Here is a 142,527-nt window from a genome sequence, read left to right as displayed (position 1 = left end):
CTACATGCAACCTTCCGTAATCGGTCCCCATCGTGTTCGTGAAAGAACAAATGTTGATCTCCATTGGAAGGGAAGACTAATAGGATTCAAGAAAGTAAGAGACAAGGGTACGGTGGCAATCGTTCAACATGTCTTCATGTTTGGACACATGCGTCTACGAGGGATCACCAACCCAAGGGATTTTCCTTGTAATTGTATGTCCCTTGCACTTCAATGGTTTTGGTGGTAAAAAATTTTGGACTTTTTACATCTCACGGACTGTTTTGTTTCTATGTAGATGTTTTTCCTTCTAGCCTTGTGGAGGACCAACCGCTCTCATGCCTTTCAGGCACATTTACGGCCATGCATGCAATTCTTGGGGATATGCTCTTCCCCAACACAACTTCATCAAACCTTGCACGGCAAAGGGTGTTCTTCTACACCCACAAGTACATTGTACCTACATATGAGCAAGGCTACGGAGAGCTACAACCTTTGGAGGCTACAACCTTGCGTAGCATGGAGTGGCCAAAGCCAGATGCATTCACTTTAATGTCTTTGAAAGCCAAGATTGTAGCTGATGTGAGAGCATCATTAAAATTTGGAAAAGTCTCGCGTTCCGTTGGGCTTGGATGGTGTTGTCCTGCTCATGTCTTCACTAGCATATTCGGATCTTTGCCTTTCCATCATACAAACACTATGTATGTTTGCAAAGATATACATTACGATACATTGGAAGCCATCCTTGGCGAGAAGTGGAGGTATCTTGAAGGACTTCACAACGGAGATCACTTTCGGTGTCAGGTTGGAAGTTTCGGCATTGCTATCCATTTCATTAAGATACGCTCCACCCTTTACGTGCGGTACTTCTATGAAAGATGGATATGCAAGCTTGGTGAATGGATTCCATTGCAATCCACCGATGCTACAGTTGAGATATTTGAAATTGCAATCAAATTGTCGAGTGGTGTTGTTGAGACCGTCCAAGTGAACAAGCATTGGACATTGGCCAATGTGCGGGAGCACTTAGTGATAATGGGTTTAGAGAATGGAGAAGCTACAAAGTTTTGCATTGGACGACGTAAGGTGAATGATCTTTCTCTCTTAATTATGTTATCTTTATGTTCTTTGGATTATTCCTTACTCTAAGGTGGGTATGCTATTTCTTATTTTTTTGCTAGATTAGTAGCCTCATGGAGAGCATGACTCAAATTGAAAAGGAGTGGATGACGGAAGAGAATCTGATTTTATCATTAGAGTAGTTATGTTTTGTACTTAAATTTCCTATAATATCACAATTGTAAGTTCAAACAGATGGTTGTATCAAATTTTGGCAATGCACATTATTTTAAAGTCGTAGTGATGTGTTTTTAGAGTTAAATGATTGTAATTTAATTTGAAAGTTTTTTATAACTTTTTGTTATTTGTGTTACTATATGAAAATTGTTTAATATTTTCATTATTGTTATTAATTTTGGAGGGGGGGGGGGAGGGGGGGCGCTATATAAAGCCTCCTAAACCCTACCATTTTCACAATTCACCTACATAGCCTGTTCACACTCTCATTTGAGCCTTAGCACTCTTTGCATTCCTACCTTAGCAGATAGCATCATGGCATCCTCCTCCACCCCTCCCGAAGCCACGGCGTCACAACGCTTCCAAGCGTTTTTACAAACAATCGAGTGGCAAAATCATGACGATCTTCACAATTTCTTCACCCAATTCCCTGATGTGAACGCAACTATTCACCTAAACATCCAATCTTTTCAGCCTATCTTGAAATTTTTTGAAATCTACATCGACAAGTATGCTATACCAATTGTCGGACAAGAGGAATTGTGGATTCCATGTGATTTGCTTCGCTACATACACAAAGGCGATCGGCCTTTCACCCAGCGGCTTCAGCGATTTTGTGTAATTGCGGGTGAGGTAGGTCAGTACATTGAAGATTCACGTTTGATAAAGAAGAAGGTCGGCACCCACTTTCTAAGTCGCTTGGCGACTTTTGTGTTTCTTCTTGCGGAGGAGCCTGAAAGATCTGGGGTGAGTTTGCCTCATTTGCGCCTTGGGGGTGTCGTCAAGGACACAAAGGAGCCCATTACAGCGCCGTAGGATGCAAGCAAAGAGGCCAATATTCTTGCCCTAACCTACCCAAGAGGTGTCATGGATGCTGCAAAATCCATGGGTGATGAGGGTGCAGAAGCATCCTTTAAGCCCGCTGCAGATGCGCCAGAGGAGACATTAACTCCGAAGGTTTTTTTTTAACACCTCTCCCCAATTGTCATAAATGGGGAGGAATATTTGTTTTTACATGATCTTGAAAAAACTTTTGACATCCGCATGGATGAGTGCCTGTCCATCCTTTGTGCCACTGTAGAGTCCTCTGCCATTGACCCCTCCTCCGATCCACTGGATCGAAGCCTCCTACCCCTTGGAGAGAGTGTGGTAGATACAGTGGAGTTGGCAATGGTGGCGGTGACAGATGCACCGCACTCATCTGTGTCGGAGGATGAGTTTGTAGCTACACGCTCATTGCTTGAATCCCAACGCACTCCTATGCCTGTTCATATGGATGAACTTGAGAGTGTCGCTATGGCTCCCAATTCATCTATTTCTCTTGACAGCAAAGGCATAAACGATGAGGACGACGAAAAACAAGAGGTGTCAATCAATTTTTGTTTTGTGATTGCGTTAATTTTCATTGTTGTATTCTGAAATCTTATTTACCTATTGATTTCTTTGTAGAATGTTGTGGAGCTAGATGAGCATGCAGGTCGAGGAGGAGATGGTAGGCGCCAAGCTTTTGGATGGTAGTCATCCCTTGCGCATTACCTTGGCAAGCTCCCCCAGGACGGCTTTGCGATAATCCACAAGGAGTACACTCCTGGTGGTCATTCTTGGGTGTCAATGATGAAAGCAATGAGCCACATCCTATGCCTGTCAACCATATCTCAAGCCTCCCAAGTCATTTATCTTGTAAATAAATCTCTGGCCAGTGTTGCATTTGCGACACACATTTGTGGTCATGTACTTTGTAACGTGACCTTAAGCCAAGCTGTAGGTCTAAGCAACGTGGAACAAATTGCTTGGGATGTGCTGCACAAACAGCTTCCCTGCGCCCAAGAGCGACGAGAAAACATTGCTCGCCATATCTTAGATGGCTCAAGCACTCAATAGCTACATATATCTTGTAATTAAATCTTTCAAATTTGTAATGGGATATATCACATCTTTGTACTTTGCTATTTCAAATTTCGAATTGGACTTGGTTTTAACTGTGAAATTCTGTATTGAGTTTATGGTACGATAGACAGTAGGTGATTGGCTCTATATTGTGGTATGATTGTGCAATTCTCTGAACCAAAATCAAGAGTTTTTTTTTCATATGAATAACACCAAAAAGGCATAATATCAATGCATTGTTATAAACCTAGCCTAGAGAAGGTAAAAAAAAGCTGTCTGGGGGCCTGCCGGAGAGGCGCACGAGAAGGCAAAAGTAATAGTTACTTTTGCCTTCTCGTGCGCCTCTGCAGCAGGCCCCCATACAACTTTTTTTTACCTTCTCTAGGCTAGGTTTATAACAATGCATTGATATTATGCCTTTTTGGTTTTTCAATTAACCACAATCGGTTGACAGCTCTTGTAATCAACTTCTATCGACACATCTCTCTCTCTCTCTCTCTCTCTCTCTCTCTCTCTCTCTCTCTCTCTCTCTCTCTCTCTACTTAGTTCTACTGATATCACTTATAAACACAAATGTTCAGTACGATGGAAAAGAAATCACTAAAGCCACGACTCGTTATATTTGAAAAAGATATCTTTACATTGCCAAAATTGCTTAGTTCTATCGACACATCTCTCTCTCTCTCTCTCTCTCTCTCTCTCTCTCTCTCTCTCTCTCTCTCTCTCTCTCTCTCTCTACTTAGTTCTACTGATATCACTTATAAACACAAATGTTCAGTACGATGGAAAAGAAATCACTAAAGCCACGACTCGTTATATTTGAAAAAGATATCTTTACATTGCATAAAAGTCAAATTCAGTCTCTCTCTCCTCTGATTCGACGCGCAAGAGCTATATCCTTGGGCATTATTGTCACCCGTTTTGCATGAATAGCACACAAGTTGTTGTCTTCAAAAAGAGAAATTAGTTGATATTCTTCCGCTTCCTACAGAGCTTCTACGGCGATACCTTGAACTCGAAACGCCATTCGATAACTTTGCATGATCTCTTTCACCAAACGTGTGAATGGTGCCTTGCGGATGAGAAGGTCTGAAGTCTTTTGATAGTGACGAATCTCTTGCAAGGCCTTTGGAATGTGTCGCTTCACAGCAGGAGCCCGTTGTTGAGGGATGGTAGGATTTGAGACATGGGCCTTGCGAGGGCGAACCTTGAAAAACTTTTTCTTTCTACGAGAGGGCTTGCGAGGAGGACCTTGCGCATCTTCAAGGCCACCATGTGCTCCAACTGGCTCTTCAACTCCACCCTGCGCTCCAACTAGCTCGTCTTCTACATCCTCAAAATCCTCTTCATTTAGTAACCCATGATCACATCTAGGCTGATCTGACGGCAGAGCTCCGAAGCCACGTGGCAATGTCTTCCCAGCTGGGACTCGATGATTGCTTGGGATCTCCTGTCCGCTCCATGGTGGGCTTTGTGCTTCGTTGTCCGTCTCGGTTTCAGTGTCTGAAGTCACTACCCGTTTCTTCTTGCGTGAAGGTTGTCCATCTTGTTGCTCTTCACCTCACCATTCCCTCTCCATCTCTTCTAGGAGCTCTTGTTCGTGTATCCAAGGTGGTTTTTGAATACCTTGGACGGATGAGTGAGGGTGAGCAAAAAAAGGTTGATCTTTTCTTGCTGTTTGCTTTGTGCATGCCATTGTGTAAGAAGGGGCAATATTGAAAATGAGACTCCCTCTTCTCTAAAAACCCCCTATTTAAAAAAAAATAGGTCTCTTCACACTTGACCAGGCCACTTAAAAAAACTCTTAATATCATCAAAATATAAAAAACAAAAAATGGATAAATGGAGAAGTATTATATGCAACTCAATAAAGACATCTACAAACATAAACATTACATTGCATATCATCATTTGTTTTACATGTTGGGTAACCAACGTTTGCCCACTCTATGGCGATTTTCACGCCACCTAGCATGATTAAGGGGTCCTGTGGAGTTTCTCCATTTCTCTTTAGCATTAAGTCAAGATTGTCTCCTAACCTCCTTGGCAAGACTTGACTTTCGCGCTCGCTCTATGGCATGACATCTCCCCAAAGAACAACGAAAGAATCAATCAAACATCTCCTTCATGTAGTTGGATCTCGTAGTTCCACCACCGTGACGTGTATTTTTAAAGTAAACACCTTTGGCTCGATAATGTGATTTCTCCATTCGTTGAGTGCTCCGCATGTCTAATGAACCATATTTTGACATAAAGAATGCTCCATGCGCATACAAAATATGCTGCATCAAGAAAAAATGATTAGATCAAATGAATGTTTATGTATAGCATCAAAATTTGAACTGAACAAAGTAACTTACCATGTAGTGTGTGATATTTCTCTCTCCCCACATTTGCACAAATGCTTTAGTGAAATTACAAATGTGATTTTTGAACAAATTTTGTTGCTCGCTCGTGGTTTGGGGTTTCCACATGATTTGAAGCACTAACTCGAAGTGGTGCCACACTTGCCTACACAGATTTACAAGCACGGGATTTGAATCTTGATCAGTCGTACACTTGCAAATCGCTTTCCATAGCTCCCATGGAGCATCCTCCTCAGCCCTCTCCTTTCGCATCTCTGGTTTCTTGAAAAACCTACGTGCTTTCACACCATTCATAGATACATTTTGTGGCACTTCATGCATATTTTCCACCTCACCGATGATAGAAACATTGCCACCATGACATCCAATCGAATTTAGAATTGCTTCAACTATTCCAATGGCTTTCACGGATCTGGAAAGTGGTTTCATTGTGAAAGCGTACTCTATGTGAAGCTTTAACAAGCGATCAAATATACGCATGAAGGCATGCAAAGTGCAAAAGTGTACATTTGTAAGTGGAAAATTGATAATGGGATGCCATGTTCTATCTTTTGTCGACCGATTGGGGACCTCCATGATAGGACACTTCAACACCGAGCACACCCAATCCCTTGCATCATCATCCATTGACCCTGTTGCCTGACTTCCCTTGACACTTTTCTTTGAAGACTTGGAGCCACGAGTACTCTCCTTGTATCCTCGTACACAATATGGACAAGGAAGAAGTGATGAAGCACCTTCTTTACACCCAAGTATACATTTGTTTGTTTTTAGATCACCTCCTAAGTGCCACTCAACATCAAATGTACCTACTCCATCTACTTCTAGCTTTTCTCCCTCTAGTTGTGCCTTAAAAACCTCTGTGATCCACGGGATCATAGAGAAGACCCATGGCAACACCTCTTGAGTCTCTTTCGGAACTTCAAAATCTCTTAACCACCATATTTTCTTTTCCGATTGTACACTAAATGATGGTTTCTGAGAATGATCACTGATAGCATCGACTTTTGCAAAAAACATTGCCTCATTCATGAGTGTCACACTCATACGTTCCAATCTCCGTCCTTTGACAATTTGACATTCATCTAGCTTAAGAATAAATATGAGCTTCTCTCCAAGTACTGAAACAACACAGGAATTGAATTGTTATACTAAATGATATTCAATACAAATAAAAAATGACATTACAATTTGTATTACCTTGTGGAGACAAAGCATAAACTTTAACCATAGCTCGTTGTAGTCGTTTCAAGTCAACAAAAATATTGTTGAATTGATGATAACCAAAAGACTTTGCCCCATTAGGAATAGTATTTCTCCCCTTTATATTACTACGTGACTTGGCACTTGTGGAAGAGTACATCATGGATCCTTCAATGTGTTTGTATTCACCAAGGGATTCCCGAACAAGATCATTGTTTGATTTTTTTGCAAGTCGGACCCTATGTGGAATAGGAAACAAATTCTCGGTGATGCCTTGCTCTCGTAATGCATCTTTCATCAATCCATGAAGTGCATGGTATGCATTTGTGCTGATCCCAACCTCATCACAAGCTCTCTAGACATCATCCTCAGACACAAGGTTAGAGATCTTTTTTAGGATCTCCTTTGTGATGGCATCTTTCATGTGTTTGGCCTTTTCACAACCTATTCCTTTGAGATGCATCCTAGGAGAAGATTGCAACGGTCCTCTTGTCTAAAACTTCTACACGCATCTTGTATATATGTCCTATTTCAAAAGGTGAACTGAGTTACAAATTGATGGAAATTATTTGAGAGTTATGAACACTATGAATTAAAAAAAATACCTGGTTGCCGTGATCCGCTTCTTACGTGCCCCTCCATTAGAGGCTAAGTTTTCAATGGAAGAGAACTCCCTCTTACGCTCACGCATGCCAAATGGAGTGGCTTTTAGGTACATCATTGCAATCTGTAGCTTAGTTACCTCTGTTTCTGTAGCTTTCATCTCCTCTTTAAGATCTTTGAGTTGTTTCTCTGTGGAATGTAGTTGTTGTTGGAGATTTGTGGAATGAATGTGTAACACTTGACATTATTGTCGGAAACATGCCAACGCACCTGCGTGATTGGAGTCCAATCTCTTACAATACCCAAGAAGACCACATTCTCCTTCTCCCACATATTTGATTAAGCTTGGGAGTGTACGGAATGTCGGATGACAGCCCACGAGCGGATCTTTTGGATACAACCCTCCATCAAGCCACAAGTCAACATTAGTTTCTCCTCGAAATCGTCGTACGGATGCCGGTTGAGATGCTTTCTCATCATTTTTTTTTGTGGGAGCAAATTCGATCGGTAGACGCAAACTGACATTAGTTGACCTAGTAGATGACGGTGCAGGTGATTCATTGGTTATGTCACGAAGAGACATGGTGGAAAGTTATGATGGAAAAAAAATAGATAAGATATACTTTTTGGGATAAACAGACAATTTTTGGAATAAAAAGACTTAAAAATATATTTTTTCATGTGTAGACATATATAGTTTCAATTTTTGAGCTCAAAGAAGGGAAATTTTTAAATTTTAATTTTTAAGCTTTATTAGATGGACGTTTTGATGATGTGGCATTATCTATTTATTCTTGGAATTAATGTAGAGAGAGACCCAAGGAATTTTAGATTTGGAACTTATAAAAGTTAGATTCCTCTAAAAAAATATTGTTATATATATATATAAATAGGGACCTTTTTAAAGCTTAAAAGATCCATTTTGAAGATTTTATTAAAAAATCATTTTTTGGGGTGAATTGATGCACGAGCTGAAAAGTGGATTTTGTCATAACTACTTACTCTCTTTGTGGAATTAATGTAGAGAAGACTTAAGGAATTTTATATTGGAGCTTATAAAATCTAGATTCTTCTAAAAAAATACTGTTATATATATATATATATATATATATATATATATATATATATATATATATATATATATATATATATTTAATGTTTATATTTATATTTATATTTAGGGACCTTTTTAAAGCTTAAAAGATCCATTTTGAATATTTTATTAAAAAAATCATTTTTTGGGTTGAATTGATGCACGAACTGAAAAGTGGATTTTGTCATAACTACTTACTCTCTTTGTTTGGTGATAGGTAGAGAGAGAATGGTTCTTCTCTCTACTTTTACTCCTCTCTCTCTTTTTACCCCCCTCTCTCCCTTACTTTACCCCCCCCCTCTTCCTCCTACTTTACCACCCTCATTCCCTACTTTCCCCCCCTCTCCTATCTAGAGAGAAGTTAGAGAGAGAGCTACAAAAGTAGCCCTATTTATTGTCTTTGTTCCCTCCATCCCCTACAAAATTATCTTTAATCCCTTATAATTAGGAATCCTTACATGGCCCCAAGGGGGTCCAATTTTTTCCTAATGACAATGCATCAAACTTGATATCTTGTGGGATTCCTTGGGTCATAAGTCTCCAAGTACTAGCAAAAGTCTGTTAAGAGTCCGGCAATGCATCCAGAACAGATTGTCCAAGTGAACTATCAAAAATAATTTCACCTACAAAAATGATTTGTTCATTGATATCCTTGTTACTAGAAAGAAAAGTGTTCATGTCATCTTTCTCTTGCATAATCTTCAACTCCAAGTCTTTAAGCAGTAGCAATGCAGTTTTTGCCTCATTGTGACTAACATAAAGACCATCTAGAGTATCCCAAGCTTGTTTTGTTGATTTTGTTGAGCAAATGTGAATAGTAATAGTGGGCTTCATAAATAATGCAATCAATGCATGAGCCTGTGTGTTTCTTGCATCCCAACGAGACTACTCATCAGCCCATAGTCAAAACAACTCTAACAACAACAGATCTGCTAGAACCTACAAAATACTCAACAGAAATTGTATTCATAGAAGGCGGACCTTGCACAACATTCCAGCTTCCCTTTCACACAAGAACATGAGCCATCATGCCCACATTGGGTAGTTATCCCATCCAAATTTTCCTAAGTAGCAACATCTGTGTTGTTATCAGGCATGGCAAGTGACTGCGCCTGCTGTGAAAACTTATCTGAAAGAGGAAAAATGAAGTAGGCAAAATATGTGTTATATAGAACAATGCAAAGAGGATTGAAGGGACCTGTTCTGCAGAAAACTGCATTGACAATGCACAAAAGGATGAAATAGCATGTGTAATATTTCCTCTAGTGAAGATAGAGGCCAAAACGAGCCCAAATGAGAAATATGAGCTCACCGAAGCTTGCAAAAATATGCAAACTTGAGCGAAGTGGTGTTGGCAATAGTACAAGGAGGATGTGCTTTGCTCTAATACAAATTGTTTGAATTAGGTTTCATGGCGGCACACATAGCTTGGAGAAGTTGAGAAGCTCAAGGCACACAACAAAAAATGTATTGTTTAGTGCACAAAGAGAAAGATAAGTTAGCCCTAGAGTGATGGGCGTATATACAATGCACGAGGGAAAAAACTCCTAGTGAGGGAAAAAGTGGCCCGGTTGTCCTAAGTATGTTCACACACATCACTACCACATATGTGATAACATGAACTATGTGTTTGAAAAGCACACATCCCTTGAGCTTTGACTTTCTGCTCACCGCTACATCTTCATCATGAGAGAGTGCACCTTGACCCACATTGGAAAAGCCGGTATCCAAGTTTGCAATGCCTTCGAACATGATCTCTACCCTAATGGTTATGCCAAGTGATAAGACTCAAAGAGGTGGAGATGATGCTTTCAACTTTTCTTCCCAAGCTGGGAATCACATACCAAGTGTCATATGTGCGGAGAATTAAAAATGATTGATAAGCTTTAAGCATGCACCCACAAGATAGCTTCTCTATTGTGAGTAGCTGAATAAGTGAGTGACAAGGAAAATGCGGCCAATTTTTGTCCAAAAGTTATGAAAAGAAACCTCGTCAAGAAGTGAGAAGAGTTATTCTTTAATGAATGGAAAGACCATCTTGTTGCAAAGCACTTCTTATTTGATGGGACATTGGAGTTCAAGGCATTGATTATGGAAATTGTGAAGAAATAAGAGGGTTGGGAAGAAATTGTGCATCTGTGTTTAGATCTCACCCACAAATTGGTAGACAATTGAATGACCAATTGGGAAGAAATTGTGGACGTCCATGGCCACTTCACATGCTCCCACAAGGCATGGATATTTTGCCTTACCCTTTTTTTTTTCATTTTCGAAGCATCTGACAAAATGGGAAATCACAAGTCCTACAAACCCTTCATAGATCTAACATTTCTGCATAGACTTGGACATTCCAAGTATGCTTAATTTAAAAAATTTGGCACTATCAACGTTCGATTGAGGCCACTTTCTTGTGCATTTAGTAAATTTCTTTGTAAAGATTCGTAGCCCCTGGGGATTTAGCTATTTCTTTGTAAAGATTCGTAGCCAAGCACCCCCACAGTTATGTGATGATGTTGAAAATCTTGATTCTTGACTTTGGATAGCAGGCGTCCATGCTAGTAGGACAAACATGATGGAAAGGAAACATCCACATCCTCTCTTTCCAGTTGCTTAATTCTTAGTAAAGTGTTAAATATACAAGAGGGGGGAACAATATCTTAGCATGGAATTTTAAAATAAGAGAGACTCTATTTTAATATACAGCAAAAGCAACATGAGGTATGTGTAAAATTGAGGAAATGAGGTAACATAAGGGTTTTAAAAAATTTCTTTGAAATCACGTTCTATGGGTGACTTTTTAAAGCCCCCTTGCGCCCGCCCGCCCCCCCCCCTCCCTTTTCCCCAACTAAACCACGAGACACAATTAGAATTGCATAACAAATTGTATGGTTCAAACACACAAAAAATTGGCTAATGCCCAACTACACATATTAAAGGTTACAACGGTGACTCTGTAACAAATACAATTTACAATAGTAACTCTATATCAATAACAATTTTGTGACATGAAGGGAAGCATTGGAGCAAGGATGCAAAAATGGCTAGAAGACTAGAGTAATTGAAGCTATCAGCCATAACAACCCTTCTCCATGAACTTGCAGGCTACGCGTATCGGCCAGCATGACGCATCAGAAGTGAGGGGAACATATGATAGTGGTAGTCCCCCAAACTTTTTAAGCTTTGCCTACATCCCCCATCCCCACCCGTGGGCGAGCCCCATCCAAAGCTCTTGTGCTCCCGCTCCCCCCAAACGGATGAGGAGAAATTGTTCCTTGCGCAAGGCAAGAGGGCCCCATGGCACATTGTGAGCAAAAATATAGTGCCCTAGTATGCGATGTAGATGCTAAGAAGTTGCCTAGCCACGGCTCCCCCTCCCAAGAGCACTCCCACAACAGTAATGTAGCAAGTTTGATTGCATCACTTGGTGATATAGTTTGAATCACAAAGGGTCCATTGTCTTGCACCAACTAAAAACTCTTTGATTTTGACATATTGATCACTAGCTCGCGCGCCCCACCTACCGGCGGGGCCTCGCTCGCTCTTACCACCTCACTCTGTATGTGTTTGTGTGTGTGTGTGTGTGTGCATCTTTATACATTTCTCCATGACACACACACGATTTCTGTCTTTGGCCCCTTCAAACTACTCCTGGTAAATTTAACCCCTTTTGCAGAGAGAGAGAGAGAGAGAGAGAGAGTACATAAAAGCACATGACTAAAGAGACATATTTAAAATTTAAAAAACAGTGTACATTATTGCCAAAAAGGCTTAGGAATATATATGCATAGCACTCTAAGTCGTGCTATTTCAACAGGATCAAGATATTGCGCTGGAGCTCTACAAACTTCTCTTAAATCTATTTTTTGAACCCAGCTCAAATAAATCTTGTAATGGTGCATCAACCCAAGCTCTTGCTTTAAGAGCATGAGCCTAATGTTGGGAAAGAAATAGGGATCAAGCAACTTGATGTAAATCGTGTCCAACTCTTCATCTACATATGACCCCCAAACAGTGTAGTTTTTCTCAATCACTTTCCATGCCCATTGCCATCCCGTTCAGCAAGTAACAAATTTTCTTCAAAGGCATCAACAATAAAAAATTTTACACTTGGAAAAATATTCACAATTTCGTGGGCCATTTAATTGGCTGCAAGAAAAGAAGACAACATTAGTACTCAAAGCTTAAAATGAGAGAGAGAGAGAGAGAGAGAGAGAGAGAGAGAGAGAGAGATGATCAACATGGCCACTTAAACACTTTAAAAAAGTATAAGCGCAATATGAACACTTCAATTACTAATTGTCATGCCAAAAAGTGTCAAGAGGTTCATTAGGTCAAAGTCTTTACAACAACCTCAAATTTTTTGTTTACGACGACTCATATTCTACTCTATAATTGGACGGATGAGGATCACTCCAATATACCGCATTGATAAACTTCACAATTAGTTTCAAAATTTTAAACTCTTCATCCGAAATGTAAGATTTGTGATTGTGATATATCTTCGCAACTGAATATCACAACCACAAACATTGACATAATAAATATCAACCATATGTAGTTCTTGTAGGACTCTCATCAATTTTATTTCGCTCAATATTTGTGACACTTTGCATAGTGTAATGCTTAACCGTCCACAATTTCCATACCACCCATCAGCATATGAATACACCCAATGATGCCACCAAGACCATGTACCATATCCTTGACAAATGTACTCTTGCTTAACTTTCAAATATATAATCATCCTTATATGTATTGGGAGAATAGCCAATACATCATGACCCATGTTAACCTACATTAGCAATTCGCAACTCTCTCTCTCTCTCTCTCTCTCTCTCTCTCTCTCTCTCTCTCACACACACACACACACACACACACACACACACACACACACACACAATCACACACACACACACACACATTAACCTATGTAGTAGATAAAAATCCACTTAATTAAGCCAACAATAACTAAAAAAATATGGTACTTAGAATGCATAAACAATGGATCAAAGTGTTCGATCATCTAGAGAAGTTGAACCTACGACACACTCTACTTGGAACTCTCAAGATCCAAGGTCCGACACATCGAACACTACGACCGAGGCGTCGAGGTGATTCACCCAAAGAATAGATTCTAAACATCCATTCATTCACTCCATAGGGACCGTATGAAAAGTTGCAATTGAGAGGGCGTTGCATACCTAACTCTTGTACAGTGATTTGCATATCATCTATATCAAACTCTATGTGATAATAACCTACAATACTTCTAAAATATCGTGCTTCATATAATGCCAAGACAGAATGTCTGCAATAATATTGAAGCCTCAACGAAAATAACAACCAACCATTCAGACATAAAAAGTAACAACACATTTAACGTCATATGGATTCAAGTTCAAGCTATACACACCGAAGGATCTCAAAATCCTCGACAATACGAACAATATCCTTAGCATGTGCAAGACCCCTCCACAATGGAGGATCTAAAAAAAAAATGTTACACGTGTAAACATACCAAATAAAGGCCAAAAAGTTCTCATTCATGGTAAAAGTAAGTAACAAAGATAAGATTTTACATTTACATACCTCTAATATAAGTAGGTACATCATTGAGGGTATACGAAACCATGATGTGTCGTGCCATTCTTTATCTGCTCTAACAGCACAGATTTGGAAGTTTAAGAGAAACAAATATGAAATAGAATAAAGAAGACTTTGACGATCATGCCGTAGAGAATCATGTCCTTCTTTCTTTTGTTTTAGTGAAGGATTTGAGAGAGAGAGAGAGAGAGAGAGAGAGAGAGAGAGAGAGAGGAATGAAAGCAATTCAAAAGACTTTGAAATTTCACAACTTCACAAAGACACAATACAAAATAGTTATTCAAAGTGTAGCCTTCGAGAGACCACATTAGGGAATCTATAAGTCCAAGGACCTATGTTGTATACATTTTGCAAGATACGGGGTGGTGTTTCAACTTGAGTAAATATCCTCAATCGATATGGTGTAGTGCAGTCTCTAGCAACCCCCACCTGTTGTGCATTGACTGGCCTTTCGTCACTCACAAACCAAATATTAACTTGAATTTGACGATGCTCGTGGTTCGAAGAAAAAGCAACATGGTAATATCCAAGAACTTCCATGGACATATCTCTACCTAAGTATAGCATTTCATAAACACCTACGATGATAAAACCTCAATGGAAGTGATCTCTGCAAAGGCATCCATGAATTATGTAGAGCAATAAAAGCTTAAAACTACAAATATACCCCATATAAAAACTCTTACAATATAATATGAGTTTGATCAAATAAGATCACCAAAAACATAGCAGGAACTCTTCCCCTCCATTGCGGTGGATCTTCAACAGATTAAGTCAATGTATAAGCCAATCTTCTCAAGAAAATAATATGTCAAGTTAATAAACTAATTTAAAAAAGAAGATAAATACCTCGAATGAATTCAGTGATGTGACCCACTACATAGGAAGCACTGCGTCGAGGGTCCATCTGTGGGAAATACTTTGATCTAAGAGATATGAATAAAATTTAACATCAAGTGTGTCTGACTTTAAGTGAGAGCCACAATGTCAATTTGAACTTATTGTTATGACCTCTCTAGTTGTAATACTTCCTTGAATACAATGTTTGGAGTGTAGTAACACTCCGCTTGAGTGTTTTCAGTATTGACAACAATCCTTATAGAAGCTGCACTTCGTACACGTGACATTGCAACATACAACTGTCCATGAGAGAAGATCGATGACTCAAGATATAGACCAAGAATTCCAAGTGTTTGCCCTTGTGCTTTGTTGATAGTCATCCCAAAAGCAAGCCTGATTGGAAATTGACGACGCTTCATTTGAAATGGAAGCCCCTGATGGCTTCCAATAATAAAGTCAATCCTTGGAAGAAAAAATCTCTCTCCAATATTTGATCCTGTAACTATCTCTGCCTCAATTACCTTATGATGAAATTGCTTGCATATCAATCTAGTTCCGTTGCATAATCCACGTCTTGGATCCAAATTGCGCAGCAACACGATAGGAGCATTCTCTTTCAAGACTAAAGCATGCGGTGGAAAACCACCACCAAGAGTAAGGCTATTCAGATATTCAATTGTGTACAAATGTGTGTTTTTCTCTGACATACAAATTGAATCTGCACTCAGATACTCTTTGGAATCTCCATGCATTCTTTGCAATGCATAGTCATTAATTAAATCCACCTCTTTATTCCGCGGAGCAAGTATTGCTCGATCTCTGAAAAAAGTTGCATGATCTTGCAAATGACACAAATATCCATATATAAAGCTTAGAAGATCTGCCAAACTATTTCCTGGAAGCATCATGTGAGAAGGTATTTTGACTGTGTCTAAGTCTCCTCCATCATCCATAACCCCATTGCCAATATCAAGCACCCAACGGGAAAAACTTTGTTGAAGTGAATTTGAACCGCAATCGGCTATACGCATATTTTTGGTAAGCCTCAGTATCTTCGTGTATTTCCATATGTGAGAATGACACAACGAAACATTTACAATGTCTGTACGACTACCTTTTGGTACAACAGGTAGTATTTGTCGAAAGTCACCTCCAAGAAAAATGACTTTTCCACCAAACAAAGTATCTCGCTGCATAATATCTCTTAAAGTTATGTCCACTGCTTCAAACGCATAGCGATGTGTCATGGGAGCTTCATCCCATATAAGTAAAACTGCATTCCTTAGAAGTTCTGCAAGTTGACTATTTACCTTTATATTGCAAGTTGATTCAGAGTGAAGCTCCAAAGGTATCTTAAACCTAGAATGAGCAGTTCTTCCATTACTCAAAAGCAAAGCTGCAATACCCAAGGATGCACATGCAAGAGCAACTCTACAACTTCCTCGCACTCGTGAAAGAAGTGCATTATATAAGTAAGTTTTTCCTGAGCCACCAGGACCATCTAGGAAAAATACCTTCCCTGAATGTGTGTCAACAACTTGTAGCACTTGGTGATACGCATCTCGCTGATCCTCATTTAAGGAAGTTTCCATACAATCTGCTATACTACATTGTTCATCAACATTGAACATTGTTTCTTCAGCCATAGCACCATTTTCACTTAAGGATACCAATGTTGAGTCTATTGCAGGCAACATATAATCGCAAAGCCTCTTGCCATGTTGTTGCAAAAAGCATTCTATATGAAGCAAAGCTTGATTTTTTGCCACATCAAAACGCACACTTGCATCTGAAATACGCATCCTTAGGGCATAAACATAGTCCTCACAAAATTCAGTACAAAACTTGTCCCAAAGAGCAGCCAGATGAAGTGGCTCACAAAAGACTAATATGACTGCAAACAGTTGTCTCAACTGCATTCCATTTTGAAAAAAAGATGCCTCTTGGAGGCAAATTGACCATTCTTCATCATCTTGCAATAATCCTCTAGCTATACATGCCTCCTTGTATGTATCATAGATGTGACCATCATATATACACAAGTCTTCAAAACACTTACATCCCTTGCAAATATTGAGAAGCATTCGTAGGTAATAAACCTCACCAGCAGTAGGGACAATATTATACATTCTTCCAATAGAAACACCCTGTTGTCGTAGAGACCATGCCTTTCGACTTTTATTCCATACCCAACCATTTGGAAAGTCAGTATATGTGAATCTATTTGCTTCAGGATAATTTTGATTTGCAATAAACCATTCTGTCAAGGTAGTTTTCCTATTTTTCTCATTATCTAGCAAATGTGATACATCATCACCATCTTGAAATGTAACCATATTCTGCAATGGAAGGTGTACTTGCAATCGTTGAATAGCTGGCCTTTCACTATGCATGTCGAATCCAAATATTCTCCACATAGCCTCAGATGCAGAAACATAACGTGCATTGAGATAACTCTTGATCTCATCAGTAGTTCCTTCACCATCTTGAAGGACAACAGTGGCTCGATCATGTCCCTTGTAGACATACTTATAAAAATATTTCACGGCAGTGATAGTAGAGCATATCTCCACATTAATATGGGCTTGGTATCTTAGTGATAAGAGAGGGTTGTAAGGAACAACCCAACGATTATCTAAATTGTAATTTTTAGACGTAACAAACCTTCCATCATCTCTTCTCATATACACAGGATATCCACTTTCGTTTACATTTATAGACGTAGAAAATGTTCGTGGAAACTTGAATCTACACTTACCATCAACCATACATGGAGAACGTGGGTTCAAAGGACCACGTGGCCCATGAACATTACAACGACTCACTACGTCAAATAATTCTGGAAACACATTCTTGTCAGGGAGCTCTGCACAAACCAACTTGTCATAGTGTAATGTATCTGTGGGTTTATATTCGGATGCAAGTATCAACAATATATGTGCATGAGGAAGACCTCTTTTCTGAAACTCAATCACTGAAACATGTCCAATCACCTCCCCAAATACGGCTTGCTTGATAATTAAATGCATCATATCTTGGAACTTTTGATAAAACACTCGTACAGTCAGATCAGCACGATCAACGGCACTTTGTCCAGATATTCCTTCCATCGTGGATTACACGTGAATGTGATGAAGAGATCCGGTTTTCCCCTACTACGAACAATTGCCATTGCATCTTGAAATAGTTGACACATATATCTTGGACCTCCAACAAAAGATGAAGGCAAAACAATTCTACGGCCAAGATTTTGACCTTCAGCCCTCTCTAAGCCATCTCTAGCCTCAACCATGTCAACCAATCCTTGGTACACTTCACCACGAAGTGTTTTTTGGTTATTTCGCATCCACAAAATCCGTGACTCCTCTAGAGTACTATAAGCATCCACGACATACTGTTGTAATAGCCTACCTCCTCGCAGAAGACACTCCACAGTATCATCTCTTACTTGTAAGCGAAAGACATAATATTGCTTTTGACTCAATTTTTTTCCATCGGTAGTCTGTAAATAAAGATGCCACCCATCCTCTCCACTTGGAAATAATAAAACATACAATAAGGACATGTAAGCTCGATGCATGCTAGAGATTCTTTTCAAACCCCCGTGTCGAAAATTTAGTACAATGTTGCAATAGCCAATATTTCTATCATCCCCTTGTCCTGGCATAATTGCAGCAACTTCAGAACCCCTTGGAGCAAGATATTGCCAACCATCACAACGATGCTCCGCAATAACCATCCTCATATTGGGTACCATAGAATCTCCAAACAAAGAAGCAGCAAATCGTAGAGCATTTGCATAAGGATTTACTCTATGCATCATCACTTGTAAACACTCTAGAATACTATGATCTAAATTTGAAACATGATGTAATCTGTTGCTCAACTCATGTTCGGTATCAAAAAAATATAATTGTGCAAAGCATGGGACTTCATTTTGTCCTTCGGCTAGTGCTAAAGAACCAATGCTATGATAGACAGAGCCGTGAACCTTAAAAGTGTATACACCTCTCCCACCATAATTAATAGTCTCATCGATATGGGCACCAAGAGACACAAATGCCAATGCATTATTATATCCTCGAATGTTTTGTAAGAACTGTCTACTTCTTGTTGTGGTTGAGCTCATCAAATCTTTCAATTCATTTGGTGGCTCATTCAAAGGAAGTAATTGGACTTTTCCATCACAGGAGCAATATTTACCCACAAATGTTTGGATAGTGTTTCCTTCGTCCTTCCAGACCTTTGCTCCACATTTGGAGCAAACATAATCTAAGCTTCCTAAATTGTGCAACACACACTTTTTGGATAGAACTGGTGCCATAGACTTGTGATGTAAAAGGAGAGACGTTGGATATTCAAAGCGGATGGACAAACATTGCTTTTCTACTTTAGAATAGTTTCCCTCTACTAAGTTCATTGTTGCCCTAACATTCATGGCTTCAGAGTTTCCTTCATGTACATCATGCATGCTTTGCCTTTCATTGCACTCCAATAAAGTTCCAATGGTACTTTGTAGTAAATGCCTTGTTTTCTCTCGCGCTATTTGGCGCCTCGCCTTTCGCGAATCATCACACAGTCGACTACATCGTGCATGACCAGGTGATAATATACGTGGTCCAGATACCATCTATGAAATCAGGTGCAAATAGATCTCATATAAATACAATATACCTGATATAATTTGGATCTATCACTAAAAGAACATTCTTATGCATAATTAAAATCAATATAAACTGGTACATCTAACTATATCCTCTAACCTAAATACATTTGACACATTGATAGTGACTCAATTAAAAAGTACAGTTTGATGAAGATACAGCATAGCATTACATATTTCTACCATAAGTAGGACTAAATACATTTGACACAACGGCTTGACTCAATTAAAAAGAACAGTTTGATGAAGATACAGCAAAAACGTTACATATTTCTACCATTAGTACGATTAGTAGGAATAGCTCGTTGAGAAACTTGACGTTGCTTTGGTCGAACTAATCTAGCCAAAGCACTTAATTCATTTGAGGTAGCTCGGATATCTGAAATTCTTGAACCTTGAACCTTTGTCAAAGCACCGAGCTTGTTGACGATACTTCTCAATCCTGGCACGATTTGTCGTAGATTATTGTCTTGCATTCGTCCTTTTGAGTCACGTTGACTCCGCGAAGCCTCTCTTCGAAGATTCTCAATAGATGCCAATATCATCTTTTGAGAATCCTCAACTTTGGAAAGTTTCTCTCTCATGTATGCCTCACTCTCTAATCTCTGTAATTTTTATGCTTTTTTCTCTTCTCGCAATTTCCATAGTATCCCACTTTCAATCTCCAATGTAGAGCTTAAAGTTTCAACCACATCAGAGACATTGGTCTGCATTGTCTCCATCCTATTGCAGGAGGCTTTGATCTCTAGCAAGGTTTCAATAATTTGCTTCTTTGAATTCCACTCGACATTTTGAGCTGCTCTCTTTGCCGCACGCACATTTCGAATACAAAGAGATGAAAGTATCTCCCATTCATTAGCAGGTGCACTATTTCTCTCAACATTTCGAGATGCTCTCTTTGCTGCACGCACATTGCGAATAGTAGGAAGAGATGACAGTATCTCCTCTTCACCGGCTGATGCACTTACAGCTATCCCAAACGATATCAAGCTGTTGGTTGCAATAGCCAATGGAATGGCACAACTAATCTCCATTTTACTGTACACAAAAAACTACAGTGGTTGCAAAGAGAAATGTGACGACCGAAGAGAAGGTTTGAATGCTTGTAAATTAAAAAGTAACCCTCGTAGAATATTCATGTTTTAAGTGCTTGCTATTTTAGAATTAAAAAATACATCATCTTTATCTAGATGTGAAAAACAACAAAGGATTGCATGAGAAGTGGAAAACAAACCAAAATGCTCATGAATCACTTTTGTTCAGTAGATAAAAGTTTTGTTCAATACATGCTCAACCCCATCTACATTTGAAAATGGGAAAAGAGCGTTTAGCACTGGGACGCTTGAAAATAGGCTCCTTATGATTCTCTATCTTATCAGGTCCTACAATGCTCTTTAGCGCATTAATTTTGCTATAAACTTCAGATATAGAACAACAACCTAACTTAGAATCAAGGTAGAGGGCATCTAAATATCCCATCTTTACTCGAATCTGCAAAAGGCGTAGGTTGAGAAACCATTGACTGGGATCATTCTGGATTCTGACGAACACCTGGTGAAAGGGTGCCCCATCTCGAGTCCTGGAAGTGCGGTCGTAGGTTCTCCAAGCTTCTTCTATAGTAACACCCGGAAAGAAACCTCGAACAATGCTTTGAAAGAAGTCAGCTTTGTTTTCCGGAGAGTAGAGAATCATTATGTGATCCATTACTATCTCCATCGTATCCAATCCATGACCAAAACATTCAGCAGATACCCTAGGTGCCATAAAGTTCCTAAGAAAAAAAAAAAGAGACATTGTAAGTGTAGTTGCTCTAGGACTTCATCCACAAAACTCGACTTTACAATATGTCTCTTTAAATAAGTCTGTTTCTAGGTTTGTTTCCCATCCCTCTCTCTCCCTCTCCATCTCCCTCTCTCTCTCTCTATCTCTCACTTTCACTCTATATCTATAATTTTTAGGGTTTGGAAGCAATACTAGATCTTTCAATCATACGTGTTTTTCTCTCTATCCAACCCTTTTTGAAATCTATAATGGTTTCATGTGATCTTCTATCCATGTAGTCACCTTTTGGTGATCAAACTATGGATTATTTTGAACAGTAATGCATATGTAAATGCATTAGGAGAGAAGCCCTCAGTTCGCATCATATGGAAAATAGATCAGTCCTTGCCTCTTTGGGACATCATCTCCTCCCACAATTATCAAACTCAGCATGATGTATAGAACAATCAGGTGTTTTGTCTTATTGTTAAGAAGAAGATGTTGATTGTCCAAATTCCCTCTTGAATTTCTTACAACAGGGCACTTATAACCTTGGGATCTTTTGAAACTATTCGTATGAGAGTGACAAACTGGTTATGTTAATTGGAATAGCATAGGTAGATTTGGAGACAAAGATACCATCTTGGTTCAGTATGAAGGCTCTCTTGGGATTGCCTTTTGAGTAGCATGCATGCGTGTATGTGTGTAAGTATCCTTCAAACTCAGTTCATTTTCAACTCTTTGTCTCTCTAAGTGTGTTTGTGTGCGTTTCCCCCCCCCTCTCTCTCTCTCTCTCTCTCTCTCTCTCTCTCTCTCTCTCTCTCTCTCTCTCTCTCTCTCTCTCTCTCGGCTTTTTAGCTCACGCCTACCAGTTTAGGATCTCATAGTACTTTTATCTTATCATTTTATCATTTGGTAATTTCATTTTGTTACTCTGACTTTGTATCAGATTCAACACATTGTAACCCTCTAGTCCCATAGGTCATTTTGGCCTTTTTGAAGACATTAATATAACATTTCCTTTCATTTTATTTCTCTCTCGATCAAGCATAGGAGCTATGGAGATCCAGACGGCTATGTAGCTATGGGGCTACATAGCAGAGAGTGCAACAGAGGATTTGAGCCATACTCTCTCGATATCTAGAGTGCAAATGAGGATGGATTCTAGTAGTAGTAGTACTAATGTTCTAGTCTTTTAGCACCCACACATGGTATCAAATTCACAGTTTTGTAACAGTTTGGACTCATAGTTGATTTTGGCCTTTTGAAGACGTTAATATAACCTAATTTACCTAGACTTAGGTCAAAACTCTTACAATTTTGTAACAAATTGGTCTCATAGATCATTTTGGCCTTTTGGAAACATTAGTAGAACATTTCATGCCATACTCTCTCGATCTCGATATCTAGAGTGCAAATGAGGATGGATTCTAGTAGTAGAAGTATTTTCTAGTCTTTTAGCACCCCGACATGGTATCAGATTCATAGTTTTGCAATAGGTTGGACTCATAGTTGATTTTAGCCTTTTGAAGACGTCAATATAACATCTCATTTCATTCAAATTCGTTCTCTCTCTCTCTCTCTCTCTCTCTCTCTCTCTATCTTCACATTTTTTGTAACAGTTTGGTCTCATAGGTTATTTTGGCCTTTTGACCTAATTGTAAAGATTAGTAGAACATTTCATTTCTCTCTCTCTCTCTCTCTCTCTCTCTCTCTCTCTCTCTCTCTCTTTGTTCGTGTGTGTGTGTAGTATGCGTGCGTGTATGTGTGTAAGTACCCTCCAATTGAGTTCATTTTTATCTCTCTGTCTCTCTATGTGTCTATGTGTGTGTGTGTTTTATTTCTATGTGTCTGAAGCCTTATGGACAATTTAGTCTCCTACAACATTAAAACTCTCTCCTTATGAAGTGTGTGTGTGTGTGTGTGCGCGCTAATGAAAAGAGAAAGATTGTACAACCTTTATGGGTTTTTTTTCATAGTGGCCATACATGGTTATAACCTTTGTGGACTCCCAAGTGTCGTAGATTGATAATGCCATTTCCCATTAGAATAACATGTCTTGGGCTCAACTCCTCGTGTGCTAGATCTGTAGGGTCTCTTGGGATAGTTTCCTACATCGTAAAAACTCCCTTCTTCTCGGGTGTGTGTGTGTGGGTGAGTGTGGGTGAGTGTGTGTGCCCTAATAAAAAGAGAAAAATGGTATAACCTTTCTCTCTCCCAAGTGTGGTAGTTTGGTTATGCCATTCCCCTCTTGAATAATAGGTCTTTTGTTTAACTCCTTGTCGGCTAAATCTTTAAGTTTCCTATGACATTAAAACTCTCTTCTTCTCGGGTGTGTGTGCGCGTGAATGAAAATAGTAAAATGTATAACCCTCTTGAGTTCAACCCCTTGTCATATCTCTCTCTCTCTCTCTCTCTCTCTCTCTCTCTCTCTTTGTTTTTGTGTGTGTATTATGTTTGCGTGTATGTGTGTATATACCCTACAATTGAGCTTGTTTTCATCTCTCTGTCTGTCCATGTGTCTTTGTGGGTGTGTGCATGTTCTGTTTTCATGTGTGTGATGTGTGTGAAGCCCTATGGACAATTGTGTGTCCTACGACGTTAAAACTCTCTGCTGCTAGATCTTTAAGATCTCTTCGGATAGTTTCCTATATCGTTAAAACTCTCTTCTCGGGTGTGTGCGTGTGTGGGTGACTGTGTGTGTCCTCTCGAGTTCAACTCCTTGTGTGTATAATTTCCTACGACGTTTTCATCTCTCTGTTTGTCCATGTGTCTTTCTGGGTGTGTGCATGTTCTGTTTCTATGTTGTGAAGCCCTATGGACAATTGTGTGTCCTACGACGTTAAAACTCTCTGCTGCTAGATCTTTAAGATCTCTTCGGATAGTTTCCTATATAGTTAAAACTCTCTTCTCGGGTGTGTGTGTGTGGGGGTGATTGTGTGTGCCCTCTCGAGTTCAACTCTTCGTGTGTATAATTTCCTACGACATTAAAACTCTCTCTCTTTGTGTGAATAAACAAATCATAACATTAATCTAATAACATTAAATTACCATTGATTTATAAATGAATCAGGTCATTGTAAATTCTCTCTCTCTCTCTCTCTCTCTCTCTCTCTCTCTCTCTCTCTCTCTCTCTCTCTCTCTCTCTCTCTCTCTCTCTCTCTCTCTCTCTCTCTCTCTCTCTCGGGTCTCATAGGTCACTTTGTCCTTTTGAAGACGTTAATATAACATTTCATTTCTCTCTCTTCTCTCTCTCTCTCTCTCTCTCTCTCTCTCTCTCTCAATTGAAAGGGTACCTGGTTAGGCTAATTGTTGAGCTGCGGTACACACACCTTCCCTCCACCCGCCTAGACTTGCACTCTTGCTGCCTGCAAACCGAAGTTGAATACGTTAATATAGCATTTCATTTGCAGTTCATATTTGAAGCTCTACATGCTTTGGGTTGGGGGGGGGGGGGGGGGGGGGGGGGGGGGGGGGGGAGAGAGAGGGCTCGCAACACTGTTTTGCAGAGGCAATGAAGCTCTGCATACGGCAGGCATTTGCAGCTCTGCCGACGCAACAACCAGAAGCAGGCAGGTTACCCTTTGCTTGCCCTCATAGAACCCCTACCTTGCGCCACCTATCGAAAGCAATCTCACCTCCAAAGCTATGAACTCAGGTTGGCCTTTGCATGTGCTCTAGCGTTGCACCCTTCAGCTTTGCAAGACTGCCATGCTGTGCCCTCTCAACTCTCCTTCTGCTCCTCCTTCTCACTTGCTTGCACTACCACACCCCCACCACTACCTGCTCCTACGGGGGGGGGGGGGGGAGAGAGAGGAGGAGAGAGAGAGAGAGAGAGAGAGAGAGAGAGAGAGAGAGAGAGAGAGAGAGAGAGAGAGAGAGAGAGAGAGAGAGAGAGAGAGAGACAGCTCGCGGCTACATTCTGCAAGCGGTCTGCACAGAGAGAGAGAGAGAGAGAGAGAGAGTCGCTCCCCTGCTGAGCCGTTTAACCATAGCTACTGCATGGCAACATGGCAATACGTAGCCATGCCTTGCACTCACCTCGAGGAGCCTCGGTGGCATAGAAGCAAAACGCTCAGCATCGGTCAAACCCCTCACAAGTTCAGCATGAGTCTACTGCAACCCTGCGCTCATTTGCATGATCATGGCACAACGGTAATGCAGCCTCACGCTCTCCTCTATGTCTCACAACATGCACCGGGGGGGGGGGAGAGAGAGAGAGAGAGAGAGAGAGAGAGAGAGAGAGAGAGAGTCCCCTCAAGACAGAGAGAGCAACTGTCGGGGACACACACGTACACCCAATACCAACCTGCTGCTTCTTCTTCTCCTTCTCCTCTCTCTCTCTCTCTCTCTCTCTCTCTCTCTCTCTCTCTCTCTCTCTCTCTCTCTCTCTCTCTCTCTCTCTCTCTCTCTCTCTCTCTCTCGCGTGGTTGCGCGTATGGCTCTATGAGCTCGTGTGCTTCTACTAACATTCTATGGCGGGGCACTATGAGCTTGCAACTTGCAAGATGGCTTGAAAGCCAGGCAGATCCACCACCTCTAGGCTTGAAAGCATCGCAGAGCCGCCTGACGCAGAGCCGCCATTCGAATTCGAAATAAGGCGCTGAAAAGCAATTTGTCTGTAGCCTTCACTTCGCAGAAACAGACACGTGGCAAGTGAAGTGCCCCGCCATAGAATGTTAGTAGATGAAATTATTTCATGTGTTGTTTTTGTGCATAGATGCCTACAACTACTCTTAGTTTTGTTTCATCAAGCATTTCAAGCTGATTTATCTTATCCGACAACTCATATCCTATCCAGTAACGGTTCATTTGCTAAAAATCCCAGGACAGTATGGCATTGAGTCCAAATACATGTTGAATGGTGTTGTACCTATGGATTTTGTGACTGATACTCTATAAACCCATAAAGTTAAATGTAGCTTATGATCTCAATTTGTTTACTATTTTTGTGAGCAATATACACAAAATTTTGTTTGTGCTTTTTGCTTAGCCATTGGATTGAGGATCGTAGGGTACTGATTTTTTATGAATTATCAAGAATTTAACAAAGATATGTTCAATTACTTCATTTAGAAAGTGTGTTCTTTGATCAATCACTATCTCGATTGGTAAGCTCCGGGGGGTGGGGGGGGGGGGGTTTCAATACATCAAAAAAATGCATATCACGTGGGTTTGATCAATAGTAGGTATTATTTTATTCTATATTTTTCATATTTTTACATACAGAAGGGTGTTGAAAAATGATCTTGAAAAAGAATTTACATATTGAACAGCTAAGGTGTTTTATAAATAGTCTTTAAACGCACGCAATATATAAGTTTTATATAACGTCAGTTTGGAATTACAGCTATTGACACGAGTCGGTATTGGTCCTTAGTCAATTCCTCACTTGGAAAAAACTCATCTTTTTTAATAGGTACCTTGGTACGTTTGCATTTACCACATTGTTTATGTAGGGGCTTCAACATCCATAAGCAATGTGGGCCACCAAATTCCAGAAACCAATACTGGTTTCGCCATTTTGTCACCAGCAGAAAAATGACCTCCTGCTTGACCTATGTGTGCTTGCTTGAGAATCGTTTAATACTCACTCTCTGTTTCACATATTCTTAATTGCTGATTGGAAATCAACTCACATTTAGAAGCTTTGATTTCAATGGATTTTATCCATGTATTGCTCATTACTTTTGGAAAACTTTTAGTTTTGAAGTATTAAACAATGTAACCGCTCCACTTGGAGCCATTGTAACTTGAGACATGGTTACAAAAGCTTGTGTTGGTTTCACATCACATGATTCACATTGCTAATGTATTCATGAACCATTTGTCACAAATGAGACCAATATACATCGAGTCTCATTAGGTGTTGATATGTTTGTACTTTTTCATTGTGGACCAATATTCTGAATCTACGCGCGAGTTAAGTAGATTGATAATTTTTCAAGCTCAATGCATAACCTCAATATCTGGTCTACTCCTTGCTTATAGAGACATCTAGTCAAAGATTTGGATTGCTCAATTACCTATGGTTTTCGTTCTACCTTAAGACTCCCTAAGGTGAGAAAAGGAATCATCCTTCCACTCAATCTAGGCACCATTTCTATGTTAAAAGGATATGAATCAAGCATGTCATCGTCCACTCCATCATGTGCTTCATCATGCATTATTCATGATAGATGGACACTTCTTTGGTGTGTTGTGCTTTTTTTGACTACCATAGTGAAGTAGAACTCTAATTATATTATAAAACATTTGACAATACATATTGTATTGTAAGGTTTTTTCACCAAATACAACAATGCTCTCTCTCTCTCTCTCTCTCTCTCTCTCCCCCTCCTTCCTTTGTACCAAGAACAACCATGTGTTGTCTCCCACTTGGAGCATATTCTCAGGTGTACCCAAAATGAGTCATGTATATTAAAGATGTGCTTAGAGTCAAAAGTGACACTAAGGTTTCACTCTCCATGAATACTACATTACGTTATCCACCCTAAATCCGAACAATTTTCTAAGAACTTCAAGACAATAAAACGATCAATTGTTTTTCTCTTTGAATCACACTATCTTTTGTCTGTTGTATTTTTATGATGTTATATAAGCTTTACAAGCTCTTTTTGGACTACATAACGAATCCTTAGTAAAGCGTTGAATTTTTGGTGCAATTGTGGACCATTGGATTAAAGCTTGTGGATTAGTGCCACATGGTTCTTTTTTAATATTTCTTCTAGATCTTTATAAGAGGTATTGACATTTATGTATGTCTCTTAAAAAAGTCTCATTGAATATGGGTTTAATTATTTTTTATGCTTTTGAATATATCGTAATCTAAATAAGTCATTGTTACACTTGTTTCAAAAAGTGTAATACTCTATTGTGACAAAAAAATAACAAAATGCTAAGATCACTTCGTCAGTTTTCCCTTTCCCTCAGTGGGCCATAGTGAACCTTCACCTTCTTTCATTTACAAACTTATGTTGCAAAGGACGACCTTTTTGATATTTGTTTAGCTATCTAGGATCTACCATCCAAAAAACTCACATGATGCATACTTTCACATGTATGATGCATAGTAAAACCATGTATCTTGTACATAAATTTTTTGGCCAAAAAGGCCATAGGGGAGTGGTAGAAAAAACATGCAATTCCTCTTTGGACCTCTCACCATCCGATGGTCACCATCACTTAACTTTGATTGTTGACATTTCAATTAATTTAAAAAAAATATAACACTATATAATTTTAAAAATTGATTGATTGTTATTTCAAATCATTTTTTAAAAAGTTCACTGAAGAAACAATATCTGACAATTTGCATGCATATTAGTAATATCTGGAAGGCCAAGAATTGCCGTGTCTTTGATATTGTTCTCTCTGTGGCTAGCTTCTGAGAGATAGTGCAAGAAAGCAAGGAGTTCATATATGTGTTAGGAAAAGGCAAAGCTCGAATGACTGGCTTAGGAAAACCCTCTCCATCCGGTCAAACCTTGCAATGTGAAGGATTGGGCTTTTGGTAATAGTACGTTACTAGATACTCTCGAATATAACCATTTGGCCCTCAAGGCTCGGCATGAGCTGGAGGGTGATTTGTAATTTTTTGGTGGCATTCTAATATAACCACTCACAATTGTGAGTTTTGAAAAAAAAAAAGATTGTTGACATCAAGGCTTGCTAGTGTTCTAAAAAAATATTTTTTTCAAACGTATAAAATTCCTTTTCTCGAATTTGGCAAGAGACAATTTTATAAAATTAGATTTATTTTTCAGGTTTTTATACTATTTTTCTCTATTTTGAGAAAAAAAATCTCCTTTTCCCTTTCTCTCAATTGGTATTTTTTAAAACGGCCCGATATTAAGCTGAGACACATTTTTCTCGAGCATTGTGGTTTGCTTAATAAACTATGAAGAATATTTATTTGGATTTTTAGTATGCAAAAATGCTATTTCACACACAGACATAGATATATATATATATATATATATATATATATATATATATATATATATATATATATATATATATATGTGCTATTTTAAAAGGGGGAGAACCCTCCCTAACATGTTTCGCAACTTCCTTCAACTGGCCAGTGCCTTGCTCCAGCGTTAAAGAGGACAGCGTGCACAACTACAGGGAGAGAAAGGTGCCAGGGGAGGGGGGGGGGGGGAGAGAGAGAGAGAGAGAGAGAGAGAGAGAGAGAGAGAGAGAGAGAGCAGAAGGCCGCCGGCCATACTAGTATATATGAGAAAGAACCTTACAAATGTGATGGCAATCATGTGCATCCCTCTCTCTCTCTCCCCCTACCCCACGCGCTGCCCCCCCCCCCCCCCCCCCCCCCCCCCCCTGCTGCTGCCTCCCGCGCTCTTGCTTGCTCTCGCCCCCCCCTCTTACTGCCCCTGCGCTCCCACTTCCGCTCACCCCGCACCCGCAGGGAAATCTCTCCCCTGTACTACGGGCCATTAACCGAGCAGAGCTAGCGGCCCCCCCACTAGTGGTGGAGGCGCTCACCAGATCAGTCTCCTTCATAAACTGCACATGGGAACTTCCTAGAGACAAATATGCTCGCATAGCACTTGAGTCCTCTCGAGAGTTAGCCATACACAGCTTACGGAAGAGGTTTTGTGACGAGACCCAGATACATGGACACCCAATTCTCTCATGGGATACAATGTGCTATTGGCCAGTTACGCACATCTTCTCACCAGTTGCGGATTGAGACTGGGAGATACAGCGGAGTACCAGCAGAGGACAGGACATGCCTAGTTCACATCAACCAATCTAGGATCCCATAGTATATATCTTTGTTTTGTACTGTTGTTAGTTTGTTACTCTGACTTTGTATCAAATCCACCACCTTGTAACTTTCTGGTCTCATAGGTCACTATGGCCTTTTGAAGACATTAATATAACATTTCATTTCTCTCTCTCTCTCTCTCTCTCTCTCTCTCTCTCTCTCTCTCTCTCTCTATATATATATATATATATATATATATATATATATATATATATATATATATATATATATATATTAACATGTCAAATGTGTTCTAATAATCGCTCAATTTCTTACAACGAAAATTGTTACCTTCTTGTGGCCACCGTGATGTCTTCACCTTGTTACTAAAACCGAGGGGGGGGGGGGGGGGAGAGCATACTTGAAAATACCCAATGTTTAGGTTAAAACTTGAAGCATTTGCTCATATGTAAACTAGAACTTATGAAATTTTACTAGTTTTCTTCACGGCAAGCTTCAACTCTAGCCGAGATTTTGCAATTGTAGTAAGTTAAAAAATAATAATAAACCTTGGCATTTTGCGAACATTGGTTTTGAGATGTGACAACTATAGCCTAGGTTTCCTCCCTATGCTATTGTTGTCACATCTAGGGTTGATATTTGACGGGTACCCTTGCCCTTCACATTTGATGATTTTTCCATTCATAAAAAACGAGTAAATTTCCCGAAAACATGTAAACTGTCCATCCAAAGTAACTAGGGTCACACTATCAATAGAAGGTTTCCATGGATGCCATTTGGTACACTCTTTTTTGGAAATATTCATGGTCTACAAGTGTTGGCTCAAGTTGTTGCTATAACAAGGATCCTTGTGGAAAACAAGGACAAGCACTTGAGCTCTACTGATATAAAGGAAGGCTTGTAGTATGCACATGCACAGGATCGCCTTTAATTAAGTTGCATTGCAACTGTTGTGAGAAGGGTTGATTGTAGTGCTTGCTTTGTCAAGTTAGAAAGCATCGGTTAAAACAATTGTTGGCTAGAGGAAAGGACTCTAATTTTGAATGAGGTAGAGAGGACTCAAAAGAGCCTTGGGTGTGCAGAGCTAATGGATGATGATCATTGATTAGACACCATTCAAAATGCCATCACACATAGGCAAATATGAATCAAGATGGATTGAACATAGCGTTGCACCATAATCACACATGTACATAATTAGTAACAAATCTATTAGCAAACACCTATGGCATTATCACCATCCAAATATGGCCACCAGCTTCACTTTCTCCACTCCTAGATTGATGTATACATTAGTCCCTCATTCAACTTTATTCTCACGCTAGCATGGGGTCCACGTAGGATCACTCCATGCCCCTGCAAGAAAATATTTGATGTAGTCAGCATCTCTGTTATGTCGATTGCATCAGAAGAGTTGCTCGCTTCTTTTTATTTGACTACAAGAAAGTACAACCGGTTTCACAATCCATGCTACTTAGAAGTTCACGTGCTCATATGAGCAAGCACATGAGGTGTGCACACACTCATAGATTGCATAACACACAAAAGAGTGTATCATAAAGTTATGTCTGTGTGTGTGTGTGTGTGTGTGTGTGTCTCTCTCTCTCTCTCTCTCTCTCTCTCTCTCTCTCTCTCAATATATACTACAGGCCTTGTGTTCAAGACCAGTCAGATGAATCAATTTCGTCTCCTGGGATTATTCCAACTTCATGTGTAGACTGTTAGTTGTACAACAAAATTATATTGTATGACCATTACAATACACTTCTCATATAATAAGAAATAAAAGGAAGGACCCTACAGTACTAGAGCTCGAGGTGAGCTGATGGGACATTGGATGAAGTGGAGAGAGGAGGCCGCCCAAGTTCAAATTTCTTGACGGCTTTCCTCCATGCCATGGAGAGGGAGGCACGCAGTCCATCCTGAGGATCCAAATCCTCAAAAATACTTCCCTTGTGCTCCTCATTATCTTCCTCATAAGGCACGCTTCCACCAGCTCTTCCCGCCGGAGCAGGTGCACCCATCTCCTCAAAACGGCCGCTGCCACCACTTCCTGCCAATGCAGGTGTTCTCATGTCACTACTTTCGCCCCTACCTCCCCTCGTGGTCGCACTCCTTTTAAGCATGTTGGCCTTTCGAGTGGCTCCAGCATTTGCACCAACACCTGCCATTCCACACTTCGCCCTTTCGTCATCCCCACCACTGTCATCTTTGCGATGTAGAACTTGCATTGAGACTGCGCGAGTTTTGCTCAGCAAAATATCATGACTGTGAGGTATTGGAGATAAAGCCATACGACTGTTACATTGGCCTTTTGCAGGAGGGGTAGAAGTGCTTCGCTCCCGCACACCCTGTGGAACTCCCGTGCATGATTTCAGTTTTGCAGATGCCGATCTCTCTCTTGCCTTCAGTGAAATATCGAACACTCCACTCCTTGATTGTACATTTGACACAATCGCTTCCGCCCCTTGTTGCTTTTCACCTCCTACTCTCAGTTTGCTGAAATCCTCCATCATCTTACGCTCCTCCACTTTATCCTCCTTAGAGCTTCGTCGCCATGGGCTAAGACGTCGTGCCCGAGTTTCACTCCCTGTGCTTGTGGATCGCTTAGACACAGGACTCACCCATCGCCAAGGGCTAGTACGCCGCTCCAATGGCTTCCTGTCCTCCTTTGAAACACCAGTCTTCTCTACACTTACGACCAGTTTGGTATCCTCTATTTCAGATGAGTGAGGAGCATCACCAATTTTTAAGCTCAACTTTTTCAATATCCCACCGATCATGCTCTCTGTTGTGCCGTCAACAAGCTGTTGATTCAAGTTGCAAACAGATTTATGGCCCCCAATCTCCTTCTCATTATCAAGATTGCCACACTTATCCTTCATTGTCAAGCCCTTGTGTTCTTCGCTAGCCACTCTCATCACCTGCTTTTGGCAACCCAAGCTGCTGTGTACATCAACGGGGAGGCTGATTAGAGGTGTGTGTTCTTGACCGTGCCCATATCCTGAGTCAAGCAAAAGTTTTTGCAGCCATTTGTCTAAATTAAGCTTTCCAACCCTCTTCACCCTCTCCTCATCTTGCTCCTCCTGAATTGCATCCACCATAGCCTCATTCACTCGATCCTGCATGGCAAGAACCTCCTGCAGCAGCTCATCTAGTTGCTCAGCATCTTTTGTTTTTGCAATTCTAAATGGCTCCACCCTTTCATCTGACTCTCTGCTCCTATACGCCTGCAAGGCCATATGTTCAGTCACACATTCGGTTTCACCCATTTCAACTGGGGCAGGCTGGATACCGCTCTCCATGCTATCATCAGAATTTCTATGCTGATCATACCCATCCTTGGTATCATGATCTGCGTCAAAGTCACGGTCTCCATTATTGGATTCCTCATATGCATCTTGGTTTTTGTGGGTGTTCACGTTGGAACCATCATCTTCATCATTGTCGCTGTAGTTCCTCAAGATGCTGTTATGCGTTGTACCATTATCCCCAATCGACTCTTCCCTGTTTGCATCATCCTCATTTTCCTGATATTCATATCCAAGTAAGACTACCTCCAACTCATCACTTTCCTCCAAAGTTCTCCTCTTCGCTCCAGGGTTGCCTTGGGCTAAGACAATTTGTAAGCTGTCATCAATATCCTCTGCCTGTCGCCCAATACACTTCTGCACATTGGCATCCGTGGCATGGTATGCTTTCTTTTGACTTACACAACCTCCTGTGGCATACTTGTTTCTGACAAGCAGCTTTGGGCACGTCATCCCCAGCTCCTGCTGGTCAAGTCCAATGTCAAAAGGTACTGATTCCTTCATTTCTACCTTGTCGAGTTGTTGACTCCCTGTGCGGGGCTGTAAGCAAATTTTTGACTCCTTGCATCTTGCATTATCATGGTCGTCACTACCCTTTTGAGAAGGAGGAGTCACTTCTTGAGGGTCACAACTTGCATTTGTGTTCACAAGACATTCCACATTCAGAACAGCACCAGGCTTCAAGCAACTTCCAACATCAGTGTGCCCTTGATGCCGCACACGCTTTGTTATCTGAGGCCTTGCAGATGCTTGAAGATCTTCCCTCTGTCTTACTTTTCTCACCAGCTCCTCCTCAGCTGCATCACATGCCGATTTTTGTGACTCCAACCTTGCTAGCAATGCATTGCAAGCAGCCTGGTTAAGTCTGGCTTGCTCTTTGTACACAACACATCTGAAAAACATTAAAAAAAATTTGGCCAGCTGTGAGCTCTCTGAAACAATTCTAATCAAAGTGCATGAGCTGCATAAACCATCATCTACCACGATGTAGCTCATTTACACACAAATATATTATTTTCGTTGTATTTATTTCACTCCTACTCTGGTCAATTTCCCACTGGCACTCAACTTGTTTCCATACTTTCAGTACCATGATGAGTATATAGCTACCTCACTTTAAGTATCCTAGCTATTATGTATACTCACTGATGAAGGGTATCTCGGATCATTTTCTCAAGACAGAGACGGTACTGGGACTGTGTTTCCGACCATCGTCTCTGCTTCTCAACACGCTTCTTTTGCTTAGCGAGATTATGTTCAAGCTGATCAAGTACTGCCTTTTCTTTGACATTTTGGGCCTTCATTATTTGTAATTCCTCTTCCAGGTGAACCGACTCTTTCAGTTTATGCTTCTTGTCTTCTTCAATCTGCTGCTTCCAGTATTGTTCCCTTTGCAGCGGTGCGAAGCATTTATCTGTAACCAACCCTTCATTCTCCTTATCCAGAACAAATTCTCCCTTTCTTGAATGCTGATTACAAGGAACTTGTAAGAGAGGAGTAATAGCATATGTGGGTATGTTCATGGGACACATGCACGGAAGGATGGAGACCATAGTGAGGGTCGCAAATGCACACGATTGTGAACAACAAAACACAGTTGTTTTCCTACCCAAACAGAATACGCACTCAAGAACATCTATACAGACATGTCAAACCTTTATTTTGCTGTCTTTGTAGTAATCAAGACCCACAATCTGCAAGTCTCTTTTCACAGCTTCGTTGCAATTACCTACAGAGTAAGCACTTGTGAAATGGAAACCAGAAACTCACAGGGTAGAGTAGAATACATGTATCCCTCAGTACCAGGATAAAAACAGCATTCAGAACAGGTACCTGTAAAACCAGCAACTGGATACTCTTGCTTTGCAACTCTGTAGTTGGAGTTGATGGATTGCAAGCCTCCTGCTACTGCATTTTGTACTTGAACTAAGGCCGCAGCTGCAAGTCCCACCTGATTTTTTTGGTCTTTGAAATGACGCGGCCAAGAATGGCCTTGGACAACTTTGCAATTGTTGAGCTGTTCATTCTCCCCAAAAGGAAAAAAGAATGAAAACGCCCTATGTCTGCAATGGTGAACAGAGAAACTGAGTATGAAGAAAGTCATCTGTTTGAGGTACATATTCCTGTACGTGCATAGAACACAAATGTGCACTCATACAGGTGTGCACAGACGCAGGCACGTGTGCACATACACACCACATGCAACTCCTGTTGGACATCCTATTTATATGCAAGGTTTAGTGCATGTCAATTAGTTGGACAGTGGAAACATGTGTGCGTGGGATTTCTTATTACCTGAAGCTCGCATTCTTGGAAGCAAACACTGAGAGAAACTGATTGACAGAAATTCCAAGTTGCAGATCCCACCAAGGAACAAGAAATTCCATCTTTTTGCCTTTCCTGTGGGAGGCTTGCCATTGCACTAACCTGAGGTTTCCTGGGACTGCTTTACCTCCTCCTAGAACACAAGTAATCGACGTCAGGTTCCCGCTACTGAGGTAGAAAATATATACCTCCTGCAGGCTCTACAAACAGTGCTATGACAACATGCAATGTAATCTTACTTGCTTGTGGAAACCAGTGATCAACCTCCCATGCAAGTGGAGAACCCGGGTCTGCATCCCAATACAGGACATTTCCATAGATATCGACGCGAAAAATGGCTGGGTCAAACCCCGCATTCCTGCAAAGAAGCAGGAGCTCATGGCGTAAGTTTGTCTCAAAACAGCAATGAGATGCATGCATGGAAAAAGGGCAAAAATCTCACCCCAGATGGTCTAATTGCTGCCAGAGAGAATCTATGTGCTTCTTCGGGTTAGTTGCATCTCTATGCCCTTCTTCCAAAATGGGGAAAAGATTATCATACTCTTTGAGCTTTGCAATCTGTCAGAAAGAAATTCTCATCAGTAGAGTAGACCACATTTTGGCACCCCGAGGTCTCATAGAAAATAAGGCAATTACCTGTTCATCTTCAACTGCATAGGGATGAAAGCGCTGGGGGGGTCCCTCAGTGAAAGGAGAGATGAGACCCTGTGCCTGGATGTAGGCATGTCTGCAGAGCTTGGCATAGCCTCTGGGGAAACCCAGCTGAGGATCAACAGCCCGCTCTTCATCATTCAGGACGGCCCTTGCAAACATGGGCATGGGATCACGACTAACTCGTTTGTCCTCTCAAAATCTGCAGCTGAATTCTATAAACAGCAGAGAAAGCTATGTGTTCTATGAATTCCGCTGGGTCACACAAGAATGAAGAGGGCATGACCCACTTGTATTATCAAGGACCAGCTATCTCCAGTTCTCGTTCTGCTGATTTCTTGGCTCTTCTTCTGGGAACACGAGGCAAGACTGATGAGGATTGAGCTCAACTTCCAGGATGCTGGAGCGTGTGGTGCGTTGATTTGGGGTGTTTGGAAATTGCAACCGAAGGTCTGAAACCTCCACACGCTAAGATCAGCCCAAACGGCTACATCTCATCTTTTGGGTTTGAATCTCTAGACAATGAGCTTTTGTTTTGTCTTGTTGGGACCCTACCGTAAAGGTCCAAAATTTAAGGAGCCGGTTTAGACATTGCGAAATTGGGCGCAGAATTCCCAAGCCTGTACTTCATCGTTTTGAAGTTGGAAGGGCGTGCAACACCTGCAACAAAAATCGCCATCGCAAATTGCGTAGAAATGACTGAGTGCGATGGCATTTTTGACCTGCAGAAGGCCATAGGGCTTGGTAGAGAAATAGTGCATGTTATGAGCCGTTGATTTTCGAGGGCTAGATGGTTGCCACGTGCTTGTCCGCTTGCTGGCGATGCTCTGTGCGCATTGAATGCCTCATGGGAGAGTCTTTTTCAACGTGCAGATTTTTGCGCCTGCTCTGTTGCTGATGACCTGCTGATTGGTGTTGCGAGCAGCAGTCTGTGCTTGTATAAGAGGAGGCGGTTGCCCCTTTCTCTCCATCTAAGCCTGCCTCTTTGTCTCTATTTGAATGCGTGAGAGCATCTTGAGTGTCACTATTAATGGCTTGCAAATCTAATAGACGCATTGACATCACTGCTCAAAAACCACATCGAGGAAATTCCAATAATTATCTTGGGTGACTTCAACATCGACATTAAAGTTCCTAACACTTCATACAATCGCCTTTCCTCTTTCCTAAATAAATTTAGCATCAGACAATTAATAAGAGACATTACAACTATCCATGGATCTTCTTTAGACCACATTTGGGCTAGCTCAACAATATCCAACTATGAATCAGGGACCAACTTCATGTATTGGTCTGATCACTCCGCAACATACATTATGCTCCCTTACAAAACTTTGACATTGCCAATCCCCATCCTTCTCTCCTCCTGCAGGCCATCGTAAATCTTCACCTTGTTTGCATTTTTGTGTAATAAAAACGGGGACCACATGTGGAATGGGCTGTGGGGTATTTAGAGAAAAGGAAACCAGCTAGGTCTGAACCTGTCACATCGGACGAAGTGGATCTCATCTTTCTTCTTGTAAGCCATGCCACCAACGCGCGCTGCGCTAGTGTGCCAAATCTTGATCACTATAATATATAAGTTTTGGGGTAGGACGGCTCCTGAAGAGGGGCCCGTCTTTTTATTGATACTCTTACCCTAGGCCTTTAGGGTTGCAAGGATGATGGATCTTGGAAGTTGGAAACTTGGAAGGCGACAAAGTGCTACACGAGAGAGAGAGAGAGAGAGAGAGAGAGAGAGAGAGAGAGAGAGAGAGAGAGAGAGAGAGAGAGAGAGATGTAAAGCGTACATGAGGCCGTTCGTTCGGGCCATTCGTTCTAAAAAATGTGCAACAAACGGATGTGAATTTTTCTCCATTTTGCGCACATGCATCCGTTTGGTAAAGAAAACAACCTATTTCGTCCGGCCACATCTTGTGCGCATATGTGGTCGTCCGATCACGTCCGTTCGGTGCTGATGATTTCGTGTGAACCATCAAACCACATATTACAAACATCACAAAGATAGCCATTTCCAACAAAAAACGTCTAATAACATTGTACCAAATGTGTGAAAAAACTCATGATAATAAAAGAGGTCAATGTCCAACAACCACATAAACCAAAGATTGACAGCCATAACATAAGTAGTTCTAAGTGCACCAAAATGGATCATTGACTACGATATTGAAGCGCACGGCATTGCTGCTCATTGGCAGCCATAAATGCAAATGCCTGAGAACCATAATGAAAACGTGTAGCAATACACAAATAGAGGTTCTTCTCATTGGCAACCATAAAGGCAAATGCTAGAGAACAATAATGAAAATCCTGTAACAATACACAAATAGAGGTGCTACTCAATTGCAGCCATAAAGCAAGCTACATGAAAAAAACTGCAACCCTGTAGGACATGACTCAATCCTTAGACTTCAAATCGTCATCAAGCCCTGCAAAACATATCTTCATGAAATTAGAGATAAGCTTTATGGATACATATTTAAATCCTTAGTTGAAACAAAAGATAGGAACACTTTGAAAAATAAGAATAATTACTAAATCAACAACCTGCTATACCTGGACCTGCTGCGTTTTGAACCCTCAAGCTGCTATGGTGAAATAAGGTTGTAGTGGCTAAAGGTGGAGAAGACATACTGCAAAAGACACTGTTTGATTACAACAAATCAATATTTTAATAAACACAGAATGAAATTTTAGACTATCGATGTCGATCCCATCTGTATACGCACATGAGGGCATAACCCAATGTTAGCAGGTCGTCGTGACGGACGTCTACAGCATAGCTTTTTGGTATTAACATAATGTCGATATGCAAGGAAGCAACTCGGGATGGACACAGGGACTTAATGAGAGTGTCAATCTCACCAAAGTGAACTCAGAGTGTAATGGAAATGGCCTATGAATTTTGAGAGTAGCGGAATTAGGAAATTGGATGAAGCACTTTTGTGAGATTACTTTGTGAGCATAGTGGGTGAACTTAATTGATGGTAGCAACATAAACATGGTACTTTTAACTTGGCATGAACAATACTTTGTATTATAGTTTCTCCCATCAAGAGAGACTTGGTACAATACAATCTTTGTGTTCCTTGTGACCTAGGTGATGCAATGAAGATGGAAAACTTCATGCATCACAAGCATAACATAAACTTTGTAGAAAGCATTAACTATCCCAAGTCTCAGTCCCAAGGCCTCAAACACCTTCGAAGGTGGAGAGAGCTCGCAGGGAATGAGGAAAGGGAAGAGGAAGAAGAAATGTTCCATAGGAGAAAGAAATAATTTCTCACTTATCATCACTCTTCTTGGTAGCATACATAATAGCATAGTAATGAAGATGGAGAAGATGGCAAGCTTAAGCATAGCATGGCTCTTGGTTGGATTTCAATTCCATAGCCAAGAGTGTTGGTGTAGGCTCTCACTTCTCACAAGCTTGGAGAAGGAGGTGAAGTTCCTCAACTTTCACCAAGTGAGAATGATCCACAAAATGAGTGTGTGTGTGTGTGGTGTATATCCCCCTAGCACCCCCCTTGCTTGCTTGGGGCGAGTTGTGACTTTTCCACATGCTTCAAGCTCATTGGACCCCTCTCCCCCTAAGCTAATCACATACAGCATGCAGTCAAGTACATGGGTAGTCTTTTGACAAGTGTCCTCCTTACCCCTTAGAGAGAGAGAGAGCTTGAAAATATCTAGATATTGTTGGATGGAAGTAGAAGCTCATTGGACCCCTCTTTAGCCCAACCAATAGCATTCAAGCACACCATGTGGTTAAGCTTAGGGAGAGTTGGACATGTGTCCCATGTGCCCTTTGGGTGAGTGGAAGGTTAGGTCAAAGATTCCCCTAACTTTGGGACTTTCATGCATAGGAAGCTTCTCAAGCACGTTCCTCTTTAAGTTTGTAGGGTCTCTTTTTGACCCAAGCACCTTACCCCCCATGCATGGGAAGCTTCTCAAGAACCTTCCTCATTAAGTATGACAAGTACCTCAAGTACCTTAGTCATCAAGCATGACAAACACCTTAGGTGGAGTTCCCACCTCAAGCTCGGCCCTAGCTTGCCTAAGGTCAAAGGCAAGTTTAGGTCGGGGGTTCCCACCTCAAGCTCAGCCCTAGCTTGCATAAGGACAAAGGCAAGTTTAGGTCGGGTTCCCACCTCAAGCTCAGCCCTAGTTTGCCTAAGGTCAAAGGACTTTTAACACTAACCATTGGAGGTCTTTAATGAAGCTAACCCAAAGGTCTTTTAAGCTCCAATAGTTAACCTTGCTCTTTGACAGACCATCTCTCATTTGGGCCCCTTTACCATTGGCCCCATGTTGAGATAGATCCGTAAAGACATGTTCATATTCTAACCCTTGTTCTCGTTTATTATCCCACATTAAATGATCATTTTAATATGAGAAAATCATTTGGGTTGGTTAAATATTAGATTTAATGACATTACCTCTCTCTTGAAATCATAGTCATCCTCAACGATGAGGTAAAAGAGATAAAGCCATAGTCATTAGTCAATTTTTCTTAGCGGGTAGAGGATCCCTTTTTACCCTACGACATCATTCCAAGATGGATGACTAATCCATTTGGTGCTTGGGAGACATAGTTGCCACAAGCATGTCTGCTCTTTAGTCCATTTCATCCTCCCATGTAGAGTGACAAATTCTACATAGTGTTTGAGAGACGTCGTCGTCCCAAACATGATTCTTAGTATGCATACTACTTAAATTTGTGCACAATAAAGAGAAAATTAGTCTTGTAAGACAAAAACATTGATCATTTAAAAGAAACATGTACATTTGCTTACTTTAGTGTAGCATTGTAAGTGTTGACAAGGTTCATACTATCCTTAAGTTGGATTCCTTGCATCCATCTAGCATCTTCAAAAGGATAATCTTTTAACTTAATAAGATACCGTCGGATAATATTACCATGTCGTAGTACCTTGTCTTCATGCCGAAGGATAGCTTCGAGTTGTAGCACCTCTTCTTGGTCTTCGATTTCGGGAGGGTCTTCATTAATTGGTTCATTTGGAGGCTCTCCTTTGTAGGGCTTAAGTAGGCTCACATGAAAAGCATTGTGTATGAGCCAATGGTTAGGCAACTTGAGTTGATAAGCCACCTCATTGATTGGCTTTAAATTTTGAAAAGGACCATAGTATCTTTTTGCTAGTTTAGCATAATCTTTTCATGGCCTGTAGGACTTTTGCCCGTCATTTGCCTCAATCGAGCCTTAGGAAACTTAAGTAAGACCCAATCATTTTCTTTGAACGTTAAGGCCCTTCTGTGCTAGTCAATAACAACTTTTTGCCTTAGTTGGGAGATGGATGTAGCCTCCTTAATCTTTTGAAAAGATTCTTGCAGGTCACGGCTATACTCATCGGTAGCGAAGATCTTCCCATGTACTTTAAGTAACAAGGGACTTTTAGGTCTTCCCTCTATGATTTCAAAAGGTGCTTTTCTCGTAGAAGTATGGATAGTATTATTATACGCATACTCTACAAGAGGTAAGTACTTTTCCCATTGTGAGCGTTGATCTACTTCTATAACATAGGTCTTTAGTAGATCAAGAATCGTAAGATTGGCTATCTCACTTTTGCCATCCGTTTGTGGGTGATAGGCCGAAGAGAAATTCAATCTTGTACCTAGATTTTTGAAGAACCTTTACTGGTCATTCTAGGATCTCTATCTGACACGATGGATGTTGGCAATCCATGGAAACCTATCGACTATTGTCCATATTCTTGTATTCCCATGGATAGACTTGGGTAATGTGAAGATAAAATCCATGGATATACTCTCCCATGTGATGGTGAATTAGGAATTGGCAATGGCTGGAGTAATCTAGTTTGCTTCCCTCTATCATACTTGGTCTTTTGGCATACGATACATTTTGAAACATACTCTTGTATGTCCACTTTTATGGTAGGCCAATAAAAGTAAGTCTCTACTCCTCGAAGAGTAGGTTGAATGCCTCTATGCCCCGCATAGGGAGGAGCATGGGATTCATACATGACTTTCTCACGAAGGGAGTGGGTAACACATAGCCTATTTCCATGGAGAATATAACCATCCTGCAAGGTGAATGGTTCCCTCTTTCTTACCCAAAGCAAGGGCTGACATTATGTCTTTAAAGTCATGGTCAGTAGCATACTCATCTATCATAGAAGATAGATCATTGTGAGTTGCTATTGACACAGCATTAACTTTTGGTCGTCATGAAAGTGCATCAGCCACTTGATTGCGCTTACCAGCAATGTGAGCAATGTGGAAATTAAATTGCGAAAGAAAATTTTCCCACCTCATTTGTTTGTTGAAAAGCTTTGTTTGCGTCATGAAGTACTTGAGACTTTGATGGTTTGTTTGTAAAATGAATGGAGTCCCCAATAGATAGTGCTTCCATGTGTCTAGGGCATGTACAACATCTAACAGCTCTTTCTCATACATGCCTAAGACCCGTTCATCCGTGTTGAGCCTTCTGCTCTCATATGCTATGGCATGCCCTTCTTGAAGCAAGATTGCTCCAAGGCAATCACCACAAGCATCACATTGGACCTCAAATGGCTTTGAGAGGTCCGGAAGCATAAGGACTGGTTGGAGGTAAGCTTATCTTTGAGCTTGTCAAAAGCACTTTGCTCCTTAGCAGTCCATGAATACTTAACGTTTTTCTTTGTTAAGTCATGTAATGGTCGTGCTATTTGAGAGAATCTTGCTATGAAGCGTCTATAGTATGCACACATACCAATAAAGCTCATGTAGATTTCTTGGATTAGGTCATGATTTTACTACCTCCAACTTTGATGGATCCATACGAATACCATCTCGAGAGATAATATGTCCTAAGTATTGAATCTCTTGAAGGAAAAATTCACTTTTCTTTCGATGATAAAAAGCGTATTCTCCCTTAATGCTTGAAAAATCACTTGAAGATGTTGCTTGTGTTCCTCCAAGGAATTGGAGTAGATGATCATATCATCAAAGAACACTCCAGTGAATTTGCGATAGGGTCTAAAAATTTTCTCCATCATCGATTGAATGTAGCTGGTGCATTATTAGTCAAGCCAAAAGGCATGACTAGATATTCATAAAGGCCAAACGTTGTACGAAACGCGGTCTTTAGGATGTCTTCATTCACTATCCTTATTTGATGGTAGCCACTTTTAAGGTCAATCCTACTGAAGTAGGTAGATCCTTGTAGCTTATCAAACAGATCTTCTACCCAAGGTATGAGAAATTTGTTTTTGATAGTGGTATGGTTTAGTGCGTGATAGTCCACACACATGCGGTATGTACCATCTTTCTTTTGCACTAAAAGGACTAGAGAACAAAAGGGAGAGGAGCTAGGCCTCACCATCCCTTTGTCTACCAATTCTTGTACTTGCCTCATGATCTCCTCTTGTTGAGCTTGTGAAACTCGATAAGGAGGTTTGTTAGGTGGTGGGCTTCCTCATAGGAGCTCAATTCGATGCTCATCATCCCCTCGTTTTGGAGGTAAGTCCATGGAGATATCACCGATGAACACATCTTGGAATCCTTTTAGAAAGTTAGACAAGTCTAACTCTTCTTGATTCCTACCATTCACTTTTGATGAAACATTAGGGCCTTTTAGGGACTCTTTGACAAAAATCATGTACGCAGAACCTGAGCTCTTCATTGATTTATCAAGAGCAAGAGGATTTACAAGTGGTATAGTACGACCAGCCTCATTAGCATCTATATACATATTCTTTCCCCTGTAGGTGAAGTAGATTCTCCTTTCAGGGAACTACATGTTGGCAGCCATGCGGTTGAACCATGGTACCCCTAGGATAGCATCCTCATGTTGAAGAGGAGAGATAAAGAAGTCTTCTTTGTCGACATAGCTTTGGACATGAAGCCTCAACTTCCCAATCAAGGGAGTAACGGAGGCTTACTGTCCCTTGAAAGCGGCATCAGTAGTTACAGCATCTCCCATCTCAAAAGCTTGAATGCCCAACTTGGTGGCCAACTCCAATGATATGAAGTTGTGAGTAGAACCAGGGTCAAACAAGATGAAGGCATCATGATCCCTTACCTTTCCCCAAGCATAGGAGAGAGGTGATCCTTTGCAATGAGCATCCTCTTTTGGAGCTTCGATAGTGGAAGCTCTAGGAGTCTCATTGTGAGCATTTCTTTTGGGGCAAGAACGATAACCATGTCCTTGCTGGCCACACTTAAAACATTTGTGATCCTTGCGAAAAGTTTCAAGCTCTTTAGGAGAGAGTTTATTTTTACCTTTGTAAACTCCTTTCTCCTTGGACCGATTGTTATTGTTGTTGGAATGGCCTTTGGAAGAATTTTGGGCATTAGTTTTTTCCTTTGCATCACTTTTGTCTTTATTTTCCATGGGCTTGACATTTTGTCTAACCCCTTGTTGGAAATTGATGCCTGAAGCAACCATGGTATGGTGGATTACTTTGCTGATAGAACCAGGCTGTTGAGAGTTGACATACTCAGCCATCTCTTCAGGTAATCCCACACAGAATTGTTGCTTTTGCTCAGCAAAGTCTATCTTTTGAAAGATAGTAGCCTTGAGATGTAAATCCCAAACTTGTCCACATATTTGTGGATAGACTCATGAGAGAGAAGCCTCAAACTCCGCCATTCGGTGAGCACTTTGTCCTTTGCATCGCTTGCAAGGAATTGCTTCATGATGGAAACTCGTAGAGTTTTCCATGTCTTTGGGGCTTCACCGTTGCCACAAAGGCTAGCCCACCATTAACGAGCCGATTTTTGGAAGTGCATAGCTACATGGAGTAGCTTGGAGGACTCCGTGAAGTCCTTGTCTCCAAAGGACACATCAAATTGTTGGATGAAGGCCAATACTTTGTCGGTAGCACCAAAGGTGCCATCATAAGTGAGAAAAGAGATACTCTTTCCTCGAGCTCTTTGAACTTCTTTAGCTTTTGTGACCTTCACCATGCAGGGTAAGATTCGCAATGTCCTCCCCTCTTATATTCTCTAGGAGAATAGCCATAGCTTTCATCGGTAGAGGAGGAAGGTGAAGAAGAAGGAGAAGAGGGTGACCTCTTTCTTGCCCTTTTCTTCCTTGGTTTCCTCTCTTCCCTTTTGGAGTGATGAGGAGAAGGACTGTCGGTTAACCGTTTCCTCTTGGGAGGAGTTGGCGATCGTTTAGTCCGCCTTCTTCGTGGAGCCACATCTTTGGAGTAATTTAGGGATTCATTGCTTTCTTGACCTTTGGATTCCTCCTCTAGTATGGGAGAGAGTCTTTTTTTTGTCCCTCCTCTACTATAGCTTGCAAACAAGGCGATCGTGGTTTTTGCTAGCTTCTTTGGCCCTGTTCCGATCTTCCAGCCTCTTTTGTCGTTCTTTCCTTTTGTTTTTAGTACTTCAGTAGCAGCTGGAAGTGTAGTAGTTTTTGGCAGTGATGTCTCTTTTTCTTGATCCGCTTTCTCTTGTGACAACACCTTATCTGCCCCTTGTTCTGGAAGGTCTATAGATGCATCTCTTATTTCTATTCCAACCTCTGAAGGTACCTCTTTGTCTTTTGGAGATTCAAAATCATAACCTTGCTGGTCTATTGGGTCCCGATCTCCCTTCTCTTCTTGGTTATCATCTTCTTCCTTGGCCTTTGTAGACTTGTTGGATGATTTGAGATCATCGATGCGTGACCGCTTTGCCTCTTCTCTTTCTCTTTGCTCCACCTTTCATTTGAGCTCATTCTGAATCCGTTGCCACATGTCACTGGCAATATTTAGATTCTCCTCCGCTTCCTGTCTTTTATGTTGTTTGATCCGTTCAAGAGTTGTTGTCTGCCTGCGTAGTAAAGGGACGTCTTCTTCTTCCTCTTCCTCTTTTTCATCGTCTGCTTTTGTTCTTTTATTTCTTTTCTCTTTGTGCTTTTGTTGTTGGATTCTTTCTCTTTGCACCTGCACTTCTTCCATTGTTCTTCTAGCGTGGTTAAGTGGGATGGCCTCTGCCGCCCGGGCTGTTCTCTTTTTCAATCTTGTATATCTCATGGAAAACTCACTCCCATGCTCCTCATCTGAAGACTGGTATTTTGAAGGGGTATCTCTTTCCTTAGAACCTGCTTCCTTGCTATTCGGTGCATCTGACTTTGTCTTCTCACGGTCAGTGTTCGTTCTTGATGCACTCTTCCTTGTTTGTTTAACCTATGGTTTTGACCTTGCGGATGGTCCGGCTATCGGTTTTATTGCTCTTCTGGATTTGTGGATCATATCTATTTGTGCTTCTGTAGGTGGTAGATTAGTAATCATTCCCAATGCTTGGTAGGCGATTCAAGTCAACACTGGTCCAGCGTTCATGTAGGTATTGCTATTTTGGCTCTCCTTAACATTTGCTTCTACTATGTTGTCGAGGAGGTAGTTGCCAAAGTCGCAGATGTCCACTCTTCTTTCTGCTAAGCCCATTACCATTAATACTGCCATGTGCAACAGCGGTTTAGTGTATCTTGGTGGCTTCTGTACTTTAAAATGTTGCGATATGAGGCGCAACGACAATTCTGTTTCTGAGTAGATCAGATCTTGATATGTTAGTTTGTGTCCTCTTTGCTTCAGGAAAGCTTTGTCGTTATCTATTGCTTTTGTCTTTTGTAATAGATTGTGTGTCCCTTGCTGCAGATAGAGAGCTTCATTGATTATTTTTGCGATGATTTGAACTTTGACTGTCACTCCATCTTTGTCCGTCAGGGGCTTCCCCATTGTATTGAATAGAGCTTATGAGTTCATGAGCCCTTCTGAAATATGTTCCCCATGGCGATAGTCATAGAAAGCTGTTCAATTGAAGGCATATCGCCCCTGCTTGCACTTCGGACTTTTGGTGTAGTGTCCATAATTCCCTTGGAAAGATGGTAATCTTTACTATCTCTCCGTCCGCTCCTTGAAATCTTCCGATGAATATATTGGCCGGTATTGCTTTGAGCGCCTGTTCTGTGATATGGGACTTCTCATTCGAGGATATATCAGTGATCTCATATGGTGCTGCTTCCCACTCCCTTTGTGCTTTCCTTCGAGGCATCCTGAGGTCAGTTTCAGATTGGTAACAAGATTTAGCTATTGATAAAAAAACTGTCAAAAAGTTGAAGAAAACGCAAACTTTGGCCATAAAATGAAAAATGAGCATAACTTGAGCCCAGGCGGTGTCCTTAGAAAGCTTAGTCGTGGTCGTCATCACATCAACCCAGGCAGGCAAAGATTCAAGGCGGTGTTGGGGCTAGCCTCTCAAAACACAGGTGAAGGAGGTGGAGAAGAAGTCGACAGTTGCAGCAAGCTCCAGGCGCTCTTAGGTGGTGTTGCATGTCGGTGTCTAAAACATTCGTAATTGTCGGCATCTCAAGACGCCTACCTGTTTTGATGGTGCTAGAAGTTGGCATCTGAATATGTTGTCTCTCAAGTGGTTCCTAGGCAGTGCAACTTGGCCAAGGTGATGCAGAAAAGCACATCAAAACGTTGCAGTTCTTTGTGTTGGCCTAGTCGATGGAAGGTGAAGGAAAGGTGAATAGGTGGTTCTATACTACGTTCTAAAATGCTGCCTTAGCTAGTTGGTGGAGCAGTTGGCACTGCAAGGCACAATATCTCAAAATGTCCTCTTGGAGGTGTAGCAAAGTAAGTATTTTCAAAGCATCTTAAAAGGCAAGCAATAGAGGACCATTTCATTGGCAGTTTTCATAGCATCTCAAGATGCTTATGTTTACCACCTCACAAATGCTGCCAATTACCTACGACATCTCAAAATTTTGCTTTGGCATGGATGCAAAGGAGGATTTGGGGATTTCAAATATCCGCCAAGACTTCAAAGATTGGCAAAAACAACATGCCTTGTATGTGCTAAGGTTGTTCCGAATATTTCTCGGTTTACATATGAGTTGTGTCTGAGGCATTTGAAGGACAAGAGATTTTGGAGCCATGTTCAGTGTCATGGACTTATGGTTTTATGGTCAACACTATCGTTTATGTTTTGTCAAAGCCTTGTTTTAGTTTATAAATTGTCAGTAATTGTCATGTCAAAATTTTATGGGTTATAGACATTGCCACATGCAAAGTGGTAAGACCTCCCAAAATCTATTTGGTTCAAGTCCTTGTTGTGAACAACTTCTCATGAGGTTATTGGGTAAACCTAAACCCAAGGTTTGGAAGTAAACCAAATACTCCATATGATGGTAGCACCAGGTTATGGGTATACCAAAACCCTTGGTTGTGAGCACACCTAAAACTCATGATTAATAAGTATACCAAAAACTCATGGTTAAGAGTAAACCTAAATCTCTATGTCATGAGAGTGGTGAGTCTAGTTTGGCTTGAGGGGGGGATTGTTAAGTTTTCAAGCCTTGGTCCTGATAACCCATGGGGACATACCCCTATGGCATGCAGATACACTGAATGTGAACGACTCTTTTAGCTTTTCATGGCTGGTTCTTCTTTATATATATGTAAGGCTTTGAATAAAAATAGAACAAGCGTTACTTTTCTGTTTTGTGTGTCAAGTTTTCTCTCTCTCCTCATCTTGTTGTTTATCTTTGCTTTGCACACTCAAGCTACCATGGTGAAACTTTGATGTCATCCTCTCTAGCCTTCTCCCCTTCAAACAGTTGCAACACAATAGGGCATGCATCGCAAGGAGATTTTCTTTTGTGTGTTTGCTCTGAGACAATCCCATGGTCAATGAGGTGCACAATGGCATTGTGGGCCTTTTTGTGAGCTGCCTCATATAGTGTGGGTTGCATGTCGGTGCTCCCTTCCTAGGGATGCTATGTGCAAGTGAAGGCACACAGAGAAAGACAAGGTGATGTTTGACGAGAGAGAGAGAGAGAGAGAGAGAGAGAGAGAGAGAGAGAGAGAGAGAGAGAGAGAGAGAGAGAGAGAGAGAGAGAGAGAGAGAGAGAGATTCTATGCAAGAGAGGCAAATGCGGTGTGTGAGTTGTTGTTCCCTTCCCAAGGATCCCATGTCCAACCGAAGGTGCAACAACATAAAGATAGAGATAGAGATGACAGGCTCTGTATACAAGTGATTTGGGGGGCGAGGGGGGGGGGGGGGGGGGGGGGGGGGGGGCTGCACATGTTGAATGATATCAATAGGTTGCTCTCTTTTGCCTTTGCAGAGATTCCCATAGAATCTCAAAGGAAAATTAATTGCCTTTTTGAAATGTCGATCGATCGAGGAAGAAGTTTTATGTTGGTTACAGTCAATTTCTTTTGCAAGAACTCAGATATGAGATCATAGAATGCATATGATACATTGCCTTTGTTTAATGGTTGTACAAATATAAGTCCAAAGGTTGTAGGTTGTATCATCCACAAAAAAATAAATTGATTAGTCAAAATGTTTTTTTTGTGGAAGATGCACTTTAGTCCTTATGTGTACCAAGAACTCAAATATGAGATCATAGAATGCATATGATACATTGCCTTTGTTTAATGGTTGTACAAATTTAAGTCCTAATGAGGCACATGTGCAACCTATACAAGTCTCCATATATTGATGTTACAGATCATCCATTTTCTAATGCAGATTTGTAAGATGTAATTGACGAGGATAGGGATAAAATTGAGCACACTAGAGTTACGCCAAGATGGTTGGTGCAAACCTTGCGTGATAGTAAAGTGGGTACAAATTTGTCTAGTACTACTCATTCAAGTTCTCAACATGCCTCTTATGCATAAGACTCTTATGTTTTAGTTGTGTCTAGTATTTATGATGAGGAAGAACCTTTGTCATTTGATGAAGGAGAAAATTCAAAAAAATTGGTGGTTGCAATGCAATCCTAGTATGATGCTATTGTGAAGAGTGGCACGTGGTCTTTGTGTGCCTTGCCTCCTGACACAAAAGCCATTGTTATAGGGTGTGTTTTCAAGTTAAAATGTAAGCCTGATGGTGGGGGTGAGCACTATAAGGTAGACATATGGCAAAAGGGTATGCTCAAGAGAAGGGTATTGATTTGACGGGATTTTTCTCCCACTTGTTGTATGATTACAATTTGCAGCATTTGCACATTGGCACTTTATAATAGCTTGAATGTACAACATATCGACACAAAGAATTCATTTTTGAATGGTGAATTCCTTGAGGAAGTTTATGTAGCACAACCTCATGGTTTTGTTCAAAGAGGGCACCAAAACAAGGTGTGTACGTTTTGTATGGTTCAAGGCAAGCTCCATGGGCTTGATATACAAAGAATCATCCTTACTTGGTTGCATGGTCCTCAAAATTGTCCAACACTTAGCATGTGAGTGATGAATTTTTGATCATTGTGGTCTATGCTGACAACTTGTTGCGCACTCGACCAAATGAGGAACATATTGATGATTTTAAGGCTAATTTGAATGCCTCTTTTGAGATGTCAAATTTGGGGACTGCTTTGATGTCACTCTCTAGTAGTAGGCTATTGGCTACATGAATCATTTATGCATTACGAAGCCAGATATTCGGTGTATAGTCTCGCACATTGGCAGGTTTACGCATAGCCCACAGTACATATTGGAAGGCAGTTAAGTAAATCTTTGGCTACTTGAGTGGAACTATCCATTGTGGGTTGTTTGATCCCAAAGGGGATCATTGCCACCATATTTTATCTTTGTCTAATTGAGTGGAACTATACATCGTGGGTTGTTTTATCCCAAGGGGGATCATTGATGCCATATTTACATGCTTTTTTAGACTCAAATTGGCCTGGTTGCTATGGCACATGAATGTCCACTAGGACAGCTCATGCATATCTTGGTTGAGCAAGAGGAAGCCTATAGTGACTATTTCTAGTTGTAAGATTGAGTAGAGGGTAGGTTTTATACATATTGTTGAATGCGTTTTTCTCAGATGCATCCTGACTGACTTCGGTGTTGGTGGACAATAGTGTTACCACCACTATCTTCATTGATAGGCATAGTACTTTCACAATTGATGGAACCTAGTGTTCAATGCTTTCACAAATCATGTCAAGGTGCATTATCATTATGTTAGGGAGAGACCCTTTGTAGGAAAGGTTAGGTTGGCTTATGTACCTATGGAGCACTGTGCATATCTTTTCATGAAGGCTCTGCCTTGCTAAAAGTTTGAAGCTTTTTGCAAAACTTTGGCCTTACTTTTCTTTGTGGATTGATCGCAGAGAGTCTTGGACTTTCCTATTCATGAGTGCCAACTCATGTTCACTGCATCACTTCGAGTGGGATTTCTTACCATATTATGATAGTGATGTTTATGAATAGCCTTAAGATTGTCTGGCACGTTCTTCCCTTGCCAAAAGGTTTTCCCCCCCGCTTGTATATGCATCTATCACTCTAGGGCAAGCCTTATCTTTGTATTGACATACCTAATAATACTAGTTTCTGTGTTGTGTGCTTTTGAGGTTCTCCTTTATCTTCTCCATGTTTGCCGGAATTTTTGCAATTGTATTTCCAACAATTATCTCCATGAATCGTATGATGAACATTGATGTGGTTGAAATACGGGTAAATATTATGGTTCATAAAGATAGCTCTTTGTTGTTATACTTCATTGGTAAAAGTTCTAATATATCCGGCATACTTATTTCATTGCTTTACCCTTCATTGATTTAATATGTATATATATATATATATATATATCCTTTCTAATATGGATGTAGAAGCACTGTGGTAAGTCAAAACCAGTATTGGAGAAAATTTTCAAATCTAAATTTTTCTAGCTAAAAGTGCTTGTAATATAGTGTAAAAGATTTGATTGGCATCAAAATTCCAAAAAAAGTACACTTACTATAGACATCCATGTGAAAATTCTAGATAAATAAGGTAGTGCTAGACCTTTTAGAGTGCTCAACATATTGTTGAGGATCACGGTAGCCACGATGGGTATTCTCCCATAGCAACCAGGGGACACTAAGATATCATCCCCTCTATCGTTAAGCACTTCCATGCTACTGCCATCCTTAATAAGAAGTTTAGCACTCTAAAGAGCTAGCACTAATAAGCACTTCTGTGCTACCCTTATGAAGGACCTTTAAATTGAAAGTAGTAGTTGTGTGAAGAAAATTTAGAATTTAAGTTCATGATTCAATAAGTATCTGAATTGTTCGTTTTGTGGCACTCCTTGATCCATCTCATAAACTATGATGGGTGGCAAAAGTTGATGGACATACAACTTGCTATCATATGTAAGCTACTGTTTCATCCTAATGATAGGATCCATTCACCAAACACCAAATATCTCATATGGAACAGAGTCAACTTTTGAGAGTTAGATGTTTTAAGAAATGTTGTAAAAAAGACCACGAGTGGATTCTAATCGGCTGGTATTCCAAAACTTTGGCTAGATTTTTAGCTTATCTTGAAGAAAGCTAGTAAGATTTCTCATAATTTAATGTAAAAGAGACAAAATTTTCAAAATATGAGTAAAAGAACAACAAAATTTATGTATGTGTTTTCTCATTGTTTATTCAACACTTAAACATATCATTAGTTGTAGCTAGCCTACATGTGATTGGAAAGTTCTTAGAGTGTTTGCTAAAAGACTCAGATGTGAGCACACAAGAAGATTTCAAAGCTTCACTTGTTTTGAATATGGAAAATTTTGAGACGGTGTAGGCAATATTGATGTAGCTACTAGAAGTGGCCAAGGAGTATGCAAATCTATGACTTGGTGGTTTGGGGAGCGGGGGTGGGTGGTCAAAATGTAGTTGAACCTATATATTGCGTGTGCTCCAAGACTATTTATAAAACCCGTTAATTATGAAATTTTTACCAATGAAAAGGTCTTTTTTCCTCTTCAAATATGTTTAAAAAATCAAGATCATTTTTTCAACACCCTTTTATATGTGAAAATGTGAGAAAATATAGAATAAAATAATACTTATGGTTAAAACAATGCTCATTAATCAATTGTAGTGTCCTCTCCAAAATCTATGAGGTGATGAAGGTTGGTACTTATGAGAGTAAGAGGAAAATTGTGCTTGCAACCTTGAACTCATAGGCTTGAATTGTGCTTGCAACCTTGTTATTACTATCTACGGCTTATTCTTTGGTAGATTACTTATCTAGATGTTGCTCAGGTTTGCATAAGCTCAAAAAATTTTACTCGGAGTGTGGGTTTTCTCAGCATGCATGGTTGAGTAGGCATCTCACTTGTTGAAAATTGTGATCACCTCAATAACCTTAATGAGCATTCTCCCGCTCAATAGCCTATAGCCATCAACATGCACCCCTCCCCCCGACGACAGCAATGAATCTCTCTCTCTCTCTCTCTCTCTCTCTCTCTCTCTCTCTCTCTCTCTCTCTCTCTCTCTCTCTCAAGAAAACCAGTGTTTGTGGACACTTTCCACAATCCAAGTGCATAAGAACCTAGGAGTAGGGTAAGTAGAATCCGAGGTGAGATCTCAAATCATTGCTCACTCCAAAGGAATCATCTGTGAGTTGTTTATGTGAAGTTGCAGAATTTCAGGTCCACGGCTTGAAACAACACCAAAAGACTGTCAACCACTGAACCGGCTGGAGATTATGCTCATAAAAGTTGTATGAACCACTCGGTAAGCTTAAGGATGCATTTGAGGTAAATTTTCAAGAGTTTGCAAAAACTCAGATTATTTACTTTTTTTGACATTTTAGGCCAAATTAAGTTTTGACTTGACTCAGAGGCTTAAAATAGATCGTAAAAAGACTGTCCACTGAAAAAGTTGAAAAAAGTTTTCATTTTGGGCCAAAAGTAAATAATCGTGATTATTTATTTTTAGCTCAAACATGATCAAGGTTAATACCATAGACTCTATGCATGATTACAAACAACTTTTGTGAAGGCATATAGAGTTTGGATCACAAACAAACCAAAAACTTGGCAAAAACTGAAATCCGTACTGATTGTCGAGAAATTGTGTCTGACTTGATGAATCTTGTTCAAATTCTGTGAGATTGATTCAGAGGCTTAAAACAGGTCATAAAAAGACTGTCCATTGAAAAATTTGAAAAAGTGTTCATTTTAAGTCAAAAGTAAATAATCATATTTTTTGCATTTGACTCAAAATGGATCAAGGTTGATACCACAGACTCTATGCATGATTACAAACATCTTTTGTGAAGGCTCATAGAGTTGGATCACAAAACAAACAAAAAACTTGGCAAAAACTGAAATCCGTACTAATTGTTGAGAAATTATGTCTGACTTGATAAATCTTGTTCAAATTCTGTGAGACTTGACTCAAAGGCTTAGAACAGGTTATAAGAAGACTGTCCATTGAAAAATTTGAAAAAGTGTTCATTTTAGGTCAAAAGTAAATGATCGTATTTTTTGCATTTGGTTCAAAATGGATCAAGGTTGATATCACAGACTCTATGCATGATTACAAACATCTTTTGTGAAGGCTCATAGAGTTTGGATCACAAAACAGGCCAGAAACTTGGTAAAAACTGAATTCTGTACTGATTGTCAAAAAATTGAGTTTGACTTGATGAATTTGTTCAAATTTGGTGAAACATGATTCAGAGGCTTAAAACAGGTCACAAAAAGACTGAGTATTGAAAAAATTGCAAAAAGTGTTCATTTTAGGTCAAAAGTAAATAATTGTATTTTTTGCATTTGGCTCAAAATGGATCAAGGTTGATCCCACACACTCTATGCATGATTACAAACATCTTTTGTGAAGGCTCATAGAGTTTGAATCACAAAACAAACCAAAAACTTGGTAAAAACTGAAATCCGTACTGATTGTGAGAAATTGTGTCTAACTTGATGAATCTTGTTCAAATTCTGTGAGACTTGATTCAGAGGCTTAAAACATGTCATAAAAAGAGTGTCCAGTGAAAAAATTGCAAAAAGTATTCATTTTAGGTCAAAAGCAAATAATCACATTTTTTACATTTGGCTCAAAATGGATCAAGGGTGATACCAAAGACTATGCATGATTACAAACATCGTTTGTGAAGGCTCATAGAGTTTGGATCACAAAACATACCAAAAACTTGGTAAAAATGTGAAATTTGTACTAATTGTCGACAACTTGAGTGTGACTTGGTAAATCTTGCTCAAATCTAGTGAAACTTGACTTAGAGGCTTAAAACAGGTCATAAAAAGACTGTCCAGTGAAAAAATTACAAAAAGTGTTCATTTTAGGTCAAAAGTAAATAATCGTATTTTTTGCATTTGGATCAAAATGGATTAAGGTTGATATCAAAGACTCTATGCATGATTACAAACATCTTTTGTGAAGGCTTATAGAGTTTGGATCACAAAATAGACCAAAAACTTGGTAAAAATTGAAATCTGTATTGATTGTCAAGAACTTGAGTGTGACTTGGTAAATCTTGCTCAAATTTAGTGAAGCTTGACTCAGAGGCTTAGATTGAAGTGTTAAATAAGTGTATATGCTCAGATGACCAAAAATATGCAAAAATTTGTCAAAAGTAAATAATTATGATTATTTACTTTTGCCATATTTTTCAGCTTTTTTGACCAACCAAGCATACCACAAGTTTTACCATGTTATATTAAGCCCACAAATCAAATTTGATAAGATTTGGATCATTAGAGCGAAAATTGTGGCCAAATTTGTAAAGACAGTCTGCTGATACAAAACTGTTGACCATTTGAACAGGGATTATCCAAACTTGGTAAAAAATTGCTAGGGAGCTCAAGTTGAGTTGCTTAACCAGTTGGTATTAACAATTTGGCAAGAACTTGCAATTTTTTTTTAAAAAAAACCCAATAGTTAATAATCGTGATTATTTACATTGCTCTAGAATTGAGAAATTTTGCACAACTGAGTATACCACAGGGTCAATCATATCAAGTAGACTTCACAAATCAAATTTGGATTATAAAATTGAGACATAAGCCAGATTCTTGGAATCAGAGTCTGAGGACACAAAACAGTTGATAACTTGGACAAATTTTGTTCAAACTCAGTGAAACTTGTCTAGAGACCTTAAAAAGTTGATTACTTGGCAAAACAAGCCAAAAAGTGTAAAAATTTGAGAAAAGTAAGTAGTCAAGATTATTTAGTATGGAGCCCTAGAAACAAGATTTTGGACTTTTGAGCTTGTACAATGTTAGAGCAACATAATACAAGGTCACTGGTCAAGTTTGGGTTCCATCGGATCAAAACTAATACATGATAGCTCAATTTTCAAGTTGCAGATTAGTCCTTTAGCTCGTTGTAAGGATAGAATTTGGAATTCCCATTTGCTAACTCACTTAGCTCAGATTGAAGAACCAGGTTGCAGGCATAAAATTGGAATCTTGACAGGAGCTGAATTCAAGTCAAGTGGAAAAATGGATAACAAATCCAATCTACCGGTAATTACTCTATCTAGGGCTTCACAAGTCTATATGAACCTTAGATTTGGTCATATACTAGCAAATCAAGGCTTATTTGGGGAGACTGCTAGTAGGGCATTCACTGAAGAGAGTGTGAATCAAGGTGATCAATTGGGTACTATCTTTGAAGAAGTCCTAGACACTTATTCCGACTCAACTTATGTAATGTCTTCCTATTCGGCTCAGTCAGATGAACCGGGGCAAAAATCACATTGGATTACAGATTAGGCCATTCAAAGCCTAGATTTTCATCATTTCAAAAGGTTGCAATCAATTTTGAAACCTTCAAGCTAGAAGTTAATCAACTCTTGTGAGTCTAAGAGCAGTCAACTCTTGTGAGTCTAAGAGCAGTCAACTACAAAAAGTTCTTTGGGTAAAGTAGTTTAATCAAAATCGAGCAGTAAAAATTCTACTAATAGATACCAAAATTTGCTAGGAGACAGTTTTTATAGATCAAGCCAACATGGACTCAAATCGAGCCGAGAATTCAAGTACAATCGAGCAAGCTAGTAGCAGTGGCAACACATGCACAACTGCAACAGAGAAGATTTTGCAGCTAATATGACTACAATGGGGATAAATTTTTGTACACATATACAGAAGGTCATAGGTATCTTATGAGCTAAAAAAATACAACACATGAGCCAAGATCCTATTGATCAGAGTAAAGCCAGATTCAGAGAACTCTCATATGCTCACAAATTTCAGTGGAGCCAGGTATTGCAAGCTCAAAAATGAAGTGTAGATAGAAGTGCAAAAGATTGATCAAGTGGTTATCCAACAACCTGCACAAGCCAGCAAAGCATCCATTTAGTGCATATGCAATTAGGGTCATTGTACATTGACTACAGTGGTCAGATCTATTGTCAAGAGCCAAAATTGCAAGATCCAACAAATCAACCAATAGATAAGCTAGTCTAATTGGAGAACCGAGCCAAAGACAGTACAAAGGTCAAGACGGAGCAATCTACATCTTGATGCTTAGTGTTTTAAAAGAAGATACCAACAACTTGGCAAGCATAGAAGTAGAAACTTCTCAGCTAGAGCTTGACATGACATAACCATATGAAATACCACCAGTCATGGTGTAATGCTCAGATTATGGACGAAAAGGTGGACATTTTTTTGAAGATTGTCCAAGAAATCCGGACAACAGGGACGCATCAAACTGCCAACAAGCAAGGCAAAAAGTAAATTGGAAATGTGAATCTCGATGTAAGTGCATCCAACTCGTCTCTTTTAATGAAATAAGATGATTTTGCATTACCGTTAGAAGCACCAGTAAAAGCACTACAAGTTCAAAATCAGCATAAAGATGCACAGGCACCTGAAAAGCTTAAAATTGATTCTTTGAACGACAAATTCATGCATGAAGGTGTCCAGATATCACCAAAGGTTGAAAAGACTGTTAGGTTTGCAAATGATTTTACATCCTAGCCACAAGTGTGTAAGCATTCAGGAGTCTAAGGGACACATCAAACAGAATGATGTTAGCTTTGTATGGTACACATAATTCATATGCACACTATGTAGACCAAAAAGGGAAACTTTACAAAAAGGATCAGCCCAGTGTTTGAATGACCCACATACCAACTCATAGAAGTGCGTCCAGTGATAGATCAGAGAGGATGGTTCATTTGAGAGGAAAGAATCTATTATAGCCCATCCTCTCTAGAACTGAAGGATATTACCCGAGTGAAACCAGAAATCTGTTTAGAGACAAACTCTCCTCCATCGAAATCAAGCTTCGATGTTGTAACCCAACGAGCATATACTTTGACCAAAACAGTCGTAGATATAAACGAGAGTCTAGCATCTATGATGCCTTGGGTCCTGAAACCACAGAAGCTCATATCACAGGAGACCCATGGGATAGACAATATCACGGGAAAGATAATGCTATCTACAACTTGACTTGGGGAATAATTTGTCATGTTTCATTGAGATACATAGGAAACTATGCAGAAGGTTTACAGATGCCAAACATCAACAGTGCTACCCAACGTGTGCCTTCACAGTCCCAAAAGGTGAGACTAAACCAGAGCCAAACAGTTTTAAATTCTCATAATGGAGAAGTATTTCGTGATCAACTTAGGAAGGGGGGAGCTGCAAATCTATCAAGCTCAGCTCTAGTACCAAAAAATGCTACACCAGTTGGAAGCCCAAGAGCTTCTAGCCAGTAGACCCCTTCAAAGAAAAAACCATTGAAAGATCATATGGTTACTGGATAAAAAATTCAGCTGATGTCCATAGGTCAAGGCCAAAAGTTGAAAAATCCCATAGTGTTCAAACAATTGCATGAGACCAAGCCTACATATGCATATCGAGATGCAGATGACAATGAATACCAGCAAGTTCATGACCTTGTACAAGCCCCTATGGATGCTAAACCTGAAGTGAAGGACTATCTGAAGATGATGCAAAGCCTCAAGCTGCCATAGCAGATGACAGAAAAGTCAAAATCAATGAAAGCTAAAGTCCAGAAGGCTACACAAACGTCACCACCAAAACCTCCTTCGAAGAGATAGATTCTGCCAGAAAGTACAGTGCATCTTCTAAGATCAAAAGTTACTCAAATGCAGGCACACAATGCTCAACAGTTGCAAGAAAAGGTGCAATATTACAACAAAACGAGCCAACATCAACGAAAGCAGGTGATAAAGACAAAGCCAATGTAGAAAAAGCTCAACCCATGGACACTGCCACCACAAAATACATAAAAAGATCGTGAGAAGATCAAGTGCAACATTGTTGGTGAGAATGAAGAAAAACTCTCAAGCGAAGTAAGGTTAGATTTTCAGCTGAACAAGAACCTCATGTCTTTTCGCACTTGGAAAAAATGTGGCCAACCACAACTAGAAGATGCTCCTAAATTCATTGACATATCTGGAAAAAAACAAGCAGAATGTTGGGGAATCATCTCCACCGCCATTCAAATAGGTCCAAAGATCATCATAGCTCAATTTCATGTGGTAACAACAAAAGATGTACCAGATAACATCATATTGGGAATTCCATTGGCCCAAAAGTTTCGAAAGATACAAAGTTCAATGAAGATGCAGCCGCCGTCAAATCTCATTGAAGATGATTCTTCTCCATCGAACAAAATTGCAGAAGAGCTTAAAGCAAATCAGGCAATAGCAAGTGCAGATCAAACCGAGCAAAAGGAAACCACAAAAGCTATTGAGCAGAGAATGCCACCAAAGCCAGAAGTAAAGAAGAATGGGGTTGCAGACATTCAAGAAGTAATAGGAAGTCCAAAGATCCAGACATTGCCAATTGAATCAATCGACGTAAGTCAGAGTGGAACACAAAGTCTCAAGCCACCCTCCATAGAGACACAACTAGATCATGATGAGACCATGGCAAAAGCAGGATAGAGATCTTCAATAGAACTAGCAATGATAATAGCTGTAGTTCTCAGCAGTACAAAAAGAGCAAGTGCTAGATGCAGTGCTCTAGTGGATAAAGAAGCAAAGTGCAATATGGTTGTAGATAGCATCCAAAGAATACTCGAGATCACTTCAAGAAAACAGAACAATAAGGCAATGCTAGGTAAGACTGTGAGCGAAGAAGAAATGGTTACTACCCTTAGCATTCAACGTCATGAAGAGCAAGTAAAGTTTCAAGTGAAGCCTTCAAAGGAAATGCTTGCAGATGTCATCCTTGGACATCAGTGGTTAGACCAACACAAGGCCTACAAAGAAGATACAATGCTAATACTCTCTTTTCCAAGAGGTAGCCCACAACATTTATAGGTACCGTTAATGCTAGATTCAGAGTTGCAGAAGTCACAAGAATCGAAGACAAAACTTGCAGACAAAGGTAAATCTAAAGTGGAACTTCCCCCGATTAGCACGAAAGGTGTGACAGCACATGCCTCTACATCAAAGAACCCTCGTGGATCAGATACTTCTTCAAGCAAGTCAGGATTTCAAAACTTCAATTCAATTGCTGACCCAACTAAAACCTCTAAGGAGACACCCAAAAAATCAAGGATATTTCAGCCAAAGTACTCAAGAAAGCAAAGGAAAGTCAAGCAAGTGTTTGTTCCAAGCACTTTAGTCAAAGTCAATGATCCGGTTTGGATTAAAGACAGAAAATCAACGCATAAAGACAAAAACATGGGATGGATAGCATCACAATGGAGCTTAAAGGAACAAGAGTACTATAGAGAGAACAGACATATATGGGTACCAAAACCGCAGATTAGGGCATATGAAGTAACATCAAGCCCCTCCCAGGAAAGAAGGCCCACAAGGTATCAACTTCGATAATATCCTAGGATACCTAAGAAGCATGTATATAACCGAACAACATCGAAAGATGCTAAAGTCTACCACAACTCTCAAGAGGATACAGAACAAAGACGGATTCTTAAAGAATCTTCCTCTTGGACAAGGATTCTACACAGGTTATACAAAGATTTGGCTACCAGTCAACCACAAGCCAACTGCAACTACACCAGACCTGCATGAGTATCTCAAGATCTCAACAAGACTTAGAGCTAAGCAAAGTTAACAAAGGAGTTACAAAGGTCCTCAAGAGATTTGGATTCGTAAGTCTTCCAATGCTCCGAGTCAAAAGCCAGACGCCCACAGCCAATAGAGGCCTACAACAACATCAAAGACTCCTATCAACAGGCCCAATTGGAGAATCAAACAGATAATGGAGTCTTCAGAGTCAAAGAAGGACAACCCAACCAATGCAAATGCAGATTCAAAAAAGATAAAACAGGTATGGCAAAAGAAACCTTCATTGCCAACTTGGTCCTTCACTAATCCTCTTTTTGAGGATTCAAGACTACTTTTACCTGAAGAAATGTTTGTAGTAAGCACAAGAATGTAAAAACTCAAGTCGCGAGGGTGCAAAAAACTCTCTTTGGCATAGTCAGAGTCGCGCTGCTGAGCCATAAAATGAGCAAAGCATTGGACCCAAAGCTTCAAGTTGTAGTTATTAGGCTTATGCTCAAGCTGGAAGAGTTGAGCATATTTAAGGTCATGTTGCTCATGCTGGATGAGATGAGCATAAGAGTCAAAGTCTATTAACTTACGATTGGTGGAGTGTCGTAAAGTCCAACACTCACACACAGTGTACAGTAAGATGAGAGCACATATCCTTGTCAACGAAAACCATTCTTAAAGGGGTGCCAGCTTGCAAAGCCATGACATATGATTTTATAGCTACACCATCTTTCTGAAGAACCCCTCAAAATCCTTCTTGCACATCATATTTATTTTCCATGCATTTTTTTGTATCCATAAATAGGATGTCCCACCATTGGACATATGCATTAGACACTCTTTTTTGCTTCCATCTATGCACCTTGAGTGGACTACAACAGGCAAACCAATGTTCCATCATGCTACCCTGTCATATTTGCTGCCTTTTTAATTCCATATCTATTAGCAAGTAATCCCTTGAGTACTTTATTAATATTTCCCATGCTAATAAGTACTCCAATAATGTGCGTATCCCAAAGGCACTTTTTTCCCACTGGGTTCTTTCCCTTTGATCATCTAGGTAGTAGACCCTAATTTAGAACCTCATCATTCTACTTCCCTTGTACATACTTTTCATCAATAAATAGGAGCCTCATCATTATGCTATTACAATGGGCAAATGCAACATCATCACTCACAACTGACATATTTTGACCAATCAAGATGTTGCAGCAAATTGAACCTCATCAAAAAATTCAACGACAAATGAAGACAATTAGCCCATCAACAACCAATCAAAAACCTTCCACAGCCTCCACAGACACTTCTCAATAGTGCTCGAGGATGGGCACTAAAATCGAAAGGGGGGAATGTTAACTGAGCCGATGTTAGTTAACAGGAGCTACTAAAGATCAAAGTCTTATGAATACACATCAAAGATGAATATGAAGAAGCAACGAAGATTGGAGTTACACACTTTTCACATTTTTCCCAAATGGCCATGTATTGTAATTTCTCGATTTATTTAGCTATTGTGATAATTGTAGCATGTCATGGGCTCAATAAGAGTTCCAAGATGTAAAGCATAGGAGGGTTGATGTACCTAGGTTGCATATACACTAAGTGTGGAGCCTTAAAAGTCTTGGGTGCCGGACATTACACATTTTAGACCTTGGCTAAGGTATAAAAGCCAACTTTGTAAAGTTTTAATTAAGCTTTTGGATAATAGAAACAAAGCGTGAGCTAACGGCGCTCACTTCTCTCTTTCTTGTGCTTCCTACTCCCTTCCCGGTTGTCACATTACAGTGCCGTCTGTCGCATTGCAATCACAGGTAATAGCTATACGCATTTGTAAGCATTTCATGGTAATCCATAGCTTTTGGCGTCGCCGACCTGCAGCCTAATTTCATCATAAGTAAGAATTTAAGCTTCAAAATCATAAAGTAAGTATAAACGGGGTATTGGGGCATCATTGCTAAGCATTTAGATGCATTCTGGGTCGAAAATGACTGGTCAAAAACTCACTGCTGTTAAAAATCATGATTTTTGCACTTAACCTTAAGTGACATTTGAGACCATAAGCATGTGTGCTTAGGTATTATAAACATGTCCTAGAAGTTTCGTAATGTTTGGATGTCGTTCGATGATGTAATAACGGATGTGATTTGTCTATCAATGAGCGATTAGCTTTTGGTGATTTCAATCATTTGAGTGTAGCTTGAGTTAGATGCGAGTTGTTTGTTGTTTTCCAAGATATTGACAACCTCTTGTAGCCTCTATGCACTAGTTGAGTCAGCTTCGTCCCATGGATTGCAATTATATTTATGGTTCTCACTATGTCTGCAATAAGATAGGAGTGAGGCTAGACACCCGTCCCACACCCAAGTACCCTACACAATAGGTAAGTTACCCTCCAACCATGTGAAATAAAAAAGACAAGTACTCTACTACTCTGGAGTAATTAAGAGGAAGTAATGGATTTAACTTGTATTTTTTTTGGGGTTTTACTAGTTTAAGTTGCATGTACTCAACAATGTGCCAAAATGTTGGCCTGCCAAGCCTCACCATATCAATGGTAGCAGAGCAATAACAACAAACACAAATATGCAAATCCATGGGATGTAGCTCACTCACCTTGCCAATCCAAAGTGAAAATTTCAAGTGTGTGTCAAACACCAAAAGCTATTGTACCTTCCTGCAAGCATCAAACGGAGGTGATATAGAAGAAGAGGGGGAGATGCAAACTGCTAAGAAAAAAAGGGAAAAATATAATAGGTCCCACATTTGAAGATCCACTTCAAAAAGCTACTATGCTGGAGAAAGAAAAGGTGGCCTTTGAAAGAGAAAGAACGCTACATGGAGATCTAGAGGAGCAATGAAAACCACACCAATCATAGACAATGAATTCTTCCTTAGCACAACCAATCAACTTTCTAGAAGAGATTACAACTACCAAGAGGTAGAGGTAGAAAAACCCCACAAGGAGGTCGAAGATAAAGCAAAAGTTGATGCAAAGAGGGCTCTTAAAGTAATAGAGAATACACATGCACCACCAATTTCTAAAGCTATAAACAAAGATAAAGGGTCTGCAAATAGTTGAAGCTACCTAAATAACACATTTGGAAGTGCTAGACATGGTACAAGTCCAATTAAAAACCATGATTTGCCAAGGACTGAAGAAACTTGTACAAGGTGCAGTCAAAGATAAAGAGGCTACCACCAGCCAAGTTGTTACACTACCCAAACACCATAGGCATTCTCTAGGATATTGAAGAGTACTCACAATAGATGATCTTGCTAGTAGAGAAGTTTAGGGGTTCAACATACAACAAAGAAGAGATCATCCAACAATTGACCACCCAAGTGCAAGAGTTCAAAGAAAAACTAAGGCAATGTGAAAGCTACAAGGAAACTCTCAATACAACTCTTGAAAGCAAGAAGATGAAGATATACAAATTGCAAGAGGAGCTAACACTCCAAAAGGCCCAAAGCAATAGCGATTTAGCTATTAAAAGAAAAAGAGGTGGAAAGAAAAGCTTCAGGAGAATGTTATGAAGCCATACAAGTCACTTGCAATGAGCAGCATGAAGAGCTAACATAAGTAAAAATGACCTATATATAATTATACAACAATATCTAAGGACAAGAGTCTATCTCAATTTCTCAAACACTCAATTGAGACTTGCAGAAGAAAGGCTACATGTACTAGATCAATTGTTGAGGTAAACTAGAGAAAATCCTACAATTATAGACCTCTCAAACATAAATGTGGCATATGCTAATGTAGAGCAAAAGAACAAAGAGCTTGAGATGGATCTGAAGCTTGAACAAAGCTTTTGAAATATGTAAGTTTTTATTGAATTTGAAAAATAATATTTAAGCACTTCTATTGAACTCATGTGATAGGTACATTTGTTTGTAGGTGACCTCCCCAAGAGCAGATGTAGGCAAAGATAGAAGACTTGAAGGCCTAGTTTACAGAAAGCCAAATAAGGGAAAGGGTCCGACCATTGAATAAGTACATGAGAACCCCTTGAGGGATAGAGAGGGCATAGAAAAATAGAGATTGACAATCTTAGCACAGAAGAAACTCCATATGGACTAGAGGTACCACTAACAAAAGCAAAAACTAGTATTGTTGCAGTGGTCACAATCCTTAGCATTGAAGCAAAAAAGGAATGGAAAGAAGTAATCCTTAAAGAGAAAGACAAAGGGTAGAGAGGTGCCATGGAGTGGGAGCAAAGGATCCTCCACTAATAAATGTGGGAATGCTCACTCCAAAACAAGTTGATCATTACCCTACCCCATTGAAGTTTGAGTATCTCATGCTCAAAGATAGGAAGGATGACTAAAGAGCTCCAAGAAGAAAATGCCAAGACAAAAAGATCCAAGCAAAGATGTTGAGCCCTAATGGAGAATAATCTAGATTGAAAAATATCTAAGGTATAATATATAACTCAAAAATGCTCTAGAAGGTATTGGAAGTGATCTTCTTTTCTACCTAGCACCTAGAGTTTGAAGTTGGCCTTTGCATCATAGATTACTTAAGATTAGGCCCACCTGGCTCATCTACACGTGACTATAGAAGCGTGAAGGTGAGATGGTGAAAACCCTAACTGGTGCCATGAAAACCTACAAAGGAATTCCTGATAACGTCTTGTGCTATACTGATAAAGATAGCCAAGTTGCTACTTACATGCTTGGAGACATTTCATAGAGTGGAGAAACTAATGCTCCATACGTCTCTTTTTTAGACGGTAGCAAAGGTCTTTGCTTCGATCTATCAGGGTGCCCAAATAATGAAGTAATTTATGGATTCTAGGCACGAGTTATATTCTTACCATTTTCCTTCATGCAAACTTTTGAGGAATCTTTCTACACAAGGATTTTACACTTAGGATAGGGATCTTTGGGTCAGTGTTGAAGAATCTAAATGCTAGATTTTTTGCCTATTCACTCAATTGAGATCCAAAACCAGTTACCAAATAATTTATTTCCAAAAATAATAAGAAGCTACAAATAAAGTATCAAGAGCATTTGGAGCGACCAAGGAGGGGGGGAATGCTAGCATCAAAGCTAGTAGATGTAACCAAATAGACTATCTTGTGGCACCTTTTGTAATTCTTCCATTAATTTATGATGTCAGCCAGTTAAACTATCATCCCAACTTGTAAACTTTGATTATGACGGATGCCATTATGAGACATTTTCATTGAGTTGGAGATACAAGCTTCCCAATTGTATCTGTCACTTTTGATGTAAGTAATTTTACCGAGTCTTTATCACTTTTGGCCAAGGACCAAATCTTAAACTTTGACCAAAGTATAAAGGTCATTTTTGTAGTTGATTATGATAATTTGATTAATGAAAAGAAACTCTATTGAGTGTACAACACTAAATTTGTGTATCTGCAAGCTTTATATCTACTTGTTTCTCTAAGTTTTATACTTTGTCATATTCTGACTCCAAGCATTGCTATGTGTTTTCATGTGAAGACTCTTCAAATTGATGTAAGCCACTCTTGCTATTTCTCAAGTTGGGTTGTCACTATATACGAGCTATTTTGTGTTGTACCTTGAGATTTATGAATCCAATTGACAAATTGCCAGTTGTGTAGGATATCTCTCTTCATTCCTTAATGTTGATTTTGAATTGTTAAAGTTAAGGTTAGAGTTGAGTATTTGTTTTGCATCTGCATGCTGTTTAAAGTTTTGGAGACCATAGGATTGACCATCCTAGTCTCCTTAATCATCCTTACAATTTGGCTGCATTTGAGTATCATTTGGTTGATGAAATGATAGAGATTGACTCACAGTCGTAGAATAGCCTTTGCTCATTTTGGGTCATTTGAAAGAGATTATTTGATTAGGGATACTATCTCTCTCATATTGACATTAATGTGAGGATCTTGCTAATTCTATAATAAGATTATAGATTGTTGGTTTATCATTTAACATCCATTTATGCTATGTGCATAGGGTGCCTCAATCCTTTTTTGACTTACAACTTCTTGTCAATGTAAGTACCTAGGATGGATTCTCTCGATGTGCATAAATGACTAGTCTAATATTTTTGACATGAAAAGGCCTTAATTTCCTTTTCAAATTGGTAGCACCAATTTCTTCCCCCCCCCCCCCCCCCACCCCCCCCCCCCCCCCCCCCCCCTCTCTCTCTCTCTCTCTCCCCAACTCCAACCTCTAGGTTAGCATAATAGTATCTTACTTAGAATTCGCTAATTGTGCTAGAGCCAACGGCTCTTACCTCTTAGGGAAGAGAAATTTATTGGGGAATTTAAGCTTAACTTGGTTGTGTTTGAGCTTTGGTTGTTACCTCCATGTTTATGTAGAATTATATTTTAAGATCTCTTGGTGTTCTTAACTTACACTCTTACTTCCAAGAGACATAGATAGTGGATTGTCAAATGGTGTTACTTGATTGTTAATGAGTTAGCTCTCTTACCTCCAAGTAGGCTAGTAGCCTCATACGTCAATAACCATTGGTGAATGTTGAGTAAACTATAAACCCTAGTATCCCTAAATTGCATTGTACTTTTACAAGAAATACATGCACTTGATTAATTATAGCACTTTTATAAAAAGAAAATCTAATTTTATGGTACATGCACATTGTAGGAAGCAGCAACTAAGCTCAAAGCAGTAGAGACCATGCCTTCAATGGCAATGCAACTCTTATCAAGGAGCACTTGTTTGATGTTGGTACAAATGTGGCGGATTGCACTTCATTCCCTGTTGATATTTGGGTAGGTTCACTTTGCAGCCTATGTAAAATAGCGCAAAGAGAAAGGACATCTTCCTAGAAAACACAAGATTGGGTCAAATTCAGTTGGACCCTCTAAGGGAGCTTTAATGGAAGTATGTGAGGACACTAAAGGTGACAACATAGATACACAAATACAAAGAGGAAAATGTTAGGAGTTCCTTGGGACAAGTATCACATGATCAACACAAGTGAGTTCGAGTGCAAGGAGTAGGCCCACCACCCCACAAACTATGCAAGTAGCTTTCCAAAAGCAAGACATGTACACATTGTACCTAAAGTGGACACATGCTTTTATGGCATGTGGAATTTCATTTAACCTCATTAGAAATATGCTTTTTAGGGTTGCCTTGATGTCTACTACAAAAAAAGGGTTTGTCTTACTTGACTAAAGAAAAATGCGTACAGAATATGTTGATAAAGTTAAGGGTGCCATGGAGGAGATACTCAAGTGAAGATTGCTTGATTTTGTGCCAATATTTGGCTATAACATAGCTTTAGATGGGTGGACTACTCGTCAAAAAAGAACATTGATCTCAATATAATGGTGATTTGTCCAAAGGGCTCAATGTTTTTGGAGGAAATTGATACCTCTCCAAAAGAGAAAACAATTAATTTCTTAACAAAGGAGTATGAGCGTGCCATCCACCGCATAGGAGGGCCCCAAAATTTCATAGTAATTGTGATCGACAATTTCTCCAACTACAAGGGTGCAGGCTTGGCTATTCACGAGAAGTATCCTGAGCTCATGTGGGTACCATGTGCGGCACATACATTGAATCTACTCTTGAGAATATTAGAAAATTTCCATTTGTAAAGTAGGTTTGCTAGATGCCAATCATGTGGTGAAATTTATCACGGAGCATCAATTCACCTATGCCCTTTTTTGGGCCAAGTCTATATCTTCTATGCAACCCGCTTTGCAATGGTGTACTATGTTTTGGATGGTCTACAGACTGTTAAAGTAGCATTAACAGATATCGTTGCTGATCAAAGATGGGAAGGATGGCTCTCAAAGTACCCAAGTTATCAAGCTGCTATGCGCAAAGATGTGTGTCTCTTGTCCAATCACCAGTTTTAATATAGAGAAGGTATGTGGTATCAGCAAGCCTCATGTGAAGCTCCTAAGGATTGTTGACACCAAAAAATTTGTAATTGGCAAGGTGTACTGGTTGATGCCTGAAGCTATTAGAAAAACAAAAAAATACAACTATTTTATTGCTAGAGAAAAGGCACAAGTAGCAGGGGATGCAAAAAGACATTGGGCCCAAATGCACACACGTTTTCATGGAGCGGCATTTATTTTGGATCCCAAATTTCAACTACATATTCAAGGCTCTAATAGAGAGGTCATGTGAGACTTCAAAAAGGTATACAAATAGTTGCTCCCAGGCAACAAGGGTAGAGTAAATTTTTACAACATGCATTTAATTCATGCCCCTTCATCAATTGCAGCTAAGGAAGCACATGTCCCACCATAGCCCTATGAAATCCTTGCCTCATAACAAGTAAGTGATTGTGAAATGGATTGGGAAGTGGCATTAGAGAATTTTGACCAAGATGAGATTGATGATCTAGTGCTTGTGGTAGATGGGTGTCAAGAGTTCCGTACCCTAAACTTTGTAATGGCGTGTTCCTACTTTTTCAAATAGAAACATTGAGCACTCTTTGTTTTGTTAAATCTTCAAATTAATTAGTGCACACAAATAACAATTGTCAAATGCAAAAGCTGAAGTCTGATAGAGCATTTCAACATGAAAGATAAGGCACAAGGTAAAGGAGAAGATAGAGAGGTTGAAGGTGATTATTGTGGCATAAAGTGTTAAGAAAGGCTTGAATCCTAGAGCTTTGAATGAGCACTGGAGATTATTGTCCCTAGTAGAATAAAATTGTAGGCATATGAATTCCTCTACAAATCAATGCTTGCTTTTCTGATTTTGTCGGCTATGATGTATAGAGTAGCTACATTAAATATGTGCCATTCAAAAAGTCATAAATCTAGGAAAAAGTGAACATTACTCATTACCGTGATGACATTATGATCATATAACAATGCAATCAAGCAAGCTGAAATGCAATCAAGCAATGGTCAATCACTTATTTTAAACAAAAACAAACATAGACAATAAACAATGTTACTGTATGTAATCTTTCTCATTGTAAGTATCTAAGTCACTACCTAAATCAAACACAAAGGCTTTTAGCCCAAGTTCAATAGTAAGGGAGTAACCATGAAAAATTACATTGAAAACAAATCACTACGAGCATAAACCAAGTAAACATGATACAACAAGTAATCTTGCTTGTTATAAGTATATCTGAGCCTCTACCAAGATCAAACATTGGGGTTTCCAATCCCATTGTAAGAGCAAGGGAGTAATCATGGATCTGAACATTGAGAAAGATTACATTGAAAGCAAGTCACTAGGGGTAGTGACATTGCTTCTCTCTTTGTAAGAAACAAGGCTATGCCGAGAATAAGAACACAAAGAGATCCATGTAAATTGATAGCTCATAATATGTTGGAGCTATGCTAAATCTAAAAAACACCGCACGAAGTAGGAAAACGCCATGGGCAAATCAAACAACGTGCATGCTACCTATGGTCTCCTAAAAGAGCACATCAAGTAGGATGGATGAGTCATACCTCTGAGGTAGGATGCACCAAATAGTGAAACAAACCTTGTAGGTAGTGTTTATCTACTCTACGTAGCCCATATGCAAGTAGGACATGTCAAAAATGCATCAAACAGGCATACATATACACATAATTTTTGAAAACATTTAAACAATACACAATTATATTTTTACAATTGAAAGTGTAAAGGATATGTGATTGAAAGCAAAAGAGAGGGTGTGATCACAAGCTAGAGAGAGTGTGTGTGACTGTAAGTAGGTAGAGAGAGAGCGTGTTGTCTGTAAGTGACAAGTGTGTGTGTAGGAGAGCGAGCTATAGAATATCGATCAAAAGTGTACTTGATCGGTATTTTTTGCATTTATACAATTAATTGATCGATTAACATAGCGATCAATTACCATATCGATCGATTAACTAGTAATTTATTCATTTTATTCACATATAGATAAAAAAATATGTTTTTATTAAAAAAAAAATCATTCAATCAAATATATACAACACAACACCTTAGTTTGAAGGGCTAATATTTTTTACTTCTTCTTTGCAGTCGCTTATTTTAGCATGATAGTGAGCTTGTTTCTGCAGCTCCTCATTCGACAAGGCAAGCTCTAGTATGAGATTGTATTTTGAATCAAGAGCTAACTTGCATTCTAGCTTTGCCTCTTCAGTGTAAGCTCAAAGATCCTAGCTTTGTTTAGGATGAGCATCTCTTGAGCTTCAATGTCCTCTTTTGGTGCTCCAACCTCTAGCACTCAAAAGAGTTTTCTTGCGATGGCATCTACAACAAGGAAGGACTTCATTGCTCAACAAGAATCTAAAGATTATAGACTTTGGGGCTAAGATTCAAGAACTCATCAAGGAGAATGAAAAACTAAAGGCACGCTTGCATAAACTTGAGGATATGACATCTTTCACTTGGATGACCAACATCAAAATTTTGAGACACTCAAATATGCGCTCGCACATTCCCCTGTCTTGCAAATTCTTGATTTCAAAAGACCTTATATTTTTGTTACGATTGATGCTAGTGGACGCAATAATGGTGCTCTATTAATGCAAGATAATCATCCCTATATGAAAGTAGAAAGTTGAAAATCAATGAGATCAATTATAGAACTTATGACAAAGAATTGCTAGCTATTGTGCATGATTTGAAATTGTGGAATCATTACTTGATGGGATCTGAATTCTTGATTAAAACTGATCAATAGAGCATTCTTCATTTGCTTTCACAACTAACTATCTCTGATCAACACATTAAGTGGGTATCATTCATTCAAAGTTTTCATCCACTCATTCAACATCAATCTGGGGATGAAAATAAGGTTGCAGATGCTCTAAGTCGCATGTCATCGATTAAAAACCTTTCAATTGTGTCTACTGGAACTTTAAAAAAAATAATTGATACTTATGCTCATGACTTTGACTTTGTTGATGTTTATGCTTACTTTTGTAACCATACATCTTTTTTTCATATACAATACTTTTTTCATGATGGTTTTTTTTTTTGAAAAGCGATTGTGTGTAACCATTGCATTTTCATCAACTTGTCTTTAAAGAGTGCTATGAATCACCTTATATAAGACACCGTGGGATTGCCATAACTATTCACATAGTAGAATCTCAATTTTATTGGCCTCCCTTTAAAAAGATGTTGCTACATATGTTGCACAATGTTTTGTTTATCAACCAATTAAGCGTCATCATGGTAAGACATATTGTTTGTTAATGCCTTTACCTACTACTACCTCTCAACCAAAGCACATTCCTATGGATTTTATTACTGGATTTCCACTCACTCATACACAAAACGGTATGATTTGGATAATTGTAGATAGATTTAGCAAGCATGCTTATTTTCTATCTTGTAAGAAGATCCTCTAAGCTAAGTAAGCAGCTCAATTGTTTCTTAAGCATGTTTTTGTTTTGTATGAAATGTCTAAATCTATCATATTTGATCAAGATATACCTTTTTTGTAATGATGTTGAGTGACGCTTTTCACAAATTTAAGCACTCAAATAGACCTTACTCACGTATTTTATCCGAAACTAATGGACAAAACGAAGCGACCAATAACACCATTTTAGATATTTTACAAACATATACTCATGAGAGACCAGGAACATAGGACACACACATCCACTTGCTTCAATTTTCATATAACAACACTCCTCATTCATCCATGAAAAAATCACCATTTCAAATTATATATGGGTACTCATTGCCTACTCCTTTGTCTCGTATTTCTCATGAAGTATCACATGCTGATGAAATTGCTCGACAACACAGCCAAATCTTGGAGCAAGCAAAACAAGAAATTCACAAAGCACAACATGCATACATCAAACAAACAAATACAAAAAGACAACCCATGGAATTCAAAGAGGGATATTTAATGAGGCTTTGCAAAAAAAAAAAAGACGTCTTAAGAGCGTAGAGACCAATCTTATTATTAAGTTAGCACTATGATATTATGGTCCCTTTAAAATCACTAATCATATCAATGCTAATTTCTTTCAAGTAGCTCTCCTTGACATGTGAAAAATTCAAAACACATTTCACAGAAGTCTTCTTTGTCTTTTCAAAGGTTCTCTACCATCACTCCCTATTGATGATCCACCCTTCTTAGAGGATTTTGAAATCCTTGTACTTGAGACCATCATAGACCATTAAGACACTTTGACATGTAGTGGTATGTTGCATTGCAAGTATTTGCTTAAGTATAAATATAATGGCCTTGAAAGCGCCAAGTGGATGTCAAAGAGGTTTTTCCGCTCTCATCCTAATATCTTGGAAGCATGTCAAGCTTTTAGAAGTTGAAAGTTTTCATTCTTTACCTAAGGTTCGCCCTTTGGCTAATGACTGTGGTATTTCATACGTGAGGTTTGTCCTTTGACAATTCACTCAGTGATAATGTGATGCTAGGTTCGTCCTTTAACTGTTAGTCTGTGGTATTTGATACATGAGGTTAGCCCTATTGAGTCCATCATTTAGAGTAATACTTGACTGAATTTTTTTCTTTTGAACAATGTAAAGGTGATTGTTTTTCACTATTGTCATGCTCTTCATGTCTTTGTTAGAGGGTCCCGCTAACAAATGTTTCTTTCAATTTCGTAGATATTCGAATATGTGGATTGCACTTACTTTTTTATTTCCTCTTTTCAGGATATTATGATGAGCAGTGGAAAGTTTCCTCTGAGCAATTTACTTGATCCATCAACATATATCGTGCGGAGATCTGCCTCATCTACACACAAATTTTGAAGATTCTTGGTCTTCTCTATTTTTTGCAATTGAAGGCAGTTGCTTCCCTATCGGGAAAGATTGTTATCACTATCACTACTTTTGGATATTTGATCAATTTTGCTTATGTTTTATTCTCAAAAACCATAAAAATATAAATAGAACTCTCTTTTACCTACTATTCTTAGAGTTTAAGTGACAATCACTTCTATTTTTGGGTGCATGCATGAAGAGACAAAGAGAATCCTAAAATCGCGTCTTTGTGTTCACCGTATTTTTTTATAGTAGAAATCAGCTTCTTGACTCTTCATGAGGAAGACGAGCGCTTTGAAAGGATCTTGACAAGGCGACTTGGTGTTGTACCCCTCTTTCAAAGCCAACAGAAAGACACCACTCTCTAATAGATTGAAGATTTTAATTATACAAGAGTTTCTCTAATGGTGTTTGCATGGTTTCTTACAGCTTCAAGTTGTCTACACTTTTAAAAACATGCCAACAAAGTACCGAAACACCATTAGCCATCTTATAGTAGAAATCAGCTTCTTGACTCTTCATGAGGAAGACGAGCGCTTTGAAAGGATCTTGACAAGGCGACTTGGTGTTGTACCCCTCTTTCAAAGCCAACAGAAAGACACCACTCTCTAATAGATTGAGATTTTTTATTAGCAAGAGTTCTCTCTTGTTTCTTAAAAGACACCACTTTCTAATGGTGTTTGCATGGTTTCTTACAGCTTCAAGTTGTCTACACTTTTAAAAACATGCCAACAAAGTACCGAAACACCATTAGCCATCTCCATTAAATATTTTCTTTGCCAATCAATTTTAAGGTATGTTTTTCTTGTGAATTAAGGATAACCCTTTGGATTTTCACACATATGGTAAGAGATTTGCTTCAATATTACACGGCATGGTGTGACGAAACATGTAGTACTTATTATACAACTACCCATTAGCATTTGGAGACAACTCAAGATGTGTGTGTGTGTGTGTGTGTGTGTACACAATAACTCATTGTACCACATGCTTAAACAATTCTCTTAATCCTATGCTAATAGCAAAGAGTGCAATCCGCTCTCTCAAAGGGATAATTACAAGGCTTATTGGATGCATGATTCAAAAATTTTCCTCTAAGAACAGTTTATGCTTCATCTCCATGCATAGTAAATTTTATTTTGTCCAATGTAAGTTTTGGTCTATGTAATGCCTGCCGAAGAGCTTTTAGCCATTGGTAGTGTCTTAACTCTTGTACAATTGAGAAAAAGATTAGATTCTGATAGTTTTGTGTGAGAGTAATGACAACTTCATGGTTTCCCCTGAGGGCCCTCTGGTGCGTCTAAAAAAAATAAAAAATTGTGCAAGATTCTTCATAACCATGTCAAATGCAATGTGAAATGCCATTAATAGGGTCTTACCTCTTGTATGGTGCAAGGGTAATCTTTTAAATCTTCTCAAGGTGGTGATTGTAATCTATTGTTGCCTTTATTTTATAATCCAACCACGCACAATAGAAGTACATTAGCTAGCTCTTGCAAACCACCAACTACCATCTATCCAATACCGAGGAAAGCTAACAAGAATACATACACCTCTGCTACAAAACATAGCCCCAGTAATTATTTTGATGAAGTGTGGGAAGAGCTTGCCACAAGTTTGCCGCAATAAGTTTACTTCAATGCTGGGAGTGACACAAAGATAATTTGTAATCTTGCACCAGCAAAGGGTCCATCACTCCATCCAGATGTCCATGTAAGTCAGGGCAAAAAAGTACCTTTGTAGTATGCAATCTACCATATTTTGCGAAAGAACATGGAAATAAATAGTAACCACATCAAGACGTCCCACGTGAACATAGGGAATCCATCATCAAAATACATTCAAGATGGGGCCACAAGAAAATACATTAGCTTGTAGATATTGTCCTACTGAACATAATGCCTCCGTTTGCATTAGCTAGGCATCATAGCATGACTGCTTAGAATCCTCATTGAGGCTGAGAAATGCCATCAATTCAATCTTGATTTTGGTGGAAAACGTGGTCATGAGCCACCATGTGAAAGAAGACGACCACCTAACCAAGTGTCAAAGTATGCACGAGTACAAGGGATGGCCCTTGCAATAGAATTTGACATCATTCTGCCCTTCGGAAGGCCGTCTTTTCATCGTATGGTCACAATTTTCATAACTCTGTCATTAGAAGAGCTTGGCCTTCCATAGGAAAGGGGAATGAAATAGACGGGGAGCACATTAAGATGGACATTTTATTTAGTCAACACGGGCATGCTTTATCATTGAAAATGGAAAAGTAGTATGTGAAATAGGAGTCTCTTCTAGTCTTCAATATTTCCAAAACGCTAGTGAGAATGTTTTGGCCTACACTAAGCCTTGTAAATAAAAATTCTAGTTATATTGTTCACCAAACACCCTAAATTCTTTACCAAACATGTTGCTAAGTTACAAAAATTGACTTATACTTTCTGTGATATTTTTTCATTAGAAGGTCAAAATGAAGGTACGACCTTCCATAGGGAACCGTACTAAGAAGTTCTCCGTGCCCATCTCATAAAAGAATGGGATCCCTTCAAATCCTAACACTAGATGACACAGGAGGCTGAATTGCTGTTCCAAATGGTGAGGGGGTTACTCCTAAGATGGATCCACAAAAAAAAGCATAGGTAGACTGTAACAATCCACCTTATCTGTCCAAAATTGGGGAGCGAGTACGTCCTGTCGAGGCTTGGGTACGAAAGTGGTCACATGAGGCATAATTAACAATTACTTTCAACTTGCGTAACCATAGCCTAGGTCCTTACCAAGCTAAGCCAAGTCCTTTGTCCACGTCTCAGATCCTATCAAAGGCAGGGTAAAGGATAGGAGACTCTGTTGGAGTATTAAGTAAAGAACTTTGTGCTGCAAGAGTGGGTAAAGGACTTAAAAACTATTGGTGGTGGGAAAATTTCAAGAAGTAGAAAGGCAGAAAACAAAAGAAGAAATTTTGCTACCTAACAACCCCCAATCAAAAAATACTGATAGCATAAGGATAAGCATTCCACAGCAATCACCTGCCTAAAAACCTTTCAGGATGATTTTAGCTCAAATTCAACAAAAAGATCCAACATACACCATCATGTGGTTAAACAACTCTGAATGAAAGTGGGACCACGTCCCGCAAGCATTGTGCCCACAATCAACACTTCCTGAAAGTAGTTGCAGTCAGATTGTCCTTTGCAGATGTACCATTTAATGTCACCAATTAAATATAAACTGCTTCTACAATACAATTATCGTCAACAGTCACCAACTGGCAAAATGTCCTGGTCTTTCCTGGTGTCTTTAGCCATGCTTTTGTAAGTGTTGGGATCATCAGTGTCACGGACCAACATCCTTGACGGAAGAATCATGGCTGCTATTGGTAGATGTGGCAAACCACCTCCCTCATCAATTATCAGCCTGAGCTTGTCCATGTGAAGCTTACCATGATGCCCACTAACAACCAGCACTCCTTGCTCTGCCAGCTCCTGGTTACATGCCATTGAAAATCAGCAATTGCAGAAACATTCATCACATTCCGATGTACCAGATGAAAACAACAAACAGAACACCCTGCACGCATGCCCGTGCGCATGCAAATTTCCATTCTCTTCCTGTCAAACATAAGCATAAGGAGGTCTTTTTGAAGTATACTGGCATTGCATTGGAATATGCTCTTTGGAGCTTACAAATCCACACGTTTTTCTCTGAACATGTTACACATAAATTAGTTTAGAGTTAGCGAGCATTCGTGTCCTTCGATACGGGTAGAAGAGCAAACAAGTTCCAGGTAGACTATATAATCTATTCTAGTCTCTCAGTCTTTGTGCAACTTATTTTTCATCTTGCAGGATCTATGCTGGCTATTTCTGTGTAGATAAAAGTACATATATTTGTACCTTTGTAAGGTTGGAAAATTCTGAGCTAAATAAGAGGGGATAAGATATGAGTGCCTGCAGGCAGGCTCCAATGCCTGCATGCATGAGAGACTTTTGGTTACTGAGTGTGCAGTTCAGCCTAAAGCTCACTGCGCCTTCCCTGCCTCATAAGCTTAGCACACTAGGAGAGCATCTGCAGCGTTCACTGTTGCCCTGGTGGCTCACTGCCTGCACTAGTGACACAATCTAATCAGAACCTTTCAAGCCTTGGTGACTGGGTAAGGAAGTAGTCAGACTGGTTGCATCTCTGAGAGCATATACTGTGTTTGTTCGTATTACCGTCCGGCTGCACCATACATTGTCATCAGCAATCAGTGTTGGCTACAAAAGCATGTAGCAATTTGACCCACCAATGCTAGAGAGAGCAATTCGACCCAAACATGTTATTCTCTCTAACCAAATGGCAATTGAGGACTTGGAAAAAAAGCCCGTTCACCTCAGTCCGTGTTTAATCCTATGGACAAAAACATACATAGGGATGGAATTGCTCATATCACAGTAAATACCAACTGTACAGTGGCCATCGATCTCCAGTAAAAATTTCCTGGAAAAAAACTCTTCGCTTTTGATGTTGCATTGTGGATAACAAAGCAGTCAGCAATGAGATTGTGTACTATGTTTTCCATGGGGGTAATGGTCTCGTTAAAATTATTTTTATTCACCTTGATTATATGAAACTATTCACATCTACCGTACGATTATCTTGCATCAGCATATTATTCATGTGAATTTGCCTGGCAACTGATGCATGGAATTAAAGAAGATCTCCTGCATAGTGTCTAATCAGGGTTGAACTTGTGGATTTGGCTATGTTGCTTCACTCCAAAATTAAGAAAAGGCTTCTGCCTTTGGTAAGGCTGGTTGTCTTCTCCCCTCCCATTGGTGCTCCTAACGCAAAACATTGTATACTTTAAAAAGCTAATTAATGAAATAGCTTTTATCCCTCATACAGAAAGCTTGACCTGGGAACTGTAAATGCCACACAACCGCTCCCCGAGTCACAAAATCAAAGTGCAATCCTACTCAGCACATGAGCAGGCATATAGCTCTCCAAACGATGACCATGGGGGTAAATCCAAAAGTAGTGACACAGGCTCAGGTGTTTGTGAAGAACAGTGGCCACAAGCAGGATCATGACCAGTGTGCACTGCCCAATTGCCTATTCGGAGCCCCTCATGTGCAAGCATGCATCCACATGAAACAAGCAAGCCTAGACATCTGATTCAAGGATCCCAAATATAAAACGTGGTTCCTTTAATCATAGAGTTTCCTTGCACAGCCCTAGGCATACATAAGGTATGATATCTGTATGATGAACTACATTACATGAAACAAAAATTCATAATCAAAGTCACCTTTCAGCTTTCACTGACCAAAGTAAAGAGATTTGAAAGTTAAAAGTTAGTACTAAAACTTAACGTCCAAGAGACAAGAGAGTGAGCAAACCCATAAAGCTTTTATACAAACTTCCTAAGGTTCAACAAAGCTATGTGCTATATGCGAAAAAAACATCGTCGTGTATTTTTAATATAATATACATACTATAGCTGCTATTTGGGTGGGGGGAGGGAGGGGGGGAATGTCTGCTGCTGAAGCTATGAATCTCGGAAAATCCAATGCGAGACCCAATCAGCAAGAGACGGCATCCAGCGGCAGGGGCGTGTGGTGTCAACACCAGCAGATCGGTGTGAGGAACTTTACACACACACATAGGTATATGAAGTAAATCAGCTGTAGCATTTACTTACATCTGGAGTATCCCAAACATTCTTCCTTCCGCTGAAGGGTTCCACCCGTGGTAAAGTAACATCCTTGTCATAGAGAATTTTTCGCTGCTGCTCCACAGACTTTGACTTCTCCAAACCAGCATGAACAGCAACCAGCTTTTTAAAGCCAAATTCTTTCACATCAAAGTCATCCTGTGTTGAAGTAAATCAGCTGCTATTAAAGTGAAAGCAAGCAACAAACTTGAAACAGTTTGTGATATCCTCTACAGTGCTCATGACACAAGGAACAAAATTGGAACAAGAAGACAATTATCCAGAACACGAATATGCATTGAGCCACACAAACACATGTGCAAAAGCCTGCGACAATAAATACAAATGCAAGGACGCCCAGCTCTTAAGTGAAGCTATATAAAAATCCATGAACACAGGCAATCAGTACGAGGGACATTCGGTGCAGCAAACCACCTGCTCATATATCCAAGCAAGGTTTTGAAGGAACGTCTTGTGTGATGGAGGTACCGCATCTTTCAAACCTGTAAAACTATAGTCAGAAGTTAAAACCACTAAAAACCCATTCCTCTCAATTCTTATAAAATATGCATTAAGAAGAATAATGTTGTACACACACAGTTTTATCTTGTAGGCCACATTAAGAAGAATAGTGTTGTACACACACAGTTTTATCCTGTAGGCCACATTAATAGAATCTCTCTCTCTCTCTCTCTCTCTCTCTCTCTCTCTCTCTCTCTCTCTCTCCCACACACACACACACACACACACACACTTTTTTTTTAGTAATGTCAGATTGAATTACCAGTGTGAAACCTCAAAATGAGGAAAACCCATAGAGAATATTACAAGGAGTAAATCAGAAACAGTCAAAGTAGAGCTCGTACTGACTACAGGGGACCTCTTCCAAATCATAGGCAACTTGAAGAGACTATCGGAGAGATGTTTTGAAGAAGGAAACATATTCCACTTGAATCCGGTGAAACATGAGGAGATTACGTGCTCTCCACACTGTCCATAGCACCCAGAATCTAACCCAGCCAAAAAAGTTTGCATACGGCCGAAGCAATGGCGGAAGCACTCCAAAATTCCAAAAAATCCGACCAAAATGTATCCCAGGGAAACGCGTGCAAAGAGCTGTAGAGATGTAGTTCACAAACTGTTGCGTACAAAAACAGGACCACAGTAAATGTGGAATATTCTCAATACCTGTACCACAGCGAACACATCGCAAAGAGGCCAATCTTCTGGAGCGCAAAAATTTGCCAGTCGAGAGAACCCCAACAATGCATCTCCACATAAATAATCACTCCTTAAGAGGTAGCTTAGCATGCCATATCTTCATAACTTTACTTCGCCACCATGTAGCACTTTTATTCATATTTCATACTTCATTACAATGTTCTTGTATCCAAGAAGATGACTGCAAATGACAATACACCTTCTTCGCAGATATTGAGCGGATCGAAGAACCAACGTAATGCCAATCACAGATTCGATCCTCCACAACCAACGTCGGAATGGGAGATAAAGAATCAACCAGATCTTAATGGTATTCCACATGCGCCTGTAGTGCATCCCAAGCCCCAAAGTAAGAGTGGCCTGCCTAAACGAAAACACTCTTCCATCAACGTCTATTACATCTGTCATCCTGTCAATACCTTTCTGTGAGAGAAAATAAGCCTGATTAGGAGAGCGCTATACAAGAGTTTGATCACAAACCCGACTCCAATGCAAACTCTCCAATCGAAGTGAATTTCCACAGGCATCATCCCTACCATGCCACTACAATTCCTGTCCCCCCCCTCCCTCCCCCCCCCCCCGCCCAAACACACACACACACATGAAAGAATGCATGTCCAAGATCCTAGCTGCCAAAAAGAAGGGAAAACTTGCCTTCCATAAAGGAGGCAAAATGATAGTGCTTGACATACGGACCGCATGATGGTGCGCAACCTATGGGACCAACCTAAAGCTTGCGGTATGGAATTGCAACCGCTCATTACGATTGGATGTCGGAGCCTTTGAGGATTCCTTCAGATGGAGGGACTATTCAGAGACGCATCAGAGCCCACAGAGGACACTCCCGAGGGTGACCGGATATAGATGGGAGAGCACATGTGGGTAGGTCGCTCGTAATGAGCACAATAGTAGAGGATTAAGAGGAATAGCAGTGTTATTTAGGAAGGACTTACACCCTATCATCCTGGTGGTTCGCAGAGTGCCCGCTATATGTGGGTTAGAGTGAGCGGAGGTCTACATTGCCAAATGTTACTTCCCTCCTAGTGTATCTCTTATGCTTTGCTTAAGGGGCAATCACCATACATGATACTAGATGAGGATATTTGGAGTTCTCGAGGGATGGAGATGTCATCCTACTCGGGGATTTCGATGCTAGGACATCATGTCATCAGGCATCTTTCTTTGACACTTCAGAGGAGATGTTGGGAGAGCTCGACTCTAGAGAGATGGGGCTCTCTAGGACCTCAAAGGATGCTGAGGAGTTTACACAATATGGGAGATATTTGATTGAGATGGGCACAACACATGGATTGGCCATTTTAAATGGCGTTGATAGATACTCAAGTTTAAACAGCTTCACTTGCTTTGCTCATGGACATGGTGCTAGCAATGTGGATTATGTTTTGGCTCCCACATCACTTATACCACACATTCAGGACTTATAATCTCCCCTAGACCTGTTAAAGTGGCTGTAGATCATTCCCAAATATCTTTTGCAGTAGATTTTACTTACACGCCCTCTCCAATCATCACTTCTACAGAGACATGGACACAATATGCCATTGCCAGACCCGCTAGAGCCCTGTCCTCCCACTTCTACTTTCCACAGCAAAGATGGTGAGGCGAGCCATTGATAGATTGCACTCAGGGAGGGCACAGGATCACAATGGTATAGTGGTAGAGCATTTCATACATGCTAGAGATCATATTGATGGTTTGTTGGCCTTCATGTTCAATAGGGCCATGTGTGAGGGGTTTCCTGAGACTTGGAGTACGTCTACGATTGTACCACAACTCAAGTCTGGAGATCCGACCTTGCCAACTATCTTTTGCACTATCATGATTGGCCACTCATTGGCCAAGCTATATGGATCTATACTTCAAGGCGGGCATATTTGTCTCTGAGAAGTTCCCACATGCGGTGTATGAAGGAGACTAGTGGGGGGGACCGCTAGCTCTCTGCTCGGATAATGGTACGTGGTACTGAAGCCTTGGCTCTAATGAGCCGCGAGATCATAGAGACCAGAGGTTTCTCCATGTCCCCCCATCCATCAGTGCGACCCGACCTCCCGTGATGATCCAATGAAGGCCCCCATATCTGAGCTCCATAGAGCAACGCAGAGGCCACCAAAGTGTCAAAGAGCCAAATCTTTGTCCGAGGCTCCTGAAACTCAACCTGTGAACACATCCTCTCCAATCTACCCAATGCTGCATGGGCTCTAGTCAATCTGGTCTTTGTTGCATGAGTTGAGCAGATGGGCAGAGAGAGAGAGAGGGTGTACGAGCTTCAAGGCAAGCTGGATTCAGGAAGGGATTCTCTACACTTGATCATATCTTCACGCTTAGAGCAATCATTGAGGAGAGCAGAGCACATGGAAGGAGGATTCATTGTAGCTTTGTGGGTTTCCGCAAAGCCTTTGACATAGTCCCGAGAGCTAGGTTGATACAGAGACTACATGACTTGGGAGTCCCAGGATTCAAGAAGGGATTCTCTACACTTGATCATATCTTCAAGCTTAGAGCAATCATTGAGGAGGGTAGAGCAAATGGAAGGAGGATTTATTGTGGCTTTGTGGATTTCCGCAAAGCCTTTGCCATAGTCTCGAGAGCTAGGTTGATACAAAGACTACATGACTTGGGAGTCCCATAGGAGCTTGTATGAAATGTCATGGCACTGTATGAGACAATTATAGGGAGGTTACGAACAACAGAGGGTCTTTCAGGTGAAGCAAGGATGCCCACTTTCTCCAACTTTGTTTGGATTGTATATTGGTGAGATTTCTGCCTATATTGAGACTACAGGGATAGAGGGGCACAGTTGTCAAGTACATGGATACCTCTATTGCTTATGCAGAGACATCTAGATGCGTTAAATGCTTATGTACATGAGTGGGCTCTCCATCAACCTTGGCAAAACCAAGGTGATGGTATTCAATACTACAACGCAGTGGGTCACGAGATCAGCACCTATTTTTACAAATGGACACGGATAGTGGAGTATGTGAACTCTTATACATATCTTGGTGTTGTATTCAGTGGACCTACTTTCTCTACGAGAGGTATTGCAGAGGCGAGATTGAAGAGGGATATGCAGCATTAGGAGGACTAGAGAGGATATGTTCATAGGTGCATTTTCAGGAGCCATGCACTAAGTTGTGGCTATTTGACACTTGATCACTTCTACCATGCTTTATGAGTGCAGATATGGGTTTAGATCATCATAGTCACATATGATGGATGGAGATCCATGGAGATTCCACTTGTATCCATGATCTCTAGGTTGATCCGGGAGAACCTCAGTGCCACATGAGATTATCAGAGCCGAGATGAGTGCACCACCGATTGTAGTGGGGGCAATTGCTAGATCAGTGTCTTTCATTCATAGCACATGGGAGCTACCGTACAATAGATATACATGACTAGCGCTTGAGTCATTGCGTCTGCTGGCAATGAGCGTGATACTTCATGTTGATTTGCACAGATATCATCTTGGTTTCAACTACATGGATTTAGTATGGGCAGGCTGCCCCTTTTCAGTATTCCCTAGATGCACCATCCCTCACCCTCACACATTTAGAGATTAGCAAGATTATCACACACGATCTCATTCAGCTGGATACTAGGACTTCGATGTCTCCATCACATGAGTTGAGAACGAAGAGGGCTTTTTATCAAGACCATCTTCTCCGCACGGCAGATGATTGGTTTATCTCACACCCCAGGTATATGCACACCCACCTATCTCATGGTATTAGACATGTTATTGGTCCGCTACGCACCTCATCTCACCAGTTGGAGATAGAGACTCGCCGATACCCCCAGAGGAGAGATTATGCCAAGTTTGCCAGAGAGAGCTAAAGACGGAGGAGCATTATATTTGCCAACGCATAACATACTATGAGATCCGTGGGCGTTGTCATTGCTTATTTAAAGAGGGCTTTGGCCCCTTTTCCCACATCATGGATTATTATGATCAGATGTGCCTAGGCGAGATTCGTAGACTCAGAGCGATTGCCCTTAGGAGCAGAGGACCAACACAAAAAGGATCCATGCAGAGGCAGATCAACCTACTTTTTACAGTGGGACTACTTGGGATGGCCCACCATAGGTTACCCACTCACACCCTCGTTGGGGAATCCTTCTTGATCGAGCCATCCAGCTTGGCCGCTCATGACACCCAAGGATGTGAGGATCTTCACAGCATAGGCGAGGCCTACATCGGAGGGTATGGAGCATCATTGAGCGGGATCGAGGCCCCCCCCCCGGCCCCCCGACCATGGAGGACATTGAGGCCATCATACCGCAGAGACCCATGAGAGAGTTCATAGGATGATATCACACAATTGTATACTTTCTCCATTGTGCACCTCATTAGCCCACCTATGATTGTACCCGTCCCCATATGCTTTGAGCTTATGTATTATGTGATAAGGATGTTGATGATGATGAGAATACTTGCATACCTGCCCACTCTAGGTACCCTCATTTATTTTTATTTTTATGTTACCTAGACACTATACTAGAGTCACAAATGAATGTAACCTTTTGGTCTCATAGGTCATTTTGGCCTTTTGAAGGCATGAAAGCAGAGATGCCTGACAACATGAGTGAGGGTCTGATTTACCTCATTCCAAAGGAGGGAGGCTCCTTGGATGAGATTTGACAGTGGCGGCCCATCACTATTCTCAACTCATCCTACAAAATCTTAGCAAAGGCTCTAAGTTTGAGGATTCAGCCGCTACTTGATAGCATTATACATAGGACTCACACAAGTTTTGTCAAGGAGCGCAGTATCCTTGACAACATCTTTACCTTCTGGGAGGCGTCTGCCCTCGCACGTCTCAGAGGGGAGGATCTTGTGATACTCCTTGATTTTGAGAAGGCGTATGACAGAGTTGACTGGGATTTCCTGGAGGACACTCTACGCAGGATGGGCTTTTCAGATGCTTGGATCAAAGGAGTGTCGGCTCTTTACATATGTGCGCACAGCTAGGCGCTCTTTGCAAGGGGAAGAGGGGAACGCTTCATGCTCACGCGTTCAGTTAGACAAGTTGCCCTCTTGCCCCCTTCCTTTTTCTCTTCTATGTTGAGGCGATGAGCAGATTTTTGACTTCATAGGAGGTTGGTTTGCGTGGTTTAGAGCTCCTTGTTAGGGAAGACGAGTTGCTTGACGCTAAGTTTGTTGATGATTCAAGCATGTACTGAGGTCCATGAGGCCAATCTGCACAAGTGTGAGTAGGCTCTCGAGGTGTTTTGTTGTGCATCAGGGACACTGATCAACTGGAGGAAGATTGTGGTTTTTTGGGTTGGCAGCTCCCACGCTTGAATGGTCACTGGGAGAGGGCTTCAGGTGGATCACCCTTGGGACTTATATACGTTATTTGGGCCGTTAGGTTGGCTTGGATTTGTCTCCAGAGCAGCAGATGGCTCCCCTCCTCGTCTCCATTAGGAGGAAGCTCCTTCATTGAAGTTTTGCACGACTCTTTGGCTGGTAGAGTTGTAGTGGCCAACCGGGTGCTTTTGGCTACTATGTGGTCACCGCGTCTTGCTAGATATTCTCGAGCTCCTATATTGGCCAGCTGGAGAGGCTGGTCAAGAACTTTTTGTGGTCAAGGCGCGACACACAGTCAGTCAGGGCCGAAGTGTCCTGGCAGGTCATCACTTTACCATGTTCTCAGGGGGGGGCTAGGGATCAATGACCCTGCACGACAGAATAGAGCCCTCCTTGGGAAGCTTGTGGTCAGAGGACTTCTTTCAAAGGGAGGAGCCCTTGAGGGAGTTGTTGCTACATCGGATTCGTGCTCGAGTTCCTCATACGGGCGGCCCTTGGAGCCCTTCCAACCAGGTGGATCTTTACAAAGATGCGGCGAGTCGGCCTAAGTAGGAGCTGGGAGGACCGCTTTGCTACGAGCCTGCTTAGATCCTTGGAGCAGCTACGGAGTGGCCTGTAGCAGCACCAGCCCATTGGAGGAGCGCTTGAGACAGCCTCTTGTTTGGAACCCCATGGTTAGCATAGTGAGAGGCCATTTGGTTGGCAGCAGGCCTCATGTTTCTTGGGGTCTCATGGCAGAGGGTCCAGCCTACACTTTCGGTGACTAGCTACAATTTTCAGACCTTTCCAAGGAGGTTCAGAGCATCCAGCTATGAGGCATGGGGGGGGGGTGTAGAGCATGTGTCAGGATATTACAGAGGCTATACCAGCTGAGTGACACACTCCTCTTGAGGCAGCAACTCCGAGCTGGATGGGGGCCTCACGCATCTAGAGATCCTCATTGCAGTTAGGGCTTGCTCGGAGTCAGTACCCCAAATGTTTTTCGAGGTTCACGGAGAGAGTCGGCTTCACAGAGTCTCAGTGGAGGCACCACAGTTGTAGAGTGTTGTTTTCAGAGGATCCGAGTTGTCAGCATCTGTGGGAGAACTTGTGTCATCGATCTTGACCCAGTAGATCTTGAATCACGACATTGGCGGCTTTAGGCTTGGGAGAGCCGTCCTCTAGTACAAGTGCAATGGGACCCGAGAGAGTGATTCTGGTGAGATCCTTTCTCTTCAACCGATCACCCAAGGACCCCCTTTTTCTAGTGCACAGCTCGTTTGGGGCGACATACTGATAGCACAGAGAGAGGCTCGCCCTGCTGCATCACTTCACTGGCAGGAAAAGGGTCTCACAGCAGAGTTCTTGTCAGGCTTCTGGGAGCGGTTGTGGGAGAGCAGGCAGCCGAGGAGAGTTACTCTGCTTGAGTGGCTTGTAGCGCACAGGGCTACAGAAGTTGGGAGTTGGTTGATACACAACGGCTTCTTGGCAGCTTGTGCATCTTGTTGCCATCCTTTGAAGAGTCAGCGTCATTGTTTGTGGGATTGTCCCATGGCAAAGCAGGTTTGGCTTCGAGTTCTCCGGCTGATGCCAGCCCCCTCCACAACCCTACAGTACACTTGGGGCGGTGCATCTTGGTCCACTCTCACGGGCCCTGCGCTCCACTTTGAGTCGTCTTCCACCAGCAGGATGATAGTGGTCCACGAGAGTCGACCTACACTTCAGCTTGCCACAAAGCTCATCCCTCAGGATTGGTGCAGTGATAGAGAGTGGTGTTGGGAGCTCATTTGCGGCCCAGGCACTCTGGTTCATCTAGCGGGCCCACTGCTTTTGCATCTTCGAGGCTCTCCTTCTTCTGCGGGCAGAAATTGTTCGAGACATTTGGCTGGAGCTGAATCATACACTCAGGGGTCACTTTGAAAGACTTCAGGGCAGCTTTGACCACATGCGGGAGCGCCGAGGGGCTTTCTTGCGACTTCAGAGCCCAGGGCCTTTCTTCACCATGTCGCAGGGTGTGCACAGATGGCACTACCGGCCACCAGTGTGGCTTTTTCCTCCTCCCATCTCGTGATCTAGCCCTCATTGTACATACTTTTTTCTCACTGGGAGAGTCTCCCCATGTTTATGATGTAGCCCTCTCTCGCAGAGGTGGTTTGTAGCCTTCAGGCAATTATCATTAACTAATGGAAGGATCGTTTTTCTTGCAAAAAAAAAGAAATACCGAAAGGGACGCATGTCTTTGGGGCCAATCTCTCTGGGCGCGGAACTTCGTCGTGCCGTGTCGTCTCTCTCAGTTTTGTTCAGTTTTCTCGCGTGTCGTGGTAGATTCTCGGCTCCAAGTCTGTTATAGTGGTATTAGAGCTCAGTCAATTCTTCTTCTACGAAGGATCCGATCCCTTTACTCGCAGCACACATGGATCCAATTAACGAATCCCGCCAAGAGGAAACTGTGGTACCCGACCACTCTGGTTCGGGAGAGAATAATGTAGATTCCAATGGGCATCGTCCACCTTCGGAAGATTCGGAAGAGTACGGCTTGTCTCCACCTATTGAGTACAAAAAGATGGAGATGTAGTGTCAACAGCAGGTTGATGCTTTAACCAACAGATGCTTCAGTACTCCAAGGATTGTCACAGGACGGGCACCATGTGCCAACGGAAAAGAACAGACTGAACAACTTTAAGCACTTCAAATAACAACTGAACTGAAAGAGATGCACGACAAGAGACGGGGATTGGCGGAGTTCCACCCAAAGAGATCACTGGCCCCAAACCTTGACACCCCTTTCGGTATTTCTGAAACCGGCCCGTAGGGCGGTAGGCTTTGTCTTTCACCCGAAATTCTTTACTTTAGACACACACACAGAGCACTTTGCAAAGGGAACCTGCGACGAGAATTAACACTTAAGCACACACACGGCTCAGAAGCTAGAATGCTCCGAGCAGACGCCGACAACCTGTAGGCCCCAAAATTGACGCCCTTTTCAGTATTTCTTTATACTTTGAGAGGATAAATTACAAAGTAGAGTCCTGCGAATCCTTTACCTGTATCCAGCTAGATACCACCTGTTTTGGCCAAATTTCGGCAACATAACAGCCCCAAAACTAGCGCGAAACAAATTCCCCTACTGTAACTCACTTCCATTGGCATAAACCCTTTGATTCCTGCCCAAAAACAGTAAATTCAGCACGCTGTATTTACTGGTTTTTGCCATGTTTTCAGCCCTAAACAGTCCCCGAACTGTCCTCTATCAGTGGGGCACTGTTCCCAATGGTTCTGGTGTCCGTATGGCTGAAAAACAGTCAATTTACAGCGCATACACAACGCCGAAAACGCACCTGCATGGTGAGATTATGACCCTCATCGGTGCCTGCTTTGGAGTAGCAATTAGCTACCCTTGTTCCTGCTCAAGGAGGCTCTTGCCTCAACACAAAAGCATGAAACCACACAGCTGTACATCAATCAAATTAGGAGCCCTCTTGTGAGGCATCACATAACTGCACATAGGGGAGAGAGAGAGCAATGTGTAGTGTGCAGGTCATCACTTCTAGCACCACACTGTACATAGAGAGGAAAGCAAGCACTCCATAGCTCTTAACCTTGACAGGTTCTCAATGAAGCATCCCCCAGCATAAATCGAGCGCCCCCTCTTTTGCCCTTGACCTGTAATGCATCTATGAATAAATAGATGCAAAAGGGAAAGATTTCCATGGCTGCCAAAACCTGCGTATTGCTCAAAATGCAGCAAAACAGCCCTGTAAACACGCATCTGATCCCTTCCAATGCTGAAAATGAGCTCCTTGGTTCTAGGTAAAGTCATGGGAAGCTCAAAAATGGAGAGAAATGACTGAAAATCAGAGTTATCAACCTCCAAAACTGCTCCAAAAAGTCAATTACGAGTTCTGTTCTCCCAAACTTGGTAAATTGACCAAAAAGTTCCACTTGGCACTTATACATGCAATTTCTCCGCATTGGGCTTCACAGTTAAAAATCTCTCAATTGGTGCATTAGTTGACTTTGTAGCAAAGTAATAAAATGTTCCCCTTGTCATTCTGAAGCTAATGACGCGAATAAATTTCATGGCCCAAAATAGCAGTTTCCTAAATTTTAGGATATGCTTCCGTTGGGCTCCCACTGGTCTTCTGACCATCTATCCTCATTGGGACCGTATCCAAAAGTGCAATGTGGCCCAACTGTCGGATACTTTCTGTTGGTGACCCCACCTTGACTTTATGCCTTTATTGAGTTCACTTCCTAATATCCACCAACTTGCTAAGTGCGATGGGGTTACCTACATGATCTTGAACTGAGCCTAGACATCCTTTTACTTTACGAGTTTCAATGTCGACCAACTTCCCGTCTGTGGTGAAACTACCGTTCACATTGGCCATACAATGTCCGACCATTTGCAACTTCACAAAGAGGGTCTCAAAAATTAAATAAAAACCATTGGAAAGAAACCAACAACTAAGGTTAGCAATTGCCACGTGCTCGTGACAATTTCTTTATGTTGCTTGAACTAAGTACAACGCCGGTACTCCAATCCTTGCACCTCCACCCGGAAGCGTGCCAGAGAATGAGCCCTTGGCTCATATTTAAAGGCCCTCGGCCTATGAAAAGCATTTACATGAAAAGCTTCAAACTCAAAAGCATCTGGTCTCAAAAATTGGTGCTCAAAGTTTCCCAGCGTAAATCACAGAAATCCATACAGCTTGCCACATCATCAGCGTAAAACGCGTGCATCTGTATAGCTACCACATCATCAACAATTTTTGCAAGAGTGTGTGCGTGTGGTCTTGCTTTATTTTAGTATCTTTAGGTTACTTGGGCCCCATCGGACGGCGTTCCTTAAGTTGGTGGGAGCTCTTCTTAAAAAATAGGCACTCGGCAAGACTTTGCAAGTTGGTGAAACTTCTTCTGCTGTTTCTAGGGTTTGGGCCCCTCGGTTGGGATCTACAAGTTGACTCCGTTCTTCAGTGGCTTGACACATCAGCAATTAGGATCCTCAATATGCAAAATATTTGGTCAAGCATCCACTCGATGAGATGCACTCAGAGGATGAATTCCAAGACGTAGTAGAACCGCAAGTCAGCAGACTCCCGAAGACCGAGCACCAGCCACGGAAATAGAATCGAGCAGCCGATTATCCACGCTACTTGGGTCAGACAAGGATTCTTCCTCTTCAGATAGTTCGGATCCTGAATTGCCAATGTTCTTAACCAAAAGGAAGTATATTTACAGAGCCAGCCAGTATAATTTTCTCGAGGACAAGGGCAAGAAGCCCAAGCATTTCAAGGAGGGTGGGCAAGCAAAAGAGTTCGATGCTTTTTCTGGCTTTAAGGACTACCACAAGGCCCTCGCTTTTATCCAGTAGTTTGACATAGAGTCACAAACGGGAGCGCACACGAATAATCAACAAGCTGAAAATAAATAATCTGAAGATCGACACAGTATTTGGGACTAGAAGATGGGCTGGTCCCCCCCCTTAAGGAGAATCTTTATAACGGAGAATCGTTTTGCAAGCACAAGAACCGGAGTGACCCCTCCATTCTAGATCTTCTGACTCGAAGGTCAATTCCTTCCCTTGCGGGGAATTCCCGAGAGACGAGCTCTCAAATCTGTTTCCGTCTGTTCCCGGAGCGTGAAGCTCTACAGACTATTCCCGATTCTGTTCCCGGAATCTTTGGCATAAGCCGAGGCGTCGTAGCTCCTCCTCCGTGATGGAGTACCTACAAAAGCACAAAAAATTTATGAAATCCAGTCTGTTTGTTTACTCATGAGATAGATGACAAGTGTAGCAGGGCTACAGTGTCACTTCACAGGACATACAGTTGAACAGTGGGTTACACTGGGACTGGTTCACACTGGACGGACCCTCTGGACGGACGTCTAGTATGGGAGTGACACGTGGCAAGGTACCTACCGACGACCGACGGGGGCCTAGTGGACCTCGTGGCCAGGTTACCACATGGCTGACATTTATGAGCCGTTGGTGGCTCTTTACGGTGGTACATATGAGTAGTAGCGGTCGGTTATCTTATCATTTTTCTTCACCTTTGGTCCAGCATCGTCGAGAGGGCACTGAGTCTATGCTCTATGCACAGAGCACATCTTCACCATCCCTGCACATATGAGCCTCGACACCCCATTGTACCTGTGAGTCCTGGGCTGGAGCTGAGTGTGATGCCACGCCAGAGTCTGTACATGGTTCTTTGAGCTAGTCGAGTCCACATGTTCTGGTCCACTGTTGTGTCTCTGTTGTTATCCCTTGTTTCTGTGTTTCATTCTGTTTGAGAGAGTTTCCATTGGTTTGAGTGAGATTGTCACGCACATTGCACTGAGGGGCACCCACACTGTAGAGAGCACGACACATTATCCGCGCTACAGGTGCTCTCATTTTGGCGACCACGATGGGATCTCAACTGAAATCTCATTCTGTGAGGTGCAAATCTTGAAGCTAGTTAGGTTTATCTAGCTTCGCCAACCTTGCCTTGCACTGTTCTCCTCTCGCCTAGTCCAATTGGTCTAGTCCCCTCTCGCCTGGTCCAACTGGTCTAGTCCTCTCTCGCCCTAGTCCAACCTGTCCTCGTCCCTGGTCTAGACCTCCTCAACCCTCGTCTAGTCCTCCTCGTCCCTGGTCCAGCCGGGTCTAGTCACTTACCTGGTCTGGTTTGGTCTGGTGGAGTCTAGACCTGTCACAAGTTTTCTTGCCCCAAGCTTGGTTGGACTGGTGGTCACTGCATGACACATACAAGGAGGTCAGTCGAGCGTCAAAGCGCACTACTGAGCCCTCTGAAGTACTATCACAGAAGACGACCTTTGACACCTTGTAGAAATCCTTCAACCTCATCACCTATACCTCCACATACCACATCACCCATTCCTTCATCAGGTTCCCCATCTTCCCGATCACCTTCTCCAATAAAGCTCTCTCCTATTCTGATACAGCAAGCTATAGAGCAACAGGCTCAGCAAGGAATCATGGAGCCACTAGCTAGTGTTTTGGCCAAGGTAAACATCAAGTTCCCTACCTTCAAAGGGCTTTCTTCAGAAGATGTTGACGACCATGCAAGAAGATTTGTATCTCTCTGTAGGGGACATGGTCTGAACAGAGAAGATGCTTATTTGGTACTATTTCCATCCACCTTGGATGGCCTAGCAGATAAATGGTACAGCCAATTTGCAGAGAACCATTTTGCAACTTGGGCAGCCTTAAGACAACAGTTCTGTACAGCGTTCAGGCCGGGTGACTACCAGGAGAAGGTGTTGGATGAGTTTGCCAACATGGTGCTCAAGCCAGAGGAGACTTTTGCAGAGCTTATGACTAAAACTAAGTCGCTGGTGGCCAAGCTTCCCCAACAACCCGGTGAATTAATGGTTAAAAAGTGGGTGGAGAAGGCGCTTCCCAAAACTTCTCAGCAAAAACTCCGAGAGAGTCTCCGACCCGACGCCACTCTCGAGGAGTTCATCGCAGCTGCTACTAGGATAGAGGGGGCTAGGAAGCTGTTCAACAACTCTCCTCACATAGATACTCCCTCTGTGTTCTCGGAAGGTAGTTCTGTTGATCCTTTAACTTCTTTACGCAGGGAACTGGAAGCCCTAAAGTTACAACGAGCTCTTCAAGAGGAGAGGTCCTTCTCTCTTAGACAAGAGAAGCCTCCAAATCATGAGGCATTGGAACAGATTAAGCGCGAGCTAGAAGAGCTCAAGTGTCAGCAAGAGACTAAGGCTACGGTTTGGTGTAGCACATGCCGCTCTCCAGGGCACCCTCCACAGGAATGCCCCCTTCGGGTTTACTGCCACTTCTGTGAAAAATCTGGACATGAGGACAAGGACTGTTACTACCTCAAGGGATTGCGACAAATACAGCAAAGTCTTGGTCCTACTCTTCAACAACGGCCAACACCTGCATCTAACATGGTTTCTCCTTGTGGCCATCCACACCATATGCCACCTTTGCTGACAGCCCCTCCTATGCAACGTATGCCAAGTACTTTTCCATCTCAGAGCTTTTATCATACCCCTGCTCCCTCATCACCTCCTCAAAGCTTCTATGCCTCCACCTCAAACTCAATGCACCAGGAGCAAGGAGCACTTCGCCCTTCGACTCACCCTTTGAATCGGCCCATTTTGTGCTACAGATGCGGGGAATATGGGCATTACCAAAGCAAATTCCCCCTGCTAGAAGGGTCCCCTCCTTGCCGTCATTGCCCTGAAACGAAGGATCACTACAGTAAGGATTACCCTAAACTTCGTGCATCCACGGCTTCGAACTCAAGTCAAAGCCAGAATGAATTCGCCATTCCCAAGCTCAACTTGATAGCAGTGAGCATTGTTTCTCAGCCGCCCCCTTCTACCCACGTGGTTATCCCTCAAAATAAGCCGCCGCAGTTGGCAGAGGAGCCATCAAGCGTCCTCACCCCGGCCCAAAGAGCCGCTCTCGGTCTTAGCACTCCATCAAGTTCAACTCCCCCACACATTGTCACACCTGTGGATACCCTGCCTGCAGCTGTAAACAAGCCATCCCCCAGTGCCATGAAGGAATCCAAATCCTTGCTCTCAGATATTGATGAAGCTTTCTTGGAAGCAGTTTCCGATCTACAGAAGATCAAGGTACCAGAGGAACAACAGGTAGAACAGGAAAAGCTTACAGCAGAGACAGTCTTGAAGAACACCTTCAGACAAGTGTCCCTCTATGACATGCTGCGGCTAGATGCAAGTTTTAGAAGTGACACCCTTGCTGTTATTCAGTCACTTTATCCTGGAGCAGGTCCTAGTGGCGGGCACCTCCCAGTGCGACCATCAGAGTCCTATATGATATCGAATCCCGCTGCTCCACTCACTGATTATAGAAGCCCTCGCCTGACAGTGTCCGTTTGGGTCGGAAATTCTCAGGAGTGATAGTGGATGGTGGATCTGGCATCAACCTGATGCCCGAGTTCACTATGTTAGCTCTAGGTCTACAACCTACTTGCCCTGCTCCCTTCACAGTTACATTGGCCGACCAGCGGACAATGTGCCTCTGCAGGTACAAGACTTTACTTTTAACTTGGATTTTGTGGTGGTTCATCTTCCCCAGGTTGAGGGCGGATTTCCCTTGCTTATTGGAAGACCCTGGTTGCGACACACTAAAGCACTCCACGATTGGGGAAATGATGCAATGTGGATACATAATTCTGGCTCCTCGATGCAACCCATTCTCTTAGAAGGTGGTATGGATCCCGTGGTGCAGCAAGTTTCTTTGTCAATGGAAACCAAACCTAAACAAGAACAGCCTATTACACCTGAAGGGTCAGATGAAGATCTGCTCGAGTGGTTGGAGGCCACAAAATCTATGCCAAGTTATGGAGTCTCTATTCACTCTTCGCCTGAAAGAACACCCTCTTCAAATGATTCCACAGTAACTAAATCTAATGTGTCACCTGAGCCTATGAAGAAGCATAGCAGCACTAAGAAACCTCCTCTACAGGAGTTCACCCCCCCTAAAACATCAACCCTTTTGGTGTCTGCTTCTTTGACCAGAAGAAAGCTCTCCTCTGTGTCTAGCAAACTCCCTTCTCAGAGCCCGTCCTGCAAGATGAATTCCAAGATCTTGATAGCCGTATTGCTCCTGATAGCTGGGTGCTCTTTGTTTGCCACTATCTACCCTCTGTCCCTCACCCTCCCTCCCCCTCTCCCCCTCGCCTAGTCCCCATCACTACCCTCGCCCTCGCCCTAAGTCCCTCCCCCTTGCCCACTCGCCCCTACCCAACCTTCATTCACCCTACCCTTCCTCTCTCGTCCCTTCCCAATCCACCTCCAATTGGCCCCTACCCAATCCCCCTCGCCCCTACCCTCTCCAATTGGTCCATACCCAATCCCAATCCCCTCGCCCCTACCCTCTCCAATCGGCCCCTACCCAATCCAATCGGTCCCTACCCTCTCGAATTGGTCCCTACCCTCTCCAATCGGCCCCTACCCAATCCAATCAGTCCCTACCCCCTCGTGTTGGTCCCTATCGCCCCTACCCTCTCCAATTGGTCCATACCCAATCCCAATCCCCTCGCCCCTACCCTCTCCAATCGGCCCCTACCCAATCCAATCGGTCCCTACCCTCTCGAATTGGTCCCTACCCTCTCCAATCGGCCCCTACCCAATCCAATCGGTCCCTACCCTCTGGAGTTGGTCCCTACCCTCTCCCATTGGCCCCTACCCAATCCAATTGGCTCCCACCCCCTTCAGCCCTCGCCCCTACCCAAATCCCCCCCCCCCCCCCCCCCCCTCTCGCCCCTACCCACCCCCTTAAGTCCTCGCCCCTACCTACCCCCTCTCGCCACTACCCTCCCCTCCCTTGCCCTCGCCCCTACCCACCCCTTCACCCCCCCCCTCGCCCCTACCCTCCCCCTCACCTCCCCTCGCCCCTACCCACTCCCCCTTCTCCCTCGCCCCTATCTAGCCCTCCCTCCCCACCCTTGCCCCTACCTACCCACCCCCTCCCTTGCCTCGGCCCTAACCAGCCCCCCTTGCCCCTGGTCAGACTGGCATCCAGGTCAAAATGCTTGCTCGGAGCTCTATCCAGATGGACAGATGCCCAGTAACAAGACTGTTGGTGGCGGTGATGATGCCTTTAACACCTTCTTCAGTGAGACGAGATGGGAGCGGGAAAGCATGTTCCTCGAGCTGTGTTTGTTGATTTAGAGCCCACTGTGATTGATGAACTAACCTGGTTACTTACCCCAGAATTCACTTCATGCTTTCATCATATGCCCCAGTGATTTCGGTAGCTAAGGCCTATCATGAGCAGTTGTCCGTTGCAGAGATAACCAACGCATTTGAGCCATCATCAATGATGGCAAAATGTGATCCTCGTCATGGTAAATACATGGCATGCTGCACAAAGGGGCAGAGAAATTTTGTGTAATCCTATCACAACAGCAAGTTTATGAACCTTTTTGGCTGTTTCCTTGGGGCTTTCAAGCATTCACATGGTTGCCATCACAATGCCGTTAATGCTTTTCGTTTTGCCATTAAGATGGAGCTTAACCACATCGCGTTATTACTCGAGCTTCTGATCATCCCTCTTTTCGACAATTTCATCTGCAAGTGCGGACCAAGTCATTTTCTTCTCACTATAGTTATGGAGGATAAAGATGCGTTGGATCCAAACCGAGCATATCTCTTTGCTGAGGAGCCTCAGTCTGTTTTGCCGATTGGGATTCTTGGACTATGCAATCATATTAGGTTCTTGCCTATTCAAAGGCTTAAGGCGTTGCAAGCAGGACGGTGTTTTACTCCACTTTTGAGGCATGTAAGGTCATGGTTGGGCCTAGCACCTGCTTCAAGAAATGTACGGATGCAGCACCTAGTGGTTTTCTTTCACAGTTTTTTCAGTATTCCTCTCACCGAGACGGTGAGCGGTCTTGTGGCGGGCAACCTGTAGCAGGGCTACAGTGTCACTTCACAGGACATACAGTTGGACAGTGGGTTACACTGGGACTGGTTCACACTAGACGGATGTCTGGTCTGGGAGTGACACGTGGCAAGGTACCTACCGACGACCGACGGTGGCCTAGTGGACCTCATGGCCAGGTCACCACATGGCTGACATTTATGAGCCGTTGGTGGCTCTTTACGGTGGTACATATGAGTAGTAGCGGTCGGTTATCTTATCATTTTTCTTCACCTTTGGTCCAGCATCGTCGAGAGGGCAGTGAGTCTATGCACAGAGCACATCTTCACCATCCCTGCACATCTGAGCCTCGACACCCCATTGTACCTGTGAGTCCTGGGCTGGAGCTGAGTGTGCTGCCACGCCAGAGTCTATACATGGTTCTTTGAGCTAGTCGAGTCCACATGTTCTGGTCCACTGTTGTGTCTCTGTTGTTATCCCTTGTTTCTGTGTTTCATTCTGCTTGAGAGAGTTTCCATTGGTTTGAGTGAGATTGTCACGCACATTGCACTGAGGGGCACCCACACTGTAGAGAGTACGACACATTATCCGCGCTACAACAATAAAGGTCAAATTTGTCCGACCTCGAGAAGGAACGACAAGAACTTTTGCAAGCACAAGCTCATTGTTTCTCTGAAGGCTTACTAGGAGAGTTACCTTATCAACGTCCTGAAAATCACACCATTGATTTGATTCCTGGCAGTGTGCCACCGTACTGGCCACCTTACAGTGTTAGCAGAGCCCAAAACGAGGAAATTATGAACCAATTGAAGAAATTTTAGAGAAGGGTCTCATTCAACCCAATACATCACCTTAGTGTTCGCTAGTGTTGTTGGTTTTAAAGAAAGATGGGTCTTGGAGAATGTCATTGACTACAGGGCTCAAGGCTCTCAACAAAATCACCATCAAGAACAGGTTTCCAATACCCAGGATCAATGATATGCGAAAGACTGCAGGGTTCTACATGTTTCAGTAGAATCGACCTGAAAAGTGGCTATCATCAGATCACGATCACTCCTGAAGATATATACAAGATCGCGTTCAGGATGTCCTTTGGATTGTACGAGCATTTAGTGATGCCTTTCGGTCTCACAAATGCTCCTGCAACGTTCAATAGAATGATGCACAAGATTTTTCCAGAGTATCGGTCATTCGTGGGTGAGGCAGAGCATCGACACCGTCTGTTACAGGTTTTCCAGGCACTGAGGCAACATCAGTTGGTGGTTAATGGAAAGAAGAGCGAGCACATTGTCGCTATGGAGGGTGTCAAAATGGACCCGGCCAAGGTTGCCAAGGTTGAAACCATTCGAGATTGGCTAGAATTAAAGAATGTTCACGAAGTTTTAAGGTTTTTGTCTTTGTATTCTTACTATCCACGGTTCATTCAAGAATTTGCAGAAATTGCTTCTCCTTTTCATGTTTTGATACAAAAACGGGTTCCTTTCACATGGGAACTCTCTGACACTGCAGCCTTCAAGACTCTCAAAGAGAAGTTGACAATTGGTCCAGTGTTGGTTTTGCCAGACTTGCAAAAACCATTTGAGGTATACTGTGATGCCTATGGTCGCAGTCTGGGAGCTCTCGTAATGCAGGCGGGCCATCTTATAGCTTACAAGAGCAAAATGTTTTTGCGACCAGAGCGGGTTGCACAGATTTATGAGAAAGAGCTTTTAGCAATCATCCATGCTCTTATTCAGTGGCGACACTTTTTACTCAGAGTCGATTTCATTGTGTTCACCGATCATTAGAGTTTGCGATATTTCTTATCTCAGAAACAACTTTCGGATGAGCAAATGCGGCGAGCAAATATTTTGTCACAATTTCGTTTTCAAATTGTCCATGTTCAAAGACACAAAAATGTGGTGGCAGACGCCTTGTCTTGCAAGCCACTGATTTTGGTTATTTCAGTTATTCATCACCACAACTTCGAGGATATGGTAGATTAGTACGCCACGGACCCATATTTTGCAAACATCTTTGACTGATTACAGATTGAAGAATTGGTTACAGGCTATTTCCTGAAGAAAGGCTATTTAATGCGGAAAAATACGTTGTGTGTTACACAAACATTGCAGAATAAGGTTTTGACAGAGTGCCACTTTCCACCTTTTTTGGGACATTGCAGCATAGAAACCACCTTGAAAGATGTGGAGCGGTTCTTCTATTGGCCGAGGCTAAAAAAGGATGTGGATGAGATTGTTCTCGGTTGTTTATTATGTCAGAAGGTCAAGTTTGATAGGTCTTCTGCAACCTTTACCTATACCTAGCCGGTCTGGGAAAGCATAGCTACGAACTTCATTTTTTATCTTTCCAAGACTCAGAGAGGCCTTAATGATGGCATTTGGACAGTCAACGACAGATTTAGCAAACAGGCTCATTTTGTTCAAGTCAAGAAGACAGTTAAGCCCGATCATTTGGCTAGATTGTTTGTCTCGCACGTCTTTCAACTACATGTGGTATGCCTGAGTCTATAGTTTCAGATAGAGATCCCCGTTTTACTGGTGGAGCTTGCCTACAACAACACGGTACACACGTCTACGGGGAAGGCATCATTTGAGATTATCAAGGGTGCTAAGAAGATTCCACCTATTCTAAGCACCAAGGATAAGATTTTTGAAGCAGATCAGCATGTTCAAGATTTGGACACTGCTTTTGCTAAGGTGTGCGAGGCTCTCGAGAAGTCTCAAGCACGGCGTAAGAAGGCAACGGACGAACATCGACGTCACTTGCAGTGAAAGGAGGATAATTGGGTGCTTTTATGCTTTGAGAAGGCACACCTACAAATACGAAAGGATAAGGAGCGACTTTTTCCAAAGTTGAGTATGCGATACTATGGCCCTTTCCAAATTCAGGAGAAGATAAATGATATATCCTTCACACTGAAGTTACCAGATACTTGGACGATTCACAATGCATTCCATGTGAGTATCTTGAGACCTTTCAAGAAAGTAAAAGGTAAGCTGAGGCGCCGGTATTTAGTCAAGTTCAGGAACTATCTAGCTTTAGAATGCTCTGTTTAGTAGTTTTCTGTTTTGTTTAAGAACTTGTCTGAAGATCTTGTTTGGAATTTGTTTGAAATGGATGGTATCTGTTTTAAACCTTTCTTGGTGCCGATTTAAATTATTTGACTCTGGTTTGAATACTCGTTTCAAAGATTGGTGATTTACTCCCGAGTGGAGTAGTGAGAAATGATGTTTGAGAATGCTTGCACATACTCATGGCCCGAACCCCTGTGGTTATTTGCGGGGGGAGTATTGAATGTTTGAAAAGTGTTGTTTCTACTCATGGCCTGTGTAACAGGCTTGGACACTTCAAGCGAGAAAATCAAATGCAACACACGAACAAAAACTTCAAAATCACTGAGCTTTAATAGAGAGAGAGAGAGAGAGAGAGAGAGAGAGAGAGAGAGAGTCGACAAAACCTGGTGTAGTTCCGTGCCCAAAGGTATTGGCCCCAAAGACTAGCGCCCCTTTCGGTATTTCTTTTTATATTAATCATTGCCAAGTACAGCTCCCCAGGGACCTCTGCTCTCAGACTCTGCGTCCAGATGCTCTCCAAAGTGAGGCCCCAAGGACTCTTTTAAAGTTACAAGGGATACCAAAAGCAGAGCCCCAAAAGCTTCCAAACTCAAAAGCAATTAGCTCCAAAAGCAACTGGTCAAAAGTCTGCCAAGAAAAGCAACTAGCGCAATTTGCGAAAATCCGTACAGGCTGCCACATCAACACCTATCAGCGCAAATCACAGAGGTCCGTACTGTCTGCTACGTCAACATGCCCTGTTTGGTGGTATTGCCACGTCATCGTTTGTGACATACCCCCCTCTTGAAAGAATGGAAATCGCCCTTGATTACACCTGCAAAACAGACAGAGGCCATAAAACAGTTCAGTAGACACTGACTCTAAGTACCGACGCACTAGACGACACAAATCCAACACTTGCACAAAGACAACAATCACTGAATGTCACAAACTGCTGGCGTGTCAAGTCACTGAAGAACGAAGCCAACCTTCAGGTCCCAGCCGAGGAGCCTAAGCCCTGATAAGCAAAAGCAATAGAAGAAGCAGAAGTGGAAGAAGTCCCCACCAACTTATGGGACCCAGTCCGATGGGACCCAAGTGACATAAAGGCATTAAAATAGATCTGGACCTAGCGCACGCACACACATGCTAATTTGCGTATCAACTGATGACATGGCAAACCTGTATGGATTTCCCAATTTTGCATTGATGATGTGACAGCCTGTACTCATTTTCGTATTTTACGATGACTGGTGACGTAGCAGATCTGTACGGATTTCCGCAAAACGCACTGGCAGCTTTTGGACAATATGCTTTTGGACCAGTTGCTTTTGAGTTTGAAAGATTTTCATGTAAATGGATTTTTATGGCCAAGGGCCTTTAAATATGTGCAGAGGGCTCATTCTCTGGCATGCTTCAGTACGAAGGTGCAAAGTGGAGTACCGGCATTGTACTGAGTTCAAGTAATATAAAGAAATACCGAAAGGGGCGCCAAGGTTTGGGGCCAATACTCTCTGGGGTGGAATTCTGCCACTCCGTGTTGTGTGTGCTCTCTCTCTCTTTCAGTTGAGTTGTTATTTGAAGTGCTGAAAGTCTATTCAGTCTGTTCTTTTCCGTTGGCACGTGGTGCCCGTCTCGTGACATTGAATGTTCACATTTCATTTAAATCAAATCAATCACAGAAAAGTTCATTCCAAATCTCAGACCATGACTGCCAGCTACGTATTTAATAATCGCATCTAGATCCATCCCGGACCTCACTAATGTCGGATTAACTAATTCTCATTGCGATCATGTCTATAGAGATTCTCAAGACCATGATTCTTTGCAACATATTTAGCAATCGCATCTAGATCCACATGGAACCTCACTGATGTCGGATTAACTAATCCTTATTGCGATCATGTCCATAGTCTTGCAAGACCGAAATGCTGCAGCCATCTCGTCTTGCAAACCTGCACTCAAACACTATCACATGAGTGAGCACAAAAATCAGATTCATCGTATTAAATTCCCATTTTGAAGTACTTCTTTCATAAAGTCATCCAACAGAATACTGTCAGCACAGTAGTATCCTTGAAGTTCAAAGGGAAATCACTGACTTTATTCCATCCAAGCAATCTGTGACAAAGAAGCGGAGTAACTCCCCTCTTGTGCGGTCCCACCTGCACCAAATTCAACCAGCTAATCTTTGGGAACTCTTGGAATAGCCAAAGCTAGACCAAAAGCATCAAGGTAAAGTTCCAAATCTGAGGAGTATCTACTAGGTCCTCCTCCATCCGGATAGTTCTTAACTAAGAACCACCGTTCACTTTACCTTTCACTTTCCTTTCCTTGTGAGCGAGTATCTGATTTGTAACGAGTATCTCCTCCCTCTCTTCTATTTCAAGTTGCTCCTCAAGTTCCTTGTCAACTGGCACCTCACCTTTGAAAGGTTTCAAGAGACTCACATTGTGAATCTTCCAAGTATACGGCAACTTCGGTTTGAGGGATGCATCATTTATCTTCTCATAAATCTGGAAAGGGCCATAGTATCGCATTCTTAAATTTGGAAAAAGCCGCTCCTTTCCTTTTCGTTTCCTTAGGCGTGCCTTCTCAAACCGTAAGAGCATCCAATCATCTTCCTTCAGTTGCAAGTCGCGTCGAATCTTGTCGGCTGCCTTCTTAGCCGTGCTTGAGACTTCTCAAGAGCCTCGTGCACCTTGGCAAAAGCAGTTTACAGATCTAGATCATACTGATCTGCTTCAAAAAATTTATCCTGGGTCTGGGGAAATCTCTGATCTACCAGCTAATTCCCTTTTTTTCTTTCTTTCCTTGTGCCATGGGACCTGTGGGTAGCTTCTTTAGCTTCCCTTGTCCATTGGTACGTGAGTCTCAATCATCAAAACCCTAAGACGCACTATCATCTGACCCCCTTTCTTTGGAATCCTTTGATGAACGTGCATCTAGTTCCCTTAATTCGTCGGAACCTTTGGATGTGCTACCATTTGATCATCTGATGAGTTGTCATCTGGTTCCCTTGATTCATTTGGCAGACTCTTACCTTGTTGAGGTGGATACTATTCTGTCCGTAAGATAAGTCAATGAACCGGCATGCAAGAAAATGTCACAAATGGGAGCGCATAACAATATATAATACATTCGGATAAATAGGATTTATCACTTATTACTGAAGCCAGAGAATATAGAGAGAAATAGATGGAGAGTGAGAAGATCGACACAGTACTGGGGACCAGAAGATGGGCTGGTCCACCCCCCCCGTAATAGTATCTTTATTACTGAGGAGAAGTCTATACAAGCATTTGAACCGAACGTATTACCATGTTCGTTCTAGAATAAGACTTGATGGTTCCCGGAAGCCTCAGCTTTTGATTCCTAGGGCAAAACCCTATTCCAAGGAACTTCCGTTCCTTATTCCTAATCCTTGAGAACCAAGGTTCTCGCCTCTGGATCTCACCTTCTAGACTCAGGGCATGACATCCCTGCAACTCTCTTTTCGAACTCTGTTTCAAGAGTCCTCTTCCCGCAGAACAACTGTGCTTTCCCGGACACGAAGTCCTTACTTGGGAATCCCAACTTCCGGATAACTTCCCGATCACAAACTTGAGAGACTACCTCTCTCCGATCAGTGGATCTACTTCCCAAACTCGGGTACGAAACCCTTGGGCTGATCTTGCTCTAGTTCCTCAGAGCGCTTTTCTCCTGCAGAGGCTCATGGCTTCCTCTGCTCCTACTCCCTCACGAAGAGGAAGTACAACTCCAATCAAATACTCAGAGATCATAACCTGAAAATCGTTACCTTCAAAGTCTCGACGCTCGAAACGCAACTTGGTGAAAAGCAATCCCTGGAAGAGATTTCTAAGTAGAAAATCCTCTCTTCCAATCCTACACACAAAAGAGGTGTATTCTCGGGTTCTTTCTCATAAATCAGCCCCGTCTACGACATTTATGGGCTGAAAACAGAGAAAAATAGCAGCTTGTCGCGATGGAAACACGCTCTGTAGGCACTTCTTCGCGAGAGAACTCGCGTACTGGGTCTTGGCGACATCGGGTACACTTGGGACAGTCATGGGCATCACCGGCAAACGTCTTCTTTGCGGGTGAACTCTGCAGCAACATCTCCTTCTTGCAAAAAACTGATCCTCCTTTGAGTGAGGGCATATGATGCTTTTATAGCTCTTGGCCACGGGCACGAATAGCTGAGCGCAGGCTGCTCGCGTAGAGATAGCAGCCAATTTTTTTTAGCATTGTTCTGCCAGAAAAAGAGAGAGAAAACATTGGCTGATCTGTTGTCTTATTTATCAGATGGCTGCCCACTTAGTAAGTGGGCGGCCGGCGTATTTCAAAATAGTCTGAATCTGCCCAAAAACTCAATAAAACCTTTTAAGTAAAAAACAATGCTTTCACAGCACTTCCCAGACGTCCTTGAATGCAATGACATGCACAGTTGCAATGTAGACATAGACTTCCTCGTGGGAAAGCATCTGCTTTCCCGAAAAGCAATCCCGCTTTCTCACAAAGCATCTGCTTTTCCTCAACGTTTCCTATGAACCCATCTTCATTCAAGTGCTTGCTTTTTCTTGTGCACAATTCTAACACAGTTCAAAATTTCCTCTTGACTAAGGATATTCTCTTTTCGATGCACCCGTCACCCACCTTGTGACGCATCAAGAATACCCAACACTTAGTCCTTTCCTACCGAACTTACGGTACCATCTCCTTCACGATGCTCTATGTCAACCATCCTATGACGCATCAGAGATGTCGGTTCCCGGATGGTCGGATACTTCTTCCCGATGCTCCCTATCACCCATTAGATGTGACACATCAGAAGTACCCGTTCCTGGTTGCCTTACAGATATTGTCGTTCTTAGTGCTCCCGTCATTACTTTGAATGACGCACTAGGAATACTCTGTACTCGGATGTCTCCAGTGAGAAAAACCCTCTCACTTAAAATTCTAATAATTCATTTAAAATTATTTTTCTTGGTGCTCCAACCGAGAAAACCCTCTCACTTATAAATCCAATAATCCATTTAGAATTATTTTCCTATCAGATAAAGACAGTTTAGCAACATCCCTCTCACTTATAAACAGTTGTCCTCAACTGTAGAGATCCAATTGAACTGCCGAGGAGAAACCGGAGAAACTCCAAATCTTGCTCAATGGTGAGTTGAGCTGGTTCTTTCTCAATAGAGAACTTAGAAAGTACATTAAACAAAAATTTCATAATTCAATACTTACCTTACCCATTCATGTCCTTCCTCGAGGATATCCTTCACCATTCATCAAACTTACGAGCCATGTAAGAACTCGTCATTCGCGTCTTTCCGAGAATCTGTTTACTCAATTTCACCTTCTCAATCCCGAGAAGAATAATCCTCCTAAAAATCAATCTAGGTCTATGTCCTTGCGCATAACCTTGCGCTATTAGTCCTGAGGATATTAAACCTCTTGTGTCCTCCCGCATAGGGCATGTTGAGAGCATTAAGCTCATGTAAATCTTCCTGTGGCAGACAAAGTGCGTCATCTTACCAAAGTAAGTTCTTATTCCGGGCCTTTGCTTTGGGTAGGCCAATTGCTTTGATCCAAAGTTTCCTTATCCGAGACTTTGTTAACTTGATTCCGTATTCTCAAATTCGAGAAGAATAATCTTCCTAGAAATCAATCTAAGTATCTGTCCTTACGCATAATCCTGCATTGTTAGTCCAGAGGGTATTAAACCTCTTGTGTCCTCCCACATAGGGAATGCCCAATTCATAGAGCATTAAGCTCGATGTCATTCTTTCACAATTTGCGATCACCTTATAGAAGGTTCTTGTCCCGGGCCGTCGCTCAACGTAGGCGGACGGTTCCAATCCAAAGATTTCCTTGTGCACGGCGGCACTTCCTTCCAATCTTTTCCTCCTGCGAGTTATTACGACCAGCAGTGTTTTCCCGACACCCATTAGAGTCTGTTCCTTTCAGAATCATAAAAAAAGATTCACCTTGCGAGGATCAATGACGCCTTGCAAAATCTCAGGCAGATAGGATTCTAGCCATAGCATTTTCTGAACGTACGTTCAAACCCGGTTCACAATAGAGCGAACCCTCTTTGATTCTCAGGGATGTTCTCCCATATGTAATTCTTTCCATTTTAAAACGGTTGCGAACTATATTCTTACGAACATAATAGTTAGAATTTATTCCAGCAGCATGTAAATGCTACTTGACTTGCTCATGGAGAAACATATACCGCAACCAAAAGGTGCTACTGTAATGGTAAAAGCACATAGCGTACTCAATGATCAACGACCATCAGAAAACCTCTTCTCCGTAGAGAAACTCAAATTCCTTCTACCGAACACATCTCAAATAGAAATTCTCGTGTCGGAATATCCTTGCGCGCAAAAAGGCGCTCAAGAGAGTATAACAAACTCTCATCCAGTTCCTTGGCATAGGTCTGCATCTTCGTGTATTATCCATGTACTCAAAGGTGTACATAATTCTTAAGCTGTGTTAGAGTTTCGGTGAACCTGGGAAATTTCCTTCCCTTCGTAAGATCCTGAGCGAAGACGCTCAACCTGACAATTCCTTGGCTCGTTCTTAGAGCAAAACCCGCTCATCAAATAAGCTAGGATTTCAATCCTTGGATTCTTCGAGCACAAGCCATAGCAGTCTCTTGCTCCTTTACTCATAAAGAGAGTGTTCATTCACTTGTGCGAAAAGCACTACTATATCTTCCAGTGTCAGGAGTGTTGGTTCATAAGGTACTCAAGCTTAGTGAAAGCTTTTCTTGCTTGAAATCACAGAATGATTCCTTCCTTTCTGCCGTCCTACCCACAATAGCAGGTAATTTGTTGGAGAACTACCGGATACCAGATCAATAGTTGACCTTTCGGCTAGTTGAGCAAACCAATTCATCTCAGAAAACAATGTTTCAAATTGATCCTACTCTCATAAATACTCGAGAGTGATTGTCCTGGTTAGACACATGCATATCTCGTGCATAAAAGCAATACACATTTTATGAGTTCCTCAAAGATTTAACTTTGATCAAAGACATGCCCTCTCACTTAAAGTTTGAGGGTCAAAAACTCAGGAGTTAGATTGAATTCCCTTACTCCAAACTTTCTCCGGATAGCAATGTATCCTTCGAAGAGAGGTAACAATAAATTCGTTGTTTCTGTGTTCAATGGTTCTCGTCCCACTACAGGGAATTGTATTCTATGTACACTAAGGTGTACACTTTCATCTTTTATTGCCGGCTCCACCATCTGCTGCAAAGTATCTTGCAGATGGATTTACAAAATTCGGGCAAAAGTCCTTCGTTAAATTTGTTCATCTTTCCTTCCTCAGAGAGGATCGAGAATGGAGCTACCTTGGCAAGTGTGAACCACTACTTGCTTTGACTCGCTCGTGTTCCTATTGGGCAAACCGATCCCAATCTTCTTGGATGTCTTCCTCAAAGCGTAGAGGAAAAAAAATTTGTCGAAAAATTCAGCCTTGAATTGAATCCAAGTCTTGTTGTAAGTTCCTTGCAGAGCTTTGGTATACCACCAAGTACTTGCAATCCCCTTGAGGTGTTTGGTCACAATGCCTCACCTTCGACGCTTCTCAGAAATTGTCGTTTGCAAAGGCAACTTCAAACTGTCGAATGAAAGCGGTAGCTTTCGGAACATCTTCCCTTCTGTCAAAAGTATGAAACTTGACCAGAGTGTTCTGAGGTCTAAAGACCTTCATATCCTTCCCGAAATATTTATTGGCTATGGTTCTGGATTGATATTCATGGATATTTTCTGCGTTCTGAAGTATCTTGAGCATTCCACTCCTTGGATTCTCTAGGTTCTTGAGCATCATGCTCTTGTCGCCTTCTCAGAGAATTCCAAGTCTTGTGTCGACTTCTTGCAGAGAGAGAAAATTTTTCCAACTCTGCGAGCACTTGAACCGAACGTATTACCACATTCGTTCTAGAATTTGATGGTTCCCGGAAGCCTCAACTTTCGATTCCTAGGGCAAAATCCTATTCCAAGGAACTTCCGTTCCTTATTCCAAATCCTTGAGAACCAAGTTCTCGCCTTTGGATCTCACCTTCCAGACTCAGGGCATGACATCCCTACAACTCTCTTTTCCAACTCTGTTTCCAGAGTCCTCTTCCCGCAGAACAACTCTGCTTTCCAGGACACAAAGTCCTTACTTGGGAATCCCAACTTCCGGATCACAAACTTGCGAGACTACCTCTCTCCAATCCGTGGATCTACTTCCCAAACTCGGGTACGAAACCCTTGGGCTGATCTGGCTCTAGTTCCTCAGAGCGCTTTTCTACTGCAGAGGCTCATGCCTTCCTCTGCTCCTACTCCCTCACGAAGAGGAAGTACACCTGCAATCAAATACTCAAAGATCATAACATGAAAATCGTTACCTTCAAAGTCTCCACGCTCGAAACGCAACTCGGTTCCCGAAAAGCAATTCCCCGGAAAAGATCTCTAAATAGAAAATCCTCTCTTCCAATCCTACACACAAAAGAGGTGTGTTCCGGGTTCCTTCTCGTAAATCAGCCCCATCTACAACGTTTATGGGCTGAAAACAGAGAAAAACAGTAGCTTGTCGCGATGGAAACACGCTCCGTAGGCACTTCTTCATGAGAGAACTCGTGCATTAGGTCTTGGCGACATCAGGTACACTTGGGGCAGTCATGGGCATCACCAACAAACGTCTTCTTTGCGGGTGAACTCTGCAGCAACATCTCCTTCTTGCAAAAACTGATCTTCCTTTGAGTGAGGGCATATGATGCTTTTATAGCTCCTGGCCACGGGCACGAATAGCTGAGCACAGGCTGCTCGCGTAAAGATCGCGGCCGTTTTTTTTTTTTTTTTTGGCGTTCTTCTGTCAGAAAAAGGGCTGATCTGTTGCCTTATTTATCAGATGGCTGTCCACTTAGTAAGTGGGCGGCCGACGTATTTTAAAATAGTATGAATCTGCCCAAAAACTCAATAAAACCTTATAAGTTAAAAACAATGCTTTCACAGACTTCCCAGGCATCCCTAGATGCAATCACATGCACAATTGCAATGCAGACATAGAATTCCTCGCGGGAAAGCTTTCTCGAAAAGCAATCCCGCTTTCTCAGAAAGCATCTGTTTTTCCTCAAAGTTTCCTCTAAACCCATCTTCATTCAAGTGCTTGCTTTTCCTTGTGCATAATTATAACACAATTCGGAATTTCCTCGACTATGGATATTCCCTTTTCAATGCACCCGTCACCCACCTTGTGACGCATCAAGAATACCCAACACTTAGTCCTTCCCTACCGAACTTACGGTACAATCTCCTTCACGATCTATGTCACCCATCCTATGACGCATCAGAGATGTCCGTTCCCGGATGGTCAGATACTTCTTCCCGATGCTCCCTGTCACCCATCCTATGTGACGCATCAGAAGTACCCGTTCCTGGTGGCCTTTTAGATATTCTCATTCTTAGTGCTCCCATCATTACTTTGAATGACGCACTAGGAACACTATGTACTCGGATGTCTCCAGTGAGAAAAACCCTCTCACTTAAAATTCCAGAAATTCATTTAGAATTATTTTTCTTGGTGCTCCAACCGAGAAAACCCTCCGACTTTAAATCCATTAATTCATTTAGAATTATTTTCATGTCAAATAAAGCCAATTTAGCAACAGAAAACTCACTCTTTTTCACATTTAGAACCAATGTATGCTTCCGCAGTGTCTAGAAAACTCCGAAAATCCTATCCATCAAGCGGTTGAATGTAGCGGGAGCATTCGTAAGACCAGAAGGCATCACCAAATATTCATGCAAACTAAAAGTCGTCCTGAAAGCTGTCTTATAAACGTCTCCCAGAAGCAATTTGGATCTGATGATAACCACTCTTCAGGTCAATTCTACTAAAGCAAGTAGACCCCTGAAGTCTGTCGAGTATATCATCGATCCGTGGGATAGGGAATCCGTTCTTGATAGCGATTTTATTAAGAGCTCTATAATCAATGCTCATTCCCCAAGATCCATCTTTCTGGTTCATTTTTTCTTTACTATGGGCTCGGCTAACTGTGTAAGGTGGCCGGTTCGGTGGTGTACTACCAGGAATGAATCGTGTGATCTTCAAGACTTGAAGGAGGCAACTCGCCGGGTAAGCCCTCTGAGAAACAGTCAGCCTAAGCTTGCAAAAAATCCTGTTATTCCTTTTCGAGGTCAAATATATTCGACCTTCAATCGTCATTCAGTTCTGTTAAAAAAAGTTGAATTTCATTAAGTGGGACGGACTCGCCTTTCAATCTTCCATAAGTACAATCCCTTTGCCCTTCTTATTCTTCTAGATGGCTTTCCCTGTCCTGAAATCGACCACGGCACTGTTCTTAGGGAACCAAGGGATTCCTCGGAGGATATCACACCCCTTCCAAAGTCATGATGAAAAAGTCCTCATGCCCTATGACAATGCAAAAACTAGTTTGCCAATGACAGTATAATGGCAACACCCGTCCAAATTCCTGCGAAAATAGCCTCGGCCTGTGGCCCCATTTCGTTGGGTGTAATTCCAAATCGAGCCGCCAATTCGATCGAAGTTGGCCTTGGCTTCTCCATCAAAGAAGATGAGGATTTCCTAGTCTCGCACTTTGCCCGATGTTGTGCAAAGTTCAGTATTTTCGTTCATCTGATCAAGGTCGACGGTCCCCACAAAATCTAGTATTAGTCCTGCTTTCGTCTTTCCTTTTCTTCCGCACTCGGCTGTTGCTTTGTAACTCTCTAGCTTATCTTCTCGTGGTCCTCTGGTTCATCTTCTTTTCAAGTGTTCTGTCCAGTTCTTACTGCGAGTACAGGTTCCGTTTGTCTGCACTTGTGTGTCCTTTTAGTTTTTCTCCTGGGACCTGACCTGAGAGGAGAGTCAATGGCCTCACACCATCTCAAGTAAATCTCATCAATCAGGTAATCCTTCAGGTGTTTTGCAAACCTCGAGTCTCTGGAGTACTTGATCAATCTTTTCACACATATGCCAACCTGCAGTTGACGTTTGTACTCCGTTCTTGCAAACTTTTCCACTGAAAAAATTGCCCAAATCTTCATTCTTTTCTTCAGTTCCCGCGTTGGATTTCAACTTTTCTTTGCCTTCCTACTGAGAGGTGTTATCTCTGTCAGATTCTCCACGAGAACCCATGTGTAATCTAGGATTCTTTATGGCTTATGCCCTGTAAGACAGAGCGATGAAGACGGGAGCACGCCCGATGCACGATGTACGAAGGGTGGAAGTGGCTTCTAAGTCTGGAGTCGGAACACGAAGATTCTTTCACAAAAACCTACATGTGTTGCAAAAAGGATCGGATCCTCCATAGAAGAAGAATCTTTCTGCGCTCTGACACCATTGTAACACGCTTGGACACTCCAAGCGAGAAAATCAATTGCGACACATCAACAAAAACTTCAAAATCACTGATCTTTAATAGAGAGAGAGAGAGAGAGTCGACACGGCCCGACGTAGTTCCGTGCCCAGAGGTATTGGTCCTAAAGACTGGCGCCGACTGGCGCCCCTTTCGGTATTTCTTTTTATATTAATCATTGCCAAGTACAACTCCCAAGGGACCTCTCCTCTCAGACTTTGCGCCTAGATGCTCTCCAGAGTGAGGCCCCAGGTATAAAGTTACAAGGGATGGCAAAAGCAGAGCCCCAAAAGCTTCTAAACTCAAAAGCAATTAGCTCCAAAAGCAACTGGTCAAATATCTACAAAGAAAAGCAACTAGCCCAATTTGCGAAAATCCGTACAAGCTGCCACGTCAGCACCTATTAGCACAAATCGTGGAGGTCCGTATTGTCTGCCACGTCAGCATGCCCTGTCCAGGGTCCATGCCATGTCATCATACTTTGTCCAATGGTAATGCCACATCATCGTTTTGTGACAGCCCAAACCCTTGTGGTTATTTACAGAGAGAGTATTGTTGTTGTTACTCATGGCTCGGACCTGGATGGTTATTTACGAGGAGAGTATTAAGAAGTCTAAGCAGTGGTTACTCTCAGCACCTCCAAACGACGCAGGCTACAGTCCGGGAGGCGTTTGGTTGTAAAAGACCTCTATATCTCATGGCTCGGACCTTTTTAGGTTATTTACAAGAGAAGTGATGAGGGAGTCATTGAACAGCTCATGACCCGGACCAAGATGGTTATTTGTGGGGGGAGTGTTCATCGCGGCTTTATGTTTCTTTGCCTTGTAACATGCATATGTGAGCATTTGTGTTGCATTGTGATGCGCCAACCACTGAATATTCCTAATTGGATGAGATTTTTCTGGGAAGCCAACGACCCAAGATATCAAGAGCTCCAATTCGGAATGAGAAAACTGATCGTCCCTCGAAGTGTCCCTCACAAATTTTTTTGAGCTAACTTGAGTTGTTTTTGCAGATATCTTGTAATCGCGAACAATTACTTTCTTTCAAGAAGGGGGGATGTCACAAACTGCTGACATGTCAAGCCACTAAAGAACGGAGCCAACCTGTAGATCCCAGCCGAGGGGCCTAAACCGTAAGTGAAGAAGCAACAGCAGAAGAAGTTTTATCAACTTGCAAAGTCTTGCCGAGTGGCCTATTTTTTAAGAAGAGTTCCCACCAACTTATGGGACCCCATCCGTTGGGGCCCAGGGGACCTAAAGGGATTAAAATAATGCAGGACCACACGCACACTCTTGCGAAATTGCTTATGATGTGGCAGTTGTAGAGACGCCTGGTTTTTACGTTCATGATGTGGCATGCTATACAAACTTCTATGAATTGCGCTGGCAGATGCTGACGTCGCAAATGTACAGATTTCCGTGATTTACGTTGGGCAGTTTTCAGCACAAGTTTTTGAGACTAGATGCTTTTGAGTTTGAAGCTTTTCATGCAACTGCTTTTCATAGGCCAAGGGCCTTTAAATTTGTGCCATGGGCTCATTCTGTGTAATAGACTTGGACACTCCAAGTCAAGAATCAATCACGACAGCACCAAATCACCACTTCAAAACAATTCACAGATCACAATAGATTTACACTGGCCCGGTGGAGTTCCGTGCCTAGAGATATTGGCCCCAAAAACTGGCGCCCCTTTTGGTATTTCTTTATGTATTAATTAAGTCAATGTAAAAGTACAAGAGCGGTTAGGGTTTCACTCTCAGACTCTGCGTCCAGATGCTCTGCAGAGTGAGCCCTAAACCGTGTATATAAAGATTACAAGGGATGCCCAAAAGCAGAGTCCCAAAAGCTTGAAAGCAAAAGCAGATTCTCTCTCTCTCTCTCTCAATGAGAGTAAAAATAAAGCAATTCAACTCTCTCTCTCTCTCTCTCTCTCTCTCTCTCTCTCTCTCTCTCTCTCTCTCTCTCTCTCATCCAATTCTTTTCGTAGCAAAAACCCAAAAGCTGGGATTTACGTCGCTCAATTTTATTTTATTTTAAATTGTTTTTTTTTTTCACCTCCGCAATTTCGCGGAAATTAGGGTTTCTGGCAAAAATTAGGGTTTGCAGGAATTTTAGGGTTTCTGGCAGAAATTAGGGTTTTTGCTGTCGGTAGCAACGTCATCACTTTGCGACATACCCCTCTCTTGAAAGCATTGTAATCGACCGCGATTACGCCTGTAAAACCGACAAAAGCTATAAACCGTCTTAGCAGACACTGACTGTTAGTACCTACATACTAGGGACACATCTAGCACATGTACCAAATCGACAGTCACATCACACGACATCACAGGACATCACATGACATTCAACATTCATTCAGATCTTAGACCATGATTTATCAGCAATGTAGCTAGCAATCACATCTAAGTCCAATCGGGACCTAATCGATGTCCGATTGACTAACCCCTATTGCAACCATGTCTATTCGAGATCAATCAGACCAAATGCTGCAGTCATTTCGTCTATCAGTTCCTGCACTCAAAAGAAGTCAAGAACAAATCAGTATCATTATCAGAAATTCCATTTCATAAAGTCATCCAACAGAATACTGTCAGCTCTCAGTATCCGTGAAGCTCAAAGAGACATCAGTGACTTTAATATCAAAATCAAGGCATCTGTTGACAAAGGAGCGGAGTAACTCCCCTCTTGTGCATCCCACTGCACCAGATCTTCGGCCAAGCTGAATTTCTGGGTTCCGTTTGGAGTAGACTATGCTAAACCAAAACATCGAGGTAAAGTTTCGCGATCCGAGGAGTATCTGCTAGGTCCTCCTCCTCCATCCACTTCGCATCAAGTGCAGGATAGTTCTTGAACTTAACCAAGAACCGCCTTCGGACTTTACCTTTAGTCTTCATATCCTTTTGTGCCAAAATCTGTTTAGGAACAAGGATCTCCTCGTTTTCTTCCACTTTGGGTTGCTCATCAAGCTCCCAATCATCAGGCACATCACCCTTAAAATGGCAGTTTCAATCGAAAGGAGACATCATTTATCTTTTCGGTGATCTGGAAAGGTTTGTAGTATCGCATACTAAGCTTTGGAAAAAGCCTCTCCTTTCCCTTTTTCTTTCGTAGGCGTGCCTTCTCAAAACGTAAGAGCACCCAATCATCCTCCTTCAGTTTCAAGTCGCGAAGATGGCGATCCGCTACCTTTTTCTGTCGTTCTTGAGACTTCTGCAAAGTCTCGCGAACCTTGGCAAAAGCCATATCCAAATCTCGCGAATATTCATCCGCTTCAAATATATAATCTTTCGTGCTCAGGAAGGATGGAACATTCGCAGCACTTTCAATAATCTCAAATGGCGTCTTTCCCGTCGAAGAGTGTATCTTGTTATTGTAGGCAAATTCCACCAAAGGTAAGGTCTTTTCCCATCGAGTCTTCTGATCCGGGATACAAGACTTCAATAAATCTAAAACCACTGAATTGGCAATCTCAGATTGCCCGTCAATCTGCAAGTGGAACAATAACGAGAACTGCAACCGCGTGCCAATGTTCTCCCAAATTGCCTTCCAAAACAAACTCATAAATCTGGGGTCTCTGTCGGAGACAATCGTCTCAGACGTGCCATGTAATCGGAAAATCATCGTGATCATTCTGTGTTCTCGGGAGATCAAAAATGAAATCCATTGCAATACTTTCCTAGGGGTGGGTGGGTATGGATAAAGGCTATAACAATCCCTGTGCCTTATGCCTGTCAAACTTGACCTTCTGGCATATTGCGCACAAACTCTTCCACATCCTTTTTGATATCTTTCTTGGTCATCAGAAGATGGTTCCAAGCAGATCGTATATCTCGTTCATATTCTTGCGTCAACCAAGAAGAAATAAAAAGCTTTTTGAATTTCAGCCATTTAACTGGCGCAGTCTTGTTTAAAAGAAGCGTGGACCACCAAGTACGAGCATTCCCCTTGAGGTAAGAGGTAGCTCTCCGAATCTTGGAGTGCTCTAAATAGCGCCCTCCCGCGAAAGCGATGTCAAACTGCTGTATAAAAGACAAAGCCTTCGAAGCATCTGAGTACCCTGAAAAAGTATCAAACTTGATTGAGTGGCCACCTTCCTTAAACTCTCGGACTTTCTTGCTTTTATCTTCGAGAAAGTCATACTGGTTGGCTTTGTAAAAATTCTTCTTGTTCGCATAAAAGTTTCCGTCATCCGAGTCTGAGCTGTCTTTAGACGAGTCCTCAATAGAACTGTCAGTCTCTGTGTGAGATTTAGCCTTCTTTGCCTTTTTCTTGCCCTTTCCGAAGCTTTGTTTCTTGCTTCGCTTTTTACCTTTTCTGTCTTCTTCGCTCGAATCTGAAGAGCTAGAAGAACTGTCAAAAGAAGAAGGAGAAGAAGAAGGAGAACTGGGTACTCCTTCAAATCAAACACGCTTCTTCTGTTTCTTTGCCTTGTCAAAAGTTGACCGACGACCCAAATATCCCGGGAAGTCAGTGCTTTTCTTCTGCTTTTTGCCGTGCTTTTTGGCTTTCTTTTGCGCGTCAAAAAGCTGAGCAATCCGTGCATCAACCACCTCTTGTAATTCCTTCTCTGAGTACTGTTTGTGATTAGAAGGTTTCTTGAGAGCGGGTATCAGGGGTGGTGTAGTGGTTTTCTGCCACTGTGCATGCACTTCCTGAAAAGAAGTCTCGCTCATATATTTTGCCAATTTCGGATCCTTCGCAAAACTGAGCATCATCTTTGTTGCATCGCCGGTCAATTGACGACGCTTTATCTCTCTTTGCTCCGCCTAAGTAGGCCGAGGCGGGCCATACTCTCTGTCTGAATCTTCGTTGTGATCCATGCCCGCATCTCCAGATGCAGAGGGAGTCGACTGATCCTTGTGTGGAGCCATAGGTGCCGCGGAAAAAAAATTTGGGGATCGGATTTCCCGTAGAAGGGAAATCGGCCGTGCTCTGATACCACTGTAACAGACTTGGACACTCCAAGTCAAGAATCAATCACGACAGCACCAAATAACCACTTCAAAACAATTCACAGATCACAATAGATTTACACTGGCCCGATGGAGTTCTGTGCCTAGAGATATTGGCCCCAAAGACTGGCGCCCCTTTCGGTATTTCTTTATGTATTAGTCAAGTCAATGTCAAAGTACAAGAGCGGTTAGGGTTTCACTCTCAGACTCTGCGTCCAGATGCTCTGTAGAGTGAGCCCTAAACTGTGTATATAAAGATTACAAGGGATGCCCAAAAGTAGAGCCCCAAAAGCTTGAAAGCAAAAGCAGATTCTCTCTCTCTCTCAATGAGAGTAAAAATAAAGCAATTCAACTCTCTCTCTCTCTCTCATCCAATTCTTTTCGTAGCAAAAAGCCAAAAGCTGGGATTTGCGTCGCTCAAATTTATTTTTTTAAATCTAATTTTTTTTTTCACCTCCGCGATCTCGCGGAAATTAGGGTTTTTGGCAAAAATTAGGGTTTGCAGGAATTTTAGGGTTTTTGCTGTCGATAGCCACATCATCACTTTGTGACACTTTGGCACGCTTCCGGGTGAAGGTGCAAAGCGTGGAGTACCGGCTTGTACTGAGTTGAAGCAATATAAAGAAATACCGAAAGGGGCGTGTCACAAATCAGTGACGTGGCATGCCCAGATGCACCAGATAGTCCCAGAAAAAGAAGATACGGACACGTGGCAATATGGAAGAAATGCTGACGTGACAGTACGGCAGATTTCCGGATTTCACGCTCAGCTGCTGACGTGGCACACTGTACGGACTTCCACGACTTACGACGCTTTTTGCGCTTGACTATACGGCAGATCTACAGAAAAAGCCTACTGAAATTGCGTGGCTGATTTTTGGCAGCTTTTGAGTCAAATTGCTTGATTTTTTAAGCTTTTAAAATATGACAGCTTTTGCTCTACTTTTGGCATCCCTTGTAAACCAATAAATAGGTGGTTGGGCTCCCACTCTGCAGAGCATCTGGACATACAGTCTGAGAGTGAGACCCCTCCCACTCCTTGTACTTTGAGTTTCTGATTAATACAAAAAGAAATACAGAAAGGGGCGCCAGTCTTTGGGGCCAGTATCTCTAGGCACGGAACTCCCCCGGGCCGTGTCGAATCAATTGTGAATTGTGAACTGTTTTGAAGTGAATCTTTGTTGAGCTACGGTAGAATCTTGACTTGGAGTGTCCAAGTTTGTTACAATGGTATCAGAGCACGGCCAATTTCTCTTCTACCGAGAAATCCAATCCTTTTTCTCGTGACACTTATAGATTCAAATAGATATTAGTCGACTTCCTCTACATCTGGGGATGCGGGAAGAGATCATGAAGAAGATTCTGAAGATTCTCACAAGGAGTACGGCCCGCCTCGGCCTACTTAGGCGGAGATTGAAGAGATGGAGTGTCGACGATTGGTTGACGATGCGACAAAGATGATGATCAATCTTGCGAAGGATCCCAAATTTGCAAAAAAATTTACGCAGACATCCTTCGATGAAGTGCACTCACAGTGGCGTAAGGCCACAAAATCACCCCTCGAACCGGCACTCAAGAAACCTCCTACTCCGAGGATGTTTACAGAGAAAAAATTGGAAGAGGTGGTTGATACACGAATTACCCAGCTTTTTGACGCAACCAACAAAGCCAAAAAGCACGACAAAAAGCAGAAGAAAGGAACTGACTTCCGAGGTTATTTGGGTCGTCAATCTGCTTTTGTCTCGGCAAGAAAGCAGAAGAAGCATGTCAGATTTGAACGAGTATCCAGTTCTTCTTCTTCTTCTTCTTCTAACAGTTCTTCTAGCTCTTCTGACTCGAGCGAAGAAGACAGAAAAGGGAAAAAGCGAAGCAAAAAGCAAAGCAAAAGAGCGGTTTACCTTGGGACTTCCTACGGAGATCTGAGATCATTGCTTAGAGCAAAAGTCAGATTCTATTCATGAACTGATGAGTCATGCGAAACGGGGCTTTGCCATACACTCGGGCAGTTTGACTTACCCCACAAATGAGATCATGACGCAGAAAACCGAGCAGACTTCTAAAAATGAAAGTAGAAAGAAGAAGAGCCCCCAAGATCAGAAAGATAAGGATGCACGACCCCAGCTCACTCCTCAGGAGAGAGCCAACTACATTAAAGAGGGAAAGTGTTTTGGATGCGGGGAACAAGGACACATTTCCGCGAAGTGCCCTAAAAAGGCACATAAAGAACAAGATGAAGAAAGGCCAGTTGTTCAAAAGCAGCTGAGGAATGTGGACGGAAAGGCAAGATGAAAAAACCACTTGTTCCAGATTGCATGGGTATTGCGATTGATGAAAGTATATAACTTTGCCGAGCTTGGGGCAAAGTATTCCATTCGGGATGGCTACTTGATGAAGAAAACGATGTTGTGTATTACACAGCCGCCGAGGAAAAAGGTTTTAACCAAATGCCACTGTCCACCATTTACAGGTCACCGTGGCATTGCTACCACCTTGAAAGGTGTGGAGAGATACTTCTTTTGGCCGAGACTCAAGGAGGACATGAACGATTTTGTACGCAGTTGCTTGGTATGCCAGAAGGTCAAGTTTGACAGGCATAAGGCACAGGGATTGTTACAGCCTTTACCCATACCCACCCGAATGAATTTTGAATGTGATTTGTCATATGATGTCAAGTGATGTCCAGTGATGTGATGGTCAACGATCGGTACATGTGCTAGATGTGTTCTCCTAGTGCGTCGATACTAACAGTCAATGTCTACTAAGACACTTTATGGTCTCTGTCTGTTTAGTAGGCGAATCGAGGGCGATATTAATGCTTTCAAGAGGGGGGTATGTCACAAATTAGTGACGTGGCATGCCCAGATGCACCAGACAGTCCCGGAAAAAGCAGACACTGACACGTGGCCGTACGACAGAAATGTCGACGTGGCAGTACGATAGATTTCCGGATTTCTCGCTCAGCTGTTGACGTGGCACACTATACGGACTTTTGCGATTTACGGTGCTTTTCCGCTGGACTGTACGACAGATTTACAGAAAAAGCAAGCTGAAATTGCGTGGCTGATTTTTGGCAGCTTTTGAGTCAAATTGCTTTAATTTTTATGCTTTTGAAATATAGCAACTTTTGGGACTCTGCTTTTGGCATCCCTTGTAAACCAATAAATAGGTGGTTGGGCTCCCACTTTTTAGAGCATCTGGACACAGAGTCTGAGAGTGAGACCCCTCCCACTCCTTGTACTTTGAGTTTCCAATTAATACAAAAAGAAATACCAAAAGGGGCGCCAGTCTTTGGGGCCACTATCTCTAGGCACGGAACTCAGTCGGACCGTGTCGAATCAATTATGAACTGTGAACTGTTTTGAAGTGAATCTCTGTTGTGTCACGGTAGAATCTTGACTTGGAGTGTCCAAGTTTGTTACAGGGCGCCAACGTTTGGGGCCAATGCTCTCGTGGGGTGAAATTCTGCCACTCCCGAGTTCGTGTGTCGTGCATCTCTTTCTATTGTTATTTGAAGTGCTTAGGTTCAATCTGTTCTTTTCTGTTGGCACGTGGTGCCCATCCAAGTGACATGCTCCGCTCATGTGTCACAAATTACCCAGATGGAATAAAGTCACTGATTTCTTTTGTGATTTCAAGGATACTGACATGCTGACAATATTATGTTGTGTGGCTTTATGAACAATTACTCTGAAATGGGAATTCCTAAAATGGATATGTTATATGTGCTCTCTCATGTGTGTTGTGTTTGAGTGCATGTTTGAAAGATGAAATGACTTCAGCATTTCGGTCTTGTTCACTTGAGGGGTGATGTGGATATGATAGTAACAAGATTTAGTTAATCAAGACATCCGCTAGAGATCGGTGCGGTTTGGATGTGATTGCTAAATACATTACAGTGATCATGATTCTCGTTTAAGATCTCGACGAGGTTAGTGATGTGAATGTGATGTGACTGTCGTCTTCGTGCAAGTGTTGGATATGTGTAGTCTAGTGCGTCGGTACTTAGAGTCAACGTCTACTGAACTAGTTTTTGTCCTATGTCTATTTTTGAAGGCAAACAATTCTTTCAAGAGGGGGTTTTATCACAAAGTGATGACTTGGCATGACCTAAAGCATGGACTCCAGACAAAGAGAGGTCAAATCCCTAGTGAAAGAGGCAAAAGAAGTTTTACCAACTTTCAAGTCTTGCCGAGTGGCCAATTTTTAAAAGATCAGTTCCTACCAACTTATGGGAGCCTATCAGACGGGGCCTAACACAAGGATTAAAAATTGCATGGTAGGCTGATGATGTGGCAGTTGTACGGGCGCCCAGGTTTTACGCTGCTAACGTGGTAGGCCGTACGTATTTCCACAAATCATGCTCGCAGCTCTAGCTCTAGCGCTAGCTTTTGGGGGCCCAGTTGCTTTTAGACTTCAAGCTTGTACACTGCTTTTGGAAGGCCCAGGGCCTATAAATTCATTGCCAAGGCCTCAGTCTCAAGCAGAGTAGCTTGGGAGCGCTGCTGAGAAGAGGACCCTCGGATATTGTACTTTGTGAAGCATTAATGATAAAGAAATACGGAAAGGAGCGCCAGTCTTTGGGGCCAGTCTCTCTGGGTGCAGAGCTATGCCATGTCGTTGTCTCTCTCAGTTTTGTCAGTTCTTTCAATTCTCGCATGTGTTGTGGTAGATTCTCTGCTTGTAGTGTCCAAGTCTGTTACAGTGTCCACCAAGGAAGAGAAAGAACCAAGGGAACTGGATGAAAGTTCATCAGAGAATTCCAAAGAAGTAAGGGAATCAGTTGATTACTCCACGCTCTGCACCTTCACCTGGAAGCGTGCCAAAGACTGAGCCCTCTGCACATATTTAAAGGCCCTTGGCCTATGAGAAGCAATTACATGAAAAGCATCAAACTCTAAAAGCATCTGGCCCAAAAGGTGGTGTAAAAAGCTGTCAGCACAAATTACGAAAATCCGTACAGGTTGCCACGTGTCATTGCCAGCGCAAATCGCAGCATCCGTACAATTGCCACATCATCATCTTCTACGCCAGAGATTTTTGTGTGTATTGGTCCTACTTTATTTTAAGGTCTTTAGGTCACTTGGGCCCCATCGAACAGGGTCCCATAAGTTGGTGGGAACTTCTTCTTCTTCTTCTTCTATTGTTGCTGCTTCTGCTTCTTAGGTAGGGTTTAGGCCCCTCGGCCGAATGTGCAGGTTGGCTCCGTTCTTCAGTGGCTTGACACGTCAGTAGTTTGTAACAGAATGAATCAACGAAACCGGATGAAAGTTTATCAGAGGATTCCATGGAAGTAAGGAAATCAGATGATAGCATCTGAGGGTTCAGACGAACCAAATGCAAGTTCATAACAGGATTCTAGAGAAGAAAGTGAATCAAATGATAGTGCATCTGAGGGTTCCAGTGAAGCAGGGGAATCAGTTGATGATTCCTCAGAGTATTAGACAATTGACATTGACGTGCGAGTGGACACGAGAGGCTAATGAGGCTACCAACAGGTCTCAGGGCACAAGAAAAGAACATAAAGGGAATCGGCTGGTAGATCAAAGGATTCCAAAGATCCACATTGACCACTCGTATAGTCCTGTCGTGAAAACATTGCGAGTGAAGCTGAAAGGTAAAGGTGCATGGAGGTATGTCCGATGGTTGCTTGTCGACGGAAGTGGATGCACGCTACATGCGAATGCGAATGCGAATGCGAAAGAAGGTTAGGGATCCTTTCTCCAACTCCTTCCATATCCGCATAGGAGGCAAGTAGATCTTGGTACTCGAGATCTGGATTCTCATGTATCCGATGTCGATCTTCCTTCAAACTTCAAAGACATGGCCATGAAGATGGGAACTAGTACAACATGCTTGATACTGAGGGTGCTCAGAGGCTAATAAGTCCGAGGTAGGGAAGTGAACCTTCTTTAAGGAAAAGAAAACTGAGAGAGGTTCTTTGGATTCTTGGTTCTTGGTGGTTCTTCCCTTGAGTTCGAGAAGCCGAAGCACACAGAGCTCTGATACCAATGTCAGGTGCAGCGGAAGTGTTCAAGGATTTAGCTCGGATCTAGTACTCCGCACAAACACAAGGGACATTTTACTTCACTTGAAAGAACTGAACTCAACTGAATGAAAGAGAGAGGCATGAGAGAGAGAGAGAGATGACACCGAATGTAGGGTCCCGAACCCTCAAGGGCCCCCTTGCTCTGTTGCCAGAGCAAGTACTTTCTTTACTCTTGCACAATGCTGATACAATGACTAAATGTTGAGATGTTGATGCTAATGGGCATTGATGCTGGGTACTACTGAGATACTAAAGGGTACTGCAGGGTACTGAAGGTACTGAGGTACTGATGGGTACTAAGGGGTACTGAGGAACTGATGTTGGGTACTACTGGGTACTGCTGGGTATTGAGGGCAATAGTGGGGTACTGAGGTACTGAGTGTCACAAGACGGGCACCACGTGCCAATAGAAAAGAACAAATTGAACAACTTTAAGCACTTCAAATAACAACTGAACAAAGAGAGAGAGAGAGAGAGAGAGACAACACGCGACACGAAGTGGCGGAATTCCACCCCAGAGAGTATCGGCCCCAAACCTTGGCGCCTCTTTCGGTATTTCTTTTAATTGCATCAACACAGTAGAAGCCAGTACTCCAGACTCTACACCTTCTCCAGGAAGCATGCCAGAGAATGAGGCCGAACCTCACATTTAAAGGCCCTTGGCCTAAAAAGCAATTACAGTGAAAAGCCTTCAAACTCAAAAGCATCTGGTCCAAAAAGCAATGCCAAAAAGTTGCCAGCGTAAATCACGAAAATCCGTATAGCTGCCACGTCATCATGCCAACGCAAAACATGGAGATCCGTACAGCATGCCACGTCATCATGTCAGCGCAATTTTCGAAAAAACTGCCATGTCATCAGTTTGCGGGTCCTGCTTTATTTTAATCCTTTATGTCACTTGGGGCCCCATCGGACGGGGTCCCAATAAGTTGGGAGGACTTCTTCTTCTGTTACTTGTTCTTCTTAGGGTTTAGGCCCCTCAGCCACATTTGTAAGTTGGCTCCATTCTTTAGGCTTTGACATGTCAGCAGTTTGTTACATCTCCCCTTCTTGAAAGAGAGTAATCGTCCGCGATTACAGCATATCTACAAAACAACTCAAGTTAGCTCAAAAATTTCCAAGGGTCATTCCGAGGGACATTCCGAGGGACAATCAATTTCCTCTTTTTATTAAGGAGTTAGCTTCTCCTTTCTGCTCTTTTGATCAAGGAGTTAGCTTCTTCTTTCAGTTGTTTTGATCAAGGAGTTAGCTTCTCCTTTTGGCTGTTTTGATCAAGGAGTTAGCTTCTCCTTTCGTCCAAATCGGAACTCTTGACATTCCCGCGTAGTAAAATTAGCCATCACACCCAGACCGTACTGATCTTCCATGTGTGTCTTGATACACTAAAATTACATACCCAGGCAATCTCATCCAATTAGGAATATTCAGTAATTGGCACATCACAATGCAACACAAATCCTTACATATGCATGTTACAAGACACAAAAAACAACGCCGCTGAGCACTCCCCCGAGACAAACGGTCTACGGTATGAAGCTACTCAACGACTACCTCGTCACTCCCCCCGCAAATAACCTAAAAAGGTCCGGGCCATCAGCTCAGAGGACTGTACAACCAAACGCTCCCCAGACCGCAGTCTGCGTCGCTTGGAGGTTCAAGCATACAACCAAACGCTCCCCAGGCATCGGCCTGCGTCGTTCGGAGATTTTCTAGCATACAGCGGAATGCTCCCCAGGCATCGACCTGCGTCATTCCGAGGTTTTCAAACATGCAACGAAACGCTCCTTGGGCATCGGCCTACGTCGTTCCGAGGTTCAAACAATACCAAAACCGTATTTCTCACTTCTCCACCCGGGAGTAAAATCACCAATCATTGAAACCAATATCAAACCAGAGTCAAACAATTCAAATCGGCACCAAAACAGGTTCAAAATAGACACCATCCATTTCAAACAAATTCCAAACAGGATCACTAAACAAGATCAAACAGAACTCAAACTTAAAAAGCAATCTTGACATCAATCGAGCTCGAAAAGTCGACTGACTTTCCATCTTGAAACCTACACCAAAAATTAGGGTTAGGTTCCTTCCATGAGGTCGTAGCCGAGCACAGCATGGTCCATCAGCTCTTGGACAGACAGTGTTTCTTTGACGGCGATGGTAGTCCCAAGAGATAGCAATCACACCGAACCTCCAAGGTCATCTGCTCATGAAGAGACATCTACTGAGAGATGTCGAGAAATTTCAAGTTATAATCTGCTAGGGTTTCCATATCAAGCATTTCAGGATACCCCACTCTGCCAGAAGTTGCACTCCAAAGGAAGATGTCAAAAACCATATAACTTCGGACAAATTTTTTTCTTGAAAACTTGCCAAGTACTTGGAGTGTGCGGCTTGGTAGCTATAAACATCAACATCTGCATGGAACTACTTTTGAGAAAAATAGTGACTCGAAACAAATATCGGATCCTTCTTTGCAAGTGATCCTAATGGCTTATGCCCTGTAAGACATGAGCGGTGAAGACGGGAGCGCGCTCGATGCGCGATGAAGTAAGGGTGGGAGTGGCTAATAAGTCCGAAGATACCTCAAATAAAATTCCAATAGCTCTGTCTGCTCTTTTGTAGGACCGGTATGCTTTCAGAAAAGCACACGCCTGATGCTCTGATACCACTGTCACAAGACGGCCACCACGTGCCAATAGAAAAGCAGACTGAACAACTTTAAGCACTTCAAATAACAACTGAACTGAGACAGAGAGAGACAACACGCAACACGGAGTGGCGGAATTCCACCCTAGAGAGTGGCCCCAAACCTTGGCGCCCCTTTCGGTATTTCTTTATATTGCATCAACACAGTACAAGCAAGTACTCCAGACTCTGCACCTTCTCCAGGAAGCATGCCAGAGAATGAGCCCTAACCTCATATTTAAAGGCCCTTGGCCTAAAAAGCAATTACAGTGAAAAGCCTTCAAACTCAAAAGCATCTGGTCCAAAAAGCAATGCCAATAAGCTACCAGCATAAATCACCGAAATCCGTACAGTTGCCACGTCATCATGCCAACGCAAAACGCGGAAATCCTTATAGCATGCCATGCCATCATGTCAGCGCAATTTTTGGAAAAACTGCCATGTCATCAGTTTGCGGGTCCTGCTTTATTTTGATCCTTTATGTCACTTGGGGCCCCATCGGACGGGGTCCCCATAAGTTGGTAGGACTTCTTCTTCTGTTACTTGTTCTTCTTAGGGTTTAGGCCCCTCGGCCACATTTGTAAGTTGGCTCCATTCTTTAGGCTTTGACACGTCAGCAGTTCGTTACACTGAGGGGTGCTCAAGTACTGATGGGTTCTTTGTCGACGACGATAACGACGACAATGAGGTACTAATGGGTTCTTTGTCGACGACGATGACAACGACGACGACGACAAGGTACTGATGGGTTCCCTATCGACGACGACGACGACGAGGTATCGAGGGGGTTCTATGTTGACGACGATGATGACAACGATGACGATGAGGTACTAAGGACACGGAGGTCCTGATGATCCCTACGCTGAGCTAGGCAGGAGCCAAGCCCGTTACGCAATGGGTACTAGATGCTTGGGTACCGTGTCGACGACGATGACGACGACGATGAGGACGAGTCTATGGCTAAATGCTGAAACTGCTAGCAATAACGATGGCTCAAATTTGCAACCATGACGAGACCAAGGGCTGAATTCTGATGGAGATCCATTATGGCCAAAAACAACTCAAAAAGGGTTGTATATTAATCTAAGGATTAAGGAATAGTCCAATAATTATTTGACACATATACAAAAGTATGGCACTCTTGTCTCCTCTATTTTGGGTTTTGGTGGTCCTATTTTGACGGAGAACCGCTTAATGTCTCGATCATAAGGCTGAAATTGCTATATTTGGGTGCTTTCGGCGAGAGAGCTCATTAAAAATTTGCGGCCCAAAGTAATGAAGTCTCGTCTTTTATTCTATTTTATATTTCACAAAAGCGTTGTCAAAAGATACGAAATCTATGTCAGAAGGCTCTCAAAACAAGGGCATTAATGACAAATCACCTACTTTTTTCAAACGTATACCTTTTTCACTCCCTCTCTATTTTGGGAGAGGTTTAAGTCTTTCCGTCTCTATATTTTCTTTCTTCTTCTCTAATCTCTAAGTTTCCATGGCGTCTTTTGCACGTCGCCCTTCACATAACATAACTTCTTGTGACTTTCATAACGTTAGAGAGGATGGTCTTTGGAAGCCCATATCTTTTCGTATGAATGACTGGGTAACAATGCTTCCTTCATGCAAAGGTGTACACAGAGTGAAGAGAACTAAACATGATAAAGTAAAAAACCATTGGAAAGGTCGTGTTCTTGCTTTCAAAGTGACCGACAATGGCTGGCTAGCTAAGGTTCAACATGTGTACATGGCCAAGGATATGGTGTTAGACTGGGAAGAACATCCCACACTGCATTCTTACTGTAAGTACAAAAATAACTTCTATTTGATACAATGAATTTTTCATTCTCCCATTATTTTTCTCATTTTTTGATTCCATTCCAGATATATTTCCTTCAACAGCTGTGGAATGGCAGCCTGTGGAGAGTCTAAGTGGGACGTTCAAAGCAATGCATAAAGGGATTGCAGATGCTGTGTATGCTGACAAGCCACCTTCCTTTTACAAAACAATGGATTTGTTTGTCTATTTTGCAGAATACAAAGTTCCATCACGAGAAGGTGCATATGGAGAACTACATCAGTTACCCGTTCCCACCATAAGTTCACTTGATTGGGAAGCTCCTGATACATGTACTATATCAAGATTCAAATCCAAGATCAAAGAAGACATCCTTAAAGCTATGTCTCCAGGCAGGATATCAAGAAGGATTAAAGTTCAATGGTTCTTGCCTATACATGTCTTTGTGGCATGTTTCAAAACAATGGACTTGCAGAGGACAAAGACAATGTGGCTTAATAGAAGACTTTCTATGATTGAACTGGATAATGTACTTGGAGACGGATGGAGCACCAAAGAAACTTTTCATATTGGTGATGATATTAGTTATAGAGTAAGCCCAAATTCTATGTCTATCTCATATCAACTATGTCATCAATCATTAGTTCTGGGCTACGACTATAGGAGATGGAGAAGCAAATTAGGTAGCTGGGTTCCTCTCGACTCTGAGGAAAATTGTCCAGAGTTTGAACTAAAGGTCACAGTCCATTCACACACTGAGTATAGAAGCTTGATAGTAACAACAAATTGGAGACTACATAATGTTAGAGAATCTCTTGAGTTTCTTGATGAAACATCTCCTGAGTATAGATTCAAAGTGGATGAAATTGTGGTGAGCATAAGGATGGAGAATTCAACCTCTTGCATCACATGTCTTACCCCAAAAAGAGTTGTATTTGAGCCACTTGCAAGGACTTGAAAAAACAAGTTCAATATTGTAATCATTGCATTTTGCAAATATATTTATCTTTTCTCTACCTTATTGTGATCATTATTTATGTTGTTTTAAACTTACATAACACCATGATACACATTTAAGAATCGATAGTTGGTATTAAGTATTTGAAGTACAAAATTATGAATCACCAAAGGGTATATATGTGTTCATATAGACAAAATGAACAAAACTGTACATAGCTTTTGTGGAGTAATCAATCATGAAACTCCACTTTTCTTATTGCCTGAGAGGATTCTGCATCCTTAGAGACCCTTTTTCTTTTGTGTTCAGAAGGGGGTGAAAGTTCAGGATTGGGTGGTGGTGGTGACTTGGGCTCCTCAGGGCTTGGCACGGAGGACTTGGCAGGGGTTGGTGCTTTGAGCTCTTGAGGAGTGGTTGGCTTAGGTGACTTGACAACCTCATAGTTACCCGGAACGCGGAACGGGAACGGCAAGGGGATCCCCGCGGAACGGGGAAACGGCTAGGGGTCCGGAATGGGAACGGCGCGGAACGGGAGGTATAAAAAACACCCAAATAGTGCATTTTTTAGCTCCTTGTGTTGAAATACAAGGAGTATTAGAGTCCTTCGACTCTAATACTCACAAAAAACTCGTTTTGAAGACCATTCAACCTTACTATGACTAGATGATGAGAGAATGAGAGAGAGAGAGAGAGAGAGAGGGAGAGGGAGAGAGAGCTTGAGAGCGTGAGATGGAGAGACTCCAGAGAGTGAGAGGGAGAGCGAGAGATTTGAGAGAGTGGGAGGGAGAGGAAGAGAGCTTGAAGGCTTGAAGCCTTCAGCCTTGAGAGAGTGAGCCTTGAGAGTGTGAGAGGGAGAGAGCTTGAGCCTTGAGGATTAGCTTGTGGAGAGAAAGGGGGAGGGGGGTGCATTTCATGAGTCCTTGAGGCCTTGCACACTTCAAAAAGAAGCCAAAACACTACCTCAATTTTTTCAATTTTTGCCAAATTTGTTTGTAGCCGTTGGCCGTTTCGGAACGTTCCGGAACGGCCGTTCCGGTTTGCATTGACCACCTGGAACGTCCAGACGTTCCGGAACGTTCGAGAAGGGAGTTGCCCCCCGGAACACCGGAACGGGGACTAGGGGGCGTTCCCCGGTAACTCTGGGTCACAACCTTCTTTGGCAACATGAATGGTAGCTTGAAAGGTGAGCTAGGTGCCTCCCCCTTACTGTTCTTAACTGTACGACGCTTTTGAACCTTGAATTTCAATGGTGAGTGGAATGGATGGCCCTTTGTATTTGCTCTTTTTTTTGCAGGGCTCTTCTTCTTGGTGGTACTCTTCCCCTTGGCAGGGATCTTCTTCTTGGCATGGCTCTTCTTCTTGGTGGGACTCTTCCCCTTGGCAGGGATCTTCTTGGTGGGACTCTTCCCCTTGGCAGGACTCTTCTTGGCATGGCTCTTCTTTGTAGGACTCTTCTTCTTGTGATCCTTTTTCTTTGTATGGATCTTCTTTGCAGGACTTTTCTTCTTCTGATCCATTTTCTTTGCATCCAAACCCTTGGTGGCTCTACCTTTCTTTGGGGCAAAGGAGATTCTGGATCATTTGGGTTTATTGATCTTTCCAAAACCATAGAAACAGCCTTCTCTCTCACCGCAATACTATTGGTGACCATATTAGGGGATAAGTTAAGCAAAGTAAATTCCCTACCAAAAAGGAAAGAGTGGCCTGTAACTTTTTCATAAAGGAGAGAGTTGGATGCTCTTAAAATTTCTGCTTGCTCTTTAAGGATAGCATCCTCTAATATCATGTCTTGCTCCCTCTCAACCTCCTTTCCTGCTTTGATATCCTGGGCCTTTCTTGTCTCATACTCGTGTGTAACATCCTCAATGACAACCCCTGAATCTTTCTGCTGCCTGGAAGGAGGGATATTTAAAATTTGGAAGGCTTTAAGATCCTCACTAGGCATAAGCTCAAGAGCCTTATCAAACTTGTACCTCAGCCTTGACACAAGCACAAAATCTTTGCTCATATGTGTGACCCTGTGAGCAAATGCAGCTGCAATGTAGCTATCATTCATAAAGTCTATGAGAAAATCCTCGGCAGCTTCCTGAAGGCACATCAAAGCTTGAGATTGCCACCTTACTGAGACAAAAGTTTTGATATTCATCATGCTCACAAGTCTATCTGATATCTCTTTGACAACTCTCATGAAAGGTAGCTTTGGAATCAGTAGACAAAGTAGACTTTTGTGCTTTTCTTATTTCTCTTAAAGATTTGACTTGATAATTCAACCTGTTTCTAGCAGTGGGCCTCTGACGAGGTTGTGGAGGTGGTGGTTTCTCAGGATCTTCTTTCTCTAAATCATCTTTTTCTGGATCTTTTGGGACTTGGTAGACTTTTCTTGCAATCTGTTTCGTCCTCGCCATTTGGGTCAAAAAGTACAAAGCACCGCACGACGCGATAGTTGGGTCACCCACAGTCTAGAAGCTGTCCATATCGCGTCGTATGTTAAGCTAATGATCTTGGCTAAGAATCATGGAAGGACACCTGCACGACGCGATGGCCGGGTCACCCACATTCTAGAACATGTCCGTATCGCGTCGTATGTGAAGCTGTTGACCTTGGCAATGAATCAAGGAAGGACACCTGCACGACGCGATAGCCGGGCCACCCACATTCTAGAACATGTCCGTATCGCGTCGTATGTGAAGCTGTTGATCTTGGCAATGAATTAAGAAAGGACACCTGCACGATGCGATAGCCGGGTCATCCACATTCTAGAACATATCCGTATCGCGTCATATGTGAACCTGTTGACCAAGTGGCAAGGAACCCACCCGACGCAATAGCTTGGCCACCCATTGTCTAGAACTTGTCCGTATCGCGTCGTACGGGTTAGGAATAAGAAGCAATCCGGAAGTGCAAAGAATTGGGCGAGGAGGGGTAGCGCAGGTCGATGGAAAGATGCCTGAAGAAAGAGATAAAACTTGCACAAAGGGGATGTGCGGGTACGAAACGACGCGAATGTGTGGTTTGGGGGAAGGTAAAAAATGAGCACGTGAGAGAGCTTTATATACAGCCGACCGTCCGTACGACGACCGTTGGAAGCATGCCACGTGGCACGTGTGCATGGCTGACACGTGTCCATAACGGTTATTTTTGGCACCTTATATAAAGCTTGATCTCGACTTTTATTGGTGTTGTACGTTTACTTGTCCCACACGACGCGAGAAATTGCCTTTGTTTTACTTCTCTCTCCACTCTACACGTCGCTTTGGTCTCTCAAGGTCCCTTCGTCCCGCAGGACTCGACGGTACCCGTTTGCAAACTATGGGTGGGACCTCTATTGCGTGGTTTAGGCTTCTACTGGACTTCTACTGGGCTCCACTAGGTAGCTCCCGCACGACGCGACCGGAGCACTTTTCACATCGTGGAACCCTTCCCTATCACTTCGTTTGGGCTGCTCTCCATCACTTTGACGCGTGCTTGTCGACCTTCCCCCTGTGCCTAACCGGAGCACTTTGCACATCGTGGAACCCTCCCCTATCACTCTCTCCATCACTTTGGTGCGTGCTTGTCGACCTTCACCCTGTGCCTAGCTAGCTTCACCGATTTGATTTTTTCTCTACCATGAACGAAGGTCGGGAGTAGATTTTGGAGGAGAGTCCAAGTGAGAAGCTATTGGTTGCTGTGATGGATGGTGGTGACTTGGAAGTGTACACCAAAGCATATGAAATATTCAACCCTTTGTTTGATCTTGCAGTTTTGCTAGACAATTTGAAGGACTTTTTGTCAGAAGAATTCAAAGAGTTTAAAGAGGCAGTTGAAGGCAATTGTTTTAGATGGCAAGACGTATTGCCATCTAACCGAATTTACTACCAACTCAATTGAAAAAGGCAAAGTAACAAGGAGGCTTGGAAGATTTTCTAAGAAGACTTCCTTTGTTTGTCCACCTACCATTTCTTGTCAATTACATTCAAAGCCTTGCAACCTTGTTCCAAAAGAAGTTGCCTTTCTTTTCTTTTTGTTCCTTAAAGTTGACATGCAAGGCAAAGCTGATGAAGTGAAAGATACAAATGAAGAGGTAACAAATAAAAATGTTTCCACAGTTTTGCAGCTTGAGAAAAGTGAAATTCTAGAAGAGGAGGAAGTTGATGTTGCAGTTGAGGAGCAAGAGAGTGCAAATTTTGATGTGGCTCAATTTAGAGCTAGCACTGTCATTGATAAGTCAACAGATGAGGTAGAGGTGTCTGAAGCGTCCCTTACTATTCCAAACCTTCCCTACTTCTATATCAAAGGAAAACAATATATCCCTCTCCATCATATCCAATGTCTACTTAATATGAGGGAGGACTACTGTATTGCAACCATTTCTAAAGCTTCTGAGGTGGCCAAAGATTTTATTGACACAGAAGAAGAGTCAAAAGAGGAGTTTTTGGCACTTGATCTTCAAACATCCAATAAAGATTTTCTTCCTGCTCCTGATGCACTTGCTCTATGTATGAGAAGAGTGGAAGAAGAGAAACCTTCCCTCAAAGATGAGGATTTTGAGAAGAGACTTGTTGAGCTTGGCATCCAATCTTTTGGCAGAGACTTTAAGCTGAAAAAAATTGGAAAGGAAGTTGACATAAGAGAGATAACCGGATCGTGCAATCTCCTTCAAGAAAAAGTCATTGCCAAAGATGAGTTGCAAAAGGTAGATTTAGTTTCACCTTGATCTCCCTTCTGAAATCTTTCTTTTTTTTCAAGTTTGTTTTAATTACTCATTATGTCTTGTTTTGTAGATTGAACTCCTTGACAAAGACAATTTTCTTGGGAGAGCTAAAGGCTCGAAAGGGAAAGCAATAGAGGGCTCTTCAAGAAGGGATGCCTCCTCTCTCATGCACTACATACCTACATTGGATAGTGCCACCTTCTGTGCTTTTCACATGCAGTATTCTGAAGATCCTAAGTTGCCAATATTTGCCCTGAAGATATTGTCACGGTTTTTAGGGTACACTCCTCTTCAAATCAATGCAAACAAGATCATGCTACTTGAGAGAGCAACAGCACTTAGAATATTTGGATATGCTGCAGAATTCAATGCCTCAAGAGCAGGATACTTTCTTTGCTACTCTAGCTATGCAGCAGCAGCTGAGGAGACAAATGTCAACCTTCTTGGGGGCTATAAAAGAAGAAAGTTTTTGAGATATAGAGGTGACATGCCTAGAGATATGAAAAAAATCAAAAACTGATTTAAATTTGACAATTTTTTGAACCAAAATATCTTTTTTGAATTTGGATCTCTTTAGAAAGATTCGGTACAAAGTTTCAAAGTGAAGCATTAATCTCTATCTGTGGTTGAGCAACATGGTTGTTTGATCTCATCTGTTGTAATTGCCTCCTATAGAACCAATTAAATAATTCCTTTAGTGCATTGCTCCTTCTTTGTCCCCCTCCCTTTCTCGTACATTTGAAAAAAGAAGTCCTCGCTTGATAATGAGATTTTTCCATTCCCTGAGTATTCCATGTTGCAAGGGGTCCTTGTTTTGCAAAATATGGTCCATGCAGGTACAGAATATGCTAAAAATAAAAATAAAAAGTTAGTTGAACTCTATAGGATGCAATGTAAAATACTATCCAGATTTTAGAAAGTAATTGAATACTCACCAAGTAATTTGCTCCCCAAGCATCTGTAATAGCAGTTATTAAAAGCTTTATTGTCTTTTTAAAGTCATCTGCATAAGTAGCAGAGCTAACTTGTTGTCTCAAAACTTTCAAAAAATTGTCGAGCTTCTTCCACACTTCCATGCGTTTGTTGGCTACATCTGGTCTACTTTTGACATTGGTTGTTATTACACAAAGATCCTTTCAGCAATTCCACATAGCATCAACTTGTTTGTTGTCATGGCTACTCAAAAATCTTCTGGCTTTTGCTCCACCCATTGAAACATCTTGCAAAACATCACCCGTTCCTTTTGAAAGAGTAAGATCTTTTTTTAGATGCACTTGACCACCATGAAAACCCATTTGAGAGAGCAAAGCCTCGCATTTTTCTATGAACTCATCTGCAAGTTTAGTTGGCTTAATAGAATATGCATAATCAAGATGGAGTCGAAGCAATGTGTCCAAGATTCTAATCTTTGCATGCATTGTACATATATGTACATTTTTTAAATCTATTGTTAGAATTGGATCCCAAATCATAGAAGACGATGGGTAGTCGATGACGTTCACACTATTTCTCGATGGTGGTTTTCCAACCTCGTGTTCTGCAAGCCATCCTTTTGTTCCAATGCTTGCCATGCAATATAGACATGGTATTGACACCTCCACATACACCAAACATGTACTTTAATGCTTTTAGGTCGGGACTCAAGTGCCATTCTACAAAAGAGTCACCCATGCCATCTACACAGAGTTTTTCACTTACATTTTGGTTCTGTATAACAGAAGGGATATCGGTCTGCAAAAAGAGCCATTTCAATGTATCGTGATTTTCTACTGGTATTTGAGCTGTTCCGATCCACCAAAGCTCCATTTCTGATTAAGTTTTGTGGTATGGGGAATCAAGCTTACCCTGGCTATAGTCCAATGCTCTATTCATAAGGGATATGGATACTCTTTCCATTTTTTGACATTTTTGAATTTGAGCTTCATCCAATTTCATAACAAATATAAGTTTTCCTTCACAATCTACTTCTTGCATATTATAGTATCTCACCATAGCAGATTGAACATTTTTTATACTCATCCAAATGTTATTAAAAACATTATACTCAAGAAGATTTTTTTTTCTGTTTTTCATATGGCATCGTTCCTTCTATATGATAGTACTCTCCAAAATGTTCGGGTATTTCTTCGTTTAACAGAGTCCTAACTTTCCCAACATTGTGAGGTCTAGGCAACCCAAAAGCTTTAATCTTGTAATACTTTAAAACCTGAAACCAGGTTTTAGAAATGGCCCTGTAACCCCTTCTACTCACCCCCACTGTGTCACAAACTTCTTGCATTTGAGAAGGTTGGACAAGTAAACCCATATCTTTCAGTAAATTTTGAAATACCAATTTCTTCTGAGTTTGATTTTCAAGAAGTTTCAAAAGTTTCAGAATATCACTTATGTTCATTACCTCATTCAAAAATCTCACCCTTTCTTGAACATTGAACATATCAAATCCTAAAATACTAGTCACATATTCTCTAGTAATCTTTAATCTTTTTTTTCTTTGTCCAGAACCTTCTGTTTACTACATCTCTCATTCGTTTTACTCGTACTCTTAATCCTACTGGAGTTTCTTTTAAAGTCTGAAGCTGGTGATTTTCTTGTTTTAGAGATCAATTTGGTTTTCAAGTTCTAAAATTCTTGTTGCATTTGAGACAAAATAGTTTTGAGATATTGAATGTAATGTGTATGATCAATGTGTAAATGAGATAACCTAGAACTATATCCTAGTAAGCCATCAACCTCATCACCAACAAATCTCATCAAATCATGAGGTGTGTGAAAAGATAGATATCTTCCAGTGCTAGGATCCGGTGGATACAAGCTCCCATCTATCCATATATCAATGTGTTTCTTTCCCTCGTTGCGAAGTTGTTGTGCTTCATTTGCAGTTGTAACTGGTCTTTGATAGACACTCCGCGTAGTAGCATATTCTTGGCTTAGCTTAATGTTCAAGTAAAACTTGCTGTTATCACTAATGGAAGATGTATTAGTCAATGTAAGTAATGAAGGAGCACAAAGTATAATGGAAATAACATAGCAGCAGAACAAGGTGCATCAGAGAAGAAGAGATAAAGCTCGCGAAAGGTGAGAGAAAAAAGAGAGATTGAGTGATTCAAAAGTGGAAACAACTATTTGCCGCCAAGTGAAGTAAATGAAAACAAATTTCGAGGTGAGCCACAAAAGAATGTGAAGAAAACGATATCTTTTTGAATATTTAGAGATATGTACCTAGATACGCTTTAGATTGCGTAGATATGCTTTAAATGACCAAAACAGACAAATTTGGAGCCGTTTTGACCATAAACGGCTCTGCTAATTAGTAATTTAACCAATTCCTTACACAACCCTTTTTGAGTCGTTTTTGGCCCTAATGCAAAGGCTGAAAACGCTGATCATGCTGGGCTGAAAACGCTGGTGATCAAGGGCTGAAAACACTGATCGAAAACGTTGGTTCATGCTGAGAAAATGTTGGAGAAATGTTGGATCATGCGGCACTGCTTGGTACTACTTGGTGCCTCTGTGTTCCCCTGTGTCTTCTACTATCTCTAGCGCCCAGAGGGCTCCTTACATAGGTGGAAAGGCTGGGTCGAGCAACAGCCAGAAAGGCCCACAATTTTGCTAATAAAATGTTGAAAATAACTTATTAACAAATGCCAGGCTAAGAGGTGGTTCACATGCAGTAAAATGCCTACATGCTAAAACACGGTACTGTGCAAGAGAGGGTATGCAACTATGACTGGCTTGGGTATGCACGTCCTGCTAGAGGCTCACAAGGTGCCAGGCTAGGTCGTAAGCTAAGACTCATGCTAGACTGTAGAAGAAGCATGTCCACGTAGCGCAAGTGAAATGCACACATGATAGTATCTAAGACCCTTGACAGAAATGTGATTGATCAGTGATTGATGTCTTTGTGAAAGTGCTGGATTGGTGGAGTTTGGTGCATTAGTACATAGAGTCAGTGTCTACTGAAGAAAGTATCTATTCTGTGGCTATTTTGCAGGTGTAATCGAGGGAAATTACAATTCTTTCGAAGGGAAGAATGTCACAAAGTGATGACATGGAGTGCCCAACTGGAAAGAAATGGCCGAGAGGAAAAGAAAAATAGGACCCGAAGAACAAAGGAAGTCTAAACTTGAAAAGAACGGCCAAGGAGCCTAAAAACTGAAGACAAAAATGGATTTTTAAATCCTAGTTCCGAGCCAATTTATGGAGCACTGGCGGAGGGGTCTTGTGGCGGGCTATGCGGATTTTTCGCAATATGCGCTGGCTGTTTTGGGAAGTTTTCACGCCAACTTTTGGGAGAGCAAAGCTTTTGGGGTTTAGTGCTTTTGGGGCTCTGCTTTTGGGCAACCCTTGTACTCTTTATAAAGACCCTTGGGCCTCCAACTCTGTAAAGCATCTGGACGCAGAGTCTGAGAGCAAGGGACCCTCGAGAGTTGTACTGTTGTGACTCAAGCATAAAGAAATACCAGAAGGGGCACCAGTCTTTAGGGCAGTGCATCTGGGTGCGGAACTCAGTTGTGTTGTGTCGACTCTCCTTTTCTCTCTCTTTCTCGTGAAGTTCAATGATTTTGTAGTTTCTCTTCGTGTGTTGCTATTTATTCTAGATTGGAGTGTCCAAGCCTGTAACAGGGGATATACTTGTAGTTGGCACATCCAGAACCACATTGCGAAAGGGCAACTAAAACGCGCAGAAACTCTTCAACTTAAGTCCAAGAAATAAGACTTCGCTAAGGTTTGTGAGCCCAGGAAACAAGGAAAATGGGTTATTTACCACTATGGTAAAGCCCTTATTGGGAAGTTTCAAACATCGAAGGCAGACAAATACTATTATAGATGCTACTAGGCGAAATACCTACGATGTAATCCTCAGAGTTGGTTGATGTATCCCACACTTCATGTGCGGTAACTCTGACCATATCTCAACCAAGGTATCAAACATCCAAGAAGAAGTAGCATTCAAAATATGTGTGCATCTAGTGGTGCTAAATTGGCTATTTTCTTATTTTTTGAGTAATTTCTATTTAATGGAATTAGAACTATTTGAATTTGTGCACATGAGAACTGTTAAGTTAGGAACTGTAGATGTCACGTAACACATCCAACCCTATGTGTCCGTGGACAAGCTACAGCATGACCAGGGTTCAATTCAGTCAAGTCAGTCTAGAATAGGAAGTGATCTGGCACTTTTGTGAGTCTGTTCTCGCAGACCGTGCATGTCCAGACACTTAGATTAGATACATATCCTCTGGTTGCACACAGCATGATCATCAGATTTCCATCAGAACCCATCAGGAGCATTTTACAATGCATAGACCTATTTTCCCTATTTTTGACAATTTTCACTTATTATTTTTAAGTGACTTTTGTTGGAAACTAGGTAGGGCAAATTTACTAAGTTTGTAAATATAGAAACCTAGCGCTAGCACTTTCTGGCAGAAGAGACAGCAGAGACAGCAGGAGCATTGCTCACAGGCAACTTCTCAACAAGACCCCAAGTTCTCTAGCGTTTTTGCATCACAGCAAAAGAGCTAGGGTTTTTGGACAAGAACCCAGATCAGCCAACGTTTTTGCATCTGCATCAGCCTGGCGACAGCAGAGGAGAATTCAGCCCTAGCAGCATCAGCAGATCCATAGCAGATTTCACCAGACAGCAGAATTCAGCCCTAGCGTTTTTGGTTTGCAGATCAACCTCAACGTTTTTGCAGATCTTCGCGATGGAATCAGCCCTAGGACCAGCGTTTTCAGTTTCTAGCCTTTAGACACAGCAGAACAAGTCCCAATCATCGCAGGTCTCACCTTCCCGCAGCGATCCTCGCCGCACGGTCAGACCCCGCGAAGTTTGCACATTCAGCCCGGAAAACGCAGATTTCAGCATCTGCGTTTTCAGCGAGTCGTCGCCGTACCATTGCCATCAACATCGTCACCGACATAGAGTCAGAATTCAGCAGATAAATATTTGCAGATTTCAGCCATCAGCATTTTCAGATTTCAGCCCGTCTTGTCGTCGTCCTCATCGTCATCGACATCGTCGGCAAGTCCAAGCATTGTAGAGATTTGTGCAATCATAAGTAGACCGCTCTCGCCATAGAGAGTGGGGCCCTTGGAGGAGGGTTTGACAACATTCTGGTGTCGTATTCTTCTCTCTCTCTCAGAGTCTCATGCACCTTCATTCACAGTGTTCACCACTTTGTTTGTGTCCATTGCACTCCCTCATTAAAGGAACAGAAGGCTCTCCCTTCCGTAAGTAAAAGGAATCCTTGAGCATAGTTCCGAGCACTCATCTTGAGCAAAGTTCAACATTCAATTCCGCTGCACCTTACAGTAGATCATATGACGGGTGGCATAAAGCATCTTAAGGAGTTGTTCTGTAAGTTCGGTGGGAGAGACCACGGAATGGATATTCTTGATGCATCACAAGATGGGTGACGGGAGCATCGGTTAGAGAATATTCCATGGTCTCGGGAGGAAATCCAAACCGAGTATGAGTTACGTGTAAGGTGCAAGCACATGAATGAAGCTTTGAAAAAATGCAGATGCTTTTTGAAAAGCGGGTTGCTTTTTAAGTGCTTTCGCTTAAAGGAGTCTGTGTCTGCATCGCATCTGTGCATGAGATTGCAGCCACGAACACCTGGGGTGTGTTTGTGTAAGCATTGTTTTCAGCTCATAAATTTTTATTTTGTTTTGAACAGGTTCATACCATTTTTAAATCTGCCCGATCGCCCACTTAAAAGGTGGGCAGCCAATCTGTTAAAAACAAACCCCAAAACGGGACACCCTCTTCTTCTGCCATTTATGGAAGCAAATCGATTTCTCTCCTCCCCCTTTCTTAGCATGGACTCCAAGGCAGCCAAACGACCCTATTTTCAGCCCCTCTCCCAGAAAAGCAAGGCGCCCCCATATACTACTACTTTTGTCAACCTCCATTGCCTATAATAGCAACCCTTGGCAACCCCAGTAGGCAGATCTCATGTCCCACATTCAAGGCGCCCCTGTTGTGAGAAGGCACTGAGGAGATTCTACCGCGATGGCACCGCAAGTTCATGCAACAAGTTTGCGATCAAAGGTCGCTTTCCGTGTTGGGAGCAACGGGTGATGATTTGTCGTGTTTTGCAAGTACTCTACCTCTGAGAACAGAGCAAGGAGGCTTCAGCCTACACTTGAGGCATTCCGAAAACGGAATCCCATACATTTTGCAGAGCTCTCATGCTCTAAGATCTAGAACGAAGGGGTTTTTCTCTGATACTTGTGCTTGTAAAAAGATTCTCCACGTTAATAAAGATTCTCTTTAAGGGGGAAGAACAGCCCATCTTCTGGTCCCCAATACTGTGTTAATCGTCTCCTTTCTCTCTCTCTCTGTGTCCATTTCTCTTTATTTTCAGATTATTAAGTGTTCATGTGCGCTTCGTTTGTAACATCTAGCCTTCTGAATAAGCCACAGTAAAATTGTGTATCATGATAAAGACACCGTTGCACAAGTTGGGATCAAAATCATGTACCATAGAAGGCAGCATGTCCAATGTACCCCAAGCGCAGGAGAAACTTGATCAATTGCTGCCCCCTCAAGCATACATACTGCCCGCCATAAGAAACGAACCTATGGGCATTACCCAAAGCATTCACAAGCACTCAGCAGTCTACAATGCATCGCGGGCAGCCCAAGTGCCAACAAGCATCTTCCCATGAAATACAGCTGAGAGAAAGAAAGAAAGATTTTTTAACGTCTATGTGAGGCCAACGTCAGCCTATGAGACAAATCGAGTATACATGTGTGTATGTCCTCCATTTGTCGGAAAAGACAAAACAATCTAAATTGGTACAAAGTAGGATAAGGATAAAAACCTTGGTTTGTGATGGGATCTATGGGGGGGGGAATGTAGCTCTAGTACTAGGGATGTGTGCATGTCTATATGCTCAGGTAGTACAACCATGCAAATGCATCACACTAGCTAGCTCCATCCTTTGTCAATGGGAGGGTGTAACATGTGGTGCATGGGAGGGTCGTGAGCAAGGGCTTCTCGGATGAACGCAGTTGGGTGAGCAATCATCTCAGCTCGTCTCTCCTGAGAGAGAGAGAGAGAGAGAGAGAGAGAGAGAGAGAGAGAGAGAGAAGAAGAAAAGAAAGAAAGAAAGCTTTTTAACGTCTATGTGAGGCCAAAGTCGGCCTATGAGAAATATGCATGAGACACCTTATCTTTCCATTCATTCTTGAGACTTCAAGTAGGCCTTTCTACAAAGCATTTTTGGAGGAATTTCAATAGGATTTTTCACGTCGTGCGTTCCCTTGTTTTGCACCATAGATGGTGGTGTAATGTCTATGCGGATGTTGACATGTCAAAAATGGGCGTACATACATGAACTAGGCAACAGTTACAACAAGAATAGCTTACAACAACAAGAGGTAGAAAGGATTAGTTAACATACAACAAAGCTCTCTTGCCAACAAGTGTTTCCAACAACATCAATAGACCCAAACGACGACTTTTTAATGCTCGTGAGGGAAGGTCTTACCTCTGGATTTTATTTTCCTTACATTAGCATTGACCATTTTCCAAGCATATAAGCTGATGCCAGACCCATATGGCATCTGAAACCGTGAAAAAACATGACATCTAGCTATCCAATTCGCCAACTACTTCGTTTCAGCTTTGACTTGGAAGAGGTTTCAACTCAGAAATATGAGCTCTACTTTGATTGTTTCTGAATACTTTACCTTCGTAACTATTAAATTATCTTGGTAGCATTCTTAAAAAAACTCGTGCACGCACACCTCTCACCTGCAATCAAACACACACATGCTTGAGGCTGCTGTACACATACCTGGGTCTCCATGGGAAACTCCATAAGAAGAGAAAGTGGGGGCAGCATCATAAATGGAGCCCTGATATTCAGTACCCTTCTTGATGTTAAATCTGTCCTGCATGTTACCTGCCCAGCGGCGGCCTTGGATGTGCATAGTGTCGTGGTCAGGACCCGACCACCATCCTTCCATCTCGTGCCCAAGGCTATACTCCTCCCACGTAGACTGAAAAGTGAAGGGGGGAGGGGGAGAAGCGGGAAGTACGTGCAGGAATGCTGCAAATGCAAAATCATGGTTTCCACAGAGGAAAATGTGGCGCTGCAATGGATATGATGCAGGCAGCGATATGAGGAAGTCTAGCACCTTGCGCGTGTCCGGACCCCTGTCACAATAATCGCCCAAATAGATGAAAGTGGAAACAAGGAAGGTGGAGCGACCCACACAGATTTCCAGATTGCGCCATAGCTTGAAAAGCTTGTCCACATAGCCGTGGATGTCGCCTATGCACACTATGACCCCGCTGGCGCTGGGCGATGCCATTGCTAACACGTGATCAGCTCGTCGCAATTCATCAGCCTCTGAGGATGGGTTCACACGACCGCGGATTGCCTTTGTTGGTCTACGCCATTCTTTCTAAAGCAATTTTCTCTAAAAAGTAGTGGAAGAAAGTCAGCCCGTCAAAGTATTAAAATCATGAGCAAAGGCCTCCAAAGACCGCGGTTTTGAAAGCTTCTATTGTGTCGAGCCCTCAACTTCCACTCACCGGCCTCCTCCACTTCCTTCTTACCTTCTTCCTCAACTTTGCTTTGAGCTTATTGTGAGCCCTTCTCTTCATGCCCTA

At 41.9% G+C, this 142,527-nt stretch overlaps 3 protein-coding genes across 3 annotated transcripts; all 3 read right to left on the bottom strand.

Moving 5' to 3' along the window:
* Window positions 1-8,988: 8,988 nt before the first annotated feature.
* Window positions 8,989-20,118, bottom strand: LOC147425911 (uncharacterized). Its single transcript, XM_086498151.1, has 12 exons — window positions 19,802-20,118; window positions 19,546-19,567; window positions 18,127-19,501; window positions 16,931-17,974; window positions 16,655-16,765; window positions 15,043-16,552; window positions 14,881-14,957; window positions 13,841-13,913; window positions 13,629-13,735; window positions 9,504-9,640; window positions 9,371-9,430; window positions 8,989-9,312 (listed from the first exon to the last, which is right to left on the bottom strand). The coding sequence occupies exons 1-12, from the start codon at window positions 20,116-20,118 to the stop codon at window positions 8,989-8,991; spliced, it is 5,157 nt and encodes a 1,718-aa protein (XP_086354277.1).
* Window positions 20,119-31,699: 11,581 nt separating this feature from the next.
* LOC147425910 (uncharacterized) lies at window positions 31,700-37,215 on the bottom strand. The gene is made up of 8 exons (XM_086498403.1): window positions 36,320-37,215; window positions 36,126-36,241; window positions 35,923-36,041; window positions 35,654-35,816; window positions 35,192-35,421; window positions 35,014-35,087; window positions 34,505-34,827; window positions 31,700-34,250 (listed from the first exon to the last, which is right to left on the bottom strand). The coding sequence occupies exons 1-8, from the start codon at window positions 36,500-36,502 to the stop codon at window positions 31,853-31,855; spliced, it is 3,606 nt and encodes a 1,201-aa protein (XP_086354529.1). The 5' UTR covers window positions 36,503-37,215; the 3' UTR covers window positions 31,700-31,852.
* Window positions 37,216-76,748: 39,533 nt separating this feature from the next.
* On the bottom strand, window positions 76,749-142,313 carry LOC147425909 (tyrosine-protein phosphatase RLPH2-like). The gene is made up of 4 exons (XM_086498810.1): window positions 141,707-142,313; window positions 79,849-79,916; window positions 79,402-79,572; window positions 76,749-77,203 (listed from the first exon to the last, which is right to left on the bottom strand). Exons 1-4 carry the CDS (start codon window positions 142,224-142,226, stop codon window positions 76,973-76,975), a joined length of 990 nt encoding a protein of 329 aa, XP_086354936.1. The 5' UTR covers window positions 142,227-142,313; the 3' UTR covers window positions 76,749-76,972.
* Between the last annotated feature and the right edge of the window lie 214 nt (window positions 142,314-142,527).

Source organism: Adiantum capillus-veneris, chromosome 24, assembly GCF_014529385.1.
Source record: "Adiantum capillus-veneris isolate H3 chromosome 24, ASM1452938v2, whole genome shotgun sequence".
Taxonomy (NCBI): domain Eukaryota; kingdom Viridiplantae; phylum Streptophyta; class Polypodiopsida; order Polypodiales; family Pteridaceae; genus Adiantum; species Adiantum capillus-veneris.
This window is presented reverse-complemented; position numbering and strand designations above follow the sequence as displayed.

What these genes read in the sequence shown, in the direction of transcription:
- LOC147425910 (XM_086498403.1), bottom strand. Translation starts at nt 36,502, where the DNA reads ATGCCCATGTTTGCAAGGGCCGTCCTGAATGATGAAGAGCGGGCTGTT. An exon ending in CAGCAATTAGACCATCTGGG is followed by an intron (nt 36,042 to 36,125) that starts GTGAGATTTTTG and finishes GCTTCTTTGCAG; the next exon opens with GAATGCGGGGTTTGACCCAG. An exon ending in TCCAGTTGCTGGTTTTACAG is followed by an intron (nt 35,088 to 35,191) that starts GTACCTGTTCTG and finishes CTTACTCTGTAG; the next exon opens with GTAATTGCAACGAAGCTGTG.
- LOC147425909 (XM_086498810.1), bottom strand. Translation starts at nt 142,226, where the DNA reads ATGGCATCGCCCAGCGCCAGCGGGGTCATAGTGTGCATAGGCGACATC. An exon ending in AGTTTCCCATGGAGACCCAG is followed by an intron (nt 79,917 to 141,706) that starts GTATGTGTACAG and finishes ATAGTTTTACAG; the next exon opens with GTTTGAAAGATGCGGTACCT. An exon ending in TTGCTTGGATATATGAGCAG is followed by an intron (nt 79,573 to 79,848) that starts GTGGTTTGCTGC and finishes ACTTCAACACAG; the next exon opens with GATGACTTTGATGTGAAAGA.
- LOC147425911 (XM_086498151.1), bottom strand. Translation starts at nt 20,118, where the DNA reads ATGAGAGAGAAACTTTCCAAAGTTGAGGATTCTCAAAAGATGATATTG. An exon ending in CATCACTGAATTCATTCGAG is followed by an intron (nt 13,914 to 14,880) that starts GTATTTATCTTC and finishes TTTTTTTTTTAG; the next exon opens with ATCCTCCATTGTGGAGGGGT. An exon ending in TGCCTGATAACAACACAGAT is followed by an intron (nt 9,431 to 9,503) that starts GTTGCTACTTAG and finishes CTTGTGTGAAAG; the next exon opens with GGAAGCTGGAATGTTGTGCA.